Source organism: Perca fluviatilis, chromosome 3 (assembly GCF_010015445.1).
Source record: "Perca fluviatilis chromosome 3, GENO_Pfluv_1.0, whole genome shotgun sequence".
In the NCBI taxonomy this organism is placed as follows: domain Eukaryota; kingdom Metazoa; phylum Chordata; class Actinopteri; order Perciformes; family Percidae; genus Perca; species Perca fluviatilis.
In genome coordinates, this window is record NC_053114.1 from 42,242,487 (window position 1) to 42,377,894 (window position 135,408).

Below are 135,408 nucleotides of genomic sequence, written 5' to 3' on the forward strand. Positions count from 1 at the left end.
AGACAAGATAATATTACAAGATTAGTTTCAAAATTCATTCTTGACAGCAGCTGACAATCTCACCTCAAGGTCCATTAAAGGGTAACTATGGTATATTTCGAACTGCACTCTATTTTCCCATGCATTGGTGTTTAAGTGACTAATGTGAACAAAAGTCTTAAAAATTAGTTGAGCGAAAAACGCTGTAACCGGCAGCCATGAACCGGGCTGCAATGTAATCCTACAGGAGAAATGTTCACCCTCAATTTTGTCCACTAAAAGTTTGTTTGTTGCCGCTGACAGGCTCAGATTATTATTATAAGTGTCTGACAACATTATGGAAAGGGTTCACAGAGATAGACCTACTTGTTAAAATGTAAAATCCTTTTTGTTTAACCAGAAACAGTCCTGAAATCACCATCGCCAAACCCACCAGACTCCATGTAAATAATCAGGACTTTTAGCGTGTATATAGCCAGCATATTTCCACATGTAAATGGGTGAATTAAGGGTTTAATTCTACCAAACCAGAGTGGTGATTGTTGGAACAGTGGAAAGATGAACCAAGACGGCTTTTGATAGTTTTATTTCGTTTCTTTCGACTTTAATGAAGTGTGTTTTACGATGATGAAATTACTGTTTATTTAAATGGTTTCTGGTGGGTTTGGCGATAGCAATTTCTGGGCTGTTTAATGTTAAACAAAAATTATAATACTCTTAAACAGAAAGGTCTATCTCTGTAGGGATCCTTTCCATAATGTTGTCAGACACTTAGAATATTAATCTGAGCCTGTCAGTGGCAAAAAAAAAACTTTTAGTGGACGGAAAATGAAGGATCAACCTTAACCTTAACATTACATTGTAGCTTGTTTAGCTGACTGCTGACTGCAGTGGCTCAATACTGGACCAAATTCAAAGATTGTTGCTCCCATCAGTCACTTTTAGACACAAAAACATGGAAAAATAGCTAGCCTACAAAAACGGACAGTTCCAGAATGTTCTTTAACGCAGAATTAATTTAGCCCCTGCGCTCGTCACGTGTTGCAGTGTGACTCTGAGCCAATGGGAGAGCTTAATTGAAGGAACACGGGCCGTGACGCGGTACATTGTTTCGTCATGACGTAAACACGTGTGTACTTTTTTAGTTTCCAACTGGTTTTATTTATTTTTTTCCGCAATGCTTTACCGTGTGTGTGTGTGCGCCTGTGAGAGAGAAAGAGAGACAGTTTCGTTCGTTTGTGTGAGTGTGTGAGAGAGACAGTCAGGGGCGGTGAGGAGCTCCAGACCGGCGCAGAGAGGAGAGAGGGTTGTGCCCCGCCCCTCTCGGACACGTTGCCCAGGGAGAGGCTGCACGGGCTGCATGGGACTCCTGCACGCCCGCCCGCCCGCCTTCTATGGAACATACACGTTTTCGGCGTCCCGAAGCCTACCTTCCTGCGTCTGCTGGTTTCATGGTTTCACTCCATCAGCAGTGAGCTCGGCCCGTCAGCGCGTTCACACACGCACTGTCCGCCCGCTGCATGTCCCCAACGCACCGAGCCGGACGGGAAACACACGCGGTTCACTTCTGGTAAGTGTGACGGTCTGCTGCTCACACACGCGCCCTCTCGTCTGCGCCCAGTCCTCGCTACTCTCACCTGGATCCATTAGATCTCATCATTCGTTAGAGGTTGGTCCCGCGGAGCCGAGAGGCTGCAGTGCACACATTTAAAAGCCGGATTCCGGAGGTGATGTTTGCGGTTTCATAACCGCAGCTCTGCGCCGCGCCGAAAACACACACACAGGTCAGGTTCATATCTTCGTCCGCTCAGGGCTGTAATAACGATTATTTTCATTGTCGATTAATCTGTCGGTTATTTTCTGTGAATGGTTAAAAAAAAAAATGTCGATCAGTGTTTCCCAAAGTCCCACGATAACCGTCCTCAAATGTCTTGTTGTGTCCACAACGCAAAGATATCCATTTTACTGTCACAGAGGAGAGAAGACACTAGAACAATATTCACTTTATTAACAAGCTGGAATTTTTACTCTTCCTCCTTTTTTTTTTTTTTTAAAACGACTCAACCCTTTTCATTGATTATTAAAACAGTTGGCGATTAATTTAATAGTTGAGGACTAATCGATTAATCTTTGCAGCTGTAGTGTCCTCTGCTGGTTAAGTTTCCGCAGGTTTTTTATTTTAATTTTTTTTAATCAATTTTAAATGTTTTACATGTTTTAAATGTACTCTGGTATGATGTGTTTTCTTGGTATAAATCTGTATTTACGTGTTGCTTCTAGAAAATAAATGTGTGGCTCTACACGATGGACCTTGTCACTTGTTTCAGCAGCGTACCCGCATGTGAACTGAAACAGGTCCATGTGTTTGGTTGTGTTTAATTACATAATGTTTGACGAGCTGCCCGTTTGGAAGAGGCAGGGGTGTTACATCTACTGGCCTGTATGTTCAGTCATCCCAGGGAGCTGTGCTGTATTGTCTGCAAGATTCAGGCTTCATACATATATACACTCAGTATACATACTGGTTATACTGGGAATTTAAACAAACCGCAGCAGTTTAGACCAGAGCTGCAGCTAGGATTTAAAAAAAATACTGTCGACTTTGAATTAAGTGTATTTTACGATGCTAAAATGACTGTTTAGCGTCTGGTGGATTTAGCCACCCAATTTCGTGGATATTTTTATGTTGAAAAAAGGATCTTACTCTTTAACAGAAAGGTCGACCTCCTTAGAAATCCTTTCCATAATGTTGTCAGACACTTAGAATATTAATCTGAGTCTGTCAGCGGCAAAACAAGCAGTTTTGTGAAGGTAAATACAAGCTGGACAATTGCCCTGTTAACTTACATAGTAGCTTGTTTTGCTGCTGCCGACTGCAGCGATCTCTCTTAATACTGGACCAATGTCAAATATTGTTGTTCCCATCAGTCACTTGAAAAACATAGGAAAAGAGGGTTGAAAAAAACGGTAGTTACCCTTTTAAGCCATTTTTTTAGCCAACAATTAACGGTTACAACTAAGCTACTTAAATGTGAATATTTGCTGGTTTTCTCATCCTTCTATCATAGTAAACTGAACATTTTTGGGATTTTGGGCTGTAGGTTGGATGAAAAAAAGAAAAGGCTTTTGAGGACGTTAACTTTGGTTTTGGGGAATTGTGATGGACGTTTTTCCCTATTTTCTGATATTTTATAGACCAAAAGATTAATCCATTGAGCGAGAAAAGAACCAAATAGATCATTGCCAGATTAATCCATAATGGAAATAATAGTAAACTCTAATCTAAATGCTGCTTCTAAATGTTTTCCCCCCACTTTGCTTGGATTGTAATTCTCCTGGAGAAATACTGAATACATACATTTTACATTTTGTATTTATATTTCCTGCTACTGACAACTACTATTTTCATTACCTGTCAGCCTGTTCAGTTTAGAAAATGATGCCTTTCTCAGAGCTCAAGGTGACCTCTTTAAACCCACTGTATAAAAGTGAGTTATTTAATTTAAAAAAAAGGATAATTTTGAAGCATTTCACAAGATCAACTATTTTGATTCATCGGTTATGCCATATATTCGCTGCTTTGTAGACAAAAATATTTTCTTCTTAATCTTTCAGCGCTATTTTATGCCTAAGAGCAGTCACATTTAAAGATCTAGAGATCAGCCAAACAAACATGAGGTATGATTTGTGTGTAAACTCCTCACATTATTAAAAACCCAACATTCCCAGAAAGGGTACAGACGACATGACTAGGGGTGTCACGATTCTCCAAATCCTCGATTACATTACATTTTCGATTCTAAGGTCACGGTTCGATTCAATTCTCGATTTTTACATTTATTTATTTTTAAAGCACAGGTTGCTATGACATTTTTAGACTAGACTTTTATGCAATATAATATCTGACCTTTGTTCGCAATGTACCACACTACATTGTCAAATTTAAAACATTTACTAACAACGTAATGTAACAATAACTTAACCTGCCATCTAGTTTCTCTTTTGTAACTGCAGTCTTCTTCACAGAAGGTGACATTCAAGCCATGTCCATAGTCTTCTCTGAACAATTAAGTGTCTTACCAAAGCGTTTTCCGAACAGTTGAACGTATACCACACAGATTGACTGCCATGTTAGTCGTGCTGCCACTGGAACATTATGGTACACGCACGTAGCGGAGCTTGCAAACCGTGGCTTTTTTTGTCGACAACGCCAACGTTGTCAACATAACTCGCTGGGAATCCAAAATACTTCCACACCGGCGACTTCAGTGAAAGAGGAGGGGGGCTCAAGTTCTGTCCATGGGTCTCCTGCATCTGCAGTTGCCATGCTGTCTTTTGACTGGCTGTAGTTAAATTAGAGGAGGTTGACTGACTCGCAGCACTTCAACACTAGCGTTGACGAACTGACGGAAGAGCCGGTTAATTAATTGGAGTAGTGTCACTGAACCGGGAGAATGAACCGACTCGCTCTACATTAATGCTGCCATCAGACTGTGACTGGCCCCCAGCCGGGCCCTCGTCGGAAATAAAGACACTTGCCGCTTGGGGGACACACCGCAAAGAAAAACGTTTGGCGCACATTGAAAATATATCGTGGGACTAGGGCTGGGCGATATGGAGAAAATCAAATATCACAATATTTTTGACCAAATGCCTCGATATCGATACCGCAACGATATTGTAGTGACTCGCAGCACTTCAACAATAGCGTTGACGAATTGACGGAAGAGCCGGTTAATTAATTCGAGAAGTGTCACTGAACCGGGAGAATGAACCGACTCGCTCCTGTTTTGTTTTTTTACCTCGTTCGTGCCGGCAGCGCTTCGCTCAAGCTGAGCGCGATCGGTGTACGCTCCGTTGTGCGTAGCTGGTCTTCTTTTCCTAGGGAATCTGTCTTAAAGTTTTTTTAAATTCTCAATTTTGTCCATGATTCTGTTATCGTAGAAACTACTGGGCTCTACATTAATGCTGCCATCAGACTGTGACTGGCCCCCAGCCGGGCCCTAGTCGGAAATAAAGACACTTGGCGCTTGGGGGACACACCGCAAAGAAAAACGTTTGGCGCACATTGAAAATATATCGTGGGACTAGGGCTGGGCGATATGGAGAAAATCAAATATCACAATATTTTTGACCAAATACCTCCATCGATATTGTAGGGTTGACTTTTGGTGCTTTCACAAAATATTTACACAATGAGATTTTTAATAAATAATCATCAGTAATGTGGATATAATGACTAAGCGAAGGCAAATAATAGAACAGTTAAAACAGTCTCGTAAGTTCAGAAAAGTACATCACTTTACTGTAACGCAGCCTTTAAAACCAGGAAAAGACAACAACTTATGCCATATCCCGATATTACGATATCCAAAATCTAAGACGATATCTAGTCTCATATCACGATATCGATATAATATCGATATATTGCCCAGCTCTACGTTTGACACCATGTGTGTTTGTGTGCCCGGCAGGTCCGTGATGCTCTCTGCTGGCTGAGAGTCCAGCTCCCAACATGTCGACCTCTGACTCGGATTACTCCATTGACTGGCTCGCCAGCGATGAGGATGACTACGACAGCCCAAAGAGATTAAGTCCTCAGCGTGCAGAGGAGATGCCATTGCCGCCGTCATCCACCTCATCCTTAAGAGAGTCTCCTAAAACCTGCTCCCACTCCCAGCAGAGGAGGAGGAGGGACTACTGTGACCGTAAAGATGAAGGCCGCTGTGGGGTCGCTGCCGACTCTCCAGCGGTCACTCCGGTTCAGGGATTCACGTCTGTTTGTGAGCAGCTTTCTGTGGAGTCCACGCCTCCGTCGACCAGGAAAAGAGCACACAGCGCTGGTTCAGACGGACTCTGTGAAAAGACTCAGCCAGACGCTGGAAATGAACTATTTTCGCAGAAGGTGAGATGTTATTCGAAAAACAGTTTGACTAATGTCTTTTAGGAGTGGGGGGGGGGAGGGGAACCGATACAGCATAGTATTGCGACATTTTCTTCTTTTTTCTTTGCCCTCAGCGAAATTGTTGAATGGCATTGAAGGGATTTAGGAATGGTAACTAGCAGAAGGTGAGGGCAAAGCCTGACACGTGCCGGATGTCAGGCTTTATCCTGGAAATGTACTTCCGTTGCACCAGACTACTCTTCGCCTGCAGTATACCGCCGAAGGCCACAAGCTGCTGCCTGCCTCGCCGTTGGCAAAAATTCATTCTTGGAAGTCGTAGCAGAAATGTAAGAAGCACAGGGAAGGTCGAGGGAGAAAGTGGATGCACCCTAAAAAAGTAACCACAGCTCGAGATGAGTGAGTAGCTGCACGGAGGCTTCCCACGCCGGCCCTCTGATATCAAACGGTGTAAGAGGATCTGATGGCGCCCGGGTTTCATGGTTTGCTGGTGCTGCTGGGTCTCGTGTATCTATGAAGGCGCCACACAGCTGCACGCAGCCCGGCGAGCCACGTGTGAAGCTGTCGATTGCGATCAGTTTCTCCGTCAGCTTCTATCAGCTGTTAATGGCCACCTCTCGTTGAAGTGCCTGTGGGGGCATTAACCTTCAGTGTTAACACCGGACTAATGGCATCAAACGGGGGCGCTCGTTAATGGGTTATCATCAGTCACTTAGCCGTAAATCAGTAAGCCCTTTTTGAAAATTTAAGAAATTCAGATAAGCTGTAAATCATGTGCAGCAATACACACTGTTAGACACACACACACACACACACACCTACAAATACAATATTAATGATGCACTTTTATGATTTGTTCAAGCAAACGAGGAAAGCAATAAGCAGTGCAAGTAGCTATTACAAAGCATTTAGTCTGGATCAACGGAAGTACATTTCCAGGAGCACTTAACTGGCTGCAGCACTGATGGCATGGATGCTAACTCACTTATCTGTTCCACACAGTGCGTGGAGCTGCGCTGCTACATCCAGCCTCTGTCGGCCATCCTGCGGGGCCTACGAGCAGGCAGGTACTCTGAACGTAAGTGTCTAATCCCGGCTTTCCCAATCCCTTCCTGTAGCGCTCTGCAGGTTCCTTAATGGACACGTTCTGTGCTGATCACTCTGCTAAAGATAAACGCATCGTGACGAAGGTTGATGCAAGAGGGTGGGGTGATTATAAAAAGCATTTCACTGGATGTTCTCCTGAATCAGACCCAGACAGCATGTGGGATATTTTACTGCCGTGTGGGGAAGTCGGTCAGTCCAACACTTAGTTAATGTTACTGTATGACTTTGGTGTTTTAAAGGGTTAGGAACTAACAAAACTAACACACCAACCGATGGAGGCAGCGGTAGAGCAGCAACTCCCGTGTTCAAATGTTTTTATCAGAGGAGTCCGGTGGCTTTGAAGAGAGCAGAGAGAACGGCCTCAGTAGGCCTGTAACAATTCCAAATGTTTCTGTACAGTCAATTGTCTCAGAAGTAATTGTGATATTTGGGATTTAGTCAAATTTAAAAATATTAATTGATGGGCGCAACTGGGTAGCTCACTTGGCAGAGCATGCGCCCCATATACAGAGGCTCAGTCACTCGTCGCAGCGGTCGCGGGTTCAATTCCAACCTGCCGCCCTTTGCTGCATGTCATTAAATGTCTCTCCCCTTTCATGCCTAAAAACTGTCCTATCAAAAAATTATCTTTTTTATATATATATATATATATATATATATATATATATTTAAACAAATTAAAGTTAGGGTTACTAAGGCTTACCTACTGCACCTTTAAACAAAGAAACGGTGATTACTTAAAATATATTACGATTAGACAATTATTAAATAATTGTTACAGCCTAGGCTTCAGTTGACTATGGAGAAGGAGCTCATCCAACCACACTTCAAAAGATCCAAACTATCCCTTCAACAAAGAGATATAAGAGTGGCATCAATCTTCTTCTCTAACTCTCAACAAGAAAGCAAAAAAAGGGTGTTTCCTGTGCCAAATGTATGTGCTGAATGCTGCTAAATATACCTCTGTTTCCTGCATTATTATTACTATATATGTCATAATTATAAAAAAATCTAATTAAGATAAAACATTCCTTAGAAAACAATTTGAGAGTCATACAAAGCTTCTGATGCTAAAAGACATTATCTTTTGATTCAAAGAATATTCTTCTCTCACTTAATACATGTTCATTTAGACCTAATTAAAACTGAACGTCCACGATAAAAGAACTGGGGGAGGCAGAAGACTGAATATCACAGCTGCAGAACAAACAAACAAGAAAAGGTTCAAAGGCCTCACGGGTCATTTAACATCCTTTTTAAACTAAAAGTGCCTCAGAGATGAAAGCGCGGATCAAAGACGCTCTGTTGTGCTCATAATTTCGGTGAGATATGAGCTTCAGATGGAGTGCTGTTTGCACTCCTTCCTAGTATGAGAGCGATAAAGTTTAGAAATAGATTCTGGCAACGAAACTCTTTTCTTGTGTGAGGTTTGAGATGATCAGTGGTGGAAGAAGTATTCAGATCCTTTACTTCAGTAAAGCTACTAATATCACACTGTGGAAATACTCTGTTACAAGTAAAAAGTATCTAAGTATCATCAGGAAAATGTACTTAAAGTATTAAAAGTAAAGTACTCTATGCTCGATTATTTAAGGGGTGGAGTTGAAACGTGTCACAAGCTTATTTCACAGATAAGAGGAAACTTTTATATTTTCATTCAATGGTGTTTAACAGTTTTTTTACCGGGGTTTTTTGACGTAAAATAAAACCACACTTTAGAGCGCCGCTTACTGCAACACAAGTAACCGCAAGTTAGGGCTTTTTACAAGAAATTCTTCATAGGGAATCCCAAAGTATAGAATGAAATATTACACTGACTCACTTACACTTTAATGTTTCCAGATGTATGATATCAGGACGATGAGCTGACAGAACTGACAAGTTGAACGTTGTCCAATTAGAACGGACCCACCGCGGTGACATTTTTGTTCATTCCGTTCATTTAGTAGTTGACTCATAAGAAAGCGAACTTTTTGACAGTAAACTACATCAACACAACAGTATGTGGAGTGAAACTGGACAGGCCCAATAACCTCTGAATAGTTCTACTTGTTGTTAAATTGCAATGTGAGCGGCAGCCAACAGGGGGTGCATTATGTCGGGAGGATCATTGAAAAGGCAACCGCGTCGCGAGTTATAGTAGTTTAGGAGCTTCATGGAGAAGCTAAAGTTAATGTTAGCTTCCCTACAGCTGTCAGTTAGCTTTGACTTGATATATTACCTTCTAATAGCTGTATTCTCAGTAACATGTCAATCTGCAAGAAACAGGTTGCTTTTAAATCACTAAAATAGTAGTGACAGCACCACCGTTAGCATCGTGGCTAACACTATTGTTACGTAGTTTATGAGAAATCGTTTCGGCTATGGTTTCTAACATGATGTCATTGTGCTAACCGAGCACCGTTAGCCTTTACAACAGAGCCGTTTCAATACACTTGTTAGATAATGTTACATTACAGAGTTCTCTGTTGATTTGTGTTTGTCGCTGTGTGCTCGTGGTGGAATATAATGTAAACGGAGAGCGGCGTGCCAGAAATGCAATGCGCCGTGACGTAGATCCACTTCAAGGCCAGGCTGATGTTGGAAGTCCCTCTAGTGGACAGAACGTGTAACAACAACCACATGTTTATAGTGGCATTGACAATGCATACGCCTGAGTAGTGTAGAACATATTAATAACAGGCTGCATTTGAGTATTAAATATTAGACTATTCTTTGAATATTATAGTATTATAGAGGAAGTACGGTGGTTGCTACGGAAAACAAAACTTGCACATGTTAAATTTGGAACCGATGATCGGATTCAAAACTGAATTTTCCAAATGATTCCAATTTTTAAAAAAACGATTCCAAGCTGGAACCGGTTCTCGATGGCCAATCAAAAGTAACTAAAGCTGTCAGATGAATGTAGTGGAGTAAAAAGTACAATATTTCTCTCTGAGTAGAAGTAGAAAGTGTCATGAAAAGAAAAGACTCAGGTAAAGTACAAGTACCTCAACATTTGGACTTTAAAGTGATGGTTCGGAGTAATTTCACCCTAGGGTGCTTTGCACCATGACCTCGAGCCAAACACCCCCCCAGAAGCTTTTTTCACCTGGGTTGAACATTGGGAGAGTTAGCGTAGAACAAAAATATTTATTAATTTAATGATTAAATAAGGTAATGTCTCCAAACTTACCTCAATTATTACTTGTCTCCTGCTAGTTATATTACAGCACTTACTTAAAAAAAAAAAGTGAAATTAAAAAATATTTTTGTTGCATCTCTTTTCGGTGTTGTAATTTGTAGACGGCCCTAAGCACTCGTCTCACAGCAGCAACAACAACAGCAGAGAGCAGAAGCCAGCAGGCAAGTGTTATTTACATAAACTTCTGGTGTACTTACAAACTTTCCAATCCATCGTTTTATGAGTACATAACCTATTTGTACTAGTGTAGACGTTTGGTATCATTTCGGGCATTATTAGTGGGGTCATTTAAGAGATACAAACGTGGGTCCATTAGCCCCTGCGCTAAGCTATTCAGCTGATAACGCTACTCTACGCTAACTCTCCCAATGTTCGACCCAGGTGAAAAAAGCTTCTGGTGGGGGTGTTTGGCTCCAGGTCATGGTGCAAAGGACCCTAGGGTGAATTACTCCGAACCATCACTTTAAGTACAGTACTGGAGTAAATATACTTAGTTACATTCCACCGTTGGAGATGATGCACTCAGACCACAATTTAGTCCGTATCCCATGAGGGATCATCGTCATAAGACATTTTCTCAGGTGAAATATTCATCTGAATCTGTAACAAACTATAATCCAATCATCATGTTATTGATATATTTTCTAATACTAAATCAAACCACTGCAGTATCAAGTCATAAACCAGACTAAGTGTCTACAGCCTCACTGTTGACAGATTTCTCTTTTTTTTTTTTTTTCTCGCTGCAGGTCTCAGCAGTTTCCAGGAGAGCGTCGCAACGGACCGCATTCAGAGAATTATGGGGGTCCTTCAGAATCCAAACACGGGGTAAATACCTTTTTAGAAATACTTCAACCTGCTTCACTGTCTGCAGCATAAACAGCACGCTAGAACAGTCTGTCCTGGAGAAAGAAACAGTGTCCACATGTCTGCAGTTAGAAGCTTCAGAGGGCTGATTGGTTCCAGTCAGGATCGTTTCGGAGATGAAATGGTTTTGTAGGGCTGTAGTCTATATCCACGACGTTTCACGTCCAGGATTGCTCCGTTGCCGGCAGGAAATTCTGCCGGATGTCCGTCCCCTTCCTCTTTCTCTGTGTTGGCGTTCTAACCTCCGGTGGATTTGTGAGGACTATGGTTAACTGCTCCTCAGATCTCTGCAGGGTAAATCCAGACAGCTAGCTAGACTATCTGTCCAATCTGAGTTTTCTGTTGCACGACTAAAACAACTTCTGAACAACAACGTTATCACATATTGCATATTTTCCTCCTATTGTGCAGCCCTATGTAGGGTTTTTTCAATCTTGCTCGTGTGACGAGATATGTATTTTTTTTTAATCGAGGGAGGAAAATCTGTTTATAAAAATACCCGTGTACGTGTGGACTAGGCCTGAATGTTAAATAAAAAAAAATAAAACTGTATTTTAGTTTAAAATGTTTGAATTATTATAGTATTGGTTGTGAGTTCACAGAATGAATCAACCTGTAGAACGAAATAAAACATGAATGTGAAAGAATGCCGAGGCAGAAATGTGTTTAACGAGCTGCGACCGTAAATAACCGTTTTTAATGTTACCGGTGTCGAAAAGACACTTCCCACACAGACTCATTTCTCTTTCCCTGCGTCGTGTATTCCTCCTGGACTTTGTTCGACCTCCAGTAACTTCACAGACGTGAAGAATTACTCCGAATACTTCAAACAGGCCGAACGCACAAACGTCAGGGAGCTCGTTTCCAGCTGGCCGCCGTCGGTGCAGTCTTTGATGCCGAGACGGTTGTTTGACAATCCCAGGAAAACATGTGAAGCTCATTTCAAACTGTGATTTACAGCGCAATCCCCATCTGCACGACTCTATCAGGACCGGACAGACGCACTGCACCCACGTGCTTCTCCGTGCAGATTAAAACAAACAGGGAGAGTTATTTGGTAGTAAACAGAAGCGGCAGTGAACATCAAACAGTATCTGTAAAAGAGCAAAATGAAATTGGAATTTATTCTTCAACCATTCACACTTTTATTTATTTTTTTTTTTATTTTATATATATATATATATATATATATATATATATATATATATATATAATATATATATATATATATATATATATATAATATATATATATATTAATATATATATATATATATATATATATTTATTTTTTATATATATAAATATATATATAAAAATAAATAAATGAAAGTGTGAATGGTTGAAGAATAAATTCCAATTTCATTTTGCTCTTTTTACAGATATATATATATATTAGGGGTGGCACGGTTCACAAAACCCACGGTTCTGTACGGTTCTTGCTATTTTTATTATTTTTTTTTTTCTTTAACACTCTATACTTCAGCATATGATATATAGCTAAAATTAGCATATTGAATGCATATTGCACAATACATGCACACAGTGGCAGTTCTATCTATTGTTTTATTTCCGCTGTCATCATAGGTAACATGAAATCCCAAATGTTCCCACACACCATCCTCCAACCCCGGGCAGCCTTCCTTTTCTCCCCCACTTGCCATTTCTACACGTGACGTGACCTGCAGCACGCCACACTCTGCTTGAGGAGCGCTCGGCGCCTCTCAAAATCTGACAAAAATCTTTATCAATCCAAAAAAACTGACAGATTCAGCAACTGTATGGCCTATTTCTCGCTTAAAATGTTTTCATTGAACCATTTTCGTAAAATACGAGATCGTATTCAGAACGAGACGCCATTAGAGTTCGTCCAATCGGCTGCCATGTGTTGCGTTCAGCCCGCTCGTCATTCCCGGTAAGTGTTTTAACATATGTGTCGAAAGTGGGCACTATGGCAGTAAGTGGTTAGTGACCATTAACGGTGTACTGACAGACGCTCTGAACCGAGACAAGCGAACCGAACGGTTCGGATGTTTTTTCATGAACCGTACCACCCCTTAGATTACCCCTTGATTGATGGATTTAATGATAACTTTCATTGTTGATTTTCTCCATAAGTTGTTTGGTCTCTAAAATGTCAGAAAATGGTGAAAAACGTTGATCAGTGTTTCCCAAAAAGCCCAAAATGATGTCCTCAAATGTCTTGTTTTGTCCTCAACTCAAAGATATTCAGTTTACTGTCCCAGAGGAGAGAAGACACTATGTTCACATTTAAGAAGCTGACATCAGTTTTACTTTTTTTTTCTTCATAAAAAATAATGACTCGATCCGATTAATCGACTATCAAAATAGTTGACTAATGAAATAGTAGACAACTAATTGTTAATCACACCAAGTCTTTTTTTTTCTTCCAGTTGTGATTTTTGTCTCAAGATACGCATCAGGTTTTTTCCATTAAAAAGATTTCTTCAACAACTATCAGCCATTAGTCCTTTATCGCTCCTTTCTCCCAGCTCCTCCTAATAGCTTTTTTTTTTTTTACTTTCTACTACGTATTTCAACCAAATATCTGTCAGTTCCCATCACACTTCCTTCAGAAAAATGACAGCCAGACCTTTTAAGTAAAGGGTCTGAATACTTTCCACCGCTGCTCTCTTTATAGTCTCGACACGATGAAGTCAACTGTTTGCTTTAACATCATCATACTGAACATGGTCGCAGTAAATCTACCGTGTTGTGTGTGCTGTGAAATGATCATCTATGTTTGAACGGAGCTGGACCACACGGGGAGCGCTGCAGCGTAGGTGGCTCCCAATCTGTCCTGTGTGTGTCTGGCTGTCTGTCTGTTTTTTATACTGAAAAACTTAACAAACCTCTGAGCACATCTCTGGTAAACTCAAAATATCTAAACTGGTGCTTTTGCATGATTACACATCTGTCGAATCAACTAATTAAACTAACTTAAATCAACTAATCGATCACTCGATCGATTACAAACTCACGTGTGTGTGATTCGACTAAGAATGTCTTTAATCGAGGACAGCCCTGTTTATTTCCACATCCAGCAGTAACGGAACAAAACAAGACATTTTAGGATGTCCTCGTGGGCTTTAGAAAACACTGACCATCATTTTTCTGAGATTTTATAGACCAAACAACCAATCCGTTAACCTGTTCAAATCCACCTCTTTTGCTTGATTTTTGTCTATTTCCCTTTCCCAAAGGGAAACGCTTATAACAGAAGAACTGGAAGGCCAACATGCATATATGAGGCTTCATTTGAAACCTAAATTCCTCTAGTTTCTGAAAATGTGCTCGATTAGCATGTGATTAAAACACAACATACACTACAGCAGTTCAAACATGGTTCAAAATAGTTATTTTGGTGTGGCCGGTTGGCTCAGTGGGGGGAGCTGGCGCACATATGCAGAGGTTTGGTCCTTGACGCAGAAGGTCCAGGGTTCGAATCCGACCTGTGACGGTTTTCCTGCACGTCTTCCCCCCCTCCCCCTCTCTCTCCCCCTTTCATGTTTTAGCTTTTCTATATAATAAAGGCAGAAATGCCACAAAAAAAACAACTAAAAACTAAAACCTACTTTGTGCCACACTATGCAGAACACAACACATACCTTCTACACCTTGTCAACAAGACCTCTATACGGTTTCAGAACTCTAGTGACCACATGTTGCTAAATGCTTTTACTCACTTCTATGCTATCAAAAGAACATAATAAAAGACTTAACATGACTTACAAAACCTTTTTACATTCATTCAAACACTGTTGAACATATTTTTCTCATATATCACATGTATGTGCCTGCTGGCTGTATCTGGCTATGTCTGTATGTGTGGCGGTGGGCGGGGCCTGGGCGGCCGCTCTGAGGCTTACTGCTCTATTTATAGCCTGTGAATGGAACGAGGCCCTTCTCCTGCTGCCGTGTGTGTGTGGTCGGTCACATTTCTCATGTGGACCTGAACATGCTCTGCTTGTCCGCCTCCGTACGCATCATGTGACGCCCGTACGTGGCCGTCAGATAGCATCAGCATCTCATGTGGACCTGAACATGCTGGGAGAGGAATGCAGATACGCTCCGATCAGTCGGCCATATTTCCCCTCCCCTCCCCTCCTCTCTTTCTCTCTCTCTCTCTCTTTCTCTCTCTCTCTCTCCCCTCGCAGGCTTTTTTATTATTTATTCAGTCTTTGTGCCGTTTCATGTTGTTCAACCAATCAGATGAAGCCACAGCAGCCTATGCGTTGGCAGAGGCTTTATGGGTCTTATGTAATGGCCATTGGCGAGACATCCGTAAGCCATCTGAGCTGCAGGGCGGCTCTGACTCTGTAATCTGCATCTGAAAACTCCTCAAATGTCCCATTCAGGCTGAAGGAAGTTCACATGTCAGCACTCTGTAACTAAGTACATTTACTCAAGTACCTGTACTTTACTTGATTGTTTCCATTTTATACTATTTGATACTTCTACATCAGTGGATTTCAAGATGAAATCTTGTACGTGTTACTCCACTACATTTATCTGACCCCTTTAGTTACTTTTACATTAGTCTCGCTTTGCCAGACCATCCACACGCTGCGGAGCAGAGGAGGGTCTGTCTAGTCCACACAGCATCCCGGGATGGGAGAAAAACCTGCTCTGGTTTATTGGCATTTCGTTAAATCAATCACAATCGTCATGGCCGTTGCTAAACGCTGCATGGAGCCGCTGTAAAATAGTTGTGCGAGAGAAAAACTCCGATTGGACAGATAGTCTAGCTAGCTGTCTGGATTTACCCTGCAGAGATCTGAGGAGAAGTTAACCATAGTCCTCACAACTCCACCGGAGGTTAGAACGCCAACACAGAGACAGAGGAAGGGGACGGGACATCTGGCTGAAAAGAGTGAAATCCGGCGGAGCAATCCCAGATGTGGAACGTCAAGGATATAGACATTTTTACATTAAAGCTTTAGTGCGTAACGTTTTGATATTAAATGGTGGTGGTGATGGCGCAGTGGATATGACTCATACCTTTGGTGTGGGAGATCTGGGTTCAATTCCCTCTGTGATACATCAACCAACATGTGCCTGAGCAAGGCACTTAACCCCTAGTTGCCCCAGAGGCGTGTGACTGCTGACATATATAGCAATTGTAAGTCGCTTTGGATAAAAGCGTCAGCTACATGACATGTAAAGTAAAGTAACGACTGTCCGTTACATTCAAGCCATTGCCAAATGAGTTGCTACAAAGCTAACTACAACTTCAAGCAGTTATGACGGGGTCCAAGCCTCCCGGCGCCAGTCGCCCCCGATGACCCGGGAAGCGCGCGAAAGCAGGACCCAAAGCGTGGCTGTAGGGAGGCAAACGTCGGGAAATATCAATGGCGTGAGCCGCAAGGTCTGCGGTACGTTGCAAATATCCCATTAACATTGATTGAGTAAAAGGGCCGAACCTGGTCTACGTTGATTATAGCGCCCCTAATGGCCGATCTTCGCCAAATTTGGTACAGAGCCTCAAAGCAGCATGCCGAACAAGCATCACAAGTTCCGCGTTTATTGCAATTACTACGGCAGAGAAATTGCAATCGAAAGTGTCCCATTTGCATGCATTGTTATCTGCCAAAACGCATAAACATTGATTATAGCGCCATCTAATGGCAGATTTTCGCCAAATTTGGTACATATCATTGTAGTGGGACGTTGAACAATAATCTGACAATAGCAATAGCATTTACTGCGGCAGAGATATTGCCATTGCAAACTTCCCATTTAAATGCATTGAGTTATTTGCCAAAACGCGTCTACGTTCATTATAGCGCCCCCTAACTGCTCATTTTCACCAAATTTGGTACAGAGGCTCGGAGTGGGATGTCTAACAACAATACCAAGTTTTGCTCTGATACCTATTCATTTGGCTGAGATATGATAAAGTTTCAGGTTGATAGCATTAATTTTGGCCGAGATATGGCAAAGTTTGTGTTTTCGTAGCTAGCTACATAAATTTGGTCATGCGTAATTTGTGCAAATTAATTTGATAACTTTTTGTCAGGTCGGTCTGGAGATGCTACCAACCAAGTTTTGTGCAGATCGGTTGCACGGTCTAGAATGAGTTAGAAAAAGTAGGTTTACGATAAATCACGATTTTTCGCACATAAAAATCTAGGCGGAAATGGGTGTGGCCTATATCACGAGATTCAGCTGAATTTGGATGTGTATTTTTAATGTGCGATGTACGGTTTGGGAGTTATAGAGCCAAACGCGCATCTCTGCTATAGCGCCACCTAGTGGTGTACATTTTTTTTGGTCCGAGGTCCGTGCAGGGATCTGGACCAGTCCTGAAAACGGCACCCTCCCAACATGTACGGTTTAGGCTGTAGCATCTGTTTTACGCGGAGAAAAATAATAATAATCCTTAGGATTACAATAGGGTTCCACAGCCCTGCTGTGCGAACGGCGTAGCTTTGCTACTGCCGGTTCTTCCAGACTCGGGCTTGGACCAGACTCGGGCATGGACCCCTAATTAAGACTATCACCTCCACAACTCTCTCTGTATCTCTCAGTAGGACTATGTTCAGAAGATTGTGGCGTCCGGTGACTTTCCCGCGCAGAAACTCGTGTGAAGATAATGACCTCTTCTGGAGAGTCCATCATGTTTTTTAATCCTCAGTGTCCTCCTTGGCTACTAGCAGCTGCGTGAATCTCCTTAACATGTCATTTTAATCGGTCACTGAGAGCTTATTGGATAGTTTTGGTCTTTTGTGTGTTGTATTAGCTACTTATCCATAGTCCGTGTATAGGAATAATGGAGTAAATTAAGCAGCATTCAGCGCTAACCTTTAGCATAGAAAGTTTTCAAAAAGCAGTTTTCAAATTTGAATTTAGGACAAAGTCCATCAAATCAGGTCCCTTTGTCCAGAGTTTCCCTTTCACACGTGTAGCACACAACTACAGGAGATTGTCTGTGTCAGCCACCTTCTCACTCACTGGAAATCCTCCGTCTGGTTTAGGCGAAGGGTGGCGCCTGGGTGGAGCGTGCGGGAGGTAGGAGGGATTACACAGCGGTCACTGAGTCGGTTCGTAATCCGGTCATAAACAACAGAGTCTGTTGCCGTTCTTGAATTTGTCGATTGACGATTTCGGCTGCGATGCTTATAGACACAAGTTCCAGAATCCTGTCGTCTCTCCAGTTCGACATTTTCGTTGCAGTCTGTGTGTATATCGCCCTCCTTCTTTACCCACAGATGTTGTAAGAACTGTTTTCTTCCAGTTTTTCACCAGCCACATGAAATGTCATCAACCCGGCCACTCCCTCACACTTTCAGCTCAGTCGGACATTACAGACTTCATGCTTGCGAGCTGGCAGGGTAAAGACTATCTGATGTCTAGTTCAACTGATTCGGACATTTGTGTTCTCACATTAGCTCCGCCAGCTAGCGTCTAGAATAGATAAGTTCAGGGTTGCAGTACATTGTGTGAAAAGGGGCTTTTGCTGGTAGCATTTCTTGGCGTGTTACCTCCACGTGTAGATCAGTGGAATAATGTTCAACTAATGGCAGTGTGTTCTTGTGCATCTGGGTACTTTCTACAACCCTTTTTTTTCTCTGTCTGTCTCTCTTCTAGTGGACGTTTCCTCAGCATTATACTGAAGATAGAAGAAATGCTTCAGAGTTGGTTCCCTCACATCAGACCAGTCCTGACGCGGACAGACGACTGCACTCCGGCTAAGAAGCAAAGGGTAAAGATGTTTAAAATAATACAACCGCACGGATCAATCCATCAATCTACTAGTGAAGAAGCAACAATTCTGATAAGCGATTTACCATTTCAGCTATAGTTTAACGGTGCTCATTATGCTCATTTTCAGGTTCATAATTGTATTTAGAGGTTAGGCTGCAGCTCCTCTTTTCACCCTGTGTGTTGAGCTCTCTGTTTTAGCTACAGAGTGAGACATCTCACTTCTGTTACATCTTTGTTGGGAGTCACACATGCTCAGTAGCTAGGTAAGGACTACTAGCCAGTCAGAAGCAGAGTATGAGGGCGTGCCACGCTAGCAGCTAGGCGAGCATTGTAACGTGTGTTACAAAGTGACACACGTTCGTCACGGAAGCGTTTGTTCGTTTGGAGCAGTTTGTGAACAGTGTTTTCTGTTGGAGATGGTAAGTCCCTTTGGGGGGGACTTTGGGCTTTTTCACTTTGTAAACCTATAACGTGCACAAAAAAGATATATAACACAATAAAGGAAAGAGAAAAAGCTCTGTAAGCAATTCACAGCTTCTTAAAGGGCAAGCACTTTTAGTGGACGGAAATTGTAAGTGCGCAATTGCCCATTAACGTTCCATTGCAGCTAGTTGCTAGTAGCCAAGGAGGACACGGAGGATTAAAAAACATGATGGGCTCTTCTGAAGAGGTCATTATTTTCACTAGAGTTTCTGCGCGGGAAAGTCACCGGACGCCACAATCTTCTGAACATAGTCCTACTGAGAGATACAGAGAGAGTTGTGTGGAGCTGATAGTCTTAATTAGCTTTGTAGCAACTCATTTGGCAATGGCGTTTATTAATATAAAAAAGTTGCGCACTAAAGCTTTAACGCAATGACATGATGTGACTATTTTGATCATGGGTTTGATACACTTTGTTATAAAACATCTAAAAGCTAAAATCCAATCAGATGGGGACGAATTCTTGTCACACGGGAGTCCGTTGTCTAATTTTTCAGTTTAAGTGTCCTTGATGTGAAAAATAACTGGAAACCACTGGCCAAATAAATGCAACATGTGGTACAGTAAAAGGAATCTTAAAACGATAGGATTGGAAAGCGCTGACTCGGACATGTCTCGTATTATTCGTAAAATTTATTGTATGTGCATTTCTTTTTTGCCAGCGTTTTACTTGGATTGTCTGTAAGTATGATAATAAAATGAAAGCTATTATTTTGTTCTGTCTCCTCGGCAGCAGCTTCATGCCTCCCCTCCTCCATCCTCTCCGGCGTCGCTCTGCTCCTCAGACTCCTCCCCCCACCTCAAGCGTCTCCACGCGTCGGCCACCTGCTCCCTGAAGACGCCTGAACCGCCGCTCGGCCAGCGCGCCGCCTCCGCGCCCCGTCTGCCCGCGCGCTGCAGCCACAGCCAGAGCCAGGAGGTGACCCAGGACAACGCCGTCTCCTCCAGCACCGACTCGCACCCGGGGCCCCGGCGCCGCCCGGGTGCCGGCGCCCGCCTCAGCCGGGGGGCGCCGCCCTTCAAGATCAGCTCGCCGTGTCTGGAACGACTCCTGCGGGCGCAGGAGAGCATCGTCGCTCCCAGGACTGTGGCAGATGGAGGCTGGCTGTCTTGAGAGAGAGAGAGCGAGAGATTCATGTGCTGTGGTGAAAATCAGAGGCTGACCCGGGTGAGACAGGATCTCATCGTGGTTTCCACAGACGATTCAAGGCCTTAAAAAAAGCATGTTTCAAAGTCTTCTACATCTTTTTTTTTATTTATTTTTTTATCTACAGCTGATGTGCAGTTTGCTCGGACGTCAGGAACTCCAGCGGAAAGAGTCCGACGTGACAGGGCCTGTTAAATGGGTTTCGTGCTTCTTGCGGTCGGGGGCGTGCAGACGACCCGTCTGGTCGTTCATACTGACGTCAGAAGCGGCTGCTCCCAGAACGCACTTCTTCTGTCAGTCTCTTTTTTTTTTTTTTTTCATTTAAGATTTTTTTTGGGGCAATTTTAGGCCTTTATTGACAGGACAGCTGAAGAAATGAAAGGGGAGAGAGGGATGACATGCAGTAAAGGGCCGCAGGGTGGAGTCGAACCCAGGCCGGATGCGTCGAGGAGCGAAACTCCACACATGGGCGCCCGCTCCACCAACTGAGCCATCCGGGCGCCCGTTGTCACAAGATCTTGGCGATGATCGGCGCTCCGACCCTCCACGCCCAGTGGCCACGTGGCCCCGACCGCGCTGCCCGCAAGAAGCATGAAACCCGTTTTAGAAAGTTGACTTTTAGGACTCTTCAAAGACAGCCGTCTGTGTGAGGACACACTGGAGCTCTGTGTTTTAGTTTTCACTAATATTTGAGGTTTTTTTTAAATCTTCTGATGAGTTTGTCGGAACAATGTCGGCAGATTGTTACTGAGTGAACAAATGAAGCAGGAATCCTGAGCTCTGGGGGTTCTTCTGAAAACATGGATCGAAATATTAATGAAGGCGCATTACATCTGGAGACTTGGGATTTTGAATACTTTGTTACCTTGTTTGATCTGCTTCTCTTTAGGTTTTTAATGATTCCTCTACCTCATGCTGCTGATACCATCAGCACACCACCACTGTTGGGTAAAAACACCAAAACTTTACAGGAGTTGAGAAAAGCAGCCTTCCTTCTCGATATACTTTCCAATATTGAAATATCAAGTGGCACAATTTACCCAAAGTCAGTTTCTGATTATAATTAGCTTGAAATCCTCAGAAGGCTTTTAAAAAGGTTTGATCAGCTCAAGCAGTTGGTAATGTTTCTCGATCCACGGAGAACGATTGGATCTCTCAACACCCAAAACTTTGATCGGTGAAGAGCTCTTCGTTTTTATTTATCCATCAGTTTTTTGTCTTTCACGCCTCGCATGTTCAGAGAGTTTCAGGCTGGTAAACAGTAAATGTATTTGGTCATGGTACCTGTAAACATTAAAATCTTAAAAAGGAACACGCGGACTTATTGGGACTTTGTCTTATTCCCCGTATCCCCCAGAGGTAGAGAAGTCCATACAGACCCTTCTCATCTCCGTGCGTGTCCTAACTCTGTCTGACGCCCCCACCGCTAGCCTAGCTTAGCACAGATCTATATAGAAGAACTATAATCTCAGAAAGCCGAAGCACTGCTACTCTCTGCTACTTGGGCAGAGTGATTTGCTCGCAGCACCTGAGAAGGCCCGTGGTGAGGAGCAGAGAGTAGCAGTGCTTCGCCTTCTGAGAATATAGTTCCCAGTATGTATACGGTTAGAAGATGGCTGTGTGTCATGTGACCTTGTTATTTGTACATGCTGTGACTATACAAATCACAACATGGAAATAGGAACATGGTGGCGTTATTTTGTCACTTATTGGGAGCAGTAGGCTAGATGGAGCCGGTTACCTCCAGGATCTGTGCTAAGCTAGGCTAAATGGAGCCAGTTACCTCCAGGATCTGTGCTAAGCTAGGCTAGATGGAGCCGGCTACCTCCAGGATCTGGGCTAAGCTAGGCTAGATGGAGCCGGTTACCTCCAGGATCTGTGCTAAGCTAGGCTAGATGGAGCCGGTTACCTCCAGGATCTGTGCTAAGCTAGGCTAGTTGGAGCTAACTCTCGGGGATAACTCTGGGGGATACGGGGAATAAGACAAAGTCCCAATAAGTCACCGTGTTCCTTTAACACGGTTGTGAAACAGAACAATCACAGGGACCCCAGAGGAAATTTAGAAACCTCTTCTGGCACAATTTAGAAGATGGTTCGGATTTTTTGAAAGTTAAGAACAATACTCGCGTGTAGTTCGAGAGTTATTAGTTGCTGTGATCTTTAATTTCTCTCCATACAAGCTGTAAAGAGAACACAATCCTCGGTCTTTGCACAAATGAATAAGTTCGCCTTCAGGCTCAGTACGGGGGGGATCATACACGGTCGCCTCCTGTGTAGACTGACTAAATCTGTGTAGCTGTTACTTCAAATGACATTTTCTTTAAAGTGACAGCTCTAACAGCAGCCAATAAGTCTTTCAAAGTAAATATTGTATAAAGATGAAAAAAAAAAAAAAAATCTCTTCTAACAGCTCTTGCCAACATGAGCAGATAGTTTGAACACACTTAAGACGTGTAGTGTTTTCCTTTATGTACATATTTTTTTTTTTTCACTTTAGTTACTCCCTAAAAAAAGATAGCCTTTGTCATATTTTGTACTTCTGAAATAAACGTGATGTCTGCTTTCGGAGAGGTAAATGTCTTTCTTTACAACAAACTGAACAACCAATCAGTTATGCAGCATTTATTGTTTTGTTTTTTTCTGTAGGCTTTGGGAAACTCGGCATAGGCAATGAAAACAATAAATATGGATATTATGCAAAACATTGTCCTAATGAAGCATTTTACACAATGTACAATATTCTTTTTTTTTCCTCCACCACTTGATTGAATATTCTATACACATTTCCAAATAATAAACATATCTCCATGCAGAAACCCTGAAAATGGGATGTGGAGTAATGGGCAAAAAAAAAATCAACACGCAATGTACTTCTCGTGTGGATCTTTGTGTCATTTAAAAATTGCTAATAAACCACAAGGAGAAATGATAATATTTGCTGTTTGAAAGAACGTAAAATGGATTTAAAAAGTGGCCCGTCTGCTCGGGAGTTCCTACAACTGGTGCAGAGATGACCAAGCATCTCTGGGTTTGTGTGTGTTCAGATAAGCCAGTCCGTGATTTATTTGTGTGCACGTGTGGAAGTGCCTGCGTCAGTAGTCCGTGTCGGAGCCCTCGGCGTTGTCCACGTTTCGGGAGAGCATGTAGTTGTCCATGTCGATGGAGCGGCAGTTGTTGATGGCGTAGCGCAGCCGCTCCGCCATGACGGCCTGGCTGGAGTACGGGGGCAGACGCAGCTGGAAGAAGCAGGTCTGAGAGGTCGGCAGGCTGTCGTAGGGCTGTGGAGAACACACACACACACACACACACACACACACACACACACACACACACACACACACACACACACACACACACACACACACACACACACACACACACACACACACACACACACACACACACACACACACACACACACACACACACACACACACACACACAAAGTCGTTAGAAATGTTGATTCTTCAATCCTGCCTCTGCGACTTCTTCAAGTCACAGTGAGTCACGGCGATGCCGATAAATCTGTCCCAAGCGTCGCGGACGTTTGCTGCAATATGGTATAACGGCGAATCGGAAGCAGTCGCAGTGTGGTTCCACTTCCTCTGAGCTGACAGCGTTTTCTATGCCCCGGGGACAGACTGGAGGTTCTAGGGAGGGGTTTTATTTAGTTCGGTGTGTGAAATGTTCTAAATAAAAATGCAAATAGAATAAATAGGTTTGGACTCATTTTCACAACTGAAATACATTTTCTGTATTACAGTTGTTCTCAGTCGCTTTGGTACATTTCTCGAATCATCCTGGACGTTTGCAAAACAGTTAAGTGCATTTCTCAAAACAATTCGTACAAATAGCAAAACACCACGGACGACCTGCGAAAGCCAGTCTCTCGCTCAAAATCCTTAGTTCATCTCTCCAAAGTAAATATCGGCAAATGAACGCGTCAGTGCCATCAGAATGACGTGTCATTGTGTACGGATAAGACAGTCAAATTGCTTAGTCATGTTGTCAGTATAACAGTGTACTCTGGAGGGACGCTCTGATGTAAACTATGGCTAACGTTTTGATGACAACTATTGTAAATTGTAGGTTACACCTCAGTGTATGTGGGAGTTTGATCGCAAGAGACTGAAGATTCACATTTACACTTTTACTGTTTGTACTGTAATTTGTTGACAGACCGTGTCATTGCGATACAGAAAGGAAAAGACAGCACTGCATAGCACAAAGAAAAAAATGTGAACATAGGACATCTCCTTAGGGAAAACTGTACATGCAGTGCTGTAAGAATTACAGTGCAGTCGTCACCTGGCGTTCATTGTAACATTGTGTTGCGCTATATATATATATATATATATATCTCACACACACACACACACACACACACACATACATATATATATATATACACACTTGCCAGTTGATGGTTCATGAGAAGCACCTTCGTTAGAGAAAGTCAAGATTCACCTGGGAGAAGTTTACCAATTCAGGACAGATTTAGAAAAAGTCTAATGGAAATGTATAGAAACATGCTTGACGTATTATGACAACTTGTTCAACCATTTTGCATGTAAAGACTTATGCTATGAACTAATGCCTGGGGGGTGGGGGGGACTATTCAACAGAGACCCATTATAATACAGCAGAGAATTGTACATCATCATTTGCGTGGATGTACCAAAGCATTTGCAACTTGTTCAAAGAAATGAGAAACTGCTTTTTTGATGTGCACAAGTGACCCACTGATGTGACAATTGAACAGTTAGTTTTGATCTGAGAAATGTACCAAAGCGACTGAGAAAAAACTGTAAGAGATGAAGTAGGTTACTGGCGCCGTTGCCGAATTTCAGGTAGCGATACCAACACAAAAGTTGACCAGGAAAACTACGCTCTACAATGCCCAGCTACGACTCGCTACGTCCGGCCAACATCCTGCCACGCCCTGCTGGGCCCTGCGACACCATGAACTATTACAACGACTATTTCTAGTCATTATCTTTATTGTGACTATTATTTGCCACTGTCCATCGCACCCCCAACCGGCACCGTCAGACACCCCCTACCAAGAGCCTGGGTCTGTCCCAGGTTTCTCCCTAAAAGGGAGTTTTTCCTCGCCACTGTCGCACTAATGCATTTATGCTTGCTCTTGGGGGAATCACTGGAATTGTTGGGTCTTTGTAAATTATAGAGTGTGGTCAAGACCTACTCTATCTGTAAAGTGTCCTGAGATAACTCTTGTTATGATTTGACACTACAAATAAAATTGAATTGAACTGAACTGAATTGAATATTCAAATTGAATGTATGTTGCTGAAAAGGTCAAAGTAAATCTATGAAATGTTACTTTGTTACTTCCAATAGTTCCGGACCTCTGAGCTTGAACTAAATTAAGATGCGGACCTTTAAGTGATATGTTTGAGGACCCCTGAAATAGTGAAACAAGGCGAGTCTCCAACATGCAGCACATGGATCCGGCTTCACTCACCCTGTCCACCTTCATGATCTGAAACCTCTGAGAGATGTCGGCCGTGTTGGCGGGCAGCCTCGAGCGTCCCGAGACGAAGCGCATGAAGAGGACCCGCTCCTCGTTGGAGAACTCCTCCAGCGTTTGCCAGAACCACTGCACCAGGGAGTGCTGCTCGTCCACCTCCCTGTAGCGCACCACCTTCTTCAGCACGTCGCAACAGATCTCCGGCATGCCGCACACCATCTGCTCCAGCTGCTTGGCCGTCAGCAGCGAGAGCAGCGGCACCGGCACGATCCACGACATGCCCTCACGCACCGCCGCCACCTGATACGGGAGGGACAGGACAGGGGTAAGTACAGTAAGTCAAGTTTAAATAGGAAAGCAGCTTTTCACAGCACAAGATCACAGAGTGCAAGTGTTAAAACTGAGACCTTTAAAAAGGTCCCATGGCATGAAAATTTCACTTTATGAGGATTTTTAACATTAATATGCGTTCCCCCAGCCTGCCTATGGTCCCCCAGTGGCTAGAAATGGTGATAAGTGTAAACCGAGCCCTGGGTATCCTGCTCTGCCTTTGAGAAAATGAAAGCTCAGATGGGCCGATCTGGAATCTTCTCCTTATGAGGTCATAAGGAGCAAGGTTACCTCCCCTTTCTCTGCTTTGCCCACCCAGAGAATTTGGCCCACCCATGAGAGAGAGAGAGAGAGACATCATGGCTTTCAAACGAGCCACACCCCCACCCTCCCCCTTGTCCCCCCCTCTCTCCTCCTCAATAGCTACAGACACAGAAATGGCACATCCTAAGGACTGGCTCTAGTGGCTGTAATTCTGCACCGAGGCTGAATTTCGGGAAAGAGACTTCAGATACAGTATTAGGGGACCACTAAGGTCTATATAAAAGAGACTTCAGATACAGTATTAGGGGACCACTAAGGTCTATATAAAAGAGACTTCAGATACAGTATTAGGGGACCACTAAGGTCTATATAAAAGAGACTTCAGATACAGTATTAGGGGACCACTACGGTCTATATAAAAGAGACTTCAGATACAGTATTAGGGGACCACTAAGGTCTATATAAAAGCATCCAAAGAGCACCATGTCATGGGACCTTTAAAACTGTAAAAAGAAACTAACAATAAGCAACATGTTTGTATTCACGTTCTCCTGACAGAAAAGCAGAGCATGAAACACACACTATCTGTTTTTTCTCCTCCAGGCTCTGCGGCAGAGTTTTAATATACCTGTCGATCGATTTCATGCAGCCGGTACTCGATAGCTCTTTCCACATATTCCTTCCTGTTGGAGAAAGTGAGAGGGATGCTGTTTCCTCCCGGGATGATGGGCACCATCTTTCCATCCGCACTCTGCCCGACAAAAGAATCCAGGGGAATCATCTGGAAAACAAACACAAACAATAATTAGTCCAATACATGTAACGGTTAGTGGACCTGACATGAATTACTTTCATAGTGAAGACGACTCCTCCAATGGAAAACTATTTTTTGCGCTCATTTACAATAAAAAAAGGTACTTAGTGGAGTTTTTGACCACAAGTACATTAGAAGCACTACAGAACTATGTTTTTATGGTTGGTTTGTGTCATGCACACAGTCACAAAGGGATGCACATGATACATATCAGTGTCACGCTATTCAACAGATCGATAGATGGTGGTGGTGACGCACAAAGAAGCATAGCAAAGGTTAAGAAGAAGACCGCTAGCAAGTAAACATGGAATACTCGCCAGCTTTCCTTTGACTGAATAACGATGAAACAGATTGGTTAAAAACTGAAATGTATCTAATAATTTATTCACTTCCTGGCAAGCAACGAGATATTATAACATCATGGTAAGACATTGGACGGCTCGTCTGGCAGAATTCAAACCGAGGCCAACAAGAGGAGCAGATTCCGTGTCTCTCCCACTCTTCCTCCTTTCATGCCAAAGCAGCAGATGCAGCCCTTTCCTCTCCCGCCCCCCCCCCTCGGCCTGGCTGACAGAGCTAGTGTTGCGGCTCCAAACCTCCCTTTTCTCTCCTCTACAAGCCTGGGAGCGGGGCCAAGTCTCCGGCAGGCAGGATATGCTACAGCAACAGCGGCGCTGGCATTCCTGTAGGACGGGGCTTTACAGAGCAGGGGTTGTGTGAGGTTGTTTGGACAGAAGACGGCCTCTGGGGATATCTAAGCTTTCTGCTGCTTTAGCCAGCCTATCTGTGGATATTAAGGGGGGGCGGGAGGGGTGTGTGGTCTGTGTATCAGTACTGGTCGAGGCCACAGTCATGCTGAGGTTTTATCAGCGCTGGGAGACAGAAACAGTGTGTACCAGAGCGGGGAAGAGAGGCAAAGCCGCCTCAGCTGAGCTGACTGCTGGTGTTTGAAAAGCTTACCCACAGCCCCCCCCAGGGCTTACATCAAGCTCTGACAAAGCTTCAAACTGGTTACAGACACATTACTGTCTCTGTTTTCTCAGCCAACCAGTCAGTCTGAAATCTGAAAATCTGAAATGTGAACACGGATTCATGGCAATGTTTGGTTGGTTAATGTTCAACCCTGTCGGCTGTAAACAGCCCTCCTCTAAATCACTGGGTGTGGTGTGGTCACGTTATGGGACATCATTTAAAGTCTGTTTTGGTTTGTGACATTTCAGTCTGGGAATAAAACCTGTGAACTGGCTACTTATTATCTTTCTAGCAGCACGCATGTGATTGTGATGAATCAAATTTTCCCATGGCTGAGGAAGTAAACACGCTGTCACAACAATGATCAGTCACCCTGTGAGCCTTTAGTTACTAAGATGGTAATGCTGACTTGTGTTCAGTTCTTTAGTGTGCTGTTGAAGCCAGAGATCGAGCTCAAATACAGAGTGATGAAGTGAGGATGTGTGGAAGGGTGTTGGTGGTGTTTAACTGGCACTGACTGCAGAGGCCTCAAGGAGGTGGATCAACGCTCATCCAGTTTTTATGTATAATAAAATCTCATTCACGGATCTCATTCACCATCATATATCCCGCCTCTATGTATAGCTGTAGTATTCCCCTTTTCTGTAACTTTCCTTTATACCACATTTCTAATATACAGTATGGCACTTTAGTTCAAATTCAGTATATTACAAATACTTTTCCCCATCACACAAGTGTTTTAATTCCCTTCTCTCTCTTCAATGAACCTGCCTTACTATGGTTGGGTAATATGAAGACTTGTACAATGAGACGATATAAATTTGTCAACTCTTAAATACTGAGGTATCTATTATTTAATATTTCTGGATATAGACTAGCAGGGGCGTAGCACAAAATTCTGGGCCCTGTAGAAAGGCATTCCCTATGGGCCCCTCACCGCATCCACGGCTATTCATTATAGCATCTTTTTGGGCCCTCCTCACATGAGGGCCCTGATACTCAGTCCCCACCCCACATTAAACAATGCAAAACATGTAAATCATCCACATAACCACTCTCTCCTTATAACAAAATAAAAAATACATGTCCCACCTCGTGGAAATTCTCCTCGGTGATGCCACTGTCTTCAATGTGAAGAATGCTTTTGAGCGTCTGCACATAAAGGAGGTCCACTTCCTCCAGATCCTCCAGCAGCAAGGGGATGCAGCACAGCTGTTTCCACACCAGGGGAGCCAGGTGGAGGTCCAGGGGCTTCTTGGTGCGGATGGCCACGCCCATCAGGATACCCAGGAACTTAAACTGGAGCATGTGCTCATCCAGGCAGGCAGACGGGTTGAAGAGAAACCTGGGCACATTAAAGGAGGCAGAAATGTTGTTTGGTTTGTTTTCTAATGAGGAGTTTAAAATGACACTTGGACTACGTAGTGCCAGGTAAGCCAACGACGGAGCTGCAGGCATGAGAAGATCTTTTGGAAATTATGTATTTAAAAAATGAGTAAATATACATGTTTTGAGGACAAATGAGCACATAAATGGACATTCTGGGAGACTTGGATTATGCTACATGACAGTTCTGAGAAGTTCTTTCGAGAGGTTATAATATTGTTTTACTGTTGCCAAATGGACACCACTTTTTGAAGCTCCACCCTGAATACAAACACACTTTGCCATCCAGCATTACAAGCTAAAACAGGAGAGTAATCTATAAAAAAATATAACAATTTGGGATTTCAGTAGTCTCGCAATGCCAGCAACAATCTATTCTGGAGAAAGGGGGAAAAAACGCTCTGGCTTGGTTTTCATTTGTATTAAAAAATACAACAAGGTGGGAAAAATATTCGATTATTTGATGCATCGCGTTTCTCTCTAGAACGATTCAATTCTCGATTAAGATAAGTTAATAATCGATTTAAAAATTATTTTAAATGTAATTTTAAATGGCCAAAAGAAAAAGAAAAATTTAACTTTGTGTGTGTGTGTGTGTGTGTGTGTGTCTGTCTGTGTGTGTGTGTGTGTGTGTGTGTGTGTGTATATATATACATATACATACACACACGCGATCTAATAAGACATACTGTACATAAAATAATTAGGCAAAACACATATAGGCTGTTCATCTACTTTATCACATTACATCTGACCACCTCATGTTTCATGTTCTAAGAAGCCAATGATCCACCTTTAAACAGCCTCTGACATGGAAGATTACTGGGAGAGAAGGGGACTTTCACATGCATGTTTAAGGCTTAAGCATGGAATGACTACAAAACAACAACAAAAAAAAAGTAGACAAAACATTTCATTAAAACTTGTGTGTGACAAATATATGTCAAAATCTAAGCTTTGTCTAGGTAGTGATTAGCAAACTCTGATTTATATGTATATTTTTAAAAATCACACATGGAAATGTACATAAAAAAATTGTTGCATCGATAATCAGTTTGGAATAAAATCATTGGCCTCTGAATCGGAATCGAATCGTGAGGTGCCAAGAGATTCCAACCCCTAGTGGACATGCTGTGCACAAGAATAATCCCAAATATCAGCCATCATAGGTAAAAAAAAAGGTCATATTGATATTGATATAACATTCCAAATCTTTCATTAGAGTAGAAACTTGAGGGTGGACAGTCAGAATGGATAAAGAGAGGCGGACATGCTCCTCACCTGTCTCGGTTGTAGCCGACCTCCGCCGTGGAGTTGGGGGAGGGGATGAGCAGGTCGACCACTCCCGTCTCCAACTCCTACAGGAGAGAAACATCACTGTTTTATAACGCATCCAGTAAACACCCGGCTTATCAACAATCGTTTTAACACATAGAGCCCGACCGATTTATCGGATTTTTAACTCACCAAATATTTGTATCAATATAGGCCTTAAAAATCTGTCATCGGTCGGGCTCCATTAACAGATCTGTCCATACCTGACACATCTCTGTGATGGTGTCGTCAAAGACCCCGCCTGCGTCATCAGCCCCCTCTCCCACCAGCTTCACCTTCCAGGCCCTGGAGGGCAGTCGGAGGTCTGAGGCGTTCAGCTTCACAACCTGGCGGGCGATCTGTACGAAGATCGGTTTACACTTCCGTCCCCTGCAGAGGGTTATTAAAATAAGAAGTAGAAGTTTAACACAAAAAACAGCAACAAGTCAAAGATTTTATTTAACCTTAACTATCCATGTTTTCAAATCCTGTCTTTTGAGTCTACACAAATGTTATGGGGACGACAGCAACTCTTAAAGTCTTTACTATCTGATTCTGTGCAATATTTTCTTATTCAACGAATAATATTTAATTTATTTACCAAACAGTATTTTCAAATTCTCTGTAAAAGACCATCACTGTTTGTTGTTTACAAATACCTCGACTTAACTACTATTGGGAATGAAATGAACAATTCTGTATATAAGAGACATTTTAGTTAGAATTTCTAACTGAAATGTCTCTTATATACAGAATTGTTCGTCCTGGTCCATGCTCTTCTTACATTTATTGTCACCTTCAGTGTTTCCCCTAGATTTGTATATTTGGCGGCGGGTTTAGGGGTCCTCCCTCAAGAAAATGTTTTAAAAAATAAATAAAGGAATTTCAAATCATTTTGGACCGTTTTTATCACCACATCTATGTCTAAAATGTTGGAAAAGCTAGAGCAGATAAATAAATAAATAACACTGAAAAAGCTTAAAGACAAAACTTGCTAAATAAGTTCACTTGGGACAAACTACAATCATTAGATCTGATAGAAGTCATTCAGTTAGTTTAGATGCTTACATTGATTTTACATTCATTCGGCTTAGGTGGTCCACAAACAGCTCATGTGCTAGTAGACAAAAACCTGCACCTCTACTGACCACTTTCAAATCAAAGCGTAAAAGCCCCAAAAGAACCTTAACCATTAGTACTGGGCTTCCACAGAAATACTCATCCACCTTTTTTATTATATTTCACCATGCAACTTTGTTACATACAAACACACACAGACACAAAGACAAAGTCTATTGGAGTACTGACCGTGTGGAGATCCGTTTGACGGTGATCTGGGGGCCGTAGTTCTTGCCCTGCACCATGGTCTTGCCTATGGAGCGCACCATGGGCAGAGTGTACACTCTGGGGGCCAACAGGGGCCTCAGCTGGCCCTGAACAATCCCCCAGGTACCGGCGTTGTAGTGGGACGTACAGCCCTGCAGAAAAAGGATTACATTCATTATCATTACATAGTGTAAAACAGTGTGTGATGTAGCTTTAACTGCCTCACAAATCTTAAGCTTCTCGTTTATTTCTTTTAATAAAATGACATTTAAGTCTAAATTCAACGCCACCTTTACCTCCTTGTGTTACATCTTATTAAAGCAAAGACCACCTCTGAATAGTGTTTGAAGATGGGCATTACATTTCAAAATCATTGGATCAACCCAATCATTTGTGTTCCTCCAGCTGCTGAGGCAGGAATCCTAATTATTGATATTTCCCTTTTCCTGGAGTCCTGGTTGTTTGCCTACCTGGTTGTTGGGGCTGAGGTTGAGCAGTCTCCACGAGGAGTACATGAGGTCAGAGAAGTGGTAGAGGAGTCGCAGGCGAGCCCTCACCGCCTCGATGCTGACCTCTCTCAGCCCGCTGTACTGAGGAGGCACCGCCACAGGGAGACCCAGCTGGAGAGGAACCGACGAGCCTGAAGGGGAGGAGGGAGACGCAACGACCACGAGGGAGGGGAGTGGAGGGCAGAGCAGGGTGGTATTACAAGAGGCTAAGAGAGAATTTTGTTTGCAACAAAATGTAACAAATAGAACTTGGTGAGTTGCTGCTACAAATCACATTGAACGCATCATTCTAAATTATAATGTGGCATGTAAAAAAACAAGTCTGTGTGTCAAAGTTTAGGTATAAAAACAAATTAGCACACAGAAAATATAAGTTCTAAACATAGAAAAGTTAAAAAGAAACAGGTTTATTATGTTTATGCTCAATTATGAGTCCTCATTTGTTGTGGCAGCATTGCAGAACTCCATGTCAGTCATCCATATTTTCGGTTTTATTTTCACATGAAAATATTCCGGAAGAAGGAGCCTTCTAACCACATTACATGAAATGACTTAGTGTTTGTCCACCAAACAATAGCAGTGCCTCATCTGACAACAATGTGCTGTGGCCCATTTTGGTATTGACTACACATCTGAGCAGCGCTGCAGGACATCTGACCTCCAGGATAAAGTCTGTCGGTTAAGACAGCAGTGCCATGACGTTAGGACGTCTGTGTGTGTGTGTGTGTGTGTGTGTGTGTGTGTGTGTGTGGGGGGGCTTGTTTTACTATATTCGTGGGGTCCAAATACCGGGGAATACAGTATACTAGTGGGGTCTGCACAGCCTTGTGGGGCCCAAAATGCTGGTCCCCACAAGGTTAAAGGGCTGTTTGAGGGTTAAGAATTGGTTTTAGGATTAGGGATATAATTAGGTTATGGTTAGGGTGAGGGTAAGGGTTAAGGTTAGGCTTTCAGTTGTGATGGTTAAGGTTAGGGTAAGGAGCTAGGGAATGCATTATGTCAGTGACGGTCCCCACAAAGATAGTGAAACAAACATGTGTGTGTGTCTCTTTCTAACCTGGTGCTCGAGGCGGTACAGAGGGAGCCGTCCAGGCAGCACTGTGGCAGCGTCCAGCAGAGATCTGGTGGATGTTCTTGCCCTGCAGCACTGTCGCCACCGTAGGTTCTCTGACATGGTTGGTGTGGCCCAGACCCAGCTACACAACAAAGATCCAGGTCAAAGTCATGTGAATTAATCATTTATAGTAAGATATCACCCAAATTAAACATGAATAATGTGATTCGATTAATTTACTGTGATCTATTTCTCGTTAACTGAATGCTAAAAAATCCTTATTCCAGAGCAGACGCTGGCTGGAGAAGGTAATTAATAACGTTATTGACTATTGCTTTTTTTTTTTTTTTTTTTTCTTTTTTTTTACAATATTAGCGCCCAGACTGACTGACAACATTTCAGTTGGGGTTCATTGTGTGTGTCCACTAGGCTAGGGGTGGTAATCACCAGAGGCCCCATTATACGATATTATCACCATACGATATTATTGTGATTTTAAACATATTTCGATATTCTGCGATATGTTGCAATTTATTAGCTATTTTCCAACTTCAAATGATGTCCCCAATGGAAAACTTTGTCAACATCTGTTAAAAAATAAATGTCTGACTGCAACATCTAGTGCAGTGTTTCTCAAATGGTGGTACGCGTAGCCCTGGGGGTACTTTGGAGTACTGCAGGGGGTCCGTGATCTTTTTGCAAAATGCTCATTTAAAAATATGTCATGCATAATTCCTAAAATAATTATACTATAATAATGAATGAATTAGGTGATGGATTCTGAACATTTGAAATGTAGCATTTAAATGTTTTTCAGTTACAAGGTTGTTGTTTAGTAAATCTATCACTGCCGACACTGTATTGTTCCTCTTTATATCTATGTAAAAATGTTTTGCGCTGGTCAGGGGTTACTTGGCTTAAAAACACAATTCAAAGGGGGTAAATTATTGAAAAAAGTTTGAGAACCCCTGATCTAGTGGACTGAAAGGACAACTGATTTAATTATTCTAGTACCAAAAAGTTAAATTCTCATATGCAATTTATATAATAAAACATTGATATTTGGCGTCCATGTATCAAACAGTATTGCCACAGAAAATACGCTGTATCGTTTTTTTCCCCAACCCTGCAGGTTACCTGTCCCTCTGAGTTGCTGCCCCAGGTGTAAACGTCTCCTGTGGAGGAGAGCACCAGAGTGTGCTCAGCTCCGACAGCCACATCCTGGATGTGGATCCCTGACAGAGCCGGCACCTGCTGGGGACGGTTGTGGTTCCTGGCTCGGCCTTCAGGCAAGCCAATCAGGCGGTCTGCAATCAGGGGAGGAAACAAATATATTTAAATGTTAGGTTTTTGAAAAAGCACAAATTATCTTAACATGAGGTTTATTGTTTATTGGTTTTCTTATTTACTGCAAAAAGTTATAAATAGTTGGGGGGTATGAATATGAAAAACCTAAACAGAACCAAAGCTATACAAATGTTAAAATGAATACAGTATGTATTGTTATTAGAGCTGCAAACATCAGATAGTAGTGAAAAATGCAAAACTAGATTTCCTAAAGCCGAAGGTTATGTCTGACCAACAGTCCAAAACCCCAAATATTCAGTTTACTGTAATGTAAACCAACACAAAACAGCGTCTGGACCATTAAATATTTGGAAAATTAGCTTGAATATTACTTAACCCTTGTGTTGTCTTCCCGTAGAACATGCAACTTCAAAATTTAAAGTTAAAACCTCCAGACACTTTTGTCAAGTTCTTTGTCGATTTTGGACATTTTTGTTGTTGTTTTGACCCAGTTTTTGAAGCTTTCTCCGACATTTTGTCACTTTTTGACGTTTTCTCACTTTTCCCGAAGTTCTTTGTTCTAAGTTTTTTGGGACGTTTGTTTTTTTCCCCTAAAGTTCTGTCACTTTCAGTGTTCTTTAATCAATTTTTTTTCTTCAAATGCTATAAAATTAAATAAAACACCCAAGTTCAATGAAGTAGTACAAGTTCAACTTATTTAACTTGTGAAGAGCATTGTATGGAACCATCCACATTACTTTTTTTGACAATTTGGTTGAAGGAAACCTAAATTTCTGATATAGAAACCTTTTGAAAATGGGTCAAATTTGACCCCGAGGACAACAGGAGGGTTAAATGATTGATTGGTTATCAAAATAACGGCTGATTAATTTTCTGTAGATCAGCTGATCGCTGCAGCTCTAATCACTCTCATGATAAAGACCAGTTGGGGAGTAAAGACAACATCAAACCATAGCGTACCTTGACCGAACGTGAAAACTTTGCCATCTTTGGTTAAAGCCACAGAGAACTGTGTTCCACACGCCACTTTCTTGATGCCGATTCCACACAACACGTCCACTTTCTAAAGGAATCAAAAAATCCCCCCCCAAAAAAAACTTTATTACATTCATTTAAAAACAAAATCACATGATTATTTTCTGAAGTGAACATCAAATTTTAACAGCTCAAATAACTTAAGAGGCCACACAGTGCCACAGCACCTACCTGAGGTGAAGACTTGGCTGTGGAATTGCCGAGTCCCAGTTTTCCGTAGTCTCCGTCACCAAAAGCCCAAACCATCGTTCCATCAGCGGAGACGACTAAAGTGTGGTTCAAACCACAAGCCACCTAAGGAAGGAACACATGGCAATCTAAACTCTGAGAGGGTGTCAATCATCTGTGTTTAACAGACGAGTGCTTCTTTCTGTAGTCCTGTCTGTGAACATGGTAATTGTGGCATACAAACTCAGAAGAATCCGCAAAATCGTTAAATAAATGTCAACTTCTCCCCTTGGTGAAGTCTAACACTCTTCTGTCTTACCTGTCCGACTTGGTAGCCCTCCAGAGCGGTGACCTTTTCCGGTAGCTTCTTGTTCGAGGTGTTTCCCAAACCCAGTCTGCCGTAATCACCGTTACCAAATGTGAAAAGCTTCCCATCAGCGGTTACTACTGCAGAGTGTTTGAACCCACAGGACATCTGAAGAGCAAAAAGAGCAAAGTGAAGAAGATTGTGACACCAAAATGATATATTACTATCAGGTACCCTTGAAGTAAGTGGTGTACTGCAGTCTCTACATTTACCAGAACTGAATAAAATCCCTTATTCTAAATCCTTTGTGTTCCTAAACACTCTTGAGGAGGGAGAAGACTGACCTGCACCACCTCCTCTCCTTGCAGCGCTTCGATCTGTCTCGGTCGGCGCTGGCGGTCGCTGTTCCCGTGGCCCAGTTTACCGTAGTCCCCGTCCCCCCAGCTGAACACCTCACCGCTCTCCGTCAGAGCCATGGAATGACCGTCGCTGCCGCATGACGTCACCAGCTGAGTCACAACAAAACCTGAGGGGCAAAGAGACGACCACACTGTCATGATGGAGGTAATGACAGTTATTGAAGTAGCCTTCTCATCACTGCATTGATTTGGAAAGATAATTTGTAAGAACGCCTATTTTTTTTTCTGGAGCAACTTCAACGCAGCATATTTTAAATGTTTTTAATCTTAGTAGACATTCGCACCCATCGCTCCACTTGTTATCGTGGTAAATGTTAGCAACACAGATGAACACAACTTCTACTACTGTAGAATGCGTCGATATATTTCCAAGTGCAGGGTTGGGTTTTAATAACCGGATTTGCATTGTTCCATCTTATGCCGTTTTCCACTGCACGGTACGAACTAACTCATTCTTTTTTGGTTTTCCCATCAGTAAAAGTCCTGGATAGTACCTGGTACTTTCTTTGGTTCCACCTCTGTCGAGGCTCCAAGCGAGCTGAGTCGATACTAGAAGGTGGAGTTAAAACACTGCAGACCACTGATTGGTCAGAGAGAATTGTTACACAAGCGCGACACGGGACATTCTGCACAAACCCACCATTTTTAAAACAGCAAAGCTACCGTCAATAGCGGCCGCAATGGTTTTATTCACTCAACCCAGATGTTTTGTTTTTGTTTTTGTTTTTGTTTTTTTAAATGGGAGCCTGCAAAACTACGCGCGACAACTGACGAAGTGCAGACACTCCTCTGTTTGGCTGCCGATGAAAGGATTCAGCATCGTGTTAAAGATGATGTCACAGCAGTTTCACGTGGCTGCGCTATGGCGATCAGCTGAGAATCCCGCTTACACTGGGAGGGTACTAGCCACAGCAGAAAATGACAAGAGAAAAGTCTTGTTACCAAAAAAGGGAATCGAGTCAAGCAGAAACTCACTGAATTGTTTAAAATCTAATTACAGATCTTTGAGTCTCAGTGATTTATAAATAGGGTTGGGTATCGTTTGGAGTTTTTCCGATACCGGTGCTAAAACGATACTTTTAAAACGGTGCCTGAACCAATACTTTTAAAAATATATGTATTTATTTTTATAAAAGGAGCCCAAAACGACAGTCATTAAAGAATGGCTTGTTTATTGCTAAGGCCATATGGTCAAAATGAAATTATTTATTAAAAATGCAATAACAATAACTTATTTCACCAGTAAAAGTCCTGTTAAATGACAAAAACAACCACTGGATGGGAAAAGGGTATTTTACAATAACTGAATGCAGGACGAGGCTGGCGAGGCGAGTTTCAAGTGAACGCGACATCTGTGTTGTTTTTCAGACAATGGCAGCTACAGACTGTTGTTGGAATTCTCTACAAATACAGTCACACTTTTACACCGTTTAGCTGTCAGCGTTTTAACCATGTTTACTCCAGCTGCTAGCTAACGGCAGGCTAACGTTACCTACTGCCAAGTGTAGTGTTAACTAGCGTGACATGCTGCGATGTTTCGGTTGCCTCCAACGTCCGTTTCAGAGCATCAGAGAGAAGTGCAGGCATTTAAGTGGCACCGAAATGAGGCACCAAAATCTGAGTTGCTATTCGGTCCGGTAGATAACGGTTGTTAAGGCACCGGTGCCGTATTAGCGCCGGGTCTCGGTACCCTATTAATAAATGTAGTTACTTAAACCTGATTAAATTTGATAAGTGATTAGAAAGGATTCAGATTCGATAATATGCTATTTAACCACAACTCTATCCTAGTGCCATTAGAGAACAAACACATGAGCGCGTCACACAATATTGAATCAGCCATTCCAGCTATATCCATCATCTAACAGCATGTACGGTAAGAAACAACTGATTTTTTAAGCACCACCTTGAAGAGCTGAGATGACGGTGAGAACATGCAGGTCATCAGAGTTGCCCTGACCCAGACGGCCATAGCTGCCCTCCCCACAGGCCAACACTGTCCCGTTAGGCTGGATCACAAAGGTGCAGTTCTGACCACACACCACCTGAAGGAGGAAAACAAAGAGGAAACAGACGCAGGGAATTATAATCACATTTTATGACATCGGCCAACAACAGTGATCAGATGTTAAAAGCCGGTATATACATGCAGTTTGAGAAAATCACTCAAAAATTCATTAGCTCAAAAGGGGCACTCCAGTGATTTAATATTAGCCTTACATAAAGTTTGGGGCAATAAGAGTTTTTGTCTCTGGTATGGTTCCAAAAACACTGGATCCTGCATGCATAATATTATTTTTAACATGTTTCTTTTCTTTCTTAATCCCCTGCCACACCAGGCCGGATAGTCACGTGTCCCAAACCGTTGGCACTAGTCAGCGGTGGAGCCAGTCAGTGAGAGAAATCACTCTGATTGGCTGTTCAGCTTTAAGCAAATCAGTACATGAGAAAAGAAACAGAAGTGAGGAAAGCAAGCAAACGCCTGAAGTCAAGGGGGCAGGGGATCAAAAATAAATGTGTTAGATCAAGTAAGATTGTCTTTTTAGCCATTGAGCTCTTTGGCAGAAATTGTTCAGAAACTCAACAGGCTTTACGATCTGCACAAATAAACATCTACACGGTGCAACAGGCAATAAATGTACTTACTCTTGCAGTAAAGTATACAAAATAACATGTTTTATTTACTCTTGTTGCGATTACAGGCAACAGGCTGGTGTTTTGTGGGTGTAGTAACAGAGACATGACATGTCTGTGTACCTGTTGTGCTAGAGAGAAGGATGGGGCAGTGGTTGGCACCAGGATATTTCTGCCAGCCTCTGCCAGCTGGCCGTGTCGCCCTGCACCCCACAGATACACATCGCACTTTCCCCCAAGGTGCCAGTCCTGCAAACGCACAACACACACAAACATGAATAGTGTAGACAAAACGAGAGTTCAAATAGCAGTTATTACCTCCAGAGTCTGAGAATAAACGCAGACAAACCATTTATTACAGCTAATCTGGGTATAAACCTCAATTACCTCTGGTCTGGAGGTGGCCCAGGACATGATCTGTTCATCCATACCAGACACCCATTTACTGTTGTCCTGTAAAAACAGAGTGCAAACATGGTTATTATATGCAACAGTAGGTGTTGATTACATTATAAACTGCTGTTTCAGCAGTTAAAGCAGCAGCAGCAGCTGCCTCCCTCACCATGAGCAGAACCATATCATCTTTGGGCACAGGTTCCAGGTCGGGAACAGAGAACGACTCGGAGAAGGCGGCGCCTCGAGCGAGGGCCTCCGCCGCCTTGACCGTTGTAGAGAAGCAGTCCAACCAGGCCCACTCGCTGGCACACCAGACGGCGGTGCCAGACTCTGGTGGGCAGTGTCGGAGGTTAGGAGGCACAGGGGGGCGACACAGGAGCTGGTCCAGGTGGAGACCCACAGCCAGGGAGGCTAGGCACTGCATATAGGGGCTGTGGACGAGCTGCTCCCCACATACGACGTGGGGCTGGAGGGGGAGAAGAACAGGGGACATCAGCAACGAGAGGCAATGATGGAGTTTGTAAGTTAAATCACCCTCAGGCGCGCCACAGTAATATCAGTGATTCTAGGAGTTGTTTTTTCGTGCAGTGATGAAGCATTTTGTCGTATCTTTTTCAGGCACCCTGGTCTACCTCTTTTGATTTACAGTCCACGTTTCCCAGAAGGCCATTCAACAAACCCCAAAGGTCACAAAACTAAATAAATTGTTGGCCTAATGACAGTGGAAGTGTAGATATTAATGGCAGTGGAAGTGTAGATATTACTGTAGTTGCTCAGGGAGAAGTTCCTTACTTGTTCAGGCCTTGTTCTTCTTTCTATGTTTTAATAAGTGAAAAAACCTCAGGGTGTGAGAGAAATGAAGATAGAGAGTGTGTGGCCCACACTCTCTATCTTCATTTCTCTCACACTTTTGATGGCATACCAGCTATACTGTGAGGAAATAAAAAATATATTCTGTACTTTAGGGTTGTGGGAGCAGTTTCCAGTATCTTGGGGTTTGTCTGTGCCAGTCTTAAAATCAGAATGTACTGTATGTAATTGTCTGTCAAGGCTTAATTTGGGGTATGCTCAGGTCAGCACATCCAAAACAAAGACATCTCACATCACTGCATATTGAGTCTCAGTAAGTGGCCCCGACCATTCCCAATGATTATAGTTGTACTGTAGGTCTTAATCACACACACATTTAAACGTTTTGTAAAATTCTAAGTTTTGGTGCATGAAAAATGGGACAACTTAACAGAATCAGACCATTTCCAGTTAACAAAATCGTGAACCACATCTCTTATCACCACACCAACATTATTATTTTTATGATTGCGGATATGATTATTAACATTGATCTATCAATGCCCGTACAAAGAAGGCCCTGCTTCCTTTTCCGGGATTGTGCATCTGCAACTGTGTATAATGGAGAGAAACAAGTCTCCACACAAGTCTCCACATCCCACAAAATTCTTAAATTGTGGGAAACATAAACCATTTTCTGGGGCGCCTAGTTAGCTCACCTGGTTGAGCGTGCGCAGTCCCTGCTGCAGCGACCACAGGTTTGATTCTGACCTGTGGCCCTTCGCTGCACATCATTCTCTCTCTCTCTCTCTCTCTCTCTCTCTCCCTGTCTTCAGCTGTCCTATCTAATAAAAGGTCTAAAATGCCCAAAGAATTATCTTAAAAAAAAAATTTCTGCTTGACACTAAACTAAAAATATGTTCACATGGTTTTGTTTTGTTGAGATAATTAAAGATGATGATTTAAATTTAAATGGTGTTTGGCAGTAGATAAATATTGAATGTCTCTGTACCTTCTCGTAGGCGTACTGCTCCTGCAGCATGACAGGCAGTCTCTCCAGGAAGGCCCTCATGCAGGGTGCCATGTTGAGGCCGACCACGCCCTGCTTTTTCAGAGCTGTGCGGCAAGTGGCCAGCACGTGGTTGGACGCCATGAACTCTTTGGAGCAGTTCACAACCAGCACATCCTGGAAATGAAACAGACCAGAGAGTAAATACTGCAAGTATTCATCTCTTTCAGGGATGTGGATAGAAACATGGTCAAATACGAATCAGGTAAAGATGTTGTACCTTTGACCTGTTGGAGCAAACAGCGACACCCACATCTGGGATCCAGACAATGTTCTGGATCGCACCTGAACCGGCTACTACGGTCTGGAGCACTGACCCGTCCTGTTACACACACACAAACACACACTTGAGTGAACCACATTGTGCCTGTAAGATGAGTGTGTAAGGAATCATTTGTTCTTGTCACACATCTTTGTATCTATGCGACTTGTACCTGCAGCATTAGCATGTATCATGTGTAGGCGTTTTCACCTTGATTTGTGTGTGTGAGTGTATGTGAGTGTGTGTATTTAAGAGTGCGAGTGTTTCTTACCCGCAGGGACCAGATGTTCACGAGGCCTCCCAATCCTCCAGATGCCAGAGCCAGACCATCAGGGCTGAAGGCCAGCGTTCTTACTGGGGTGATGTGGCCCTTTAGCTGGAAAACACACGTTGCTCCATTTCCTGACCACCGGGAAGACTGCAACACAGTGACAGCAGGTAAGTGGGGGAACGCACGGTCTTTTCTCCTACGGCTCTATGTATATGTAGAGGGAACAAACAGCATGATAAATTGGCATGAAGCAGCAGGTTTGGTCAGAAATATTTAGAAAGTGAGGCAAACATCCCATCAACATTCATCAAATGTCCAGGAATAAAAATAAAATAATGTATTTAATTTTACCTCGTTTACATTATAACATGAAAAAAGCAAATTAAAGTCTCACGTAATTATTTATAAATGCGTGTAAGTACCATGAATTTCGGTTTTGCTTCATTCTCCCACCATCCCTCTGACTCAGGGGAGGATTCTGGGAAGTTAGAGATGTTTTGAGGAACAGTCCAGACTGTGACCAGGCCATTCTGGCAGCATCTGAAAAAAACACAGCGACACATGAAAACCCACCCAACCACAGGAAATATTCTTTCACAGAAATATATTATCCTTGTGTCACAAACATGCCAGGGTTGAGAATGAGAATGCAGCAGATCAAACGCTGAACACTTAGACCTCCTGCACACTGCCTGCGTGGCGCGAGCGTGGCGTTTTCTATGTCTTTGCACACCAGAAACGTGTCTGACGCAGCAGCATAAAATGAAATAATAGCATGTTCTTCAACTTTATTTTGTCAATAGCAAAGACAACTTCAGCAGTATTGACGGCAAAATAGGCTACAGAATATTTCGTTCTGTATTGACAGGTGCAATATTTGAAAATCAATAATTATTTATTTTCTTAAATTACATTTATATCTGCATTTATGTCAAAACCTAGAGACTTTCAAACATCAAAATGTCATTTAGTAAATGTATTTGTGTCAAAATGACACATAAACATCTTTTCCTATTCTATTTTGCCTGGAAACGCTTCCAACACGCTTGCATGTCGCGTGAAAAATAGGCGTCGGTCCTGTTTCTAGCATGCACGCATTTTCGGCTCGAGCCGCGCGTGTCACACAGGCAGTGTGCAAGCTCTAACCTGTTACCATGGGAGCCAAAATAAAAATGGACACGCCACGCAGCTGACACGCTCACGCCACGCAGCCAGTGTGTGTGCAGGAGCCCTTACCGTCAGCAGTGACTTATCATTTCAAATGTGTGAATGTTGACTATTTAATCTGCTAACTACTTACATACTATTGGACAGTTTAATCTGAAGCACAGTATCATATTTTATAAATTTGTCACATCTTGTTTGATCTAAGAACCATTTTTTAAAATCTTTTTCTGTAAAGTAACAACAACAAATTTAGTGCAGTCAAAAGTACAATATTTTCCTCTGTGATGGAGAAGAGTAGAAGTAGAAAGTAGGATAAAATCAAAATACTCATGAAGTTAAAGTACCTCAAAAACGTACCAAGTTACTTTTCACCACTGGCTAAATCTATGCATCTGAAAAAGCTTGTGAGAATATTCTCCAGGTGATAACTGCACTTTTCTATTATTATGGATTTTAAAGCAATATTGTCACTATATCAAGAAAGACTTCTCAGACAGACAATTTGAGGAACTCCTTTAAAGGATGATTGCAAAATGAGTGTAAAGGGGAAGAAAACACCACATAAACTCTCTAATAGAACCACAGTATAAATCATCCAAAGTCCTGCCTAGTATTTGAGGACAACCTACATGGCTAACATGTTGAGGTGCTTTGGGCCACGTCCCAGCAGGCTGCACCAGGCCACGCCGTTAACCGGGGAGGGGTGTCGAAGACTCTGCAGGCAGCGCCAGCCAGAGCCTGAGTCAAAGTGAGAGTCTGGACTGGCCCACAGCTTCACCGTCTCCTCTTTGGCACAAGTCAGCAAGATCTGTCCAGTAGGATTCCACTTCATACTGGTGATTGACTCCTGTAACAACAACAACATTCAGAAGTATTCAGTTCTGAGAAGGAGTAAAAAATGATTAAATTAAATTAGGGATGATCTAATTTAGATTTATTTTTCTGACCGATAACCGACCCTCATTCACCGATCATTAACCGTTAACCGACAAGCAGGCAACGGAGTCCCAGTTCACCCGTCCAGGCTGCTCGGACATACTTTCCTGCGGAGCATATGTCCGAGCACGTTTCCACCGCATCCACCTGCGAGGTTGTCAGCTGTGTGTCTGCCCGGCAAACTGCCCGCCACTCCTCATCAATATAGTGGCATGTGTCACGTAGCTCTCCGCTGTGAGCGCCGTCCGTCCAGCAGAGAGCAACGAAATTGGCAGCAAAAAAAGATCTTAAAAACGCAACTTGCTAGTGCAAAGTTTGCAAGTTAACTAGTAGTAGAAATAGATTGTATAGCCAATTTTTCTTTACAATGAAAAAAGAAATTATTTTTGTTTTAATGATATTGTTTTTAACAGCGATAATCGGTCAAAACTATTGTTGGTTAACAGTTAAACGGTTAATCATTAACATCCCTTGTAGAAATAGATAGGCCGCCCAGATAGCTCAGTTGGTAGAGCGGGCGCCCATATATAGAGGTTTATTCCTTGACGCAGAGGGCCTGGGTTCGACTCCGACCTGCGGCCCTTTGCTGCATGTCATTCCCCCCCTCTCTCCCCTTTCATTTCTTTAGCTGTCCTGTCAAATAAAGGCCTAAAATGCCCAAAACATAATCTTAAAAAAAAAATAGATACTTTATTGATCCCCAAGGGGAAAAAATTCCACATGAATAATATGGACAATAAAAGAAAAGATACTAAATAAAAAATCCACATGAATGTACTAAGGGACGTATAAGCATGAGACCCTTGCAGTGACAGGGCAGGTAAGGTGCTCTATGGTAAGGTGATCTATGAGAGTGTGTGTCATGGTGGTAGTGCAAATAAGTCCAATAGTGCAAGGATATGTAGACATAGTAATATAAAAACTATAGCAGTGCAAGGATAACTTTTAAAAAAAGACAGCACTAAATATGGGCATTATAAGGGAATAAAGTAGACAGTAGGATTAGTTTACCTTGTGTGCATCAATGACCACAATGGCTCCTTTTTCTAAGGGCTCTTTGGACCCTATCAGCAGCTTGCCATCTGCGTAGCCCACAGCAAAAGGTTTGTCTTCACTGTACCAGGCTATGTGCATCACTGCCACTGAGAGAGGAGCAGAATTATCAAACATTTGTAAACAATTTGGCAGGAGTTGTGTCATTTAGAGTGTACAGTGAGAAAATATCTCAACAACACTCAGCACCGACAAGTATCACTCATTCAAAAACGTCCTCTTCGTACCATCTTTCCTGTAGCAGTGCTCCAGCTCGGTGCGGTGCATACTGGAGGTATCCAGCACCTCAATGAGCCCCAGAGATCCATCCATTCGTCCCACCAGCAGCATGTCCTTGGGTTCCCCGCACCACAAGGACTCTGCCTGCTCTTTAGGCCAAGCCAACGCCGACACCCAGTGAGGCTGCACGTCCAAAAGGCCCCTGCCACCTTAGAGGAAGGGAACGAAAGTCACCGTTAGTGTAGTGCTGTTACCACGATCAATTTATTACATCGGGAATATGTGTATAATGGACTGTGACGAAAAGAACTAATTGCACAGCAATACCCACAGAAAGATGGTAATGCACAGACACAGTCACAGATCAGTGGCACTAGAGAAACTGTGCTCATGAAAGCTAATAAGAATGGGATTGTGGACGTTCATCCTAGAGGCGACTGAAAGTGGCCAAGGACAGATGGTTCATGCTGCAGGCTGTGTGGTGGGAGGAGGGCCATGACGATTGGACCACATCCAGTGAATCTATTTTTAATGGGAGCTATAAATTCTTAATGCCGTCTCATTCATATTCCGCTGACCTCACACACACACCAGTGCTACAAGCTGAACCACATTACAAATTTTCAAAGGAAACACGTTTTTCAACTCAGAAGTTTATCATTAACATGCCGTCTAATAAAATAAAAAAAAACAGAAAGTCGAGACCCCAGAGGAGCTAGAGAAAAGAAATGCTTACCATTAACTTGCCAGATGTTGACCATTTTCTCCATGGCAGATGCCAGATATTTTCCAGTGACACTCCATGCCAGAGGAGACATACAAGGATCGCTGGGAGATCCCAAACCTGACACGCCCTCCTCTGAAGAGCCATCACTGATGAGAGAACACAGAATAAACACAAATCAGACCAAAACTTAAAGCTGCATTACTTTATTTATTTGGCCACTTAGAGGCAGCTTTAAATAAAACATCTGACATATTATCACCTTATAAAGTTATATGGGGAAATGTTAGCACATACTAACACCCTATAAAGTTGTTATGGGGAATGTGTTAGCACACGGTTGCGTATTTACACATCAACAGAACATTAGTATTCATTTAAATGTACTGTAAATCCAACATTCTAGGGGTGTGCATTGGCACTGCCCTCACAATTCGATTCGATTACGATTCACCAGGTAACGATTCGATTCTACGATGCATTGCGATGCATCAAAATTCTACTGCACACAATAAGGCAAATTTTTCATCAGTCATGAGGCAATCAGTCAGATATCCTGTTAAGATTCGGCTGAAATTTCATGTTTTTTGGTCTAAACGACGTACCCAAATTAAAAGTGGTACAGCTCCCATATACTTTGACACTCTGGGGTGTGCCTGACATCATTGGAAAGGAAACACTCTCAATTTTTTTGTTACAAGTGTCAGGGTGATTCTAGGCCTTACTGACACAGAGTTACAGAGGCTAGAATGGAGGTTTTTTTCTGTAAAAATAAATTACTATAAACACATCTAGTGATATACAGATACATCCAGGCCATAACAACATGTCTCAGGTTATTATAGAAAAAATCCAGATGCCAAAAGACAAAAAAATTGATTTTTCTACAGAAATGTCTGTCCGTTTTGCTGTCATCGGCTTGTCCGCTTTCATTGGCCATATCAGAGGCAAACCTGAACGGATTGGCTCATATGAGATGTCTATCAAAAGCTTAGAAGCTAGGGAATTCGATGTCGCCCACTTTGAGCATGTAGCAAGCTGGGCAGAGAAGCTAGCGGCGATAACAAGTGCGGAAATGGAAAATTGTTTCGCGTTTTTCCGTTGTGATTCGGCCAGAAACTTCAACATTGTGATGCGAACAGATCGTTTTGGAATATAAAGCTTGGATATTACATTTCCTTGTACTCTTGGGGATTTATGAAAATCAAGTTTTCGGCAACATACCACTTTGTTGCTGAAAGGACAACGAAAACAGGTATGGTTGCACTCTCGGCAGCTGCGCAGATTATGGCTGAATTGTTTTAGAGGCTAAGCTTTCAATTGGTGTGTATATTTGGAAGATTTAATGCTTTAAAGTTATAAAAACGCTCATGAGTGGAAGTTTTATCGAGGTTACAGCGACGCAGTGTCCCTTCAACGGGACAGTGATCCTTGAGAGGATATTGAACAACAGATTTTATTGGCTGCTATGTGTGTATTATCACTCTCCTGTATCTTTGATACAGAAGTAATTGAAACTTTACAACTTCATTGTCCACTCAAGGCAGTGACTTATCATTTCAAATGTGTGAATGTTGACCTTTAATCTGCTAACTACTTACATACTATTGGACAGTTTAATCTGAAGCACAGTATCATATTTTATAAATCTGTCACATCTTGTTTGATCTAAGAACCATTTTTGAAAATCTTTTTCTGTAAAGTAACAACAACAAATTTAGTGCAGTCAAAAGTACAATATTTTCATTTTTCACTTTTGCGTCACCATATGCACAGATTTTCCCCCAAAATGCTTGTCTAAACGCGGAATAAAAAGTGAGAACGCAACGCCACTTTTGCGTTTTCTCTTCAGATCGTTTCCGTCTAAACATAGCCTCAATCCACTGATAGAGATGCACAGTGAACTGTACACAGATTTTCCCTTCATTAACATACTGAGGCTGAATGTAGTATTTGTTTCAGAAAGCCTTACTCCTTATTGAAGATGCAGGTCTGCTGGAGGGTGTACTGGTTCTTGGTTACGTTCCACATCCTTACGGTCCCATCGTTACCACTCGTTGCCAACAGGCCTTTCTTACTGCACCAACCACACGTGATGACCTGAGTGAAACAGACTTTATTTAATACCTGTTTATATTCAACATTTTGAGTTCTGACCCAGCCAGGGAACAGTACTCATCCTACGTTGACTCACTCTGCTCTGGTGAGCCTCCAGCTTGATGAAGGAGCACTTTCGCAGGTCCCCTGCCATGTCGACAAAGGTCTGCGGCCGGCTGTGGTTGTTGTCGCGGTCGTGAGCGGCCAGCGTGCGGACTAGCTGCTGGGCGGCCCACTGGCGGTGCTGCGAGGAGAGCCTGGAGGACAGGCAACATGCCGCCAAAGCATTGGCCAGCTCCAGAGGCCCTACAGCGGAGGGATTATGGGAAGGATGGGCATACAAGTGCGCAATTAGACCTGCTCGACACGGAACAGAAAGTGACAAGGTGGCCCGGTGAGTGAGAGAAGGAACAAAAATGAAAGTGACAGACAGAAAAACCAAAAGGTGACCCCAATGAACAGAGAGAAACAAGCTGGAACAAGCATGAGTTGTGTGTTCATGAAGACTTAACAGACATTACTAATAAATACACAAATACATGATAATTATGAGATGATTAAAAATTAAAAAGGCCACAAAGTAAATCATTTTGACACATTGTTGAAAGATAAAAATATGTAATGTGGCTTAAGGCAGTGTCCTGTTAAGTAGGTTAAATTACTGCTATTTGAAATTAAGAGTAATTGGAAAATATGCAAGAAAAACATCTTATAACTATTTAGTTTTCACAAATATGAAATGTTATTGATTCTGAGACTAATGAGATGAATAAATCCACATAAACCATGAGCAATGGACTGGATAACATGGAGCACCAGCTGATTGGGATCTCCTGCTCCTCCAGGCTACAAACCTCTTTTCTCCAGATCAGCCTTGTCATAAGCAGGTCTGAGTCTGGCGCCTTTATCTGCCAGCAGGGCCACCAGAGCCTGTGTGACCACAAAGTTGGGAGAGGTGACAAGCTTGTTCTCCTCGGCCACGCCACGCAGGAAGCTGGGCAGGAACTTCCTCTGGATGGGGTCGTCCACTGTGGTCAGATTCATGCCGGTAGCAGCCGAGATCAGGTTCTGGAGAGATATGAATATTAAATGATTGTGAGTTGCAGCTTTAATTTCTTGCTTGTTGTGTCATACCAACATTTTTTCTAATGTTGTAAATGCATCTTTCAACATTTTTATTAAGATCTCCATCATGCTTGTTGTATTTTATCTAGGTCCTATTGCTTATTGCTGTGTCAAAAAATGGCTATAATCAGTATTGTTTGTTGCTTTGTATTGCTTGCATGGCTACATGTACTGAAAAGTGGACATTGTTGAGGTATTAGTGCACTAATTTTTTTTTGCTTCCTGTCTTTAGAATGCTTATTTTGTTGCTGTCACTACTCCTTTGTCCTCTATCTAAATGAAGGCAAATAATGCCACCTAATATACTTTAAATTTGAATAATCTGAGTCAACAATCAAATAGCTACCTGTCTGAGACACAGAAAAGAAAATAATGTTTGACTCTTGACTATGATCTGTTAAACGAAACCTCAGATCTCAATAAGGCCATGATATGAACTCAGAAGGCTGATGAGTAACATTGTGTACCTGAGTGCAGAGCTGCACCAGCAGCTTGGCAGCGTTGGGACTGTTGGAGGCCAAGCAGCCCACTGCTGTGCTGAGGTAAGCCAGACAGGAGATGGGTTTGCTGGCCTTGGCAGCCCCGCGGGGCCTTTCAGCATGGCCGGAGCCTGATGTAGGACTGGTGGAAAGACCGGCTCGGCCTGCTGCTGCCAGGCACATCAGCCTGACCAAAGTCCTGATGTCGGTCAAACCCAGAGACTCCAGACCGGCAGCAAGGCTGCAGCTCGAGCCACTGTTTGGGAGAGAAGGGAGGGAAGTCATGTTTTACGTAACAGACAGAAAACTGCTTCCATCTACCTGTGTACATGTGCATTTTAGGAGAATTCTTCAAACTCTCAAAATAATGTTTGACTTTCTTCATCCAAAGGGTTGAAATTAATAACATAATTTGGGAATATAGAGGTCTTTAATTTTATCTAACTACTTTATTTACTATATTTTAAGTGGTTAAAAGGTTGCAAATATTTCTGAATTAATGAAGAACAGTTGCTCAAATAAACAATTTTCACATACATTTTGGTGAAATACACTGTAATCTGAGCAATTTAATTTGTCTGAGATGTCATTCCCAAAAGTAATCAGATTATCATGTTAATTTTGTTGTATTAAAACCACTTTTTATGTCATTATGTTTCAACATATTCTGATGACATTTGGACATTGTTTAGAGAAGGGTCTTTTTTTGATACTCTACCACAAAGGTTGTGAATTTTCAAATCCTACTAATAGCGTATTTACGGTACAAATAGCTAGACAGCTAATGTATTTGTTCAGTCAATGTTTTGCTAATTAAAGAAATGGGCATTTTAAATCCCACATTACTGAAGTCTGCGAGATTACAGAAAGCTTTACCCTCTGAACATTTAATTTCCAAAGTTGTTATTGTTCATGTCAGCTAATCAAAGTAGACAGAGTAGAACAAGATGAAGCTCTATATTCAGGCCATATATGACCCACACAGACGGACAGATGGAGTTTGCAGACTACCTGACAGACAGCAGGGACAGGGCTCTCATCACCATGCTTCGGGCCAGCAGCACCTGGGCTGCAGCCGTCACCCTCCTCAGCGCCATCACTCGGTCGTGGGGGTTCTGGAGGGCTGCTGCCTGCTCGCCGAGGGTCACCCTGCCCGATGAACTCTTATCCACCGAGGTCTGACAGCCTAAACACAAAACGCACACTCCGTTCACTGCTATTTTTTTGGGGTGAACCAATCGCTTTACTTGACTATACAGTATAATATCAATGCATCAAATATGTTGTCGTCTCCAGAAGTAATGGGATCTTTTTAGAGCAACAAAGATTAATCGATTGGTTGTCATTTATTGAATTATTCAACAACTATTTTGATAATCAAACAATCAGTTTGAGTCATTTTTAGTGGAAAAAAAAAAAAGGTAAAAATGCTTAAACGTGTATAAATAAATATGTTCTAGTGTCTTCTCTCCTCTGTGACAGTAAACTGAATATCTTTGAGTTGTGGACAAAACATGACATTTGAGAACGTCATCTTGGGCTTTTTGGGAAACACTGATCCAACTTATCGATAAATCGAAAAAATAATAATCGACAAATTAACCGTCAATGACTCGTTGAATCATCAGTTGCAGCCCTAGATCTTGTCCTTCTCACCTATCTGCAGCAGGGTCTCTTCCATGCTGTTGGAGGCTGTCACCATGGCAATGGAGGCTCCCAGTGGGTCGCTGTCAGGGAACTGGACAGCCTCTGGGACGATCCTGCGCTCACTAAGACCCAGCGGTCCAGCCAAAAGCTCAAACTCCTCCTCCCCTGTCAGCTTCTCTTCTTCGTCAACGTCCAGCATGTCCCAGTCCTCTGTAGCGGGACGGACAGGCGCAAACAATTTGAAATCAAAGACAAACACAAACGTCTTGTGTACCATTGCAAGACAAATTAAATACATCACATTAAGTTTCAAACGTTTACAATTACCTTCATAGACACTGTCCTGTTTTCCAAGGAGGTCAGGAGCCTGTCCCTTATACCTGAATACGTATCACACAAGGAGAACATGAAAATGTATCCGTTTAACTTAAATAACAAGCTAGAACAGAATAGTACAGATATAAATGAAAATAATGCCTGATGACTCCATGACACACAGGTACAGGTGGCAAAAAACAATAAAAAAAATAAATAAAAATGAAATATTGGTTTATAACGTGGTCATGTCCTGCCTTCTGCATGTTCTACCCTGGGGCCACCCCTCGCCTAAACAAAACAGAGTATTTCCAGTAAGTGAGAACCCGGCTGACACGGACAATCTTCTGTTGTGTGGGAAAGGGAAACTCTGGACAATGTCTGGACCTGAATTGGCGGACATTGTCTGGAATTCAAAACAGCTCTAGTTAAAGGTGCAGTAGATAAGCCTAATAAAACTAACTTTCTGTCATATTTGCTGAAACTGACCCTATGTTCCAGTAGATCTACATGAGGTAATACAAATAAAAAAAATTTGGCTCCACCTACAGCCTGTAGTACGATTTGCAAAAAATCCACCGCTCCGTTCAGATGCACCAATCAGGGCCGGGGGGGGGGGGGGTTGTCTGACTTCGTATCAATCACTGCTCATGCACACGCATTCATTCTCCCTTGTGGGGGGAGGGGCTTAGGAGACTGTTTTGGGCTTTAGCGGAAAGGGAAGAGGGACTGAGAAGTTGTCGAAGATCAAATTTTTGGGTCAAGTCCTGGATCTTCACAATCTTACCTACAGCACCTTTAACAAGTAAAGTAGGTAGGACATATAACAGTTACATTTTCCAACATAACTGTAATAAATGTCGGATTTTTTTTTAGGGCAATATCAATCTAATTTCCGCAGATATAACGGCACAATTTATCAGCTTTAGTATCTCCATAACAAGCAGCTTAGTTGTAAGCATTCATTCAAATCATTCATTATGCTAAAATACAGCCCAGAAACAAATATGCTTCCTCGTTCACTCAATCTTTCTGTGCGTACCTCTCCACAATGGGGACTTTGGCCTTGCTTTTGATGGCCAGGTACTTCTCCCTGCAGCTACCACACAGCAGGTAGTAGGGGTTTCCACTCCCACACTCGCCTCCGAACCAGCCGTCTACGTAGGAGCCGTTACTGCGGTAGCCTTGCCGGTTGGCGCTGCGGCCGCAGCCTGGGTGACTCTTCTTCATGTGTTGATTGAAGTTGGCCACGTTAGCCTCGCACAACTCGCACACCACCACTTCATCACGATCGTCTGTCTCACAGACGTGCTGCGAGGTGTGGTACAATTACACACACACACACACACACACACACACACACACACACACACACACACACACACACACACACACACACACACACACACATATAAAGACAAACACGAGACAGAGTTGTTCAGAACAGCAGTTAAGTCTCCATACAATGTGATGTGCTAGAAATATGAATCGACAACAGCTTTGCATTAATGAGTTCCAAGCAACAGCCAATTACCAGCACTGAGAATAATCATTTTGTTATTGAAAAAGTGTTAAGTCTTTCATTCCATGCCAGTTAGATCAGTGGAGTGAGTGTGCTTTCAGGGGAAGTGTGCTTTTACAAGTTACGGTCTCATAAAGCTATCCATTTCAGCGTGCAGATATAGTATGAAATGAAACTGTGAGTGAGAAGTGATGCAGGGCAGGTAACGAGCAGGTTACGAGCAGAATGGTGATGGCAGCCCTCTGGACATAGCAGAAAGTCACACACACCCATGTTGGCCAGTCCAGTACCTCCGGGATCCACATTCCCAGAATGTCAGTGTCACTGGCGAGGTCCTGGCCAAACATGGCCTCCATGGTCTCCTCGTCCAGGTCCATCTCCAGCTCTTCATCGAGGTTGAAATCGTAAAGGGCTCCCGGATCTTGTTGCTGTTGGAGGGATGAGACCTCCCGACGCGACTGGCTGTGGTGTGCCTGCACCGAGCGGTACAGTCCAGCTTAGAAGGAGAGGAAGTTTAAAGTGAAGTGAGGAAGTGGGAGGTTTGTCTGCAATTTCTTTAGACAAAGTGTGAAGAAAGGTAAAAGATGTCTTTGTGGAATATTCTTACCGGCACGGGCTAACAGCGTGCGCGCAGCCAGGTCAAAGCGGTGTTTCCTACCGACAGCAGAGCGGCCTCTGAGTGGACCACCGCTGGAGGCTGATGCACTGTCCTGCTCCAGACCATCAGGACTACAAAGTACACAAATATAGACTTTTAATATATACTTTAACAAATTTACAAAAAAAAAAAAGTTTAGAATTGTTTTTTGCCTTTTTATTTTATTAGATAGTGATAGTAGATAGACCAGAAAGGTGGGGGGGGGGGATAACACGCAGCGAGGTCAGATTCGAACCTGGGCCGCAGCAAAGGACTCAGCCCACACTGGGTGAGCTAAAGGTCCCCCCGCAATTTTTTTTTTTTTTTTTTCTGTCATTCAGTATAAAGTGGTAAACTGTATTTTTTTTCTGATGATGCAATACAGAATTTTTACTTTAATTAATCCCAAGTACATAATACTCTGCTGTTTATCATGATTTCACTGACGTTTCAGGGGTTCTCACTTGGTTTACTCTCTTCTGGAGATACTGATGGCTGTGATCTTCACATTCTTTTGAATTATTAATGTGTAGTTGCTAACAAATTTCAAACCTACCCACAGAGTCTGTTTTACTCAACACATGAGAACAATTTGCACATATTGGTCTATACTTTGCCCATCTTTTATAACATTTTGTCGCTGGTACAAAAAGTTTGATAGTATTCTTTCGATTTAGAATTAAGATAATAAGGTCTTCACGGTCCAGTTCTGAGCGGCAGAGTTCCCGACCAAGGACCTGAGTCGGACCGGGTCCTATTATGCGCAGTTTACTCGGGTCAATTTTACTGCCACGGGGTCTGCGTACAATGTCATACTTCATAATCCCAAAAAATGCAGGAGAAAATGTTTTAGGACATTAGTTTACCATAGAAAAGCTTTCTTGCAATTAAATGACTATGATTATTTTGGAATTTGATTCACAGGCATTGCTAAAGATATGACTGACAGAGAAAATGTTTATCTTCTGTCCATCTTTCGTCTCCTCTATTTAACTCACAAAGCACTTTCACTGGACAATTCCAACTGTACCTCTCGATGAAGCCCTCCTCCATTTCCGAAGTATCTGCACTGGCGATGTCTCCAGGCGAGCACAGATACGGGCTCCTGTCCAGAGATTTGCCTCCAGCAGAGGCTGTTGCACCCGGACAGGACGAGTCGGACCCGTCACCGCCAACACCGCTGCCTCTGGTGTGAGGCTCGTCATGCTCGTCCTCTGTACCTGGATGCTCGATCATCCACATGGCCAGCACCGTGATGTTCTGAGCGTCTGCTTCTCCTCGAGCGCCTGACATAACAGGAATACACACCGGACCCATCAATAAACCACACAATGACATGTCATACCACAATATTTAGAGTCCTATTACACAGTTCTTGGGGGAAATCATGAATTCCAACCTTTGATATACGACCTGCTGTGCTTTGTTAGGTCATGGTTAAAGTACTAATACCAAATTCAACGCCACAATTATGTTACCCTCTGCTAATAACAACGTGGTGCATTGTGGATTTACTTGGTATAAAACAGACAATTTTGATAACCATGTGTTTTATATAATTGTAAACTGAATATATTTAAAAAGGAACACGCCGACTTACTGGAACTTTAGCTTATTCACCGTATCCCCCAGAGTAGCAGAAGTAGCAGTGCTTCGCCTTTCTGAGAATATAGTTCCCAGTATGTATACGGTTAGAAGATGGCTGTGTGTCATGTGACCTTGTTATTTGTACACGCTGTAACTATACAAATCACAACATGTAAATAGGAACATATTGGCGTTATTTTGTCACTTATTGGGAGCAGTAGGCTAGTTGGAGCCGGTTGCCTCCAGGATCTGTGCTAAGCTAGGCTAGCGGTGGGTGCGTCAGACAGAGTTATGACACGCACGGAGATGAGAAGGGTATGTATGGACTTATCTAACTCTGGGGGATACGGGGAATAAGACAAAGTTCCAATAAGTCGGCGTGTTCCTTTAAAGATGACAACTTGAGATGAGGAGGAAATTGTGAGGAGCATTTTTCTCTGAGACTGACCGGTGGCTTCCAGAGCTTTAGTGATCTGGCGCAGGGAGAAGCCCATCTCCAATAAGGGCACAGCGATAGCAGGAGGAGGGGGAGATGTCGACAGCCTGCTGCTGGGGTCCGACATAGCTGTAGCAAACAACCAACACAATTAATGAAATTATTATGAAAGTCTGCTTGGCATGTGTGGGGGGAAAAAGTCACTGCTGTGTTGTCGATTAGAAACTAGGCCAAAGTTAGTTTGATAATCACCAGCTGGACACTAAATTTAGAGCTTTCTGTTTATTTAAAGTTAGATATTAGACTTGTATCAGTAGCTCTGTGATGTTTGCATCAATGACTGTGATCAAAACAGATATAATATAAAGATAATTTTCTTTGGGAAACCCTGTGTTGTCATTAAGGATATCAGTCTTCTATTTGTTTGTATTAACTGAAAAACACAGTTAACAAGGTAGAAAATGTGCATGTGCAAATTTGCAACAAGCTGTACAAGCTTTTCACCAGCACAACAGCCATCTTTACGGGCATGGCAGTCTGGCATACTTACAGGTACCCGTTCTGTTTTGTGGTCTGGAGGGCTGCGAGTCGGGGGACGTGAGACTCTGCCGGCGGCCGACCTCATCTGAGGGAGAGGTTGGCAGAGAGGACACCGGAGGAGTCTGAGCTCGACGGGTTGGAACCAGGGTAGTAGTCGGGTAGCTGGAGAACATTTGCCTGTCACATCACAGAGACGCATTCAAATAATCATCTCAGTTTAATTATACATGACAAACGAGGCTGATAATTAACACGAGATGACTGACAATATGTGCAGCCATCTGTTCTGACCTGAGGAGGCTGAGAGGCATGACCCCCGGAGACTCCGAGGCAGGGACAGTCTCTGTGTCTGTGACAGGTGTGGTAGCGGTGGTGGTGTCCTCCAGCGAGGAACTCATGAAGGAGGTGGTGCTGGAGGCAGAGGGGCTGGTGGTGACTGGGGTTTGTGCCAACTGCTCACCCTCTATACCTTCCCCCTCACCTTCTGGTTCGCTTCTCACTCCTGAGGGAAATGACAAGACAGACAAAGCTGAAAAAATTTTTGTTATTTTTTTACAGTAAGAACTCCCCGAGCACCAATGAACAACATCAAATCTCGACATATTCTCACCAGGCTTGGCCTTTCCCCCACTGTGCTCCTCCAACAACCCATTCACGACCAGTTTGTAGATCATGGCCTGTGCCCTCTCCAGGTCGGCCAGGCCCAAGGCCCGCTTGATGGGGGAGCGCATCACTGCCCGCTTCACCATGTGGCGCATGAGAAACTGCAGAGCCGCCCGCATCTCCACTTCTTCCTGGCATACTGGCGAGGTGGCAGCTGTGCTTCCACTGGTGCTGGCATTTAGGTCAGCATTGTGCCCGCTGGGTGCTGCTTCAGGTAATACCTTGATGTCAGAGGAGAGAATTAGGTATCAGGTATGATATTTTACTCACATCAGCCAAACAGATGATGCATAACTGCTCCATATTATTTCAATTATTCTATTTATATAAAAACAAAATATAAAAACAGGGAGGGGAGGGGGTGAAAAACAATAAAGAAACAGTTTAACATTTTGAGCTTTTTTTGAGGAAATGCACTTATTCACTTTCTTGCCGAGAGTTAGATTGCATGAATAATTTTCTCATATCTGTCCGTTAAATATAAGACTCCTTAGAGACTCATTTGACTCCAGAAGACACTCCAGTACATAACAAATGAGATATAATATTAATAATAGTGAGTTATAATAGTGCTTTAGAGGCTCTAGTAGGCTTGCTGTTTCCTCATGTTTTCAGTCTTTATGCTAAGCTAAATAACTTCATATTCAACAGATAAGATACACCGGTGGTATCGATCTTCTCATCTAACTCTCGGCAAGAAAGCGAATACGTGGATTTCCCAAAATGTTAAACTATTCGCCTTAAGAATTTTCTGATACCACTGAAGAACAGGTGATTGATTAAACTGCTCTTGTGTAGTTAAACTAAGCAAGCTGCAGTACCTTTGGTATAAGCAGCAGCTCAGCATACTTGCTACAGCTAAGCAGGGCGCTGAGGGTCTTCATGGCTCCCAGGTAGAGGTAGGACAGCTGCACAGCGTGGATTTCCGACTGTGTGGCAATGGAGGAAGGAGAAGGCTCATGACTGCGGGAGCCGTGCTCGTGGCCTTTCTTCCTGTTCCCCTCAGCAGGAGTATGAGGAGCTGCAGTAAAAAGGGTCTCATTTCCGCCTGCCCCTCCGCTAACCACAGAGGAGATCTCACTCTCAGACTTTGAGTTGGGTGCCACATGTGCCTTCACCTCATCCAGACTGTGGGACACACGCAGGTCGGAGGTTGTGGTGTTTGGCGCTGCTCCGGGCGAGGCGCCAAGGTTATCCTTTTGTTCATTACGGTTGTGCCCCTCATTGTCCGCCTTTTCTTCGTTACCGGTCGGCTCGTGCCCAGTGGAGGCTGCGTTGCGATGCTTCTTGTCGTGGCGTCGTGCGCTGAGCTTGGCGGCGGTTTCCTCATGGATGCTGGTAAGGTAGGTGAGGTCCAACAGCAGCGAGGCGGTGAGGCCACGGAAACACGCCACATCGAAGGGCAGCGGCTCGCAGGGTTCCAGGTTGTACAGCGGAGTGTCACTAGGCGACCAGAAAGTTGGGAAGCTTTAATAGAAGGGAGTGGAGAGTGAAAAGAGACAGGGGAAGGAAACACAAAGTGAGGGAAAGGGCAGGAGAGAAAGAGCACAGCATGCAAGACAAATACAGAGATGGAATGTGTGGGTAAAAACATGCCGCTCTTTTTGGACCATGCAGAAGTGTAATGGATTAATAATGATGCAAAAGGGCAAGTCAATAACACAAACATGAAAACAGTGAATTAGAGCAAAGGAAAATAGAAGGTGAAAAAGGTGATTAAAAGGCTAATGGGCACAGAATGTCAGAGGAATGTGATTACAGGCAGTGAAGAAACATTCAGCCTCAACTGTGTTTAAAAATACACTTTATCAGCCATGTGGTCATCCTGTTAATGAACGTATGCCTAGACAATAGCATATGTCACTGATGTACCTAGAACAAAACAGTCATGCATAGCACTGCTGTTGGACCAACAATAATCTTATCGGAATTAAAGGTGCTCTAAGCGATGTCACGAGTTTTTTGTCACATACAGCAAACATCTCCTCACTATCCACGAGCTGCCAGTCCCCTGAACACATTGCAAAAAACGCGGTCTCTGTAGACAGCCCAGGCTCTATATAATATATAAAAAAATAAAAACAAACTGGCCAACCTGCACCACCAAACATAAACAGTTTTCCAGCATTCCAGCCAATAACCGACAAGAAGGATTTGGGGGTGGGGGTGGGGGGGATTAGTGCACGGAAGAACGGACGGGAGGGGGAGGGGACGAGGGAGGGTGGGGCGAGCTAGCCTCATTTTGTTTGGAAATACTTTGAACGTCAACAAGAAGTGCCGTCACCCAACATCGCTTAGAGCACCTTTAAAAGTGGTTTCCCCCCATTAAAGTGGTTATTTCACAATATACAAGAAGTAAAAGCAGGTTCCAGAGGCCTAAATGTCACAAAGTAAACATGTTTCCCCAAAAGCAGTGACAGCCAAAATCTGGCTGACATTGTAAAAATAAAAATAAATTCCTAACTATAATATACCAATAAATAACTAGGGCCGTCCTTGACTAAAGAAATTCTTAGTCGACTAACATTGAACATTGATTTAATGGACAGATCTGTAAAACTGAGTTTCTCTGCAAAACATCATGCAAAAAGCACCACTTTAAATCTTGTGTTCACAACGAATGTGCTCATAAGTTTCGATTAATCAACTAATCGACTCAGAGGGGCAGCCCTATAAATAACCAAAAATGTGACAAAAAATATGCCACAGCAAAACGTTTCACCCAGTACCTGATGGTGATCTCGGCCTCGTCCCACTGCACCTTGGCTGAGGTACTGCCTTCCTTCACCACGCCCAGCAGAGTAGCATGCCTCCCGGTCTGCTTGTGCACACATCGGCCACCTACGCGTAGGCCTGCATCCGCCCCCCCGATCACCGCCAGAACCGGCCAAACTTCTGTACAGAGTGTCCTAAGGTGGTGTTCTGACAGATCGCCCAAGCCATGCTGCCGTCCATGGCGTCCCCTCTCCTCCTCTGTCCTCACTGGCGTTTCTTGGCTTTCTTTTTGGGCGTCGTGCTCCTCGCGGCTCTGCACCGAGCGGCTCTTTTTCAGCCTCTGACCCCCACCGCTGCCAGATGCACTGGCGGACTCTCGAAAGCACGGTTTGATTTTGTGGAGCCGCTCGATCATGGTCTTGTTGATGCGATGGGTCCAGTGGTCAGTGCGATGTAAGATACGGATCAGCTGGGTGGTGGCCTCGGCCAGGACAGTGGCCATGGGGCTGCAGACTGGGTCACCAGGTAAGAGGTCTCGAGGTGTTCCCCTCATCTGCATGTCACAGATCTTAACCTAGAAAAATTAAACAATAAGCAGAATATATGAATTATATTTAAAATAAATGCATAGATACCACCTATACAGTAAATAAACAAAAAGGCAACATAAAACCCACTAATTCAGGTAAGATTAGTTATACACTTTTTAAAATAGCAGAACATAGCAGAAAAAGGACTTTTAATAGGTCAGTCTGCACAATAATTACAAGCATCACAACTTATTAGATAATTTAGCTGCTAAAAGAAAAGACTGTGCAATTAATCAAAATTTTATCGTGATTATGACTTTGGCTCCCAACGATCACAAAAAAAGAATAATCGAGAAAAACAATCAATCATTTAGCTCATTACGTTTTGCAAGTAAACTCTTATTTTCTCTTTAAGTTTATTATTAGTAAAAATAAGTTTAAATAGGAAAAGTTTAAAGGCAAATTTCACAGATGTATGTGTTTTTTTGACTGTTGATTTATCTAACTTTTTCCACTGTTTTTTAAGTTCAATAATTGCAACATCTTTCCAGAAGTTAACGAGTAATCGTGTCAAATTATCGTGATTATTCGTTATGTTTTTTTCCTATAATCGAGCAGCCCTACCCACAGATGCTTAAACCAATGAACATACACATTCCCTTCATCTCGCTTTAATACCTTCCGGCATTTTTGGCTTGAGAATAAAATGACATTTTAAAAAACTAATTTCTCCCCTTAGTCCCAAGGACAATGTAGGGAGGTTAACTCTTTTTATTAAAACACTAAAGTGCCAGAAAAAAAAAGATTTAAAAAAATCTCATCCCGAAGTAACTGTTGAGTCACTGTAAACAAACGACAAGCAAGCCAGAAGAGGTAAAATAACTCCTGCAGATGGAGAAGAAGCATGCTTCTCAGACAGGTGGACAGTTATGTGCTCTTACCTTCTCTCCTGGGTTACTGCTGTAAAACATCACGCAGGGATAAAGCTCTGTGGCGTCAACATCTTCGAAGGCTAACTTTGGTTCCTGTGGAATCACAAGTTAGAAGTTAGATGTGGACACAGAACCCTGAGGAGATCCATAGCTTTTCTTGTGTGGATTATCTTTGTTGGTACATGTTGTATTAATAAATGAATACGCATGTGTATTTAAGTGTCCCAGTCAAGAGGCTTTATTCCTCTGTAGCCAACAGATTTTTCACATATTGTTTGATAGGGAGTGACAAAGAGAAGTGACTCAAACAAGAGGCTAGGAATGATTAAGTTTATGATAGGTTAAAGTATTTGTATGCATACATTTTTCTTTTAAATATAAACAGAACCTATATATACACAAACATGATAAACTGTTGCGTGTCACATGAATATAACCCCAGTCTTGTCATCTGAAGACTAACGTAGATAAGTTTGCTAGAGTGTCTGATATTGAGCTGGCGTCGCTCACCTCTCCGTTCTTGCCGAAAGAGACGGTTCTGGCCTCCATGTCCAGGACACAGGTGATGAAGTCTCCCTGCGTGAAGCTGCTAAGTGTCAGCGTTTGCTCCCCGTTGTGATACAGGTTTCCGCTGTATGCTCGGTACAGCCACATATCCGACGTGGTGCGGTGGTTGAAGTCGTGCACGGGCCACCGTGAAACGCCTACACATGTACCCTCGTTGCCTCGGTTCTCCTTCACGATGTAAAACTACAAAAGGAAATAAAACGTGGAATGAATCAAAACAAAAAAAAGGAGACAGTTTATAGCCTAGAAATCTAGACGCACCCTAGCGGCAGCAAATCAGTCTAGCAACTCTCCGTTGGCTTGCGAGCTGGAAAAACCAAATTCTGGTCAGGCCAATCACATCGTGTATAGAGTCGGTGGGCGGGGCTTAACATAGTGACGGCAGAGTTGCGACGGTTCCGCGTGAATTCCCTGCTACTTGAAAACAAAGAAGAGCTGCTGCTGCTGAAGAACAGCGGTCTTTGGAATCGGCTTTGGCCGCGACTCTGGAAGACTTGGAGTTCAGATTTTCTTTGAGAAAAGAACAAAGAACGGCACTGAAGTCATTCTTAAAAAAGGAAGATGTGTTCGGAGTTTAAAGTTGAATCTATCAACTAGCGTTGCTCTGGTTGGTTGTAGTGCTATCCTATTGCGTGCAGAGGGAATATGAAAGACAACCATTTATCCCGCCCCCTCGGATTGAGCCCTGCCAATGGTGAGTTCCCAGACCCAACATCTGGATGTGGGGGTTTGTTTAAAGCACTTTCCCATCAATTAAAGACCTGTCTCTACTGTAATCATTTTATAATGATTTGCAATTAATTGAGCCCTGTTGTGTAGATTTAGCTGACTTTATAAGGGGTTCTCTTAAAATGTTACCAAAATGTACAAAGAAACTGTGGACTACAACAGCAAAGATAACACTGTTATTATAATTTTTGTGCCACATATGAAGCTTTAATAATACAATAGTGTACCTTCCACTGATAGCATCCAGAGGAGATACCAGTAGAGGCCAGGCCATAGCCTTTACCCCCACTGCCATGCGTCAGCCCCTGGCCGTTTTCTACCACACAACACTGAGCCTTCTCTGGGTCAAAGGACAGTTCCTGAATGGGAAGGTTCTCGTCCTCCTCCTCTGCCTCTCCCTGCGGGTTAAAGAAACTGTCAGTCACTCAAACAAACGCTGATTATCAAGACACATGGGTAGAGAAGGAGAATGGTTGGTTGCTCACCTGTAGTTTGAGTTCCTGAACTTTTTCTCTAATCTGGATTGAGTGTTTGGCTTGAGCAATGGGAGCTTCCCACATGCAGTCAGACAACAGGGAGAACAGCCGCTTCACAACCTAGAAGAGAACAAACTAGATCAGCTCAGGGACTGACTGAAGGTCCATTAATTAGTAGGGCTGCACGATAAAGATGTGATAAGGTTGTTGAATATCGTGATAAAGATATTTCTTGCGATAAATAAACAGATATTAAAGTGTACTCAGTTCTGCATTTCTGCTGCTTTCAGTATTCAGCTAAAATACAAAAAATTGCTTGTTGAATTTAAAACAAACAAAAGGAAATACATTCAAACATTATTTTATTGAACAAATTTAACATTGAATTGAATATAAAAGGCACCACTAAAAATGAATGACAGTATCTTTTTAAACTGTAATTTTCTACTGACATTGTCTTTCAACTAACCCAAGAAATCTCTGAGTGTCTATCGCGATATGTCGCAGCCTTCCGCGATGTGTATATTGCACCAGTTGATATTGCGATAACGAGATATATACGAGATATATATATATAATAGGTGCAGCCCTATTAATGAGGACTTACAAAGAACAGTAAGTGGCTTACCTGTGTCATTTGGTCATCCTCCATATTGGCCTCACAGGCAGGCAGGACAGCTTCCAACACATGAAGAGCTAGGAGCCGAGTTCTCAAGTTTCCTACCAGAGGGACCCCTGGAATTAACAGCCACCAAGGGTTAATGTCTCAGCTAAGTTTTCACTTTTATCTGTGTTGTGTGTGTGTGTTACATAAGCTGGTTGTACCTGAGCAGCATTTCTGTGCAGCAATGTTGAGCAGCACTTCAGTCCATTTAGGGGAGGCCATCTTGGACTGGATGGCCTTGGAGGACACCACTCTCCTGAGGAAGACGAGGAAGTCTCCAAGGTGAAGCTCAGCTGTATGCTGCTTACGCACCAACGCTGAAAACAAGACAATAACAACACAAATACAATTAGGGGCTGAATATTACATTTCATTAAATACGGACGTTTGTTTTGGTATAAAAACAAGTTTTAATCACTATTTAACCATCTGAACATTGTCTGGTTTTATATCCATTTCAAATGTCCTATATGTATATATGCATTCTTTGCTTTGTCAAGTTATCAGCTGCTATATTTGGTGTGTACTGTGAGACTATGGTCTCGTGTTTGTAACAGATTAGGTAACGAAACTGGCTCGTTTCTTGATTATACATTTTTCAAATTATTATAATTTCTTGTTTTTGTTGTTTGTTATAGTTCTTGCTAACAAGGTTTATTTATAAGTATTTAGTTGTTATCATGGAAAAACTGTCGTCAACATAGCTGATCATAGCTTCTGTTGACGAAAACCGACAAAGCTCACATGAATGTAATAATGGCCACATATAAAGGATGTTTGATGTATTACCAAACACATGAGGGACAACATAGCTGCCTCATTAAGTCACTAAAATGGACTGAACATTTTTTTTGTTTCCATTTAAAGAGTAGTGAGAACAACTTTCTACTCACCTCTGAAGTCTTTCTTTTCAGAGTCTGCACTGTCCTCCTGTTTGTTGTCTTCCTGGTCTTTTCCAGAAGAGAGAAGACTAACTCCTGCCTGAGACAGCAGGTTCTTCAGCTGACTGCAGAGCAGATCCAGCAGCGACTGGACGACTTTGGGACTTAACTTGTCTGCATACGTGCTGCAAATGCAAAGAAGGACACCGCTGTTGTTGTTAACTTTTCTTCAGGTTTACAACGTGCTGATGTCACGGCGACTCCATTTCTTCATTTTAAACCTCCTTAATCTCTTACCCGGTGCTGATGGCCAGTATTTGCAGCAGGCGTGTGGAGGCCACCTTGAGGGCGGTGCTGAGCTGAGACACTCCGGGTTTCTGCAGCAGCTGGAGCGGCTGCCCCAGCATCGTCTCTGTCCCGCAGAGCTGGGAGAGCACGTTGAGCAGGCCACTGGAGATGGCCAGGGAGACGTCCACTGGCTGGTAGCGAACACTCAGTGCAAACACAGTCACCAGAAGGAGGCGCTGCTGGGCTTCTAGGATGGAGAAGAAATAAGGGCAAGAGATAAAAGCATCAGGCGAAACTCCTAAATCCAAGATCAGATCAGGTCCCAAGTATGGCTTTGTTTTAAGGAGACTAAAGCAAGCTTAAGTAACCCATTTTGAAAGCTGGTTGTCTTGTCACACCAACGAGCCACATTGGGGGAAAAAAGTGACAGCAGATCCCTAGTTTACATACACTTGCAGGTGAAGCTGCCAACTGAAAAAGTTAATGATGAATGTCTATGATTTGTATATTTAACAACCTGAATAATTTTAGGCCGATAAGTCATTGAGGCTCCACTGCTGGGGATGCACAGTAGTAGCCTTTATTACCTATGTGGTGCTTGTTCGCCTGCAGCGCCCTCTCAAGTGTGACAGACAGTTGCTGGTAGATCTTATGAACGGCTGTCTGGATTTCCATCTGGAGGCTCCTCTTAGCTGCTTTGACACCATCCTGCAAAAGAAGGATGCACTGGTATGTTAAGACAGAGATTAAAAAAAACAAAACACAGGCAACATGGTTACTACTCTCTTAGGAATCAAACACAATCAGTGGGACTTCTGCGAAACTGGAGAAAATGTATTAATCTCATACCTGATAGTGATGTAGCTGCACGCTCTCTCTCTTCAGGCCTCCAGTGCCCACGGTGCCGAGGCCAAAACATCCTGCCAGGAACTGCAACCTGACGGAGGTGAGCAGAGAGGAGGACTGGAAGGCACTGCTGGATCGATCTGCATTCCCCGGCTGACTGCCCTTCTCCTCCATGCCAGAGATCAACACCACAATCTGGTGGAGTGCCTCCAACCGCAGCTGGAGATAAAACACATCCCAGTAGTCAAGTGGATATTCTAACAGGGTCACAAGTGCAACTCTTTGACTGTATTCGTCTCAATTTTTGAGAGCCACAGACAGGATAGCGAAGTCAAAAATTATTGAGAGACGTACTAATGCATTCTTAGTTGTGGTGTTTTCATGGGCTTGGTTGACAATAAGAAAAATATAGAATATCACCAGTCTTATCCTTTCAGCGGTGCTGTTTTGAAAGGATGTTTCAGGACAAAAGGCCATAGAATATTCTCAACCTCTACTGAAGCATTCAATCCCTTATGTGATGTAAAAACACAAGCATCACTACAACACATATGAAGAGTTTCATGACAACAGCGTTTTAAAAAAGTACAATAATCATCTTGCCCCCTGGTGTCTGTTGTCAAAATTAATTAGTGTTTTAATTTCATGGGGCATTAAACCAATAAAAGATACCCCCCCCCCAAAAAAAAAGTCCTGAGTCCTCACCTCTCCTCTGCTCTGTTGCTGTTCCATGGCCAGGATAGTTGCCTGTGGGCTGGTGGACATACTTTCTTCTGGCTCCTTGAAGGCTGGAGCCAGGCCCACATCGCCACTGATGAAGCTGACCATGTTGTCAATGAGAGCATGGATGCCCAGTGTGCGGCTCAGGTCCAGCTCTGAGTCTTCGTAGGAGTGTGCCGAGCTGTAGGTCCGCTGGCGGCTGAGTTTGGCCCGGAACCAGGACTCAGCCAGGGAGTCTGGCGAGCTTTGAAGTAAGCCTGAAGACAGGAGGAGAGGAGACAGGAGCCTTTCAGATGCATATATGGACAAGATAACTCTTTTGATGGATGGGCCATGTTGCTTTTAAGCACTTAAGAGCTATGCAGTGAAATGCATTATTACTCTATAAGAGTTCATCAAATGGCCAAATGCTGATTCTTCATGCGGGCACAAGCCTTTATCAGCCATTATGGATTCATCTTTAATGGGCGCACTGAGTTTCCAATACCCACTGAGGAAAAAATGCTGCAGTTGACGAAGTGAAATGGTAACCAGAGCTAGTGTTTCCATATAACAACTGAGAGCACGGACGTTAATGATGAGTACTGATGACTTGTTTTCAATTGCAACTGGTAACTCCATGAAAACTCTCACAAATCATATTCCTCACAAGGAATAAGCCTTCATTGTGCAAAATAACACACATTCCAAGCAGAAGACGCTGTTATTGTTACAATAGGCACATCTGTATGTTCCTTAACTATTTCTGCGGTCTATGCATCAGCACAGAGGGCAGAATATGTGCGTTGAAGTGAAGCTCAAAACAAGGCCCTCATCATGAGAGATGAATGAGGGGCATCACAGTGATGAAAGTACGGGCTAACAAGAGGAATAAACATGCCATCGTTTACTTGCTTGGAGCTCCTCTTGTGTTTGGGGCTCAACTGCCCCAAAAGAAGTAAATAAACTATCCACAGGAATCAAAAGACAGAGAGACAAGAGTAACATATGATTGATGACCTGTATTATACTTACTTGCAACATTAGTCAGATCTGTCTGTGAAACATCTTTATTACCTCTCTTTTTGTGAGAGAACGCCAAGTCCAGGTCAACATTTCTCCTTCCACTCTGAAAGAGTAAACGGAGACAAAGATGTAGCTTTCAAATTACTACATGATTGTACACAGATCATAAACACAGAAATACCAATGCAGTAAGACAAATGAGTAGAAGCGTGTGAATGAGCGTGTCTGCTCTACCAGAGTGTAACCCTCTTCGTCTGACTCGGGCTGAGAGAGGTCAGACTCGCTCCGGGACTTGATCAGCCTGTAACTCGGGCTGCTCTGCACTGAGCGGCTCTCCGCACTCAGACTCTCACTCCTACAAACACAGACACAGACACACACACACAGATCACAGAAACTAATTCATCATCTTTGTCACGCCAATGCAACACTATACAAAAGTCACCAAACTAAACAAAACATAAAATTATTTTACCCCCAAAAAGCATGATACATCATCATCATTTTTACCTACCGTTTACTACCGGTTTACATATCTGTATATATTAAGGAAGCCACAGTAAGGAGATTTTCCCACCGGTTAATAATCTGCAATCTAGTTTTGGGTCAATTTTTTCGCTGAATCTGGCGGGAAAACATGTGATATGATATAAATGATCCAATTCTGCACTTTTCTGCTTTTCACTTGGACACCAAATCCTCTGCCATCATCTTGTCAGTATACTCAGGTGCTGCAACACTGCTGTACGGAGCAGAGCAGACACTTTCACTGGGATGCTAATACGCAAAAATTATCTAAAATAAATACTGGTATATTCCTATATTTTGGCTTCTATCCTATTTTATGTCATAAATTTATATTTTTAGATGCATGATTCTCTTTTCATACATATAAAAAAAGCTACGGCACACCACAAGCCCTGGAAACATGTTAAAAGTGAAAAGGAGGTAATGAACACTGGTATCAGCTAAATTAAAAAAAATGACATTCCAGCAGTGGACCGACATCAGTTCGAGCCGAGAGTTTAAAAAAAAAAAACTCACTTTCTCACAGGGATTACTTTTACATGTTTAGGCTACCTCATTATTTGAAGATTGGCCACGTTTAATATGAACATCTGATATTTTCACATTATATATATGACAGAAAATAAGGAAAAGCATAGTAGGTCTCCTTTATGCACATACAGTAAAGTAGAAGATTTTGGTTGCTGTAATGATTCCTCCTCTCATTACTGGCTGCAAAGAGATTAATTCCTAAGTGATTTTAATGTTAGAGATAGTGGACAAAAGCCATAGTCCTTGTTCTGCACAAAAATGTATACAGTCAGCGAGAGCTACAATATGTAATATGAGGTCTCAGCAGTCTGAGTAAGCCAATTTAAATCTTCCAAAGTTGCAGTCTTTTTAGTAAAAAGGTCCCTCTTCGTGTTACTATTATTCCACTGCAGCTCAGCGAGAAAAAGTCCAGCGAAACCCAAACAGAGAATTCTGCACTAAAAAGGAGAACTTTAGAAAATACACACTTGATTAGTGTAACTCTGATCACATCACATTAGCTTTGGCTGAACTTTAGAATGCATTTACGTACAGTACGAGAACTGCAGACTTTGCCCCCCCCATCTCATACTGTACTTTGGATTTGCTTTAGGAGAGGATCTCTTCATGGCCAGTATGGACAGGAGGAACAATCACAGTGACCAACAACTGTTTCAGTGTTCATTTGGGCATGTGAGTGTTGTTATAAAAATTTGAACTTTTATACTTTTGCTTTGTAAAGTAATCATTTGTTAAGAATTATAGGATAGTTTAACATGTTTAAAACCCTTGTGTTGTCCTTCAGGTCCTGGTGACCCAAAGGACAACACAAGGGTTATGTACTTCCATTTACTTTGTTGAGAATTGCTCTCTAAAGCCTGTCTCTTGTAAAGTAAGTAAGTAAAGTTTATTTTATAGAGCACATTTAAACACAGCTTAAGCTGACCAAAATGCTGTACAAAAAAAAAAATCACTAAGGTGCTGTATTAACCCTTGTGTTGTCCTTCGGGTCACCGGGACCCGAAGGACAACACAAGGGTCAAAACAACACCCACATGCCTATATGAACACTGAACCAATTCCTGGTAACTGGGATTTTGTGAGGAAAAAGGTAATAATGAACTTCTCTCAGAAACAAGCTGACTTGATTGACCCTTCAGTAGAGGGATAGTTTTATAGCACAAAATCCCCAATAAAGAGGAAACCTACTTTATAATCTGTCAATACATGAGTTTGAGAGAGATTTGAGTTTTGATTAATCACCCCCTCCCTCCGGACTGTACTGTATCCAGGTGGGCAGCACTCTGACCTGGTCATGAAGCTCAGACACTCCTGTGTCCCAGTGGCTGACTGGGTCTGGCCCTCTTCCTGGTTCTGCTTGGTCATTTCGCCCAGCACAGGGCTCACCCCCAGCAACAGCAGGGCACAGCGGTGGATCACAGAGTTACAGGCTGCTGTGTACAGGTCCTGGCCCTCTGGGAGGCCTGTACTGCCCCTCCTCCCCTCCTGAGACAGAATGGCGTCCTCCTCTCCGCCTCCTCCTCCGCTCCTGGAAACAGAGCCAGAGCCCAGTCCTGTGCTGCTGCTGGCCCGCTCTCTGTCCCGACTGCGAGCTACCTCCCGCGCTGAGAGGAAACATTGAAAGATTTCTGTGTGGTGCAAGATGCACATACAAAAGTAAAGCACGCACACACACACACACACACACACACACAAGATGCTGGGTTAGAGGACAAGCAGCAGGCAGCCGCACAATACACTAAACGTTTACTAGAGTGCAAAGTTCATTACCAAAGCACATGCGAATGTAACCCGTCAAAAAGTGTTCCTAGCGCATTTTTTATCCAACTGTTGGATAACAACAAAAAGCTTAGCGGTGTCACGATTCATATCCAAGATTGGATATGACTTTCGATTTAAACGTTTTCTTTTCAGCTTATGTTCTATGTTCCCCTGCAGACGGCTGTTATATGGCCAGATGCTGTTTCCACATTCTTGGCTTGGCGTTCTCATTCATTTCCAGTAACTCGTTGCGGTTTCACTGTTGTCGCTGGAATTGCTGTTGCCCGGCTGAGGTTAGCTGAGGACATCTGAGACCAGCAAACAATAATATTTTTAGAGAAGTACACTCTAAATCAATTGGAGGGTTGTTTGTGCGCTATTGAAATACTCTTTATGACGGCAATGTTGCAATAAGAGCCACTAGTACTTTACAACAATAGTTTGAGTTTCTCGAAATTAACAAAGTGCAATTGAGTGCACCATTTGTTTAACAAGGTGCACCTGAACGCACCATGGAGTCCTGTCGGAGCTAGAATAGCTGCCCGCAACTGAATAACATACACTTCTAATCCATGTATATAAACTGGCTACCTAGCTGCAATGCTTTGTCATAAAAAAAAACTATTCGGATCTCCACTGAATTTAAAACTAAACTTCCTGTATATGATTAAATAAATATCCGAACCATTGAAACTCCTAAATAAAACATCGAATTGGAAACCTGAATGAGCTTAACTTTTACCAAAACTAACCCAACATGACAAAACACTCAACAGGATACAGCGCAAACATTACGGAAAAAAACAATTGCTTAGCATTTTAACTAGTTTAATAACTGTTGCCATAAAGCTGACTTGTGAATAAATGGGAGCAGGCAGGATAAAAAAAAGCCTTAAATCAACTGAAAAAAATACATACCGCACCTAATGATTAGCACACTGAAACGTACAAAATAAACAACTCCAAGCAGCCATACTTACTTCCAGCCGTCATAACTTCGTGTTCCCTGTCCTCCTCTTCATCGTCTTGTTCCTGATGGCCTTCCTCTCGCTCGCGGTCGGCTCTCTCTTCCAGCTCGGCCTCCTCGTCGATGGTGCGTGTGAATGAGTGCTCCTGAGGGTCCATGTCCAGAGAGTCCTGATTGTCTGAAATCTGACAAAGTGTAATCAAATGGCATCCATGAGTGCATGTGAAAAAATGTTTGTTTCATGATAGTGATGTTAACGATTGACCGTTTAAGCGTTAACCGACAATAGGGATTTAAAGACAAATTCAAAAAGAGTAATTTAAAAAGGTTTGTTGCGTGGTCAAACAAAATAGTCAATACAATCTATTTCTTATCGGTTTAAGCTCTTTTTTTCTGCTAGGTTCGTGGCTCGCTGCTGGACGGTGCTCACAGCAGAGAGCTTCGTGACATATGCCACTTTATTGGAGAGGAGTGGCGGGTTACATCAGTTGTCGTACGCGCAGAGCATGCCAGGCAGACACACAGCTGACAACCTCGAAGGTGGCTGTAGTTGGGACAGGCTTAGATATACGTTCCGCGGACAACTGCGGACTTGTGTCGGTCTCACGGACGCTCAAGCCCTTCCAGTAAAAGTGGCTGCATGTGTCCAGGACAATGCATGCAACATTGTGGCTGCGCAATCGGTACGACAAAGTGTGTCCGTGCCTGTGAACAGGGACGTAGATGCCTGCTTATCGGTTAACCCGGTTAACGAGGGTTAGAAAAAAAATGGAAATTAGCATCCATATTTCAAGAACAAAGCACCTACTCGCAGAGAAAGCATCTAATTAGAAAAGGCAAACATTGAGGAAAAGCACTTTAAGAGACTCTTTAGCCAAATGCAACTTTGGTTTACTCACTCTCCTCTCACGCGAAGAGGATCTCGTCTGGATGAAGTCCATATTCTTACAGGCCAGCAGGCGGTTTCGTACCTTATAAACACAGCGATACACCTCTGCAAGGGCCTTAGATGGTTGGTACCTGATGGGAAAATAAAAATATACTTGTGACATGGGATGTTTTATTTAGGCTGGTACTATTAGACCGTGTGGAAACCTTAAAGTTGACATATTATAAATATTATGTTACAGTACCTGCCCTCTCCACAGGCTTGGCCCAGCAGCCCTGTGTGCTTCAATAAGGCTGCTAACGCAAACCTGGACACGGTGTCCAACAAGGACTCGTTACTGAGAGACGCATTGTCCCAGTCTGCAACAGAATATACAGTGCAGTCAGTTACTTTTCAAGACGAATGCCTCTAGCATAGAGATTATAGAATTCATGATATGCCTGGTCAAAAGGTTGAATGACCTTTGCTCATAGCGTAGTCCTGCATGTTGATCCAGAGGCTGTTGGCAGGTTCTTTAGAGGAACACAGTGCTAAATCCACCAGGACGCTCAAGTCAGGACGTAGTGTGCAGTCAAAGGGCTTCTGCTCTTCATTACCGGACAGTGCTGCTTCCAGTAATGAGCTGATGCTGGTGTCTGAAGGACACGAGAAGAAAACAAAATCAAATGAACAATGGAAAGGAAAAAAGAGCAAAAGGAGAAACACATTCATCTACAAAATATCCCGCTAGAATTGGAGTGCTTATGTTTTTACCAGTGATCAGCATTTTAAAACACATATGAACATGAAATATGAGCCATCACAGTACTGTATGTGTCCTACCGAGCTGTGGGATATCCATTTCCAAGCCATTGCTGAAGAGGGGCGTTTTGAGCCAGTAACCAGTGTCCTGTTCCTCCAGTGAGGTGGGAGCTCCCTGCAGCATCCCACCGAGGCAACGGCCCACCAGCAGGGCAACTGTCCTCTCCAGATCCACGAGCCACACCCAGGAGAGGGCCGGCTGTGGCAGGGACATCCCCGATGCTGGCTCGGCAAAGTCAGAGGTACCTGAAAAGTTAGAAAAGTTAGTGCAGTGGAATAAGGACAGCATGAATTCTACTGCCCAGAAATACAAAGGTTTCCAAAAAGTTTACATTTTTAGGGATAATTAGATATTGAGAGCTCTACAACTTTTGATTTGTAGAGCGGAAATGTCAAAGATCACAACAGAACCTAACCCCTAACTTCTACAGTTACAGCCATGTATTATCCAGAAAACTACAAAACACAAGCACTAAATTACATTTGTGGCTTACTCACAAACCAAAAGGTCTTTAGGACAAAAGAGTAAATGCTAAATTTAAGATGTTAAATCTTTGAAGAGAGCCATTGCAACATACACAAGGAACAACGACCGACTACACAAATCCAAACAACGTATGTTCAACCTGATTTTCATTCCAACAGAAACACCACAAACAGCAACAATGTACATTATTGTGTAGTAAATACGTTTTTGATAGTGATCGCCAGTGATATACTGTAAGAGCTAAACCAGGCCTAATATCGTTATGAGATGATAGTGTACAAAGCCAACTTGAAAGCTTGGGGAAAAGCTAATGAATACACTTTCAATTAAGATTGCCAACTGCACAGTACACGTTTTGATGATGTGATGCACATAATGGTTTTCTTTGAGAAGCTTCTTGTTTCATGCTCACCATGAAGAGGCCACTGCAGCTCCTGGTCCTCCAGAGGGGAGGCAGCAGGCAGCAGCCTGTTGAGGCGGTCCAGAGGAGGCAGCAAGTCCAGCAGGTGGCTGAGCAGAGGCCTCGCCACCGACACCGGAAGCAGCAGCAGGGAGTTGGTTATCTGGCACAGCATGCTGCCGGCCGCTGACACGTAGATCACATCTGGAGATCATAGAGACATAATCAGTATTTTGCGGGTTTAAAACAATGGTACTGACGAAAGAAAGAAACATCAACTGAAAGATTATTTCAGATAATTGGGAGTTCTGGGTTTAGATCTGAAGCGAAAAAGGAGAGAAAAGGCTTGGTAGGGTAATTCTTCTTATTTATATCATTTACATTCACCATGACTATATTATCCTATAGCTAATGTCAAAATATATATCCTAAATTATTTAGGTTCTTTTAAACTGCACTGACTTTGAGCATCAACATGGAAACAGAAATAATGAAAGCTTTTTATGATGAACAGGCAGAAGTGAAACGGAGAATAAGAGGGTCAAGATAGCAACACAGTGAGATACGAGGAGGCATTTCAGCCTTGCTGCAAAAGAGATTAACTGATCCTCTTCACCTTGTAGCTTCTCTCGTATGCTTCCATTCCAGGAACTCTCTTTTATCAGAGCAGCCGAGCGAGAGAAGATATCTGTGGCGTGAGGCAGCAGCAGCTGCAGATGCTTGTGGAGTAAAGCCACACTGCTGGAGTTCTGCAGAAAAAAAAAAAAAAAACATGAACATGATAATGTTGTAAAAATCATCTTTCCAACCACAATGAAGTGGCTTTTCAAAATACCTCTCTGGTCTTAAAAGAAAATGAGATCCTGCAAATACAAAATTACAAAACTGTGATTTATAAATATGCACAGCCACTGAAATTCACTAAATTAGATCAAGAATTAGCTCAAAGACAAAAGCAAGAAAAGAAAGAAAGAAAAAAAGAAAAGCTATTCAACTAGGAGTTACTTTGCTTCATGCATCAGTTATTAAAAGTGTGTTTTCTTTCAAGAGTCATTGATTTTACGAACAAGACCATGTGAGTTGTGAAATTAGATGCGCAATAAGAAGTAAATAACTTCATCATCAACATCATGGGGCATCTGCCTTTCAGGTCAACAGAAACATGATGCAATCCCACCAGTGTTGCATGAAGGAAGTATACAGTAAGTCACAATGGCACTGAACCAAGAAGTTTAAACAACTACGTGGAGACTTTTTTATTGTGTAAACACAATTCTCCACATAATAAATCTGTTGTCTATGGAAGAGAGAGTCACGCGTTTGAACAGGTTGCATGTGAACAAACACAGCTGATTGTCCGTACCTCAGTGACAGAGTTAATGTGGCAGTATGCTAACAGTTGCTTCTGCAGGGAGCACAGCAGTTGGTGGAGGTGAGCTGGTTGGCTGCTGTCAGACGAGGACAGGCCCTGCTGCAGCTTATCACTGTTCTTCTCCAGTTCACCAAACGCCTGATCCTGCACAACACAAACACACAGAAATCAGATAGAAACAACTACGGGCTAACAGTTATTGCAGGTATAAGAGGTATCTTCAGAGATGAAATATATATAACTGTCGTAGCCAAAAGGAATGGAGTACAGGAAAGGTGTGTTTTCTAGGGGTGTAACGACACATTGATCTGGATCGATAGATCGATGATCCAACATCACTGATGCAAATTGAAAGTATTAATATATATCATCATCTTTAAGATTTGATATTCCCACTTCATAATTAGTCTTGTTATTAAAAAGAATAGTATTTTTTTTTTTTTCATTTAAATATCTGAAAGAGCTCACTAAAACAATGTCAAATCATATTTTAGTTGCTTTTTTAGAGTTGATATAAATGTACAGATTGTGTTGAATGGATGGATATTATTATTATTATATTAGTCTCAAATCGATCGCAGGCCCCTGAATTGACTTTATGATATCAGCAAGTATCATACAGTTGTCCAAAGAATCAATATAATATCTTATCGTGAGAAACTTGTGATCAACATCCAAAGTGTTTTCATAGCAGAAAATCTTCAGCAAACCCCAATTTGATCTTGGCAATCATCTTATAGCTGGTTATGAAAATTACAGAAGAGCAAATAAATGGATCCTGAATTAAAAGCAGCCTTAGACCCAATGACCTTCATGGCCAGATTCAGCAATACCTTTCAAATAAGCCACTCAAGTGTATCTGTTCTACAACAAATGGCATGAGCTAATTATAGAGGGCGAATATTACATTAGAGTTTCCTTATGAGTTACGCAGAATCATTGCTTTATTCCACCCCCGGCTTTTGTGATCTGGATTCCAGGTACTGTTGTGTTCAGAATAATAGCAGTCCAACATCACTAACCTCATAAATCAAATTTTTTGGTAGAAGTGATATTTCTACATGGCAAATAATTTACTAGTAATTTTTGTAGAGTCATAGAAAACCAACAGACCCAACAGTCATGACAGTCATGCTGCTCATTCTGTAAAATTTAATCTGTAATTGAAAGGGGCATGTTCAATGTGCAGTGTTCCCAATGCATTGATATTATGGAATTAAAAGCTATTCAAAGGATTTTGAGCATTATTCACTTTTTATAAATCACACTGCTATTCAGAGATGGCAAAAGTACTCACTTCCCGTACTTAAGTAGAAGTACAGATACTTGTGTTAAAAAATACTCTGGTAAAAGTAGAAGTACTGATTTAACTTCTTTACTTAAGTAAAAGTAACAAAGTACAGGCTTTGAAATGTACTTAAAGTATAAAAGTAAAAGTAGCCTTGCGAATGACAACCACTTTTTATGCAAAGCTACTATGCAAAGTTACTAAACATAGATTAATTAAGAAGTTCCCCATACTTTAAGAGTTACACAGCACATTGGCCAGGAGTCATACTTGACGCCTCCTAGCCTATCTCAAACATCTCTCTCAGATAAGGCCAGGGATGATTGGGAATGTCTTGCTGCTTGTCTGCCTAATCTCTGGGATCTCTGTTTTCTTCATTTTCAATCATGTCGCCGTCCATACTACTAGGGTTAACGTTACCACCATCAAGCTGCAATTATTTGCCGCAAATGAATGCAGAATTCGGCCGAATCTGTCGAGTCGTCTTGTAGTGGTGCGTTACATGCAACGTAGCCTACAGTATATTCCCATCCAATTAGATTGAATTCGGTATTGATCACGTGAAAAATAATAACGGTAACTCCAGTGAAATTATTTGAAACTTGTTAGTGAGGACTAGATTAGGACCGTATTTAAAGCTGATGCTGGTTTCAAACTTCGCCCCCTTCCCCCTCCCCCCCCAGGTGTGTCTGTAAAACACGGAAAGAGACAACTTCTCTCTTTTGATGCTTTACAAGCAACGTGAAACCTAGCTAACAGGTGAAGAACACCAACAACTAAATCACTAGCTAACCTACTTTAACTGTGCAGGAACTATAGACCAATACAACAACAGGCTTAAATGAACTGACAACATAAGTTATACGACTTACAGTTCTCAAGGACGCACACACACCATCTCAACTGATTATCCTCCGGACAGCAGTCTCTCTTTCTTTTTCTCACTTTTTCTGTGTGGCCCGCACGCGCCATTGCCGTGTGAGGGCGTTCGTGCGCTTATTCTCCCGACATTACGACCTCTTGTACAAAACTAAAGTAACGAGCCAATTTTTAAAATGTAAGGAGTAGAAAGTACCGATATTCGTGTTAAAATGTAAGAAGTAAAAGTAAAAAGTCGCCACAAAAAAAAATAGTAAAGTAAAGTAGAAATATCAAAAAAATCTACTTAAGTACAGTAACGAAGTATTTGTACTTCGTTACTTCCCATCTCTGCTGCTATTATTTTGAACACAACTGTATATTCACAGCTAGGCCACCAAAATGTAATTACTGGCTTTTGTTCTATAGATTAAGAAAGGAGTAAGAAGAGCAAAAATACAGCAGGGAGGCAATGAATCCAAAAGAAGTGACTCACATGCAGAAAGCCTTGCAGTCTAATCATCATTCTGCTCAGGCCTGCATAATCACAAACACTTGAAAACAGCCTCTGTGTGTGTGTGTGTGTGTGTGTGTGTGTGTGTGTGTGTGTGTGTGTGTGTGTGTGTGTGTGTGTGTGTGTGTGTGTGTGTATTACAATCAATAAAATGCCGTCTTTAAAGAATGAGGCACAGGACACCCACTGCTGTGCCAGGAAAAAAGGCAGCAGGTGAAAATAACAGAGGATTATATACTGCATGAGTCATGCTCTGCCTCCAGCACTCCAATATTGAGGGAAATAAGGGAGATTGAAAGACGGTAGAGCGTAACAAGGGTGCTTTTTATGTTGATTTTGCTGATGACTTCCTTCCTGAGTAATTTCTGCCTTTGTCAATCCTAAATAGATCATAATGATCCCACACATAATGGTTTGTTGTTGAGGAACACTCACTGAAAGCAGTGCTGTGCTCTTTGATAGAGCTGTACCAAACATCCACTTACAGTATAAAATCCCAGGTTCCTGAGCAGCGTCTTCATTAGGATCTCAGCCAGGTGGGTGTCAGGGTGGCCTGCTGTGGCGCTGTATGTGGGGTCTGGGGAAGCTGTGAAGCCCAGGCCAGAAGAAAGGACCTCAGGGCCATCAGCTGGAGAGCTGTAACCCAGGAGCGAGGCCACGTGGGTGTGGTCCTGGAGACTGGTCAGGATAATGTCTAGCTGCATCCTCTGTGGCACAAACACATACATGTCATATGATTGCTGGCCTTAAAAAACCTGACCAAACAAACAGCACTTGGTAATAAACGTGTTGGTACTGAGGTACATACTGAGGGCAATGCCAGGTCAGTCACCAAATGCTTATCAGTAATTCAGTAATCTGGGAAATGAGGCCAATGTACGGCCAGTAAACAAGATCGGTCAATGAGAAAAGTTCGCCTTCAGCAAAAGCTGTTTACACTTCTGGTTCACCTCGTTTTCCTTTTAAAACTATCAGGAGTTTTTTTTCCTTGTTGAGTTACCTCACATGAGGAATTTTTCAATAGATGAACAGCAATTATTCCTGTTGCAGGAACAGTTTGACACTTATCTAAGGAAAATATGCCTTATTGCCAAGAACTTAGATGAGAAGATCGATATCACTCTCATATCTCTGCATTAAATATCAGGCTACAGCCAGTTCCTGGTTAAAGCTAAGGGTATTCAGTTTTCTGGAAAGGGCAAAAAAGGTCAGAATTGTAACATCCAGCCCTCCTCCTGTAGCTCTCCCTCCCGGTCCTCAGCCCCTCCCTTCATACAGTAACCTGTACGAGTACTAGTCATTCATTTCAATCATCCCCATCGTCATTGCGATCCTGATGCCGTTTAGGATAGCGTAGGGCTGGATGATTAATCAAAAAATAATCGAAACCGAAATTCAGAGCCTATAACCGACGTAATTTTACCAAGTCGATTATTTCGGTCTTTTAATCCTATTAATATTTCCGTGCCGCCCACTGTGTGTTAATGTACTTTCCCCTTAAAACATATTATGGCCGCCGCGTGTGTAGTCACGTGACTCCGCCTGTTTACATTAAAACTTAATTTACTTTTTTATTTTTATTTCATTGTAAAATCTACAGTTGTAGATTTAAGTTCAGTTGTTTGAAATATTTAATAAATAAGCATTAATTGCTATCTGTGTGTTGTTTCCTTATTTTAGAATCACAAAGATAGGATTATACACTCTTTTATTAGAAAAAATAACCGTGAACATATTTACAGTAGCCTATAAGAAAATATATATTTTCTTAAATAATCGTTCAATAATCGTAATCAAGGTAACTTCTTCGATTAATCGTGATTATGATTTTAGCCAAAATCGTCCAGCCCTAGTATAGTGGCAATTTTATGAGAATTACAGTCTCTTTTAGAATCTCAATAAATCTATTTTATTTGTCACAGGAAATTGTACAAGGTAAAATTCCATTGAAATGTTATCGCATCAGCTCCTTAAACTTGTCCATGATTCATCATCAAGACTTTGAAAAGTCTGTCTTCCTTTTTCTGGGTTGCTTTGCAGTGTAGGCAGTTGTTGCTAATGCTGGAATAGCAACTTTTACTGCAGAGTTTTCTACTATTGAATCAGCCTTTCTCCATCTGTATTTGTAGAACAGCCAATAGGAATGCCCTCTCTCTCTCTGAAATGACCTGTGATTGGCCAAAGACTCCCGTCACAGGCTAGATTTATTTATTTAATTTTTTCCTAATGATGCCAAAAACAACTGCCTACCCCAGCTTTAACTTAGCTAGTTAACTGATTGAACCTTGAACTAATATTTGAGTTCTAGGTTCTTTAAACTTATCTAATTTGTCATGTAAAGTGTCTCTGAGTAATTAAAACCACAAATTGTCGTTTACTTTTTTCATAATGATTAAACAAACAAGATAAAATGTGTTAATTAGTGAGCTTTGGCACTGGTCGACTGCTTTTGCTACCTTTGGACAGAGCCAGGCTAGCTGTTTCAGTTCAGTTTTCTTCCTGTCTTTATGCAAAGCTAAACTTCATATTCACTATACAGACATGAGAATGGGATCGATCTTCTCATCTAACCCCCAACAAGAAAGCAAATGTCCCAAAATGTCAAACTATTCATTAAAGAGCAACATTTTTCACAAGTTGCTTCTGCTACCTACAACTCTTATTTTGAAGGTACACAAGAATTAACATTTCAGGGGATTAAAAAAACATGATGGACTCTTCAGAAGAGGTCATTATCTTCACTTGAGTTTCTGCGCAGGAAAGTCGACAGACGCCACAATATTCTGAACATAGTCCTACTGAGAAATACAGAGTGAGTTGTGTGGAGCAGATAGTCTTAATTAGCTTTGTGGCAACTTATTTGGCAATGGCGTTTATTAATATCAAAAAGTTACTCACTAAAGCTTTAATGCCGAACTGCTGACCAGGAATTCAAATTGAGAACAAAGAGTTCCATGCAGACTTAATTTTTAAAAGCATTTTAGGAAGATGGGGCATATTCTTGAGGTTTCTTGGTCAAAACGTTGTGGCTGTAAGAGACCACTTAGAAGAATCAAACACAGCCTTCCACTCTACCCACACAACCAAACAAAGTGACCCATTAGCTAAGCAGCTCACAGTGTAAAAGCTGCGTTCGTCATCCATCTAAATCTTTTAGTCAACAAGCCGCAACAAATGAGGCATTGGTTAATCTATACAAACCTTAGGTACATTAATGTATATCAGAGGCTTTTAACCTGGTGGTTGTGACTTCCGTTAAATGCATAACACTGAGATTAATGGGAAACGAAAAAACTATGTCTACTATACAAAAAGTGCATACTGTAGATTAGTTTCTCAGTTGTAAGCATCCATGTCTCCACTAATGTTCACAAAAATCTTGCTAATCATTCTACATGTGCATCCAGGGACATGGGTCCTGACATGTCTGTGTATTAAGTAGCATAGGGTACCTGTCCTTTGGAGAGACTCTCCCATCTGTCAGGGCCCTGAGGCAGCAAGGAGTGAAGAAGCTCCATCCTCTCTCTCAGTGGAGGCAGCAGCATGGTGGCCCCCACTGACAGAGTCTCAATCACCGCCTGATGGGACAAACACAGACCCACATATAGTCACTGCTCCAGGAAATGTTAAAGATTCAGAGCTTGTTGACATTTTAATAAATGCAGAGATCTTCAACAGGGGGTCCTCAGAGTCACTGCAGGGGGGCCTCCAAATTATTGTTAATATTTGAAAGTTTAAAAAAGAAAGTCTTAACATGAATCCAATATATTATTAGCAAATATAAATCGCAATAAAAACAAATGATAGGCTTACTGGCCTATCCCTCGGGATGAATAAAGAAAGTATCTATCTATCTATCTATCTATCTATCTATCTATCTATCTATCTATCTATCTATCTATCTATCTATCTATCTATCTATCTATCTATCTATCTATCTATCTATCTATCTATCTATCTATCTATCTATCTATCTATCTATCTATCTATCTATCTATCTATCCATCCATCCATCCATCCATCCATCCATAGTAGGGCTGGAGGCTATCAATTATTTTAGTAATCGAGTATTCTACCGATTATTCCATCGATTAATCGGATAAGAAATACTTTTTTTATTGAAGAGTAATAATATACAATAGTTTGGTTTAATTTTTGGAAAAAGCAACATTTGTATTGCCTACATTGCTTACAATATCATCTCTCAAAAAACTAAACCTATTAGTTATACTCAACCTATTTTCATTTATATATTTGATTACATGCTACACAGCTCTGTTACACTTATGCTAGTAGATCGTTGATCAGCTGTTTCTCCGTGAAGAGAGAGTGAGAGAGAGTGGTGCGCAACAATCAGCTGTTTTTCCGAAGGGATGGTCAACTAGTCGGCTCTTTAGATCAAATTGCGGTCACCAGCACGTATTTTCTTGTCTTTCTTTGGTAGTTGTTGTGTGTGGTGTAGTTTCGTTGGGTCCGCTTCGTGGAATGGATGATTAAGTTCTCTGTGTTTTCTGTTGAGATGCTGAAGCACTGACGTCGTGCTATAATTGTGGTAAGCTAGTTCGGTTTTGCAGTAGACACCCTGTACAGAGTTTTCGTTTCAACTACGTTTGAAATGATTCCAAACTTTGGACACTTTCTGTCGTTTTTATCCAGCCTGTCTCTTCTCTTAGCCCCTCACTATTAACGCGCTTTCTCTTTGTAATCTGCGCAGTCAGTCTTCACGGCATGTGTCGCCAGCAGCGTCAAGTGTGCGACAGTAATAATCCTCTGTGCGGGAACACCGTGAGCGATACAACGTTGGTAACATTGATTAAACGAAGCTTCGAGGCAAATCATTTTGCATCCGAGGATTTTTAGTAATCAAATTATTTGAGTTACCGGTACTCGAGGAATCGTTTCAGCCCTAATCTATAGGTGAGGTAGTCACTAAGGCCATCCACAGATAGAGTTCATCCTAAGGATTCACTGTGCCACATGTATGTTTAACATTAAAATATGATTTATAAAATCATGCTGACATTATTATTTTAATAGCTTACTATTCTATGCACTACAAGGAATGTATAAATGCTTTAGGCCGCCCTACACTTTATTGTAGGCCCAGTTTAATATGCAACTTCATTTTTAACAATATATGTAGTAGAGGGTCCTGCTCCGTCTCTCTTTCAGTTTAGTGGTCCTTAGTTTAAAAAATGTTGAAGAACCCTGAATAAATGACTGTCCTAATGTATTGAAGCCTCATTATTCATCAATCCAGAGAACTTAGTCTTACTTTTTTTACACTGTGTCACTCTTCTGAGCCTTTTTATTGTTTATTTTGGTCTTAATGTCTGTGTGTCACTATGCTGACAATTTCCCCCAACGATCAACAGTACAGTTACTTTTCTCTTACCTCCTGAATCTCATCTGGCACAGAGGAGTCCATCAGTCTGAAGAGCAGGTTCCTCAGGGGCCTTGCCTGCCGACCTAAAATACTGGTGGCCACGCCCCCGGCCAGAGCCAGTGCCAGATGATTGGACAAAAGCCGAAGGCACAGCTTGAGGAAGTTATGATGCTCCCTGCGAATACATAAAAAATGAATTATTCAGAACTTGTGGGGGTTATTTTTTCCATCGGCATAAGCAGCATTATAATTTGACACTTCCACAATTGAGAAGGAAAGAAGGTATATCGGCATGAGAAAATGTACAACAAGCAAATGCAAGTAAAATTTTTTAAAGTGTTGTAAATCTCCCTTCTCTGTCTCTGATGGTGGTTTAGCAGGCTGTGTGCACCTACCTGGATGAGGGGAACGGAAGAGGGGGAACTTCACTGTTGATGCCGTCACAGTAGCGCTCGAGGAAGGAGCGCAAGTGGGAGAAGGTACTTTCTTCGAGGTCGACACAGTAGGGCCTGTGCCAAGCCACCACTTGCCTAAAGAGCCAAGGCGAGTAAATATTAACATATGCTTTAGTACTTCATAGGTGCTCGAGTGGTAGGGTAGCCCTAATATGGTGTTAGGGTCAATGTGACCCGCTAACACAAAAAATGTGTGCAGATTTCTAACACATTACAAGGGGTAAAGAAGTTAAGGAATATGCATCATTGAATGAATCTAGACAGAGTATAGGCCTTTTAACATGGGACTAGAATTAGCAGGGGATCTCATTTGAGAAATTTATTTTTTTACTTACAAATTAAAGGGGAACTATGCAGTATATAAATACTGCTGTCAACCTTTGTCCAAACCAAATTAGCAGAGTGTCTGTGCTGCAAGAAGTACACGGACAGCATGATATTGACAGTTAAAGTTATTTTTCAACACAGAAGGGGGTAAAAAAACTGCTGTTCTTTTACATGCAGTTACTGCCCTTTGACTTGACCTAAACAAAGTTGTCCAGGGATGTTGTGACATCAGCACTCGCCTTTCCCGCTCCCTCCCCGCTATGTTAATATCTCTGTAAACCCAAGTTATGGTCAATGCTACCTCGGCTACAGTCAGTGTATTTACTCTGATGGTAACTGACCTGTCTCTGGGCAGGGCTGTCCACGCCAGGCTGTGGGAAGTGCCGGCTGAGATCTGCTGAATCGCCACTCCATCCAGGCCGACAACCTTCTTGGGCTTGGTGATTGGCCCTGTGGAGTTCCCCTGGCCACACTGGCCCATGGAGTTGTTGCCCCATGCATATACTTCATTGTCTAGATGGTGGTTGAGTAGAAAAAAGTATTACAATATTAGATATTACACCTAATAATAATAATAATAATAATAATAATAAGTAGGTTTGTACCGCACTGAGCTAAATATTACCTTATTTTATGTCGAGCTTAAGTTAAGTATTAGCTTGAACAAACATGGTCTATGTATTTGCTGTTACATCATGCTACTTGCATCATTCAAACAGAGAGGTTGAGAAAACAAGACCTATGTTAAACACCAAGGTTGCCACTCTTCTATACTATTCTTTGGTTTACACATACAGTGTATTACTGTAACTCAGTATGGGCGAGTAATCATCCCACTAAACTTGCTTCCATTTTTTGTCATGAACAGTATCCCTACATTCATTAACTCTACAATTATTCAACCCGAAAGAACTATAAACTCAGGCCTCCTATCTGTCCAACATCTCAAATACAGTTTGGTTTAACTTAGAGGTTCAGTGAAATGGCCATCTCATATTTTCAAATTTGCACATACACAATTCAAGAAAGATGTTATGGTTTGCCTTTTTTTCTCTGCAATGTTATCTTTATGGATTACTTGTGTAAACTGCCGACTAACAATTTGTCATTTTAATTTTATTTCTTTGTTGTACTTGTATTTGTGGATGTCTGCTGCTAGCATGTGCAATCTCATTTTTTGTCTTTCTTTCTTATCATTTTAATATTGTTTTTCTTTTATATGTATATAAGGCCTCTCTGAGGTTTTTTTGTACCTTTCCATTACATTTTCCATTGCTTATGTATACATTATTTTGTATTTTTTTGCACATGAGTAAACAAATAAACAAACAAGCATGAAAAAGGAGGAGAGAACTACCATGTGACAAGGCCAGGCAGTGACTGTCCCCTATGGAGATGTCCACCACCCTGGTGGTAGCCAGCTCTTCGATTAGCTTGGGTCTGAGTGCTGTGGCCTCAGAAGAACCACACCCCAGGCAGGCACCACAGCCCCAAGCGTACACCTAAAAACAAGTGACCGGACTCAACGTTAGCAGACGATTTCTGCTATTTACGTTGCAAAGCATTTTATTTTGGTCCTCAAACTATCTTGATGAGAAAACAATGAGACTATATCTTTGACAAATGCATGAAAAAAGAGCTTCGTTACATAACAAGTACCAACTTTAACTATATCACTGCAAAAGTCCAACCAGCTGTTGGAAGGAAAGCATAAATGTATGAAATTAATTCTCTGGGACTAATGTTCAAAAACTTCAAGGCTCCACGTTTTCCTCAACAAGCCACTGCTTTTATTCTGTCTTGGTTAACAAATGCAGAGGTGATGTTCTACCTGTCCGGTGGAGGTTAAGGCAAGAGACGACTGGCTTCCTGCACACACTTTTCTGATGAACATTCCTTGCAGGGCCTCCACTACTTTTGGCTTGTAGACTCGATTAGTATCACCATGACCTAGTTTTCCTGCAAGTCAACACATGGTTTCTCTTTAGACTGTATGAGGGTATAATCACATTCTAGTGATGGACAGTTTGACATTTTGACACAATGAAAACTAAATACAATAAAAAAACATAACTGCAATCACGCACTGTAGAAATGTAGATAAGGCTCCTATTCAAAATGCAAATTTCAAAAATGAATACTTAAATTACCAGAATTAATTATGACCTGTAACAACAAAGTGATGGTGAAGGGTTTACTCACCGTTGTCCCCTCCTCCAAAGGACCACACGGTGCGTCCATCCTTTGACAGCGCAATAGTATGGGAGCTCCCACATGACACCTCACCCACATTGCTGATGTCTTTAACCAGGGTAGGAATGTTTCGGCTGTTGCTGTCACCATGACCTGCATTCCCGAACAATGAAAAAGGTCAGGCTGTTTACACATGGAAATGTTATTCCTTCGAAATCGAAAGTTGAAAAGGGCAGCACAGACCTTTGCATCTGGCATGCATACCACACCCAAACAAATGGTTTTCTACAGTATGTACAGTTTGCCCGCTCATCAGAGGCATGTTGAGGCATCAATGTGTCAGGATATGCCACTGTCCTAAATCCAAGCCTTAATGCACATCAGCTCTTTATAAAGAGCCAACATCCAGCTACTTTACTCCTAACTACTTTGTCTGTCTGCATGCTGCATTTGGTGTGTGCTATGGGCATTAAATTAACAATTAGTTAAAAATGCATGTTGCGGGTGCCCAGATAGCTCAGTTGGTAGAGCAGGCGCCCATATATAGAGGTTTACTCCTCGACGCAGAAGGCCCGGGTTCGACTCCAACCTGCGGCCCTTTGCTGCATGTCATTCCCCCCTCTCTCTCCCCATTCATTTCTTCATCTGTCCTGTAAAAAATAAAGGCCCAAAAAAAAAAAAAATGCATATTGCATTTAAAGATACAAGGTGTTATACATTGCATACATTGTAAATTCCTCTGAAGCTAATTTGTAATTTTGGGCTATGCATAAAAGTGACTTAACTTGACAATATATCTGTCATTTGCTTGATACTAATCCAAACGGCCTTGTAAAGTGTAATGAGTTTGAGGAACCTGGTGGAAACACCTAATACAAACAGTATTATTCATAGCACAACTATACAAGAGCTCCCCTACGATCAGAATAGTCACAAAGAACATTTACATCCCAACACACAGAGGAGGAGAAGATGAACACTAACATGTTTATTTCATTTGTTTTAGAATTGCTGCATTCTGGGTAGAAGGTTAGTAAGGTGTGGGGAGTTGAGGTAAGCTTTCCTTGACATTATAGCTTGGAGCTATATGTATATGTAGCAAACTATGTAATCACTGCAGTTACGTGCCTAGAGCAGATGACCATATAAGAAAATCCGGCACAAACTGACGTCAATTTCGAGCCAAGAGTGTTTAGAACGGTATGAAATCTGATTACTTTAAGATAATTACCTCATTGAAGCTTTGGCCACATTTAATATCCAACATTGTAAAATGATATATATGACAGAAAATAAGGAAAATCATCACCCTTTAAATCTAATTCAGTCCTGCAGGTATACGCTTTGGCCAACTGTGCATGCCTCAAGTCTCAGGAAATTTCTCTCCACTTTTGCATTACTGCTTTAGTGTACAATGCTACAACAATTCCTTTTATGGAGAGATCATAAACTGTACGGAAACTCTGAAGCCCCAAAACAAGACAATCAGCACAGCCATACTGGGAACTATTTGACAGTTTAAGAGATCCTTTTTATCTTAGGGATTAAGTGGTTCAGCAACTTACCTAATCTTCCAAAATCTCCTTCACCCCATGTGTACAGCTCTCCATCCTCGCTGACTGCAGCACTGTGTCTGTAGCCAGCAGACACGCACACCACCACCTGACACAACACAAAAGCCATACACATTATCATACTTTATTAATGCCAGTAAAAGCACAAGCAAAGAGACGTCCATTGAATTTCAACTGTCCATTTTCAACAACAGTAGGCCTAGGAGAAAGCAGCTATAAGAAACTCATAAAAAAAATTCACCATCTGCATTTTTATATTCAGCTGATAGTTATTGCAATCTACCAGCACAAGTCTCTTTCAGAATTTTGCCACCATGAAGTTTCTGCTGCAAAAATATTTCACCAGGTTAAGTGGAAAATATAGATGATTATATCTAAAAAAAAAAAAAAAAACTCTACTCATGAAATTCTGGAACAACAAACCAGCCAAGAGACTCTGTTGAATGTACAAACATTTTAACCAGAAGCTGTCCCAACTATGATTCAGAATTAATTCTGTAGAAGGTGACACAAACAACAAAGCTGACAGGCAGATTTAAAAACCTGTCAGTCCCTGCTTTAAATGTATTACTGGATATCAAAGCATCAAAAGCTGTAATGTATACCATGTAAATCCAAGTTGTACTGTCAAGTTGTACTGGGTGTGACCCTACCTTCCCCTGTAGTGGCCCCTGGATAAGTTTGGGGTATTTCTGTGTTGAGCTGTTCCCGTGACCCAGCTTGCCATAATCACCGTCCCCCCAGCTGAACACCTCGCCCTCCGTAGTGAAGGCCAGCGTGTGGCCATCCGAGCCCTTGGATGACGACACCTTCTTGATGGCACGGTGGGGTTCAAAGGTCAGCTTTTTGAGCGTTGACTGGTTGTTAGAGTCCCCGAGGCCCAAGCGGCCGTAGCTGCCCTTCCCGCAGGCCCTCACGGAGCCATCAGACGAGATCACAAAAGTGCAGTACTGGCCTGCTTCAATCTGCAGAGAAATGAGGAGCAGTTGTGGGTCTGTCTGTAGTGAAAGACTGCAGGCTGACTCAGCATTCTCACACACAACTGGCATCCTACCAACTCCGTATGCTATGGGGTGATGCTACAGTATATCATAAAAGCATATGACCCATCCGCCATAGGGCGGTTTCAGATTTTCTGAGTTCGTTATATTTAATTGCACAATTTCCTGTATCAGTTTTTGTAATTTTCCCCTTTCCTTCATAACATCAGCACATTAGGAAAAATAAGTTTGTGCATCCTCATTCTACAGAATTGCCCCCTGATATTGTACAAAGATGTAAAGTGCAAAGATACAGGAAAAAGTTCTATAGGCGCGGAAATTGTGAATTATACAGTTTATAACGGTCTGTTCTCTTTATAATGGGAGATTCCTTTCTTTCCTAACAGAAACAGACAAGGCCATTGTGCTGCACTGCTCCTCCATCTTAAAGGGCACACGTCCCTGTCTTAAGCTATCTATCTATCTATATAACATATACACAATGCTTTGATCTACAGCTGCAGTTTCACTGTGGGAGAACCAGCGAAATTTTTATTTGAATGCATTATGTAACTATGTCTGTATAGTGCCCTTCTTTTATGCCGATCAGTATAATTCATGCTTTGAAGAATAAATATATTTTCAACAACCCATTTGCCAAAATTTCTTTTGAAAGTCATGACATTTTCTCCACTTCTTATGATGAGTGCAGGATAAAAAATGTTTGCTCTCTTAACATGTGCAGACATACAGCTCTACAGAAGACTAGGGTTGGGTACCGAAACCTGGTTCGACTATGGAACTGGTTCCTACGCAACCGGTAGGAATCGGCAAATTTCGGTTCCTCATTTCGGTTTCACTTAATGTGTTAATGTAAATATTTTCCCTCTGTCGCTCCAAAACGGACGTAAAAATATCACACTTTCTCTGTAGTCTACCGTTAGCTAGCTACTGTAAATGTAGGCTACTTTTAAAATGACATATTTTCCCTCTGGGCTCACCAAAACGGACGTAAAAGCATATTAACCATTCACTCAACGTTAATATATTGTTAAATTTAAATAATTTTTTCAGTTTTTCAAGAATCAGTTTAGGAATCAAAATCATTTTAAAAGTACTGGTTCGGCATCGGAATCGTAAAAATCCAAATGATACGCAGCCCTACAGAAGACATGCGAACAGTTTGCTCTTACTGTCTGTGCATCGGCGAAGCTGGCGGCCAACTTGGGCTGCAGGATCTTCTCCTGTGTACCCTCCACTAGCTGGTGGCTGCTGTTACTGCCCCACACGTACACCTCACAGGTTTCAGACACCACGGGTGCTTCACCGGTCTGAATGCTGTCTGGGCTGACACAGGTGCGGGAGTAGTCCGATGCCATTCGACATACCTGGAAGAAACGGACACAATTAAAGAACCGCTCCAGACTTGTTTACTCTCTTTAGAATAATCACTTGTGTTGGATATGTTCCTCGACATTACATCTACTCCTTATCCTAACAAGTAAAGTAACAATAAGCAAAACAGACAAAAAAGAAAACAAGCACAACACATTGTTTAATTAGTAACTTAGAGGAGTATGACAGTTTTGAACAAGGATATAAAAGAAGGCTATATTCCCTCTTATAAATTAGCTTGTTGAGGTGTACATACAGTATACAGATACAAAGTCCTGCAAGTAAAATACTGTTATGGTTTCTTACTTCTTCAAAAAGACAGAGTGCTGCCTCATACAGGGAGCACAAGCCATCAGAGGATCGTGTGGGTTCTCTCCACTGGCTGCGATCTGCTGAGGAGCCCTGAGGAGACAATCACATGCACGAATCAATGTTAAGACCGTACATTACCACAATAAAGAAAGAAACATTAATTTATCTATACAATATTAAACGTGGTAGGAACCAAAAAACAACCTAAGCAACGGGATACATTTCAGAGAATCAAAAATCTTTGAAAAAAACTTACATAATAATATATAAAATAACTTCAATGAGTCAGAAAGCGTAGGACATTATGTTCGTGAGAATTCACGTAAGCGATAACTCTGGTGGGGGCAGAATGCAGATCATGCTTTTACTGATCGGTTTCAGTTTTCACACCTTAAGATCATAACACATTACCTGAACTATAAAGCACACGGGTGGATGAAATGAATGAACGTCTTGTTCATTGTCCTGAACATTATTTGCATTAAGTTTCTACCGTTTCCACAGTTTGCTATAGAGACAAGAACTATTTTGTTGAATAAAAAATAAAAATAAAAATACTCAATAGAAGGAGCATGACAATTTAAAGACCGTTTGACAGCTCAGAGCAGTGAAAGCTGTCTAGGCTACTGTGTCTTTGATGTAAGCAGAGGTTAAAACACTTGCTGCTTTCTGGCTTAAGTTACCACTAAAACCACACAGGCAATACAACTTGTTAACACCTCATCACTGGGTGCTAGATAAGACTCATAGACATCACATCTGCAACTTGCACAATAGGTTTATCTACATCTTTATCATTACTAGTTAAGCAGTTGTACAATGTGTATTCCCAACTTGTATATATTTTAAATATTAAAATATTTGTTCTTGTATTCTATCCTATTATTATTTCATGTATAATGTATCCTATTATTTCATGTATATTGTATCCTAGTATTTCATGTATATTCTGATATTTTGCTGCTGTAAGACTGTAATTTCCCATTTTTGCGATCAATATCTATCTATCTATCTATCTATCTATCTATCTATCTATCTATCTATCCTGGGAATCACCAGAGGCCTCACGATACGATATCATCACGATACTTATGTCACGATATAACATTATTACGATTTTAAACATGTTGCAATATTCTGCAATTTATTACCTTTTTTCCAACTTCAAATTTTCCCAAAATTTGAAATGATGTCCCCAAAAGGAAACGTTGTCAACATCTGTTTTATCTAAAAAAGATACATTTCTCTGTTTGTTCATCTCATTTCAATTTTATTGCTGCAAAATGGGATCGTCAAGCAGACAAACTGACCAACACATATATAATAAAAGATCGATTTGGCGTCTGTGTATCGATACAGTATGGCCACGGGAAAAAAAAAAATCACGATACTATGCTGTATCGATTTTTTCCCCCACCCCTACTATCTATCTATCTATCTATCTATCTATCTATCTATACTTCCAAACTGTCAGTATTGTTAATGTTTAGGCTACTTACCAAAGACCGTCTCATCTGCATGAGGATGTTCATGAAACAGTCGTAGCCGATGAGCCCTTCTTGGTTCTGTAGCACCTTGTTCTCCTCCATAGCACTGACCACGGCTGATGCAGCCAAGGCCATCTCAATCCACTCCAGCAAGTAGCGCAGGGACCCTCTCTGGGAAGCCAGCCCTAGTAGGAGCTCTGAGGCAAGCCGCCGCCCTAAAATATCCGCCCCAGAGTTTGGCATGGTCACCCCCTTCAGAAAAGTGGTGACCTGGGCCAGGCAGTCCAGGCCCATTGGCGGGATCTTGCTCTCGTTGGCCAGAGAGAGGGGCGGCAGGGAGCTAACCACATCAATAGCTGTGTGAATGACGTCATTACACAAGTTTATGTTGCCCCCAGGACCTCCACCGGGGCCCGGTGGAGGGGGCATCATCCAGCTCTGGCGCAGGAGAGCAAAAAGAAGGCTGAGGCCCGTGCGGACACCCATCTCAATGAGGGCATCGGTGCTGGAGCGTGGCCGCTCGCTGACAGAGTGCAGATCAGCCGAGCCCGAGTTGTTCTCTGGAGAGTGCTGCTGCTGCTTGACCTTTCCCTTGTCGTGGTACTTGTTGGAAAGTGCGTAGAAGATGCGCTGGAGCACCAGCACGCGTTTGCGCAGGGCAGCAGCAAAGGGAGAGTCAGAGCAGACCATCTTGGCCAAGGCCAACTGGCTGCTGAGTAGAGCATCCAGGTAGTGCTCCTGTTCATCGCTAGAGAGGGATTCACGCTCAAAGTCTGGAAGCTGGGGGCCTTTCAGACACAGCACCTGCTGGGGCAGCAGCACAGCCTCTTTGTTGGCCAGCAGCTTTGAGTAGAGTACCGAGACTCCCTCCCGCGTGGCTATGGACTCGCTGTCCTCCGTGATCCATGAGCTGTTTAGGTGCTCCAGCCATTTGAGCTTCACCGGGGGGATCATTAAAGCCATGGCATGTCACTCTGGAGCCATCAGTCCTGAAAACATTGAGTCGACATCATACTAAATGTTAATACCAAGCTTGTGGACAGCAATTTGTATTTTTAGATGCCGTCTTTTCTCAAAGGGCCACATAAAGGTAAAGAAATCAATGATCGTCAGTTTGAGGCTATCAATAGTTTCCAGTTTGCAATATTCTTCTAGGTGTCAACCTAAACCAATTATCACAGCTTCTTCACTGGATAATCCCATGAATCAAGATGAAGAAACAAACAGTCTCCTTAAAATGGATCTATGTGCTATCAAAGCAGATGAGGCAATCAGGGTAAATACAACCAATTACATATCAAAACAGAAAATAGGTTATCTATATTTTCCCTTTAGAGTAGGACTGTCTGCTGACTGAAAATGTCTGATTTCCAATCGTATGCCACACTGCAGTAAATGAGTGTTCTGCAAAAAAAGACCACTGCTCTCAGTGTAAATAACAGGTTTACAAAAGCTTTATCATGTTACTCAAAGTATTATTATCAATTGTACCAAAGTTATATTTGCACATTGATTACATTTTATTTCATTACTTTTGTCATTTGTGAAGTTACACCAAACTTTTGAGCAATAACTCCAGTGTGCCATATTGTAGAAACCTCACACATGTTGTTGACCTGTGCATGACAGGTCAAAGAAGTCCAAACTGTGCTTTGAAGAATGGACAAAACAACAAGCATTCTTCTTAAAGAAAGCAAAAATATGCCATCAGTTGCAATCTAGAACCATTTCTCTGTAGCCAAGCCTACTGCTTCAGCTGCCTGTTAATCTCAACATGAGTTACGCCAGGTATAAAGACGTGATGGCTAAAGTGTGTGTTGTGGGTCAACATTAGGGCCAACACACCATCTAAATATGTTCATAAAAAACCCCGACTGGCATTCTCTTGTGGAAGAATTTGATCTAAATCTTATGCTAAAGATATGATAAGTAATCAGTAAACTCAAGAAATTCTGACAAAGATAAATTTGTGCGTGTCTCTGTCTCTGTGTGTGTATGGGAGGGACTGAGGTGTTACGAAATCTGAGCAACCAAGCATTTTATGAAAGAGGACTCATCAGCAATAATCATTCACCAGCATTAACTTTTATACTGGATTGCACCATAAATGTAGTATATTTAGTGCCACTACAGAGGCCAACGCAGCTAATGAGCGTATTGACAAGTGTTTCTAATATCTGTCGGCCCATCAAATATGTACATTAAGGTGGAACTTTCAAAACAATGCAAGCCACTACAACTAGGGCTGTGCAATTAATCTAATTTTGATCGCGATTTCGGTTCCTAACGATCACAAAAACAATGTAATCAAGAAAAACGATTATTTTGCACATTACGTTTTGCAAGTAAACTCTTATTTTGTCTTGTTCTAAAGGGAAATTCAAAAGGTTCAACGGGAAAAGTATTAAAGGAAATTTCACAGTTCAAGGTGTTTTCACTGTTGCACAATCACAATCGGTGCGGTCAACATGGAGTAGCTGCAGCTACGTCTACGAGCTTCCACTGAGCTAAAACAGCAGTTGTCGGGGCTGGTTTTAGAGTGCCTTTGTGCCTCTTAACAGACACAACATGCAACTAAAATGTAGCTAGCAGTTAACAGGGCGAGCTACCTACCGGCAGGATAGAGACAGGGTAGGTGAATTTAAACAATGTCTGAGTTGAAAACGCATCTTGTTGTCACGTAAGGGCCCTGTTCACGTTGCACACACATTTTAAATTGCATTTTGTGTCTGTTAAGAGACACAAAGGCACACTAAAACCTGCCCCGACAACTGCCGTTTTAGCTCAGTGGAAGCTCGTACACGTAGCTGCAGCTACTCCAGTTTGCTAGGACCAATTCAGGTCGGGTTTTTAGCGATCAAGATTAACGTAAAAATTGGCCGGAATTCTCCTTTAACTGTTTCACTGTTTTTAAAGTTCAATAAATGCAACATCTTTCCAAAAGTCTATGACGACACAATCCATGAAACACAAAAGCTTTAGAAATGCCGTAGACATTAATCAACACCTTTCTGGGATAATGTGAACAAAAACTGTTAAATAATATGAATGTATTTATATAACCAATCACAGATTAAATCCCTCATAGATTTAATGGAATCAATGTTAAGGGCTTTGCAAAAAAATCAATTCAAATTGCGATTCAAGCTCTACCGATTCAAAATTGATTCATAGAATTCCAAAAATCAATTCATATTTTATTATATTATATTTATTTTTTATTGTATGTCTACTGCAATCACATGGGAAAGGTAACTACATTTACATACTGTGAACCTTTTTTTTTTTTTTTTTTATCAAATCTTGAGCCTTAAAATCGATATTTAATCGAATCGTGACATTTTCTGAATCGTGCACCCCTAATGTTAACTGCAGGCTATTATCTTACAGCTGAAATAAAACCCCATTCAGACAGAGCACCTGCACTGATCAATTTGACTTGTAAACATTAAGTGAAATAATAGGAAGGAAGCAGTAAACTGCATATGGATTGGCAAGACGATGGATCTGCTGACAAACAGACTACTGCCGACTATAAGACTGGCTATGACCTCTAAGGTTAAATACAGTGACATGCAATTTCAGGCTCAGCACCTTGAATGATTTTTGAAAATCCTATGCAAAGTAAAGTAACCAAAACAGCAACATTCCTGGCTAAAGCACACAGAACCCTACAACATTGTGTTGACCAAGCGGGCTAATCTCAAGGGACTCCGAAGGTGACGTGATCACTAGGGCTGGGTTAAAATAATCTATTCTCCAACTATAGTCGATCTTTGTTTGAGTGATCCAATATCGATTGATAAAATCCCCAAATCAATCTTTTAATATATGCCTTTTCACCTGGTGCATTATAAAAAATATTTGAGGGTCGCTTCTTGCTTGTACAATTTACAGAGAATCTCTTTATATCGAAGCAAAACTGATATATTGTAACTGAAATGTCCCTAACCTAATTGATATCGAATTAGAAATATAACTGAATCCGGACCTTGTGAATTGGAATCAAATTGGGAAATCATTGGCGAGATCCAGCCCTACTGATCACAGCATGCATTTTGCCATTGTAGATTTGATTGTAAAAAGGAAAATGGCTGGAAATCAGGCCAGTAAAGAAAGAGAACAGTTAGGGCATTTTTTGTCACTATACTGTTGCCAAGCCTCACAAGACAAATACAAGGTCTACTGCGAGCATTACATGATCCATCCACAATATACAATTCAATATACAAAGCCTACACAGTATGTGAACTACAGAACCACATTCACTGTTGTGAAAATGCTGCTAACTTTAACCAAAATGCACCTATTTAACACAGAATATACAATGCATTTTATCAAAGCCATGTGAACTAATCAATAATCTCTGAGGCTGTGGTTCAGTGTGTGAGTGTGCAGGTCAAGACACTCGTTCATGTCATGAAGGACTTTTGAATATTCATTACAGCCAGTGGTGGAACATGACTTAGTGCAGTTACTAAAATAATGTAGGCTACATTTCAGATTCGATATCAATTAGGTTAGGGACATTTCAGTTAAATACCAACTTAAAAGAGATTCTCAGAGAATATATTTTAACCCAGCCCTACCTAAGTACAATTTTGAGGTACTTGTGCTTGAGTATTTCTATTTTCTGCTACTTTATACTTCTACACCACTACATTTCAGGGGCAAATGTTGCACTTTTTACTTCACTACATTTATTTGATAACTTCAGTTACTTATACAAATCTTAATAATAACTATGATAAAACTAAATTGAATTAGCAAATAAATTATGATGTTGATTTATCAATCCTGGGGGTAAATTCACAAGCTACATTTATAGAAATATACATATAGCTAACTATATATATTTAAAAGAAATGCCATTCTGCATGATGAGTACTAAGATGGGTTTATTAATAACATTTTGTGCTTGCCTCCATTCTTGGTCCCTGTTTTTGCTTCAGGTTATAGTGAAGGTAAGTGTCTTTCTTCAGACACTCCTTCGTGTTGACAGTCACACTGAGGTTACAGGCAACACTGCAGCTGTTTGGGTAAAACCACAATGGTATTATAGGCGGTTATCATCTAGGAGCCTGTTTATAAAATAAAACAGCTCCACATTTAACAGCTGCAACATTAAACTGATGTACACATTAATGCATCAATAATTATTATTATGATATTAGTCATTCTGCATGAAGAGTAACCTACATTTACTTTTGGCTCTATTAGTATATTTTGATGCTAAAACTTTTGTATTTTACTTAAGTAACATTTTTGATGCAGGACTTTACTTGTTACAGAGTAGTTCTACACTGTGCTATTGCTACTTTTAAGATCCAAGTACGTTTTCTACCTCTGACTGCAGCCTGCCTGAGGTACTGTAAAATCATCATCCTGTTGTATAAACACTCATCATGTTTAATATTAACATTTTGTGCTTGCCTCCATTTTTTGGTGCCTGTTTCGCTCCGGCATACAGTGAAGGTGAGTGACTTTCCTCAGACACTCCTTCGTGTTGACAGCTGGTTGACAGTCACGCTGATAAGGTTACAGGAAACACTGCAGTTGTTTAGGGTACGACTAGTGTGATTATAGGCGGTTATAGCATCTAGCTAGCTAAATGGACAAGTCCTATGCATCAACCAGGCATCACCGGCCCATGCTAACATTCATTTAATTGTTTTTAGCGGAGGTTGTTAGCACATAATTAACAACCGGCAGAAAAAAAACAGCTAGTACCACGACACTTGCAGCAGGCTGGTCAGCAGAAGAAGGTTGCTAACCTGCTTATTGTGTCAGATTAGAAAGGCAGTTTGTTTGGCAACGACTGTCATCTGACAATACTGTTTACGTTAGCTACCGTCAGCTAACTTTCCTCACGTCACTCAGCTAGCAAAGAAAGCATAAAATACCTAAAGCACAAAGTGACACCCTGGTGTGCAGAAATGACAGGAGGCTAATAAATAACTTACGTAACGTTAGTCATATTAGTACACACACCTGTCCAAAAAGTCCAACTCCATATTGCGGGAGCTATTTGAGCCAGTGTTGGGGTTGGCTTATCTGCTGTATCATAGCACGTTAGCTTGCTAGCTAGACTTCCTAACGTTAGCTGGAATAAAAAGCTCGCTTACCAGTAAACTGTCAAAGGCCTCCTCCCTCTTCTGTGCGTTGTGCCTACACAAGAACCTGACTTTGCTTCATTGCATTAACACGAACAGTGCAGTCAATATCTGTAGCTAAGCTTCGATAACGTTAATGTGAAAGGAGACAGAGCCATGTATGGGTTTCCATGCCTCCGACCGCCTCTCCCGTACCTTCCACTGTAACTACTAGGGGAGCAGTCTGCTAGACCCAACCCCTCACCGAGCCCCAGCCCCAGCCCCAGCCCAGGGCTGTGACGTTGGGACCTGTAGTCTATTTCAAATTTAATTCAAAGGGGTTTTATTATTGGCATGGGAAGCTGTAGAAGCCCATTTCCGCCAATGTGATGGAAAAAAGAGTTTTTAGTATCTCAAAATAATGAGAAAAACTGTCTCAAAATAATCACTTAGTATTATCATATCAATGACTTAGCATCTCAAAATGAGAAATGTTCTAAAAAAAAATATGTATTAATATTATTAAATATTATGCTCATTTTTAGGTTCATAATTGTATTTAGAGGTTATATCAGAACATGGTTTAATTTTCAAAAAACACCATATTTTTTGTTGTACTGCACATTGCTGCAGCTCCTCTTTTCACCCTGTGTGTTGAGCTCTCTGTTTTAGCTACAGAGTGAGACATCTCACTTCTGTTCCATCTTTGTTGGGAATCGCACATGTGCAGTAGCTAGGTAAGGACTACTAGCCAGTCAGAAGCAGAGTATGAGGGCGTACCCTGACAGTACCTAGGTAAGGACTACTAGCCAGTCAGAAGCAGAGTATGAGGGCGTGCCCTGACAGTACCTAGGTAAGGACTACTAGCCAGTCAGAAGCAGAGTATGAGGGCGTACCCTGACAGTACCTAGGTAAGGACTACTAGCCAGTCAGAAGCAGAGTATGAGGGCGTGCCCTGACAGTACCTAGGTAAGGACTACTAGCCAGTCAGAAGCAGAGTATGAGGGCGTACCCTGACAGTACCTAGGTAAGGACTACTAGCCAGTCAGAAGCAGAGTATGAGGGCGTACCCTGACAGTACCTAGGTAAGGACTACTAGCCAGTCAGAAGCAGAGTATGAGGGCGTTCCTGACAGTACCTAGGTAAGGACTACTAGCCAGTCAGAAGCAGAGTATGAGGGCTGCACCTGACAGTACCTAGGTAAGGACTACTAGCCAGTCAGAAGCAGAGTATGAGGGCGTACCCTGACAGTACCTAGGTAAGGACTACTAGCCAGTCAGAAGCAGAGTATGAGGGCGTGCCATGCTAGCAGCTAGGCGAGCATTATAACGTGTTACAAAGTGACCATGTTTGTCTCTGAAGTAAAGGCTGGACTACAATAGAGCTGTTTGGAGCAGTTTGTGAATAGTGTTTTCTGTTGGAGATGGTAAGTCCCTTTGGGGGGGACTTTGGGCTTTTTCACTTTGTAAACCTATAACGTGCACAAAAAAGATATATAACACAATTAAGGAAAGGGAAAAAGCCAAAAAGCATAATGAAAGCTTCTCATTATTTTGAGAAAGCTTCTCATTATTTTGAGATAACCTACTAAGAGCGGTTTCACACCTTTAGTTCAGTAGACTTTGGTTGAAGTTGCAACATTGTTGTATTTTTCATTTGGTTTGATAGTTCACACTGCACTTTAACAAGCACACCAAACAGTGTAAACAAATACGGGTCGAAACTGTTGCTGGTCTATTGGACAGAATATCCAAGTGAAACTGGCCGACACTTCCTGGTCTCAGAAATAAGAGAGCGACGCACATTTTTTATCGTCTTGGGTTTTCTGGTTTTGCTTTAATGTTTCTAATATTTTAGAAGAAGGCGAACAATATGAGCAGCTGACAGACAGCGAGTGAAAGAGAGCGCGGGCCCTGATGAGAAATAGATGATGATGACAGACAACCAGCGATGTATCGTCATAATAGATCATGGATTTTAAAGTTAGCATCCTTTAGTTTAAATCATATATAGATTCGTAATTTATGTGCAAGGTTGAAATTGCAGGCTAGTAAACACACTGTTTTTGGTTTACTTCCTGTATTTGGGTTGGTTTGCATTCTCAACTAAAGTAAACTGAACTCTAGAGCACTTGGAAGCAAACTGAGACCCACATTTTCAAGCAGACCAGAGTTCAGTTGTTTGGTCTGCCCCACATGAGCTTTCACACCGCCCCAAACGAGCTGGACTCTCTCACGAAATGCTCCAGGGTTCGGTTAAAAATGGACCAAACTGCTGCGGTGTGAAAACAACCTTAGTCATTATTTTGAGGAAGTAACTCATTATTACGACTTACTTATTTTTCATCACATTGGCAGAAATGGACTTCCATAGTAGTAGACGTTTACATTGTGTGAATTACAACCAAAAATGTACATGTACTAGAATAAAGTGTAAGCATAGCTGTGCAACATTGTAATGAAATATATAAATTAAAATAGGTAAAGTTTAACTAATATTTACATATAGGCCTATATATACAGATAAGTAAAGATAACTTAAGATACAATAGAACACAAATAGAATAGTGTGGACATTGCAGTTAAAAAAAATATAAAACAAATAAGTGAGAACTACAGTATGTAAACACTGCAGCATTTTCAAAGTATATTGAGGTATCTGTTGTGTATGACTGTGAGTGTCTGTACAATAGAAATATAATTATTTCATTTTATTTCTATGGTCTATACAGTATACAGAGATCAGCACAGCACTGCAGATGGTCAGTGCGGGAATACACAAATGATTGACAGCCTTTATGGTGGTTTTATTTCAGTGGTCACAACAGCTCACAAATCTTGCTTTGCACATTGCTGTATTTCATCCAGCCTGTATGGATGTTTTTTGCAGTCATGTTTTCAAAATCTTTTTGGGGTGTTTGTAATGTGTGGAAAGTATATGTCTCTGATGTCTTGGTACAAGTGGCAGGTAGTTGTGTGCGGTTCCGTGCAATCTGTCACAATGTTTTTCTGTCTCCCAGCATGATTATTTCCCTGCCTGTCTGTCTGCCTACATGTTCTTCCTCTGTATGCTCACACACCATACAGTCAACGGGGGCTCATGTCATTTACACCCACATAGACAAAGAAGCTCCAAAACACACAGCAGTTCAACATGGCAAGTGTCCAATACTGCCATCTCACTGTTTCACCATTGTCATTGCATGCATTGCACAAATAATTAAAATGTGAACATATGACACATTTTTATTTATTTATTGTCATGTGCACAACAATTACAGAGAAGCAGTCGTTGGCAGTTACAATCTTAGATGTCAGGCTGCCTCCAACAATTAAATATGTATAAAAAGAAAAGTAAGTAAAAAATGAGAATCTAAGACATTAAAAAGTTCAGAAGCTAAAATATAGGGATACAATAAAATCAAAATCACCTTTATTGGCCACAGTATAAGTACATATACAATGAATTTAACTCCAGTATTTTTGCATTGCTCTCATGTACTTAAACAGAAATAGACATGACAGCTACTGTTCGAACAAGGACAACAAAGCTGGACAAATACAATTTAAGAACAGACAGGACTATTAAGTACACAATATGTGGAAAAAGGTGTTTATATAAATATAGGGCCAATGACCAACAATAAAATTAAAATGTCTACATACAATTGTTCTGTAAGTTGTAAACTATAATAGTTCAAAGAAATAATAAATACAATAGAATAATACATATTTGTGGTATACAGGTGTACAGTAACTGTAAAGTGAATCAACTGTAATGTAAACAGAAATGTAGTATATGCATAATGAGAAGTAATACATATCTATGTAGAGATGTAAACAGGTAGTAAATGGTAAGTAAAAGTATATAAAGGCTGTTAATAAAGTGATAAAGGTCCAGGAATAAATATGTCAAAGTAATGTTTATCATTAGCAGTAAATTATAGGATAATTTGTTTAAGAATCATAATTATTATTAATTATTATATAATTCACTCAGTTGTGACACGATGTAATGTCACGTGGTGTCTACAGTGGGTTTTGTGGTTATCTTTACAGTGCAGACACAGAGAAGACCACTCCCACTCTCTATCATCTATTTGATCAGAAGCTGATCCTGTTTTTTTAATTTTTTTTTTAATATTTAGGCCTCTTCTTTAGGAAGCTGACATTAAAGAGCCTGAGTAATTACTGTATCTCTGTTTGTATTCTGGTGATGTGGATGAGGCCATAGAAGGAGGCTCTCAGTGGAGTGTGTGCACAAGTTTCCACAACAGCTTTATATTGTGAGTTATCCTGTCAACACAACTGCAAGAGTGTGGGGGCAACTAATGGCTCAGTCAGCACAGGTCTAGTCTATATCCACGACGTTCCACTTCTGGGATTGCTCCGTTGCTGACAGAAATTCTGCCTGATTTCACTAATTTAGGCCGGATATCCGTTGCGTTGGGCTTTCTTTGTGTTGGCATTTTAAACTGTGTTAGAATTCTAAACTCTGGTGGATTCGTGAGGACTATGGTTAACTGCTCCTCAGATCTCTGCAGGGTAAATCCAGACAGCTAGCTAGACTATCTGTCCAATCGGAGTTTTCTGTTGCACGACTAAATGAACTTTTGAACGTACACACGTTCCACCAAAACAAGTTCCTTCACGAGGCTATTTGGCAGAGGCGCCGTTGGCCGTACGGCGCTTAATGCTGCCCAAGACGACTGTGATTGGTTTAAAGAAATGCCAATAAACAAGAGCACATTTCCCATCCCGGAATGCTGTGTGGACTCGCCAGATGGTCTGGCAAAGCGAGACTAGCACAAACTTCTTTACACTGCAAAAAAGGGTCCAAAATTAGCACCATCTACTAGCCAAATACTGGTAAAATATGCAAAAGGTTGGTAGATTTTTGCTTCACTCACCAGCCAAAAAAACAATGGTAATCTATTGAGTGGCTGATAGAACATTCACTAGCCATTTGGCTTGTGGACTAAAAAGTTCATTTTAGACCCTGACTGCAAAGCTTCAACCTCAGCCCTGTATGCTCTTTCAACAGATATACAATCAGGAAGTCCAGAGCATTAGAGTAAGAGGTTCTTCTTGACTTTACCTGTTTCTGCTCTTCACAGGAACGGTTATGTTTCATTTTTAATAACATACGTTTTGTGTTTAAGGTGACTTGAACATGATAAGTCACTTTCCACTTTTATGTCTGTAAAAACACTTTTTAAGTGCCATTCAGCAATGGTGCACTTTAAGTTGCAGGACAGAGCTCACAGACAAACAGCCCTAACATATGATCACCATAGAGCTGTTATTATGGCTAACATGATAGCAAACAGTTGCCTACTTCCGCAACCAAAACAAAGAACAATATAATCCCTTTGGAGTTGGGTTTCTGGCCAAATCAATAGACTGCACTGGATACTAATATTTCAAAATGACATTATTAAGTTGGTAACTAAAAGTACCAAAGCATAAATAAGAGAATTAATGAGATAATGCACAGATTACAAGTTAAATTAGCAATTGTCAAATTTATGGTAAACATCACAAAATTATCGAAAATAAATAAAAGCCCTCTTGGGCTGCGTCAGATTATTTGACAATTTGTAAATTATAGTGTGGTCTACACCTACTCTATCTGTAAAGTGTCCTGAGATAACTCCTGTTGTGATTTGACACTATTAATACAATTGAATTGAAATTGAATTGAATTCTCCATTTTTGAATAAAGAGCTGCTTAAAGGACAAATCCGGCGCAAAATGAACCTAGGGGTTAATAACACGTGTACCGAGTCGACCGTTCTCTGGGATTTGTTTTCATGCTAAATGAATGTGACCAGTTTTAGCGCAAACCGCTAATTAGCTCATAACGCTAGTTGTCGGGGCACTGGTAAAGTAAAAAGAAATCGCTATTTCTACACCACTAACCAGGCTCAAAATATCACCACACACTCGAACGACGAACGCCGTGCAACCAGTAACATAGCTCAAGCACGGCGTTCGTCATTCGACTGATGTTTTCCCAAGATGGCGCCCGCATGTATACGTGAACGGTACTGTCTTTATAAACTATCCTTTAGCCGTGCCCCAACGACTAGCATTGTAAGCTAATTAGCGGTTTGTGATAAAACTGGTCACATTCGATTAGCATGAAAACATATCCCAGAGAACGGTCGACTCGGTACACGTTATTAACCCCTAGGTTCATTTTGCGCCGGATTTGTCCTTTAATAATCGGCGCACAGGCTGAGATACCACAGTCTAAAAAATACTCCATTACAAGTAAAAGTCCTAAATTCAAAATGTTACTTAAATAAATTACAGAAGTACCATCAGCAAAAAGTATAAAAATTAAAAGTATTCATTATACAGACTGTCACCTTTAATTTCAGGTGCAGCTTCCCCTCCTGGTCTGAAGTCTGGTTCGTGTCCCAGCTGGTCGTTCTCTCTGATCTGTTCCAGTTCATCCCAGCAGGCAGCAGCTCGCATCACTGCCGACATGACTAATGGCCCCCCAGCTGACACACTTGTTAGCTCCGTGATTCAGCAGCTGGCCCAGGGAGTCTGCAAATTTCAGTTTAAATGGCATTTCAAATGAATCATCAGACCATTTACACCACCAAAACAAAAACTGTGAAAATGAACACAACTGTCATGTAACTTATTCTGCACGACTGGTCTATTAATCAGAAAATCCAGCTTCAGCCAACACGGTCCTTCTGAAATTCTGCTTTTAACTATACTGAAGCAAATTTAAGACATACGTTTGGATATTGTTGTGTAATTAAAGACATTTTATTGCTTTTCGTAGCCTGCAAGCACCTTGAAGATTCCATATTGTAAACAGTGAGATTTCCATGTCTTTTTTTAATTACAAAGCAGGTTGAGGTGCTATGTAAATAATGTGAAAGTATAAAAACGTAATCCAGAAACTGTGCCTTTAAACGAGCCGTCAGGACTTCCATACAGTTGTGATGTCACAAATATACTATTTATAGGTACAAATTGCCGCTACAGTGCCGTTACAGTCATTCCCCAGCTGCAATGATGGTGCAGAAACTCCGGGAGCAAAGATGCAAAAGACCAGGAAATGCTGACCAATCAGAGTAGACTGGGCTTTTTCGGGAGGGGGACAGGCACTAAAACAGAGTGTTTCAGACAGAGGGTGAATAAAGGTATATTCAGACAAACAGTATGAGAAAAACAAAGAGTTTTTTAAACATTAAATTATGTAAACATGTTTTAGTATAAACCCAAAATACAAATACATATAAACCTCAAAATGAGAATAATATGGGACCTTTAAATGCCCAAAATGCTACCAGCTGAGATTTTGATCCAGTTGCCATCTAGAAAAAATACTCTAGTACTTCAGTAATGTGGAAATCCACCAGAAATTGGATCACTGGACTCAAGTAAACACTGTGCTGATCTTCTGTACGTGCTGATGTACACGTATACACTCACGAGACTGGAGTGACATAAATGTTGTGGGTGCTACGGTCCAGTGCAACTTTACAAGGTCAACAATATTGTGTAAGCGTACCTGTGTAAACATCAGCTGGCTGTCACAGCATTGTTCAATCTGGACCCATGAGTTACCTACCTTTTAAACGTGTGAATGAATCAAATTTCATTTCAAAACCTTTGATGGGACATTTGCAGATATAATCTAATAATACACACATCCATAGTACCAACACAAATGTTTAATACTGTTTTTTATATTAAGCTATCGGAGACAAAATACACAAATGAAAAAGCCATTGTGTCTTCACCTTTATCTCTAGCACACAGCACAACAGATTGACATTACTGAAATAAAAATGCTACTGAAATGCTTCTGCTGAACATGCGTGGATATACCTCATTGTTGAAATTTTATTTTTTCTAGGGCTGGCCCACTAATTGGTCTTAGTCGAAAAGAGTTGAAAAGTGAAGATTACTTTAGTCGATTAGTCATTTTTAATGCTTTTTCATGCTAAATGACTTCTTTCCAAGAAACTTATGAGCACATCTCTGGTAAACACAAGATTTAAAGTTGTGCTTTTACATGATTTTTTGTGAAGAAACTCAGTTTTACAGATGGTAAATGGATTGCATTTATATTGCGCTTTTATAGTCTTGACAACCACTCAAAGCGCACACCACTGTCGATTAGTTGACAAAATCAAATGAGTGTTAGTCAAATAAGAATGTCTTCAGTCGAGCAAAGCCCTAGTATTTCCAGCATGAAAACTTGCAGTTTGTCTGCAAAAATAGGATAATACTTCTCTGGTGTGAAACTATATTTCTGCTAAATATTTATGTGTAGCGACAGATTTCATCCTTCACGACCTGACACAGTCCTCCCTATAGTCACATTGAATCTGTACTTGTCAGCGTTGTGATTTTAAATGGCTTTTGGTTACACTTTACTTGAAGGTATCTACATAAGAGTGACATGACGCTGTCATGAACGTGTCATAAACATTATAAACAAGTCATAAACGTTTATGACATAACGCTTCTTTTAGTAAGTGTCATTCGGTTTTTGTCATGACAAGTTAGGGTTAGAATTAGTTAGAGTTAGGGTTCATGTGTCATTGTCATGTGTTCATGTGTTCATGTGTTCATGTGTTCATGTGTTCATGACAGTGTCATGTCACTCTTATGTAGATACCTTCAAGTAAAGTGTAACCTGATTTTCTAATAACTGTAAAGCATTCATCGTTGCTGTCCGGTTTCAAAGTCCAGATTGATCCCGGACAGCAGCTCTCCTCCACACGAGCGGTTCAGCAGCTCCTTCAGGGCTTCGTTCACGTCGTTGTTGAAGACGGTGGAGAAGCTGCAGTTGGGGTATCCTCCGCCACCGCCGTCCGTGGGAAATGAACCCATCACCTCCTGCACCCATTTCAGCTCGTTGCCGAGCTCCAGACGCAGCGCGTCGAAGTGGCTCTGTCTCTCCTGGTAGCGGCTGCTGACGGCCCCGAGGCTGGAGCTGAAAGCCTGCATGTCGTCCTGCAGGCTCCTCTTAAAGGCCTCCACCTTGCGGAACTCGTAGCGGATTTGCGAGAGCTCGTGGCGCACATCTTCGCTCTCCTCCTTGTACCAGGCCTCCTTCTCGTTGTATATGGAGACCATGGCATCGATGTCTTCCTGCAGAGAGTCGTGGGCTGCTGCCAGGCTAACGAACGAGCTCTCCATCTGGTCTATGTCCTCTACCACCTGGGCAAAGCGCTCAAAGTTTACGTAGGTGTTGTTGGGCGGCATGCTCGAGTGGGACTTGATAGTGTACTCTCTCAGGCGCTTGGTCTTCAGCTGGCGACGCTCCCGTTTCCTCGGCTCCTGGGCTTTATTTTCCTCCTTGTGCTCGTTGGACTTCAGGGATTAAAAAAGGGAGCGTTAGTGTCGTCCAAATAAGGAAGGAGCAGGCACAGATAGACAGCTCATGCTATTATATAGACCATTTCACAATAGTAAAAAATAAACATTTTTAATTGCCCCAAGTTGATTTCCTAATTGTGCCTTAAAAGTTAGACCCGACAAGGCCCGAGCCCGACAGAATTCGGCCCGAGCCCGACAAGTACATTTATATTGACAGCTTTTAAAAAGCCCAAACCCGTTTACAGCCCGACATTATTCAAATGTGTGTGCACAGCTCTTTTGCCTTTTGTCAATAATGAGTCATTTATACATGTTTTAACATGATTTATTCATGACTGACATGCTCTACATCTGAGCTACTGTGCATGTGCGAGTGCAATCAAAGATAGTACAGAAGAAGAAGATGAAAAGAGGTCTCACTCTGTAGCTAAAACAGAAACCAGGTGAAAAGAGGATCTGCAGCAGTGAGAGAGAGCTGTGCAGTACAACAAAAATATGGTGTTTTTTGAAAATTAAACCATGTAAACCTATTCTGGTAAAACCTTAAAATACAATTATGAACCTGAAAATGAGCATAATATGGGCGCTTTAAGCTCTATACTATGGTTGAGTCCGAAATTGCATACAAGGCACTACATACTCAATATCTATATATCGTTTGACATACTTTTGCATAAAACAACATTAGTGTGTATCTTTTTTGGACGCACTAAGCTGTAATTTTCAACGTCACTTCCCGAGAGCCTCCTTGCCGGTTGGAGACACGTAACCGTGGTAACCCCTGCCGACCTCCGCTCTTGCGGCATTGCCAGATAATGCTTGAATTACTGATTACAGATTTTAAATTATGTAGGAATGTAAATAAAATCGTTATTGATGTTACAGAGCTGCCTTAGCTGCTGTCCGTTTGTCTGTTTTGAACTTTGTGGTTACTACCGCATTGCATTGTGGGATATATACGCAGGCATAGTGTCCAGTGTTTGCATTTTGTAATATTTAAACGGAAATAGTATGCAATTGACATGCTATTTTTCATTCTAAGATTTCGGACGTATCTCACATACTGTTTTAGCCTACTAGCATTAGTATGGAATTTCTGACGCAACTATGTCTAAATCAGAAATGTTCAAAAATAGAGAGAGAGAGAGAGAGAGAGAGAGAGAGAGAGAGAGAGAGAAAGAGAAGAAATCAGCAGTCATTGGTAAAAGAACCTGGAAGCTTAGCATCAACATGTGTGCAGATTTAAATCGGACCAGCTTCCCGTTTCAGTGTAGCGCACAATAATGCTGTCTACAACAAGCAGGAATTACCAGGCAATGTGTTGCTTTAGCAAAGCTCTTCTTCAAACGTCACAATAGAAACAGGAAGTTAAGCCGCCTACACATGATCAGAGGTAAACCCGCGAGGTAGAGCACAGGGTCATTGTGCTTCCAGCTTTGGTCGCGCCCTGAAAGGTCAGCCACAACGAGGTCAAAGTTGAAATAATTTGAACTTTGAGCGCAGAGCTTGGTGGCAATTCCAAGCCGTGCATGACAGGTCACTTACGCTTTTCTGGACTGGAAAACAAATTCAACATCCAAGTTCCAACAGTATTATCCCCTGTCATGCAACACTGTGGGGACATCCACTAAATGGAAGTTTGAATAGTTTTATTCTTCTATTTCAATGGTAAATAATACATTTGGTGCTTAAAATTAAACCTTTTTTATCCGTTAAAATAATTATTATTGAAGGTAAGTACAAAAACATCAATTTAACAGCTGAATCATAACTTTTGAACGGTAGTAAACTGTTAACCTGTAAAAAAAGTAAAAAATAATTGAGGACGTGAAGCTTTATTTGCACATCTTTACATGTTTCAATTTTTGTGATAACCCGTCATTTAGAGTCACTATTGGTCATTTACTGTAAACAAATACTGTAACAGGATTCAGATAATGGGGGACCCAAATGCAGAGATAGCAGGGCAGTGGTCAGCTTGAGGATTTAATAAACAAAAATCCATACAACGAAAGGAGTCCTGAAGACAGCAGGCAAAAATAGTTCCAAAATGTAAAGGAAGCCAAAAGAACAGGAATCACGAAAAACTGGAACACCGAGACCATACACCATACACAAACACCAAAAAAAATGCAATGATCTGACCACAGACAACGACAACACAGAGCCCAAATACACAAGGTAATGAGGTGAACAAGGGACAGCCCGGACAGGTGACACGAGGGCTCAGGAACAGGTGAAACACATCAGGGCAAAAGGCAGGAAAACACAAGGCAGGAAGTAAAACTAGACATGACACGGGAGAAAACAGACTACAAAATAAAACAGGAAACTGAAACATAAACAACCATGATAAATACTCTACATTTTGTTGGTTGCAATTTAAATAAAACTGTAAAAAGGGTTATTAAAAAATGAAATTCGTCAATAATTCCAGCTAGAACACAACATAATGCAGACAAAGTAAAACATTATATATATCTAAAGGTTAGTTTACACTTTACCTTGATCCATGGGTGATTTAGAGCATCTCGAATTGTTAATCTTTTCCTGTAAGAGAAAAGAAAAAGTTAAAATAATGTTACTAAACTACCACAAACAGATGGCTTCTGTGATTCTGGAGAACATTACCAAACTAAAACAAAGAGATTTACTTTGTTTTGCCTTGAAGAAAATGTAATTTACTAAGTTACGCTTGAGCTCTTACTTCTTTCTTTTCTTTTTTTTTTAAATCTGTTTATTGATGGAAATTACACAGGAAATACATAGAATGAAATGTATATCAGTAGAAAAATAATATATTTTTTTAACCTTTTTCTTTAAACATCCATCGTAAACATCATTCATCAAAATGCCTTGAACTAGCATTACAACACTACAAGTAAAAGACTAAGAGTAAAGTAAAATCTAAAATAAAACAAATGTAAAACTAAAAACTAGTAAAACAAACTAAATAATGGGGGGGGGGGACACACTGATAATAATAACCTTAGTAAATCACAGCATAAAAGTAGTTGTTTTATGAGCATTTGCCTGTGTACCGCGCATTCTCAATAAAATAAATAAACAAATAAATAAAAAATGGAAATGTAAGGTAGGTCATATGGGTTCAGATTCTTTTAAGTTCTCAAAGTAGGTAATAATGGGTTGCCATCTCAAGTAAAAGTTTTTCATTGGCCCTTTCAATGTAAATAAAAAAATTTCTAACTTAAGAAAGAGCATAACATCCTCCAGCCAACGGGCTAGCGATGGAGGTGTGGTGGATTTCCAGCTCTTACTTCTTGTCCTTCTCCAACAACTGGCTGATGAATTTCTTGGCCAGCTCACTGGTGTGACAGAAGAACTCCTCGTCAAACTCATAATTTACGGCTGAAATGTTTTCCAATGTCTCCTGTTTGGTCTCCCCCAGGAAAGGTGAAGCACCGCTCAGCCTGGAACAAAACATAAAAAAGAAAGAGCAGTTCATCCCCCTGTTTTGACAGGAGCTGCAATGTAATGTGCAGTATACTCTAAGTGACATTTTGGTATTTGTGGTTCACTTGCAGGATGTAGGTGATGACCCCAACGCTCCACATGTCTGCTTCTAATCCTAGTGGCTCATAGTTGACAATCTCCGGTGCTTAAAAGGCAAACAGATGACAGGCAGAAAATATCTCTGTTAAAGTAGTTGAAAAATGAGCAGACTCCTGTTCAGTGTGACGCATTACCAGTCCAGTAAACCTTTCTCTTAGCATCTAATACCACAGGTTCTGAATCTTTTTGCGCAGACCGATTCCTCCAGTCATCTAAAGCCGCTTACACACCAACCAGACGGCCGACCGTTGACAGAAAAGCCAGTAGAAATGATCAGTCTCCTCGTGTTGGTCCAAAAAGTGCCACAGAACACACCAAAGAGACGAGATGTAATACGCCTCCATAACAGCAGGCGGCGCTAATCTGTATTGTGGCCCAAAAAATGAAAACCGGCAGCTGATTGGACAAACGCGTCACATGGGTTTGTTTTCTCCGGAAATTCAAAGCCAGACTGTCATGGCGGCCGTTCAGAATACGATCTCATATTGTACTAAAATAGTTCATGTTCATGCCTGAATCGATACTTAAAAAAATAGGGTAATAAGGTATTTTACAATAACTTTGAATGCACCACGAGGCTTACCACGAGGCAAGTGAATGCACCACGTCTGTGTTGTTTTTCCGACAACGGCACTACGGCAGCTGCACACTGCTTAACGTCCCGCTGCTGGAATCCTCTACAGTGAAATACAGTCACACTTTACACCGTTTAGCTGTCAGCATTTTAACTGTTTAATCCAGCTGCTAGCTAACGGTAGGCTAATGTTAGCTGCTGCTAAGTGAAGTGTTAACTAGCGTCACGTGCAGCGATGCTCCTGTTGCCTCTAACGTCTGTTTCAGAGCAGCAATATGCAGCACTGAACCAGAAGGTATTTAAGTGGCACCGAAATGAGGCACCAAAATCCACGTTGCAATTTGGATAGATACCGGTCATTTGGGCACCAGGTTTCGGTACCCAACCCTAACCTTGACTTTTTTTAAATTGCAGAACTTTGGGGAGAAACTACCTACTTCATCTATTTCAAGTGAATGAAACTGCTAAATGGCAGTGGTAATCATTTATTAATGGACCCCATTAGCAGGAGCCAATAGCACCCACTGTGTGTGTGTGTGTGTGTGTGTGTGTGTGTGTGTGTGTGTGTGTGTGTGTGTGTGTGTGTGTGTGTGTGTGTACATACACATTATACACATATATAATATATATATATATATATATATATATATATACACACACATATATATATATATATATATATATATATATATATGTGTATGTATATATATGTATATATATATATATATATATGTGTATGTATATATATGGGAATATATATGGGAACCTCCTTCGTTTTGTCTGACTGGACGTCAGCAGGTGTGTTGGGTGGAGGATTCGGACATGTGTTTCATTGTTTCTTGGTTGTGTATGTGTTTATACTTCGTCTTACCTACAAACTCAGGTGTTCCAAAGATGTTTTTGAACTCAACCCCGGCTTCAATCTCGTGGGCAAGACCGAAATCAATGAGTTTGATTCTCGGCAGCGGCACATTCTTGTCCAGCAGCATAATGTTTTCCGGCTGCAGATGAGAGAGAGAGAGAAGTTTAAAATGTTTGAGAAACGCCTATCTAAATAACAAATGCTGGCGACATTGTCGTATGATAACTGCATTTCTATTTTAAAGTGCTCATATTATGCTTTTTGGCTTTTTCCCTTTCCTTTATTGTGTTATATTTTTTTTTGTGCATGTTATTGGTTTATAAAGTGAAAAAGCCCAAAGTCACCCCCAAAGGGACTTACCATCTCCAACAGAAAACCCTGTTCACCAACTGCTCCAAACAGCTCTATTGTAGTCCAGCCTTTACTTCAGAGACAGACGTGGTCACTTTGTAACACACGTTATAATGCTCGCCTAGCTGCTAGCACGCCCTCATACTCTGCTTCTGACTGGCTAGTAGTCCTTACCTAGCTACTGTCAGGGCACGCCCTTATACTCTGCTTCTGACTGGCTAGTAGTCCTTACCTAGGTACTGTCAGGGCATGCCCTCATACTCTGCTTCTGACTGGCTAGTAGTCCTTACCTAGCTACTGTCAGGGCACGCCCTTATACTCTGCTTCTGACTGGCTAGTAGTCCTTACCTAGGTACTGTCAGGGCACGCCCTCATACTCTGCTTCTGACTGGCTAGTAGTCCTTACCTAGGTACTGGGCATGTGCGACTCCCAACAAAGATGGAACAGAAGTGAGATGTCTCACTCTGTAACTAAAACAGAGAGCTCAACACACAGGGTGAAAAGAGAAGGTGCAGCAATGTGCAGTACAACAAAAAATATGGTGTTTTTTGAAAATTAAACCATGTAAACCTATTCTGAAATAACCTCTAAATACAATTATGAACCTGAAAATGAGCATAATATGAGCACTTTAACAACATCTAACAACAAGCTTCTGTCGCTTTGACAAAATGTCACGGCCAAGTTGAAAGGTGCATTGCAGTGCAAATATGTGACTCAGAAATGGGAGTTGTCTCCTCCACAGCACATGTAGTTAAACCTGAATGTAGTGTGTCTTCACTGGACAAACCTTGAGATCAAAGTGGGCTATTTTCCTGGCATGGAGGTAGTTGACCCCCTCGAGGATTTGCTTTATGAACTGAGTGGCCTCTTCCTCGCTCAGAGACTCCTTCTGTGCCAGGAAGTCAAAGAGCTCACCTCCAGAGACCCTGCAACGCAGACACGCATCATCCAACTGCCTGCTGTCACCAAATCAGTGCAGAGTGATAGAAAATATTTGACTTTCTCTAATTCAGCATAAAACAAAGTGATAGGACATGAAAACTGCCATGGACTCATGTTAAACTTTTATATATGTGTTTAATATCATTATGTCACACAGCTAACACCAAAACATACCAATATCTTTTTCCCTTTTATTTCTCATGTTTCTTTAGTACCACACTGATTCTATCATATACATTGTAATGAAGTAAAGTTTATTTGTATGTCATTTATCACAGAGTCACAAAGTGCTTCACAGGCCAAATAAATAGTTACTATAATGGCTAAGCCTAAAAACTTAAAGCCACTGAGGGGCTGCTTTACGGACTTGAAACTAGGTGTGTAGCGCTTTGATGCGGTTAAAAACTATTTGTGCTCCTCCGATTAAAAGCACCCCCTGTTACGTGTTGAAAGGTTCCTACCTAAATAGACATCACTCAAAAGCAAACTAGTGACACCAGTGGACAAATGAAAATGGCTCTTACAGTTACATTATAACAAATTGATAATCATAAAAAGCACAATAAACCACAGGAGGTCATAGTAAGACACAAAAGCATAAAATACATAGGAATACAGTCAACAATGTGGTGAAACGAACGCCTGACTAAAAAGATGTGTCTTTAGCTGCGTTATAAAGATGTCAGCAGAGGCAGCCACTCTTAAAACATGAGGCAACGCGTTCCAAAGTCTAGGAGTGATTGTTTGAAAAGCTCTGTCACCTTTAGTGTTCAGCTTAGTACGGGAAACAGCCAGTAAGCCCTGATCAGAGGACCTCAAAGATCTGCTGTCAACATAAGAAGGGTGCAGCAGATCCCTACTGTAGGCAGGTGCCTGACCACTGATGGCTCTGTATGTAATTACAAGAATGTTAAAGCTTTTTGATATTAATGAACGTCCGTTACATTCAAGCCGTTGCCAAATGAGTTGCTACAAAGCTAATTAAGACTATCAGCTCCACACAACTCTCTCTGTATTTCTCAGTATGACTATGTTCAGAAGATTGTGGCGTCCGGTGACTTTCCCGCGCAGAAACTCGAGTGAAGATGATGACCTCTTCTAAAGAGTCCATCATGTTTTTTTTAATCCTCCGTGTCCTCCTTGAATGTAAAGGACGTTCATTAATTTCCAAAAGTTACGCACTAAAGCTTTAAAGAAATGCCAAAAAAAACAGAGCACTTTTTTCTCCCATCCCAGAATGCTGTGTGGACTAGCCAGACCCTCCTCCGCAGCGCTGTGGAGGAAGGTCTGGCAGTGCGATACTACACTAGTCTGGACCCAGCTTCTTATGTGCTTACCCATCCCATTTAGGATTGACCCATCTCCCAGAACAAATAATCTTGGGCTGAATGGAACCTGGGTCCCTGTAACCTGATATAATAGGTGGTCACGTATAAAGATATTCACTTTTAAACCAAAACGTAGTAATGCAGATGTAGCCTAAGAGGCTTTATATGACATGATTAAGATGAAATGCTCTTATAACTGTGTTATGATGAATAACTCCCTTGACTGTCACTCACAGCTCCAGGATGAGCACCACGTCGGTGCGGTTCTCGTAGACGTCGTGCAGCGTGACGATGTTGGGGTGCTGAATCTGCTGCAGGATGTCCACCTCCCGCTCGATGTCCTCGCGCCGCACGCCTCGAGAGCTGGCCATGCTCTGACGCTTCTTGATGAACTTGGCAGCAAAGTCCAGACCCGTGCTTTTCTCTCTGCATTGCTTCACGATGGCAAACTGCCCGCTGAAACACAGAGGAGGAATCACACAGGGTTGGATCTGAAGAAGTAGGAGAGGCGAGTAGTTTTAGCTTATAACAGATGTATTGGTATCTGCTGGTTCATCAATCAGTGAGTAACATGTTTAAGGCAATTTAGAAACCGTGTCATCATTACTTATTACGTACTGGATTCTAGCTATTTATTGAGAACATGGAATGAATGTGTATGTGCGAGATGTGCTTGGGTGAGAATGTGCTGGTGTATGTGTATATATATACATATACTGAATATATTTTTGTATTCTATGCTGCTATTTGGAGAGGATGGCTCCAACAGAATTTCGTTGTACTGCATACAATGACAATAAAGATCTATCTAAATCTAAAATCTAAATGCTTGTTTGTTTAAAATATATATATTAATATATATATATATATATATATATATATATATATATATATATATATATTTTTTTTATATGTGAGTATGGGGCTCAAAATTCAAGTATCCACATATTGTTATTAGGGCTGCAACTAATGATTATTTTCAAAATCGACTAATCTGCCAATTAATTTGTTATTTAATAAATTAATCATTTGGCCTATACATGTACAACATCAGAAAACTGTGAAAAATGAAGAAGGAAAAAAAACATAAACATCCGAAAAGCTAAAATAAGAGAATATTTGGATTTTTTTTTACTGTTTGACTAATTCATGAATTGACTAATTGTTACAGTTTTCTTGTTGTTTCCAATGGTTCTCTCTTTACTGAATTTAGCCTGGTTTTGTTTGTTGGCTTGAGTGACAAGTGGCTATTAAACCCTCTGTGTAAAAGGTGTTTTTCTTTTATTTAAGACAAATTAAGCTAAAACAGGTTCATATCACCAGACAACATGCAACTCATAACTTCATACAGAGACATCTAAAATATATTAAAAAGTACAAACATTGGCCTGATGGGGGCGCTTCAATCAAAGGAGAAATGCTCTAACTTAAAAAAGCTACAACTGCTCCTCTACTGGTCCATCTCTACTTTCAACTCTTAATAATTGGTTTTGCAGCAAGGTACAATACATGAAAAAGAACATAGTCACACAATTCAGAAGGACATTGGTGATGGTGGTGTTGGTGGTGCTGGGGGGTGACCTGAGTACCTATGGAGGAAATATTTATTCATAATTCAAATTGAAAGTCCAAAGAGAAAACGAAGCGAGATCAAATTAAAAATATAATTATTTTACTACGCTACTAGGAAAAATCATGCCATAATTAAATTTAAAAAAGAAAAAGGAAACTGAAAAAGCAAAGTTGATATGTAAAATGATTTATCTTTTGAATTTTCCATTTTGCTTTTCCATTTGGATTTAATATTTGTTTTTCTTTTTTTAATTTAATTATGGCATGATTTTTCCTAGTAGGGTAGTAAAATAATATTTTTAATTTGATCTCGCTTCGTATTCTCTTTGGACTTTCAATTTGAATTATGAATAAATATTTCCTTCATAAGTACCAGTGGGCTAGAAGCTCAGCAATAGTCACTGGTGACTGACTTTGACATTTCCAAGTGTACAAAACAAAGCATCAATAACATCTAAAAAAAGCAGCAGAATGAGGACACAGCCACAAATACCCACAATAAAGTGCAAAGTGACCAGACATATGGTCAGAAATCCTTTTTTCATACATACACCAAAATTTGGAACTACATTCCCAACATGTCAGAACACTACCATTCATCACATATTTCAAAAAGGCATACAAAGTGTTCCTTATCAACAGTTACACTTGCACACATTGATTGTTTGTGTGTTGTCCAAGTCTTGTTTGCATGTATTGTTGTTTTTAGTTGTCTGTATGTGTCTAGCCCACGCTAATGTCCTGTACAAGTGTCCCTGTCCTCATGTGCCGTAACTGTGTTCTATGTTCTATGTTTCTGCAGAATTAGCCTGACAAGCCAGACCCACATCCAGATGTTGGGTCTGGGAGCTCAATCCGAGGGGCGGGATAAACGGTTGTCTTTCAAATTCCCTCTGCACGCAATAGGATAGCGCAACAACCAACCAGAGCAACGCTAGTTGATAGATTCAACTTTTGCTGTATCCGGTCGGCAGAACTCCAAACACATCTTCCTTTTTTTAAGAATAACTTCAGTGCCGTTCTTTGTTCTTTTCTCAAAGAAAAGCTGAACTCCAAGTCTCCCAGAAGACCGCTGTTCCCAGCAGCAGCAGCCATAAGCCCCACCCACCGACTCTATACACGATGTGATTGGCCTGACCAGAGTTTGGTTTTTCCAGCTAGCAAGTCAACGGAGAGTGCTTAGACCCCCCTGGCTGCAAATTACATTTGCTGCCGCTGGGGTGCGTCTAGGTTTCTAGGCTACTGCAGAACAGGAACTTGCTGGAAACCAGTTTTTAAACTGAGTCAGACCCAATTATATTGTAACTTAATGTTACTTTTAACCTTCCTGTATAATAAATGAAAAATGAAATGAAATGTTCGAATACATGATCAACATCTATTCCATTAGTCAAACAGACTAAAGTTATCATTTATTCCAACTTCCGTCAAGCTGCTGAACTCCAATAGTAAATCTTAGTCCAGCAGAGCAGGGGTGCAGTAAATACACCAGCCCTTTGTGTCCTTGTGTCTTAGGACACTCTGCTGATCTCACTTTTATGTTGATTTTATCTTACTGTATTTGTATTTTATTTATTTTTTTCTAACTTGAGAATGTTTTTATGTTACATATTGTCTGTGTTGTGAAGCAACGGATGTGTCACTGTGTCCAAGACAAATTTCAGTAAATAAAGTGTATTCTATTCTATTCTAACATCTCTTCCATTGTAACACAAATTGTCGCCATCAGCAGCATGGACATCATCATCACCATCACCATCACCACCATCATCTCAATGTCACAATTACCCTATTAAGTATCGTTTTATTATTTGTGTGTTGCTAAATGTTTACTTCATATTGTGCACCCCACATTAACCCATGCTACAGGACTCAGACTACAGGTGGGATTGACTGTGATTATATTTTGTTACTCACGCATATTTTCCCACCGCTTCAGTCTATTTATAGCATCGCACAAATTCTGCCACAAAGTAATAACTATAAATTCGGCTCTCTTAGATACTCACACATCCCAACGCAAGCAAACACGTCATGTAAAATACGTTTGATGTGGATAGGTATTTAAAATGAAAGGTTATTTGACTGAACAACTGTATCTCTTTATTTCTGGTTCACTTGAGTGGTTTGTAATCTAACACTCCACTTCCTCATGTGCAGCCAGACTGGGGGTTAGATATAGCCCCAGCTAAAGATAGACGAGTCCTTTAGAAAGCAGCTCGACATGCGTAGCAGTTGTCTCCACCTGACGATGCACAGCAACAAACCTATAGGCCTAAAAACACATGCAAGTTGATGTTTCTTTCCCCTTTCTTCTACCAGTATTATTTCAGTGTGTTCTGAGGTGTATAGAAATACTTTAATGTGTGTATATATGTGAAAGCAATCACGCATCGAAGAGGAAGCTTTGGCTCACACATTTGACTCCTGTTAAAGCAGTCAAAGAGAATAAAAGTTATCACAGGTGCAGGAAGTATTTGCAGCATGTAGTTAATGACTCAGAGTCATTTCCATATTGTTATAGACCAACAATAACTGCTCGGTGCAGTGACCGACACGTTGGTGCTCTTGAACGATGCAATCTCTGTTTCCCAGGTTCCCAGTCTGAATGGTGCCTTATTATGAAATGTATGTAGATGTTGTAATTACAAATACCTCTCACAAACTCTACACCAGCACTAAAATCAATATTACTGATGCCTGACTCACTGTTCCTGATCAACTAAAAGACTACGTAAAGAAGTTAGGGCTGTGCGATATGGAGAAAATCAGAGATCGCGATATTCTTGACCAAATACATTGATATCTATATTGCGACGATATTGTAGGGTTGAAAATTGGTGCTTTTGACAATATCTAGTATATTATCACAATATCGATAACATATAAATATATTTCCCAGCCCTAAAAGTTATGCCACACTTTACATCTGCCATTCCAAATAGTTTCACAGATTGTTGTGCTGTACAGTATGTCCTCACTCAAAACAGTTAAAAAAAAACAAGATAAGTTCCTCTAAATCATAATTTATCATGACCTGTTGCACCCGGTTAATGTTTACATTAAGAAGTGACTCAAAAAAGTTTGTTTAAAGACCTTTTCCATGGTGAAATGACGTGTAGGCTTATAAAAGATAGATTTCTTGATTTTATTAATAATATCAGTTCACTCAAAGAAAGACAGATTTGGAGAATTGGAGAATCGATTATTTTAACCTAGCCCTAAATAAATAAAATATACAGTATATAGAGGAGTAGTAGTGCTAGTTAAGGTAGTATCCATCCATCTGTCTGACTGTCTATCTATCTGTCCATTTATCTATCTATCTATCTATCTATCTATCCATCCATCCATCCATCCATCCATCCGTCTGTCTGTCAATCCGTCTATCTATCCATCTGTCTATCATCCATCCATCCATCCATCCATCCATCCATCCATCCATCCATCCATCATTAGATTTAAGATAGCATTACCCAGGCATGCATTAAAGTGTCTGCATTCACACAATCAGTTATTTGAACTCTGATTTACATTAAACATCTCACTATTATTCATTAAATTAAAAACATTAAAAAACAGATGCAAATATTTTACCATTAAGAAGTAAATGAGAATAAACACTGCATGCATGCATGTCTTTACCTTCCCAACTCTTCACCAATTTCATAGAAATCCTCCACTTTCTGTTGTTTGAATGAGTCCATGGCTGCAGTCCTCACCGCTGTTCTTCAGTTAGGAGAATACTTTATCTCTCTTTACCTGAAATAACAAGCATTACACAGTTGTTGTTGTTGTTGTTGTTGTTGTTGTTGTTGTTGTTGTTATTATTATCATCTGGAAAAAAATGTTATACAACTCTTTACATGTAACTAAAAGATACAAAATCTGAGAGAAAGGTTTTTAAAACATCCATGGCTATGCTGATATCGAAAATGCAATTCAGTTGAAAGTAGAAACAGTCGCCAATGCACCGACGGTTTCAATTACTGGACACTGAAGTAAGAGACTAGTACTGTGAATGTCATAAGTCATAAATAATACTAATAACGATCAGTGAATCTAAAATGTCTTACCGTGTAAAAACGTCAAGTCTTAATCATGAACACCATGTCCTCCTCCTGTCCTGTGTGCGCGTCTCATTGCGGTCAAGGAGGACTCCAATTCCCAGCAACACATTCCGCTCACATAGCACGGGGACGGCGTCACGCTCAACTTCATTCGGAAAACTACAGATTTAACGTGGCGTTGCTCATAACGTTCTGTATGATATTTAGTGGATGAAACGTAACACATTACTGTAATGTAGTGCCCGGATGAATGACAACTGTGAGCCGGGCAAAGCAGTACATTTGAATTAAATTTAAACATTTGTTTTTTTATTTCTTCCCACTGCTCCTTACATCTTTACCTGATACAATACTGTGAAAACCTATTTTCAAAAGAGGGTTTAGGTGGATTATTTTCAAGCCGAATCGAAAACGGAAACGTACTTACTCAAACGGTACATTCAAAAGAGTTAAATCATGTATGTAACCCTGCAGACATTTAAGTTAACTTTTACTTTGCAATAATACAAATGAGGTTTGGCGCGTGCTCTGCCTCTTGGCTCGACCATCTGTTGAGCTCGTGAAACTATGACACACCTGTTGTTTCGCGCGCTCTAGCACGCTGTCAACTCTGAAAATCAATTGTTATTAGACACCATCAGGGAGTCAAATAAAAAAATATATATTTATTTGACTCCCTGGTGGTGCCTCCTTTATGGGGAAAGCTAAATGCAAACTCTGACCAATAAAGATTTATTTATTTTTCACACTTGCACCCCTCCCTTACCACTGTCTTCATAACTTTCTAAGCTAGCCTACTGGTTACAATTATTTATGTCCCAATCGAGAACCATTTCACTATTAAAATAATATAACCAGTTGTTAACTGCTTGGTTGGTCCAGACTGAAATATCTCACCAACTATTGGATGAATTGTCCTTAAATCTGCTGCAGACATTCATGTTCCCCAGAGGATGAATCCTGCTGATTTTGATGATCTCCTGACTTTTCAACTTGCGTCACCATGATGTTGACAGTTTTGGTTTTGAGCAAAATATCTTGACAACTATTTAAGAGAAGATAAAAAAAAGTGCTTTGTTGTATCAACTTAAAATAACGAGTGGACTAGTTGCATGCATTATTTTGAGTTTGAACAACTCTTTCTGGATTGTGTTGCCAATGTAACAATAATAGTTGAGGTTGCAAAAATTATTTGTCCCTCCAATTAATTCCCAAGTTTTTATAACAACTAATATCAAACGGCAGCAAAAAATATTTTGTTTGTAGACACAACATGAAATAACATATTATTTATATAGTATTGCTGACCAAAAAGAAGAAATTAAAACCTATAGTGGCTAAATATATTCATGTTCCCCAGAGGAAGAATCTTAATTACTTTAGTAATCCTCTGACCTTTTATCAGCACCATGAGGGTGATGTTCTGCATTTTGAGCAAGATGTATATATACTGTAAATATTCAATATTAAATGGACTGCTGTGGATGTTTGTTCAGACATTTACGAAAAAAATTAAGGAGGATGAGTTTTTATTTAGCATTTCGAGAATAAAGTCAACATGACGAGAATAAAGTTGAAAATACCATTTCGAGAATAAAGTTCACATGTCGAGAAAAAACTTGATATTTCAAGAATCAAGTCGGACTTTTGGAGAATAAACCAAACTACAAGTCTTCCACAAAATGCCTTGTGAAGACCTATATGAACTCATGAAATTATACTTCAGAATCGGTTTTAATATCAAGGAAATTCTTTCTCTTTTAGCGCATAAACACAGTGTGGTATTAGGACTTTGAAGAGATTGTGCCGAAAATTGCGTCTGTTCAGAAGGAGAAACCACATAAACTTGGAAGAAGTGGCCATATTCCTGCAAACTGAAATAGCTTGTAATGGACAGATGCAATAAGGGTATCCATGGTTACACCTATGCACAATACAGAGAGGATATGTTGTATCACAAGACACAACTGATCAAATAGTTTGATCCTGAAGGAGTGGAGCTCAGGCGAGCGCGGCACTCCAAGGATGTAACCCATAGCCTATCTATGATGTTGCCTACATGGCAGCTGGCATGGCGGACAGTCGCTCTCATGTGATTAAGTGATAAAGGAGTTGAATTTATTTAATTAATTTAAATAGATTAATTTAAGTATTTCAACTTTATTTTCGTCATGTTGACTTTATTCTCGCCATTTCAACTTTATTCTCGAAATACAAAATAAATTAAAAAAAATCTTCCTCCTTAATTTTTTCCCCCTTGATGTGGCCCTAATGCTCTGTCGTAGACATTCATGTTCCCCTCAGGATGAATTATAATAACTTTGGTGACCAGATGAATCATTAGCAACACACACACACACACACACACCACTTGCTTGGTCTCCTTTGTGGTGCAGGGAATTACATCCCCCGAAGATCCATTTTCAAAAGAAAATGCACGCACATTTGTTATTTTTTTGTCGACGTTTCGGTCCCAGGGACCTTTCCAAAGACACGTTATAGCAAAGTGACGTAGTGCAAAGTGCTTAAATCCAAATCCTGACTATATGATGATCCCCAGCGGCCACACAGGGAGAAACTTAAAATACCAAATCCCACACAACATTTTTACAAGACCTAACTCAGGTATACAGTACATAACTACCCCTGACTTCCCAAAAAACTTTTTCTCTTGTTTATTTGTAGATTTCAACAAACATGCAAAATACATCTGTGGACTAGCAAGTTTTTTTTCTCCATTTCATTTAATGTTTATTTGAATAGGGACAGATGCATAGACATAGACATTTGTTCAACTAATCTCCAATGAACAGCATTACAGCATTTATAGCTATTGCTAATTTACAATGCCCGTCCCTGGAAGGGCTTTTAAACAGTCATGAAAACAAACATTAAAGGTGTCCTGCAACACAAAACTGGTTTTACTTGTATTTTTTTAAATATGTTAGCTCCATATGTGTTTGTGTTATGTGGTGAATGTGAAAATGAACTGCTACCTCCTCTGTCAGCTCTAGCCACTGAAAAGAAATAAGCAGAGAAATCAGGCCAATTACAACAGCTGGTCAGTCTGACATCATACTGCCTGAGCTCATTACTATTCATGAGCTCGTCCAGTTGCGCTGGGTAAAGGATGCTGATAGCCAGGCATTGGCTAGCTGTTAGCCAATCAGAGTCAAGCAGCTTAGCTTGTGGAATATTAATGAGAACTGGCACAAATCGAGCTGAGTCTTCCTGCAGGCTAGAATGGCTTGAAACTAAATAAATAAAATACATGTGGCAGGGAACCTTTAAACATTGCCACAATTAATTTACAAGTTTGTAACTTTGGTGACCCGATGACTTTTCATCTAGTGCCATCATCAGGTCAAGATTTTACCAGTGGCCTACTATGGTTTCTGACCAAATTACCTGCCAAATTAATGTGGTTCCAGATGCCTGAATGGCTGTCCACATCTTAACCTTAAAATTGAATAGTTTACATTGTTGGGATGGGCCAGAGGGCGCGCGCACACACGCATGCATGTACACACACACACACACACACACACACACACACACACACACACACACACACACACACACACACACACACACACACACACACACACACACACACACACTTTTAGTTCCATCAGCTCCTAAAATATTAATTACTATGTGATCAAGCTGTTAAAGTTCAACCTGGGACAAGGAACACAGATAGTAAAATGAAATCGGCAACCCAATGAAAGAAGTCTTTGGTAGATAAACTGAAACAATACCACTACTCAGATGAGAGAGACAGCCAACAGAAATAGTCAAATGAGGCACCTGGTCTTCCTGTAGAGAGTTATGTAAGCGGATAGTGGGTGCAGCCCCGGCTCTGTCAGCTCCTGACAAATCTGCGAGGATGGAGAAGATGTCGGGTGTCGACCTGCACATGGAGTCTTCAGAGGGAGGCCTGAAGGAGCTGGTGCTCAAGTGGTTCACCGAGACTCAGGCACTGCTCATCCTGAGCCCTAACGGAAACTTCCCAGACTGGTTTCAAGGTTTTGCTGCACGAAAGTAAGCAAAGAGTCCCAACTATAGAATCTGTGGTGACAGAGGGAAGAGAAGTTGGAGTTTTCTTGTGGAAGTTTAAGATTTTAAAACAGAAGTTGCACTTGTTTTGTCTGTGTAGGCTCTGACAGGCGGTGTTTGGTGTTTTAAGCCCCCAACATCATCTTCCAGGCAGCGCTGTATGGAAGGCACTAGGGTTAGGGTTTGGGTTAAAACGTAAATGTGTGTCAGGAGTGAAGTTAGGGTTAGGTGCCTTGAAGTCAACGGTTGCATCGCTGCCTTGAAGTCCACGGTGGGGGCTTAAAACACCATCGAGCCTGACAGCCAGGTTGGGGGCATTTTATTTAAATGTATTTGAATAGATTTCAGCAGGATATTGTAGATTATGTTTTTCCCACGTCTGTTTATCTGTCAGTTGCAGGGCTGTATTGCTACAGTACTAGCTGTACATTTATTTTAATACTGTACTTAAGTACAAATATGAGGTCCTTTAATCGAGTATTTCTATTTCATGCAACTTTCTACTTCTACTCCATTATAATTCAAAGAGATGTATGCCCATTGTGGGGTTTTTTGTCCATTACATTCATTTGTGAGCTTTAGTTACTAGTTAAACTACAGTGTATAATGTACTGCTATGGATTAAACTACCCAACAGTATATAAAGTAGATCGACCTCGACAAGATCCAACAGTAAAATGCTACTTACACACACATCAATGCAGTCTTGTATAAAGTACTTAAAAGCAATTTTTACTTGAAAGTAAACGTCTTAAAGTATCTAATATTTACTGTACTGATGTATCAAAAGTAATTTTCTGATATTAAATGTTCTTAAGTATTAAAAGTTAAAGTTAAAGTAAAAAAAAAATTTGATTGTGAACTTTATGGCCAAAGGTGTGTAACGTTATCTTCATCATCACCGTCGGCGGGGGTTGGGTCATCGTCTGTTACCATGGCGGCAGAGCATGCACCAGGTGCTTCCATGACACTATCAGTTGTTATGCTTTCTCCTCTCCTTCTTTAGTTTTGGCCTTTGGTTGTTGTTTTTTTCCCGCTTGGCAACAAACAGGTATTAGTTCACCGACTGGAATGGAGCGTGCATTATCTTGGCAATTTAGGAGCAAACCTGCTTATTTTCCAGTGTATTTCCAAATTTGTTCCGATTTTATTTTGTAGTAACGAGTGACTAAGATGCTGAGGGGGAAATGTAGTGGAGTAAAAGTAAAGTATCTTATCTCCATCTCAAAAAAGGTTTTTATAACTTAACATTAGATTTGCATTAAAGCAAGACATTTCAACTTTTGATTGATTTAATGTTTCAGGGCATATTTTTTTTTTATTATAAAAGTGGCATAGTCTTGCTTTAAGGAAACAGATGTATAAAGGCTGTTTGCAGAGTGAAAAATCCATTTATTTGACAGGATCGATGACCCTGGGTGTAACAGAAATGAATGTAGCATCAGTAGATCTTTGTCCAGTCAGAGAAAACAGAGGTTTCATGACACGGCAGCAGCGTCATTTTTGAATCTAATTGCTCCTGTCTCGGTCTCGGCCTCAGGGACACCGAAGATCTACTGAGAGATAAGGCTCTGGGCTGTTTCCTCATTCGCCTCAGTGACAAAGCCATCGGCTACATCCTGTCCTACAAGTGAGGCAAATCAAGTCTGATAAACATTGTCCAGTTGCCTCTTTACTGCCTTTGTAAATCATCTCACTGGTCGTGCTTTTTTTTTTTCTCTCTAAAAGGGGTCTCGACAGGTGTCGCCATTTTGTCATCACCCAGAATCCAGATGGACAGTTCGTCATATCAGGAGACTGTCAGACATACAGCAGTCTCACAGAGCTGATAGAGCATTACAAAGTCAGCCCCATCCAGCCCTTTGGAGAATACCTGACCTCCAGTTGTTATGAGGTGAGGAGGGGCCTGTTTGTTGCAAGTGTTAACACTTTAGTCCGTAACTTTTTGATATTGATGAACGTCCGTTACATTCAAGCCATTGCCAAATGAGTTGCTACAAAGCTCCACACAACTCTCTCTGTGTTTCTCAGTATGGCTATGTTCAGAAGATTGTGGCGTCCAGAAACTCGAGTGCGGTGCGGAAGGCTTGGTATCATGTGGACGCGCCGACAGTTTTGTTGTCATCACTTAGAATGACTGAATGAATCACACTTTTCACATGGGGGAGACAGAAATTACGCACTATAGCTTTAAGATCCTTGCACCCTGAAGGTCCTTGCACACTGAGTCCGAAATTTCCGTATGCGTTTTTCTGTATCCATCACCCGAAAAATTTGTCACGCATGGAAACCTTGCAGTAGCCTGGCTCCGCCCTCCTACGTACTTCCGCTCAATTTTCATTTTCCTTCAGTAAGTCGTCTGGGTTTGCGGTATATTCACTGGTTTTCTCCACAAATCTTTGCCTGTCCAATCAGCGAACAGAGGGAGTGGCTGAGAACGATGACGTTGAGGTTGTGTGCTAGTTTGAGTTGTAGTTCCGTAATGGCGGCGGAGAAAGATGCGAGCGAAGCCATTCGGTCCGTTGTGGCAACGCTGCCGAATATCCAGAAGTTAAAGCCCAAGCAAGAACTATCTTTGCTGAGTTGTGTTGGTGGCCATGATGTGGTGGCCCTCCTCCCCACGGGGTTCAGGAAAAGTTTGATTTTAGATTTTTTTTAAGTTTGAGTTAGTGGTGAAAGAGTTGGCTAAGGTGAACGCTAGCGATGCTAAGCCGACGTCACGACCAAACGTTAGCGATTGGTTATGGCAGATCCAGAGTGGCTCTGGGCAGATCCAATAGTTTTAAAGCGCCCATATTATGCTCATTTTCAGGTTCATAACTGTATTTTAAGGTTGTACCAGAATAGGTTTACATGGTTTAATTTTCAAAAAACACCATATTTGTTGTTGTACTGCACATTGCTGCATCTCCTCTTTTCACCCTGTGTGTTGAGCTCTCTGTTTTAGCTACAGAGTGAGACATCTCACTTCTGTTCCATCTCTCTCACTGCTGCAGATCCTCTTTTCACCTGGTTTCTGTTTTAGCTACAGAGTGAGACCTCTTTTCATCTTCTTCTTCTGTACTATCTTTGATTGCACTCGCACATGCTCAGTAGCTCAGATGTAGAGCATGTCAGCTAGCTAACTCTAGAGACAGTAAAAGAAAGCCTGTTTCTCCAACTTCAGTCAGTTCCAAGGCAGGATTAGCTGGGAGACTTCTAAATGAGGGCACATGTAAGTAGTTCTTTTGTAGATTATGGTGAACTTGTGTGTGTTGTAGCAGTGCTTTGCTATTGAGAACGACGTAGCATGCTAGCGTTAGGATGCTAACGGTTAGCATGCTAACGAGCTAACGGTTGTGGTTAGCCAGCTCATTTCGGACTGTGACGTCACAGCCGATTTTGAACAGCTCACTAGGAGACTGAAAGCAGGACACATTCAGAAACCGTATCTCACTCAAAACAGCATGGATGGATTTTTTTCAAAGTTTGTGTGTGTGTGTAAGCACCAGAGACACAAAAGAACACCCCAAATCCCAGAAAAAGTGTTTTTTTCATAATATGGGCACTTTAAACTTCAACAGAGTACCCGCCGGAAAACAATCGCAGCCACTCAAGACAATGCTTGTTATTCCACCAGCCGTACATTGCCATTGAATGTGAGCATGTTAGCATGGTGACGCTAGCATTAGCTTTAAAAGCACCTCTGTGTCTAAGAACAGCTTCAAAAGCTAGTATGTGAGGCTAGCAAGAGTCTGCTAGCATGGCTGTAGTCTCTTGCAACAAAGAGTAGAGACGATGCTTACAAAAGGATTTTGAAAAATGGCTTTTTAATCTGTTGCCATGAAATAATTGAAGAGGCACATGTCTGTTCTTTTGTATGGCAGATCATTTCGTAGCTGCTTTTGTTGCCTGAAACACAGCGCTTGATTGCATTTCAAAAGTTTGTTAACCCTAGAGACTGTCCTTCCCCGAAAAAATGCCTAAATAAGTTCTTTGTTCAAGCAGCAATTACGACTCATATTTACGTTTAAAGTGACGCCACCTTCTAGTGGCTGTAGTAGTTATGACGGGAGCAAAGCAGGAAGTAAGGTTATAATATATTCTTGTTGTGGATGGGTAAAAAAACACAGGACTTTCACCCAGGAACGTTCGAGTCAAGTTTTATTTTTTACTTTACGGAAACAAACAGAGTTTAGTCACGTTCTGCATCCCGTGCATAACTGGTTAAGTAAAGTAGTCTCTGATTTTAGCCCAAACCACAAAATTAAACTAATTAGTTTTTGTGCCAAAACCAAACTGTGACCTTTACGGTGTTTAACACCACAACCATTACACTCTCTGGTTTACCACTAGGGTTGCTAATTTATATTACCCTATGGGTGATAGGCCTATCAGAGGGTAGAAACAAACGACCTATATCGTCGTACAGTTTGTATGGTAAGTGTCAAACTCAAGTTCATCAAGGGCCAGACATGTAGAGTTTATTGACATGCTTTTATTTAATTGAAAAAGTAAAATATCTTCTTACTGTATGTTGCTTTTTTCGTCTTTTTTTGTAACTTTCTCCGATGTTTTAGTCAGGTTTTTTTATTTTTTTTATTTGTTGTTTTTTTTTTTACGTTTTTAGCACTTTTTTCATCATTCTTGTTCCTTTTTTTCACTTTTGACGATGTTTTTGGACATTTTTGACACTTTTTTGGACACTTTTGACACTTTTTTGGACACTTTTGTCGCATTGTTCTCGACATAAAGCCCATCAAAAGTCAGCAAAAAAAAAGTTCCTAAGCCATCATAGAATTTAGCAAATCAAGAAAAACATTTTCACGTCTCTTTGATTTGGCGCACAAGCCAACATTTATTGTGAACCTAAATTGATATGCGGGCCGGATCAAAATCTGCAAGGGGTCGGGTTCGGCCCGCGGGCCTTGAGTTTGACACATGTGCTCTAATGTAACACAGTTCTGTCATTTTAATGACAGTAGGTTACATTTTTAACAGGTTAAATCAGACATAAAACAAAATACACTGTTTTGCTCCACTTCAACAATCTGAGAGCCATGCAGCACCACTGGTTTAATTTGACTGGTGCCTTCATCATTTGCATGTCTAACTTGTGTAAAGAGACAATAACTCCGGTGGTTCTTTTCAGGTAAACACAGGTGAGCTGTATGATGTGGTGAATTACAACGCCAAACAGAAGTCTGGGGTGAGTGTCCAAGCTCTGCGGACTCTCTGGGACCAAAAAGATGATCATCACAGCGCCCCTGGCAACAATCAAAGGATTCAGCAGCAAAATGACTCTCCTGCAGCTCAGCCACCTGCACTGCCAGCTAAATCCAAAAGCAGAAAGCTGACAGGAGCAGTGTCTGTAGACGCAGTGTCCCTCTCACAGGTATGACGGAAATGAGAACTAATCAATTATGCATGCATGTCTGGTTGAGAATTCTGCTTCACACGGAGACACTTATAATTCTGTTCTTCATCAAAAGGTTGTATTTAGTCTAAGGTGTAGGAATGCCTGACACTTTGGCAGAGGTGGAAGAAGTACTCAGATCTTTTCCTTAAATAAGTAAAAGTAGTAATCGGGGGTCTGGTGAGTCCACACAGCATCCCGGGATGAGAGAAAAACGTGCTCTGGTTTATTGGCATTTCTTTAAACCAATCACAATCATCTTGGATGGGGCTAACTGCCGGACCCAGCAACGGTGCCGCTGCAAAATAGTCTTGGGAAGGAACTTGTTTTGGAGGAACATGTGTACGTTCAAATGTTGTTTTAGTCGTGCAACAGAAAACTCCGATTGGACAGATAGTCTAGCTAGCTGTCTGGATTTACCCTGCAGAGATCTGTGGAGCAGTTAACCATAGTCCTCAGAAACCCACCGGAAGTTAGAACGCCAACACAAAGAAAGAGGAAGGTGACGGACATCCGTCCGAAATGAGGGACATCCGCGTGCATCTGAACAATCCCATAATGAAGCGTCGTCGATATAGACTGAGACCACCTAAACTGAGACCAAGTCATCACTAAGACCAGTGAGTGTCGAGGCCAAGACAAGACCAACACAAATACGAGTCCCCCACTGCATGACACGATAAAACGTGGAAAATGCTAACCACTCCTCGAATTGATCTAAAAGATCCACACTTGCATAGAAAAATCACACGAGACAAGAGTTAAAATGCAGTCAATTCCGAGACGAAACCGAGACCTTTAAAAGTGTTCTCGAGACCAAGACCAATCTCGAGTACTAGAACACCCATAATACAACACTGTAGAATCTACTCTCTTACAAATAAAGGTTCTGCATTTTAGATTTTACTTACTTAATATTGTCTTCACTCAAAGTCTAAACAACACTTGCAGATTTGATTTGAGGGTTTATGAAACTCTTCATACATTGACTTCAAAAAGATACAAAGAGAGTCCCATCCAAACCACACACACCAGACCCAACTGAATAAATAGATCAATAAAAAGGTTAAAGATTCCATGTGAGTTCTAAATATAGATTTTTATCTAAGTGTTCAGTGGTCAGCTGGCGTCATATGGGAGAGATTATATTTTTTGTCATTTGCATTAAAAACAGGAAACACTGAGTCCTGCCAGATGATTACTAAAACAAATCAACCTGATTTGATTTTAGTATGACTTTTTTTTTATTGTGCATTACAGTCAAATAAAATAGTAACATGAATACTCTGAGTAGAGCAGTCATACCCAAAATAGTGTGTTAAAGGGAGAGTTCAGATGTTTGTGTGGTTGTATGAGCTACTTCTCCATAGTAAGTGTGTTATTAGTCTCGCATTGCCAGACCTTCCTCCACAGCGCTGCGGAGGAGGGTCTGGCTTTCCAGGATGGGAGAAAAAATGTGCTCTGGTTAATTGGCATTTCGTTAAACCAATCACAATTGTCTTGGGCGGCGCTAGGCGTCAGACAGAGCCACCTTAAAAAGTTGTTTTAGTCATGCAACAGAAAACTCAGATTGGACAGATAGTCTAGCTAGCTGTCTGGATTTACCCTGCAGAGATCTGAGGAGCAGTTAACCATAGTCCTCTCAAACCCACTAGAGTTTAAAATACCAACCAAAGCCAAAGCGGAATGTAACGGACATCCGGCCGAAAAGACAGATACCCGGAGGAATTTCCAGCAGCACTGAGCAATATCGGAAGTGGAACGACTACTGTGTTAGCTACAGTAGATGGCGGTCGTCGCGCCATCTACAGTTTGGAGAAGCAGGCAGGAGTACCTACACAGAAGTTAAGTTATGTCCTAAACACATTTTAAACACCTAAAAACATCTATATCAGTTTAAGTGCACGCTATATTTCGAATATTTTCAGCGCTTCACCTTGCTGTCATTTTTGCCCTTTCCGACGGGGAACTGAAGCCGTTATCTCTGCTCTCTTCAAAGCCACCACACTCCTTTGAAAAAAACCTTACCTTGCAGAACACGGGAGTTACTGGTCTACCGTTGTCCGCTGCCTCCTAGATAGTTTGTGATATTGTGTGAATCCTAACCCTTTGAAACACCAAAGTCACACAATATCACAAAGTCACACAGTTGCACAAATTAACTAACCAAGGTTTTTCAGTAGTCACCAATGGGCTTGGAGCTGAGAACGACGACTGTGTAGGGAAGTCAAAAAGTACTGAGCGTTGGTGTTTTTGGTTGTTCACAATAAGAACATCCTTTAAAATGCAGAACGTGATCTATCTGCTGAGGAAGATCATGTGATACGATTGCTACAAATGGACCATGAGGAGAGATTGCTTTTGTCATCCATATTCTCACTGTTCTGGTATCCTGTCTTTCAGGTTATTCCTCCAGTACCAAAGAGAGGCATTCCTCTGGGCTTCTCCCTGAGTGGGTCTTTGCCCGAGACAACTTCGCATCCGAGTGAAACCCAGACCGACCCAAACAGATCGCAGAGACTCAGAGGAAACACAAACCCAGCGCTAATGTCTGACAGGGACTCATTTAACACCACTGACACGAGCTACCCAGGTGATCTTTGTCCACCGGGGATCACATACTCTGAGCCGACTCAGATGGAGAGCAGAAGCAAATCTCTCCCAAGACTCAACAACAGCAACATGGAGGAAGAGGAGGATGACGAGTACTCGAACCAGCTCGGTAGTCCCGCTTTCAAAACATCAACATCTTATTCTCCCACTCCTCCGAAGAGGGTCACCTGTCACACCTACTCCCTCCACGACCCCAGGGACAGTCCGCGGCCGAGCAGCTCCTGGTCAGAACAGCAGGGTGGCGACGTGGAAATGTTGAAGTCCAACCCACTGTACCACACTGCGGATGCGCCTGGAGGGAGTTCAGTTCAGCGGGGGGACGGCATGTATGCCGAGGTTCCCCAGAGACCGACACCCGCTGGGCTGCCCGATGACACCTATGAGCAGATCCCCGGGGAGGCTGCGGTCGTCCAGGGCAACATGTACGAGTCGCTGGAGGATGTGAAGACCAAGAAGTCCAAATCAACCTGGGGGAAAAATGTAAGTCGGAACCTGAAACGCATTCTCATGAACGGGTACGATATAGTACAGAAATGTATGCATACTAGTAGTGCGTTCCATTGACCTCGGAACTCGGAAGCCGGAGCTGGGAATGGCGTCATTGAATGCGTTCCATACAATCGGATTTTTCATTGTGGGTTAGCTCTAGCCAGGTTAGCCATTGTTGGCAATACCTGTAGTTAACAACGCATTACGCTGTTATTGTGCATACAAACAGCGTAGCAACATGTAGAAGAACAAATAGAAGTTGGATAGGACTGTGTGTACGACTGAGACACAAATAACACAGAAGTGCTAATAACTGTATGTTACTACAGCTTTCACAACTGTTGATGCACGGGGCATCCATGTTGTGCTGAGCTCGGAAAGCCGAGGTCAGTGGGCGGGTTTCCCACTTTGACCTCAGAAAATCCGACTTCCGAGTACAAATGGAACGCCTTATAGGGGTGGGACGATATGCTTTTGTCCTGATTCGATTCTTTTACGATATATGGGTTCCGACTGGATTTGTTTTGCGATTTTCATGTATTGCAATTCTAAAAGTATAAGTTTCCTTCTTTAACAAAAATATAAATCACGGTTTGGATTAAACACTCCTGAGGAACGAACATGTTTCCTAGGTGAAAGTTTTTTGTTTGGGCCAGGAAGCAAACTCCGCTCCCTTGAAAGCGCTGTGTTTTATGACCCAAACATCCACCCCGACCACCTCCCAACGCGGTCCGCAGTGTTCTTATAAAGCAGCAGTCAATGTGGTACATCAACCCGTTCTCACTCTGAACTCGTAAAATACGGACGTTTGGACAGTGGCTGTCACCGTCAAAAGCGACAAAAAAAAGCGCCTTTCAGCGTGTTTGTAGAACATACCGGGGAGAGCAGCAGCTACACGGGGTTTGAAGAGGACGTAGCACTAAGAACGACTGTGGTAGCGGATAGTATGAAAGGGCGAAAATCCTTTCACCCAGGAGACCGGGGATCGTGTCCTGCGTGTCACATTTCCTAAACACAACCGTCCGTTCTTCTTTACCTAAACCCAACCGTCCGTTCTTCTTTACCTAAACCCAACCGTCCATTCTTCTTTACCTAAACCCAACCGTCCATTCTTCTTTACCTAAACCCAACCGTCCATTCTTCTTTACCTAAACCCAACCGTCCGTTCTTCTTTACCTAAACCCAACCGTCCGTTCTTCTTTTCCTAAACCCAACCGTCCGTTCTTCTTTTCCTAAACCCAACCGTCCGTTCTTCTTTACCTAAACCCAACCGTCCCTTCTTCTTTTCCTAAACCCAACCGTCCATTCTTCTTTTCCTAAACCCAACCGTCCATTCTTCTTTTCCTAAACCCAACCGTCCCTTCTTCTTTACCTAAACCCAACCGTCCCTTCTTCTTTTCCTAAACCCAACCGTCCCTTCTTCTTTACCTAAACCCAAACGTCCGTTCTTCTTTTCCTAAACCCAACCGTCCCTTCTTCTTTTCCTAAACCCAACCGTCCCTTCTTCTTTTCCTAAACCCAACTGTTCCGTTCTTCTTTTCCTAAACCCAACCGTCCGTTCTTCTTTACCTAAACCCAACCGTCCGTTCTTCTTTTCCTAAAC

The 135,408-nt window shown here is 41.5% G+C and overlaps 4 protein-coding genes across 18 annotated transcripts in view; 2 read left to right on the top strand and 2 right to left on the bottom strand.

The window, feature by feature from the left end:
- Positions 1-1,153: 1,153 nt before the first annotated feature.
- Positions 1,154-21,711, top strand: LOC120556326 (circadian-associated transcriptional repressor-like). 4 transcript variants are annotated; one of them, XM_039795850.1, is made up of 7 exons: positions 1,154-1,549; positions 5,454-5,884; positions 6,884-6,959; positions 10,277-10,336; positions 10,925-11,003; positions 18,653-18,767; positions 19,989-21,711. In XM_039795850.1, exons 2-7 carry the CDS (start codon positions 5,495-5,497, stop codon positions 20,364-20,366), a joined length of 1,098 nt encoding a protein of 365 aa, XP_039651784.1. In that variant the 5' UTR covers positions 1,154-1,549; positions 5,454-5,494; the 3' UTR covers positions 20,367-21,711. The 4 variants fall into 4 exon arrangements, with proteins under 4 accessions (XP_039651784.1, XP_039651782.1, XP_039651785.1 ...); XM_039795848.1 differs by having other exon boundaries at positions 1,160-1,549; positions 19,986-21,711; XM_039795849.1 differs by lacking the exon at positions 1,154-1,549 and adding an exon at positions 1,629-1,763 and having other exon boundaries at positions 19,986-21,711.
- Positions 21,712-23,006: 1,295 nt separating this feature from the next.
- herc1 (HECT and RLD domain containing E3 ubiquitin protein ligase family member 1) lies at positions 23,007-98,856 on the bottom strand. Of its 12 annotated transcripts, XM_039795853.1 has the most exons (80): positions 98,648-98,856; positions 97,956-98,051; positions 92,535-93,511; positions 91,030-91,125; positions 90,522-90,716; positions 89,002-89,313; positions 88,340-88,436; positions 86,784-86,927; positions 86,413-86,540; positions 85,939-86,083; positions 84,923-85,094; positions 84,195-84,329; positions 83,809-83,974; positions 81,866-81,991; positions 78,899-79,120; positions 75,745-75,897; positions 74,998-75,130; positions 74,394-74,585; positions 73,516-73,740; positions 73,155-73,328; positions 72,938-73,052; positions 72,704-72,824; positions 71,818-71,989; positions 70,365-70,704; positions 68,252-68,372; positions 68,027-68,120; positions 66,998-67,269; positions 66,296-66,511; positions 66,034-66,154; positions 65,456-65,693; positions 65,171-65,343; positions 64,439-64,594; positions 64,242-64,348; positions 63,623-63,733; positions 63,365-63,535; positions 62,352-62,591; positions 61,851-61,934; positions 60,394-60,953; positions 58,486-59,131; positions 57,612-57,885; positions 57,293-57,530; positions 57,012-57,178; positions 56,474-56,590; positions 55,469-55,724; positions 54,409-54,530; positions 54,071-54,297; positions 53,322-53,590; positions 52,292-52,344; positions 51,974-52,174; positions 51,329-51,503; positions 50,306-50,573; positions 49,568-49,781; positions 48,811-49,070; positions 48,589-48,716; positions 46,629-46,765; positions 45,901-46,101; positions 45,632-45,762; positions 44,314-44,531; positions 42,940-43,057; positions 42,518-42,721; positions 42,205-42,306; positions 41,928-42,101; positions 40,293-40,592; positions 40,118-40,183; positions 39,854-39,979; positions 39,003-39,141; positions 37,022-37,203; positions 36,690-36,845; positions 36,374-36,496; positions 36,128-36,230; positions 34,997-35,166; positions 33,863-34,001; positions 32,767-32,936; positions 32,279-32,448; positions 31,195-31,360; positions 30,938-31,014; positions 29,363-29,615; positions 27,113-27,265; positions 25,885-26,190; positions 23,007-23,677 (listed from the first exon to the last, which is right to left on the bottom strand). In XM_039795853.1, exons 3-80 carry the CDS (start codon positions 93,483-93,485, stop codon positions 23,492-23,494), a joined length of 15,063 nt encoding a protein of 5,020 aa, XP_039651787.1. In that variant the 5' UTR covers positions 93,486-93,511; positions 97,956-98,051; positions 98,648-98,856; the 3' UTR covers positions 23,007-23,491. The 12 variants fall into 12 exon arrangements, with proteins under 12 accessions (XP_039651787.1, XP_039651792.1, XP_039651797.1 ...); XM_039795858.1 differs by lacking the exon at positions 97,956-98,051 and having other exon boundaries at positions 70,365-70,680; XM_039795863.1 differs by lacking the exon at positions 97,956-98,051 and having other exon boundaries at positions 42,518-42,664; positions 57,293-57,503; positions 68,069-68,120.
- An 8,353-nt stretch (positions 98,857-107,209) lies between these two features.
- dapk2a (death-associated protein kinase 2a) lies at positions 107,210-121,346 on the bottom strand. The gene is made up of 9 exons (XM_039794092.1): positions 121,256-121,346; positions 120,825-120,941; positions 115,842-116,063; positions 114,125-114,263; positions 112,992-113,121; positions 111,517-111,592; positions 111,252-111,404; positions 110,478-110,523; positions 107,210-107,967 (listed from the first exon to the last, which is right to left on the bottom strand). The coding sequence occupies exons 2-9, from the start codon at positions 120,884-120,886 to the stop codon at positions 107,314-107,316; spliced, it is 1,482 nt and encodes a 493-aa protein (XP_039650026.1). The 5' UTR covers positions 120,887-120,941; positions 121,256-121,346; the 3' UTR covers positions 107,210-107,313.
- Positions 121,347-124,890: 3,544 nt separating this feature from the next.
- si:ch211-112g6.4 (SH2 domain-containing protein 7) overlaps positions 124,891-135,408 on the top strand; it is a 12,384-nt gene continuing 1,866 nt past the window's right edge. Inside the window, exons 1-5 of the mRNA XM_039795221.1 lie at positions 124,891-125,293; positions 126,849-126,938; positions 127,037-127,202; positions 130,440-130,682; positions 133,107-133,796. Coding sequence (XP_039651155.1) covers positions 125,139-125,293; positions 126,849-126,938; positions 127,037-127,202; positions 130,440-130,682; positions 133,107-133,796 — 1,344 coding nt within the window. The 5' untranslated portion in view covers positions 124,891-125,138. The remainder of the gene's footprint in view (positions 125,294-126,848; positions 126,939-127,036; positions 127,203-130,439; positions 130,683-133,106; positions 133,797-135,408) is intronic.

Bases quoted from the DNA above. Each gene is read 5' to 3' on its own strand.
- herc1 (XM_039795852.1), bottom strand. From the start codon at position 93,485: ATGGCTTTAATGATCCCCCCGGTGAAGCTCAAATGGCTGGAGCACCTA. The intron at 57,886-58,485 runs GTACTGCAGCTT...TCTGACATCAAG, and splicing joins AGCTGCTGCTTATACCAAAG to GTATTACCTGAAGCAGCACC. The intron at 37,204-39,002 runs GTGGTGCTTAAA...TTTGCCCCTCAG, and splicing joins CGTCATCTCAGCTCTTCAAG to GTTTTGTTGTGACTCAGCTG.
- dapk2a (XM_039794092.1), bottom strand. From the start codon at position 120,886: ATGGACTCATTCAAACAACAGAAAGTGGAGGATTTCTATGAAATTGGT. The intron at 113,122-114,124 runs GTTTGTCCAGTG...TCTCATCTGCAG, and splicing joins TAGCCCACTTTGATCTCAAG to CCGGAAAACATTATGCTGCT. The intron at 111,405-111,516 runs GCAAGTGAACCA...GTTTTGTTCCAG, and splicing joins GGGGTCATCACCTACATCCT to GCTGAGCGGTGCTTCACCTT.
- LOC120556326 (XM_039795848.1), top strand. From the start codon at position 5,495: ATGTCGACCTCTGACTCGGATTACTCCATTGACTGGCTCGCCAGCGAT. The intron at 6,960-10,276 runs GTAAGTGTCTAA...TGTAATTTGTAG, and splicing joins AGCAGGCAGGTACTCTGAAC to ACGGCCCTAAGCACTCGTCT. The intron at 10,337-10,924 runs GCAAGTGTTATT...TTCTCGCTGCAG, and splicing joins CAGAGAGCAGAAGCCAGCAG to GTCTCAGCAGTTTCCAGGAG.